Source organism: Dendropsophus ebraccatus, chromosome 10 (assembly GCF_027789765.1).
Source record: "Dendropsophus ebraccatus isolate aDenEbr1 chromosome 10, aDenEbr1.pat, whole genome shotgun sequence".
NCBI lineage: Eukaryota > Metazoa > Chordata > Amphibia > Anura > Hylidae > Dendropsophus > Dendropsophus ebraccatus.
The window spans coordinates 19,628,724-19,746,946 of record NC_091463.1 but is presented as its reverse complement, the minus strand read 5'-3'; the positions used below and the strand labels follow the sequence as shown (position 1 = coordinate 19,746,946).

At 45.6% G+C, this 118,223-nt stretch overlaps 3 protein-coding genes across 6 annotated transcripts; 2 read left to right on the top strand and 1 right to left on the bottom strand.

The window, feature by feature from the left end:
- The first annotated feature begins 1,642 nt into the window (after positions 1–1,642).
- Positions 1,643–45,401, top strand: ABCD1 (ATP binding cassette subfamily D member 1). 2 transcript variants are annotated; one of them, XR_011358617.1, is made up of 11 exons: positions 1,643–3,180; positions 18,683–18,863; positions 20,213–20,355; positions 21,239–21,407; positions 25,268–25,362; positions 28,348–28,493; positions 30,129–30,274; positions 33,959–34,043; positions 35,124–35,249; positions 39,056–40,632; positions 40,670–45,401. XR_011358617.1 is itself a non-coding variant. In XM_069942620.1 (10 exons), the coding sequence occupies exons 1-10, from the start codon at positions 2,263–2,265 to the stop codon at positions 39,282–39,284; spliced, it is 2,238 nt and encodes a 745-aa protein (XP_069798721.1). In that variant the 5' UTR covers positions 1,643–2,262; the 3' UTR covers positions 39,285–45,401. The 2 variants fall into 2 exon arrangements, 1 of the variants encoding a protein (XP_069798721.1); XM_069942620.1 differs by having other exon boundaries at positions 39,056–45,401.
- A 6,865-nt stretch (positions 45,402–52,266) lies between these two features.
- Positions 52,267–100,076, top strand: PLXNB3 (plexin B3). 3 transcript variants are annotated; one of them, XM_069943638.1, is made up of 35 exons: positions 52,267–52,365; positions 68,145–69,191; positions 69,326–69,505; positions 69,895–70,020; positions 77,242–77,342; positions 78,433–78,565; positions 78,796–78,952; positions 80,186–80,294; positions 80,799–80,910; positions 81,113–81,241; positions 82,313–82,435; positions 82,857–82,950; positions 83,318–83,487; positions 84,463–84,608; positions 85,483–85,588; positions 85,877–86,007; positions 86,091–86,267; positions 86,773–86,935; positions 87,052–87,285; positions 89,405–89,566; positions 89,660–89,808; positions 91,227–91,327; positions 91,413–91,630; positions 92,284–92,462; positions 92,540–92,606; positions 93,107–93,413; positions 94,623–94,726; positions 95,042–95,129; positions 95,214–95,380; positions 95,468–95,628; positions 96,594–96,741; positions 96,831–96,895; positions 97,313–97,388; positions 98,945–99,019; positions 99,249–100,076. In XM_069943638.1, exons 2-35 carry the CDS (start codon positions 68,154–68,156, stop codon positions 99,351–99,353), a joined length of 5,601 nt encoding a protein of 1,866 aa, XP_069799739.1. In that variant the 5' UTR covers positions 52,267–52,365; positions 68,145–68,153; the 3' UTR covers positions 99,354–100,076. The 3 variants fall into 3 exon arrangements, with proteins under 3 accessions (XP_069799739.1, XP_069799738.1, XP_069799740.1); XM_069943637.1 differs by lacking the exon at positions 52,267–52,365 and adding an exon at positions 59,172–59,219; XM_069943639.1 differs by lacking the exon at positions 52,267–52,365 and adding an exon at positions 67,608–67,643.
- Positions 100,077–101,925: 1,849 nt separating this feature from the next.
- LOC138766380 (protocadherin-8-like) lies at positions 101,926–106,430 on the bottom strand. Its single transcript, XM_069943956.1, has 4 exons — positions 104,079–106,430; positions 103,612–103,676; positions 103,315–103,430; positions 101,926–102,302 (listed from the first exon to the last, which is right to left on the bottom strand). The coding sequence occupies exons 1-4, from the start codon at positions 106,428–106,430 to the stop codon at positions 101,926–101,928; spliced, it is 2,910 nt and encodes a 969-aa protein (XP_069800057.1).
- Positions 106,431–118,223: the final 11,793 nt, after the last annotated feature.

Below are 118,223 nucleotides of genomic sequence, written 5' to 3'. Positions count from 1 at the left end.
TGGCGGGTACACTGGTATGGGGGCATCTATGGCGGGTGCACTGTTATGGGGACATCTATGGTGGTGTACTGTTATGGGGACATATATGGCGGGTACACTGTTATGAGGATATCTATGGTGGTGCACTGTTATGAGGATATCTATGGTGGTGCACTGTTATGGGGACATCTATGGCGGGTGCACCGTTATGGGGACATCTATGGGAGGTGCACTGTTATGGGGACATCTATGGTGGTGCACTGATTTGGGAACAACTATGGCAGGTACACTGTTATGAGGATATCTATGGTGGTGCACTGATATGGGGACATATATGGTGGTGCACTGTTATGGGGACATCTATGGGAGGTGCACTGTTATGGGGACATCTATGGTGGTGCACTGATTTGGGAACAACTATGGCAGGTACACTGTTATGAGGATATCTATGGTGGTGCACTGATATGGGGACATATATGGTGGTGCACTGTTATGGGGACATCTATGGGAGGTGCACTGTTATGGGGACATCTATGGTGGTGCACTGATATGGGGACATCTATGGTGGGTACACTGTTATGAGGATATCTATGGTGGTGCACTGTTATGGGGACATCTATGGCGGGTGCACCGGTATGGGGACATCTATGGGAGGCGCACTGTTATTGGGACATCTATAGTGGTGCACCGGTATGGGGACATCTATGGGAGGTGCACTATTATGGGGACATCTATGGCGGATGCACTGTTATGGGGACATCTATGGTGATGCACTGATATGGGGACATCTATGGGAGGTGCACTATTATGGGGACATCTATGGGAGGTGCACTATTATGGGGACATCTATGGCGGGTGCACCGTTATGGGGACATCTATGGTGATGCACTGATATAGGGACATCTATGGTGATGCACTTTTATGGGGACATCTATGGCGGGTGCACTGTTATGGGGACATCTATGGTGATGCACTTTTATGGGGACATCTATGGCGGGTGCACTGTTTTGGGGACACCTTTGGGAGATCACTGACTTAAAGAGATTGTCCAGGATTTGAAAAACATGGAGTCTTTCTTCCAGAAACATCCCCACTCGGGTCACACTTCAGGTGTGGGATACAACTCAGTTCCACTGAAGTGAATGGAGCTGAATTGTACTACCACAAATGACCTGAGGACAAGGTTGGCGCTGTTTTTTTCTATTCTAAAAATCCCCTTTAAATCCATTAACCTTTTTCTGCTCCCCAATCCCTACTGATGGAAAATAAAGCAGTCATTATAATCACCAAACTCACAGATTTCCTTCCTGAATCACTCTAAACATATATCCCCCATCTCTACCTCTATATCCCCCCATTACTGTCCATATCTCTTTCCTTCCTACATAAAGTATCAGACGTGACGTCACCTGTTGCTCACCGTCCTTTTCAATAAAGTTAAGCGACTTGTTTCCCCCAACAGAATTAGAACTGGGTGGGCGGAGCCTTTGAGGCCAACCCCGCCGCCATGTTGACTGGCAAATTCCAGAGCGCTGTAATGATTGTGAACCCTAGTCACACGTAGGTCATCGAGGCCCCGCCCACTATAGTTCTCTGACCCCACCCCTCGTCGCTTCCTATCCGCCAGTCCCGCTGTGAGCAGCCTTATGTGGGCGTGTCCAGCCGCCGGCTCCAGCTAACCGTTACCAGCAGTGAGTGACGGTGACAGCAGCTCTGGGGACAAGAACGGGAAGTAGTGACAGCTGAGGCTGCGAGCACCGGAGCTCCGTCCTGGCGGGGAGGAGGCAGCGGCCAGGGGGGCTATAGGGGACAGGTAACCTGCACGCAACACATACACCTTATATACTTATGCATGGACATGCCCTTTAAATCCACAAAGTGCAAGCTCTAGTGTTAGGTAGACATGGGAAGGGGCACTGTATACTGCTCCTATACACAGGCACATGTAGTTCTAGACATGTTTGTAGATAGTTATATAGGAGACAAGTCTTATAAGTGCTCTGTATAGAACAGATTGCAAGCTCTTTGGTCCAGAGTGAGCCCACAAGTACAGGTGGCCTCATCTATGTGTATGGGGTGATGGCTGTGCATGGGGATCTGTAGTGCTATAGACACCTCTTTAGTGCCTAGAGGGCTCGGCACCTACAAACACTTCCTATGTAATAACCACAGGCTCAGGATTTGCATAGCGCACAGTATGTATGTATACTCACACCTGTAGCTGGCGGCAGGAGCTGCTCACCTCCATCCATACACCCATAGGATACACCTAGTAGATAGACAATGATGCAGGTTTGCCCGTCCCCTGTCACCCGGGCCGCGGTCCTGAAGAGAGTGGGGGCATTGGCACTGGCAGCCTATGGAGCCCGCCGCTTGTACCCCGTCTTGAGGCATTTCTACCTTCAGTCCTCTCAGAAGCATAAAAATTCTAACGGACTCCAGAACGGGAAAGGAACGTCGTCTTCCGGGTCCTCGCAGCCGGGTTATGAGAAAACGGGGGTCAACAGGGTGTTCTTCCGTAGACTGGTGCGACTGCTGCGGCTGCTCTTCCCCAGGTTGGCGTGTAAGGAGTTTGGGTTGTTGTTGCTGCACTCGGCGGCCCTCATCTCCAGGACCTTCCTGTCCGTGTACGTGGCCCAGCTGGACGGACGGCTGACCCGGTGTATTGTGAAGAAGCGGCCGGCCAGTTTTGTCTTCCAGCTGCTCAAGTGGTTGCTCATCGCCCTGCCCGCCACCTTCATCAACAGCGCCATCCGTTACCTAGAGGGTCAGCTGAGCCTGGCCTTCCGTACCCGCCTGGTGGCTCACGCTTACAAGATGTACTTTGGCAACCAGACTTACTACAGGGTGAGCAACATGGATGGGCGACTGAGGAACCCCGACCAGTCCTTGACAGAAGACGTGGTGGCGTTCGCCAGCTCCGTGGCCCATCTCTATTCCAACCTGACCAAACCCGTGTTGGACGTGATAGTGACCACTTACACGTTGATCAGCACGGCCCATTCTAAGGGAGCTAATACGGGCTGGCCGTCAGCCATTGCCGGACTTGTGGTCATCATTACTGCCAAAGTGCTGAGGAGCTGCTCTCCAAAGTTTGGGAAGTTGGTGGCGGAGGAGGCGAGAAGGAAAGGAGAGCTGCGGTACATGCACTCCAGGGTCGTAGCCAACTCTGAAGAGATTGCCTTCTATGGAGGTCACAAGGTGAGGTGGGCGACACTTTACAGGGTCCTCTCTCGGTACCTACCTACTTGGCCAGTTTAATTCAACCTTCTTTTTTTGCATGTCCCCTGCGCAGGTTCCTAGACTACTTAAAGGGGTGCTCCAGTGAATTTTTTTTCTCTCAAATCAACAGGTGACAGAGATTTATAATTTACTCTCAAGTCTTCCAGTACCTATCAGCTGCTGTATGTCCTGCAGGAAGTAGTATATTCTTTCCAGTCTGGAGAGCAAGAAAGGTTTTCTATAGGGATTTGCTACTGCTCTGGACGGTTCCTGTCATGGACAGAGGTGGCAGCAGAGAGCACTGTGTCAGACTGGAAAGAATACACCACTTCCTGTAGGACATCCAGCAGCTGATAAGTATCGGTTGATTTGAAAGAAAAATGTTTAATAATCCATCTTCAGGATAGACTATCAATATCTGACTCCCCCATTGATCATCTGGTTGAAAAAGTTGAGCTGTAGTAACTCTGCACAGCCACTACAGAATGTATGGCGCTGTCTGCTTCCTGCCCTGTTATCTGTGTATAATGGCACCTCATGTCAGGAAAGCATCAATGGGCAACCAGGTGTAAGCACGCTGACAATCTGACCTGGCCTGAAGATAAGCTGTCAATAAATTTAGTTCAGAAAACTCCTTTAAGGGCCCATAAATGGGAACGATGGGGGAAGGGGGGTTGTGGTCTTATGATAAGATTTCCTTGTTGCCCATAGCAACCAATCACAGCTCAGCTCTCATTTCTCACTTTCTTCTGGTAAAATGAAAACTTGGTTGCTATGGGCAACAAGAAGAATCTTATTATCAAAAAGCACCATAAATCTCACTAACAGAATATAAATTAAGGAAACATGTAAAACTTGTTTCCATGACAACCATAGAAACCGCAGGTTTTGGGCGAAGCCAGAAAGTACGTGGCAACGGTGATGGTGGTTCATATCCAATGGGGAACCTTCAGCCGTCCAGCTGTTGCAAAACTACAATTCCCATCATGCCTGGACAGCAAAAGCAAAGCTTTTGCTGTCCAGGCATGATGGGAATTGTAGTTTTGCAACAGCTGGAGGGCCAAAGGTTCCCCATCCCTGCTTTAAAGGGCCAGATCATTTTAACGTTCATGGCTAGCGTCACTGATTTCTGGCCCGGGTGTCGTGGGTTAATACTGACCGTCCAGCCGCTCTGTAAAGTTTTCTCGTCGCTCTATTATTTGCATACGGTTTCTGTAAACTTCCATCACCAACCAGTGCGGCAGCACCGACCTCTGATCTTCTAAAACGGGAGACGGCGGGGAGTGTTTATCCAGATGCGGATATGAAAGTCGTCTGACATTAATCGGGGCCATTTAAGTCTTTAGTTATTGCTGGTCTCTGTTGTGGTGACTCCAGCGGGATGACATTTAGTGGGAGCGTATGTGGCGCTCAGCTGGATGGCTTTGAGGAGACTGTAAGTTCTGTAAAGTCTCCACAGTACAGCAGCCTCAGGCTGATGTGTTATACACAAACTGGGCCCAATGGACGCCATTGACTTAAAAGGGAAACTCGGGCCATAGGCTGTAGGGCTGTATCCAGCTTGAGCAGCCACTGCTAATCCCTTGCCGCACGCTCTGGACGAACCCAAGTGTGTTCAACGTTTGCTTGACTCTAGTCCCATCACCAATGACTTCCAATAAAGCAAACTTTGAACACACTTCCGTTCGTGAAAACTCCTCCTTGGGTAACAGGAACGACTAATTTCAGGGACTTATAACCTGAACTCCCAAAACTGTGACCTCCTCACGTCTCTTACACTTTCTATGAAATTGATATTAGAGATGAGCGAACCGGGTTCGGGTTTGAGTCCATCCGAACCCGAACGTTCGGCATTTGATTAGCTGGGGCTGCTGAAGTTGGATAAAGCTCTAAGGTTGTCTGGAAAACATGGATACAGCCAATGACTATATCCATGATTTCCACATATCCTTAGGGCTTTATCCAACTTCAGCAGCCACCGCTACTCACATGCCAAAAGTTCGGGTTCGGATCGACTCCAGCATGCTCCAGGTTCGCTCATCTCTAATTGATATATCAGCAGAATTACTTAGATGTGTAGTTGATATCACTTTGCCCTTTTGCCCACAGTTTGCTATTTTCTAGATCGTATGCCCTGGGTCAGGGTTGACACTACTTCACTCCACAGAGGGTAAATTCCACCTTTTATCCATTCTTTGACAATAGACGGTTATGGTACATTAGTTATTACTACTTAAAGCGGACCTGTCCCCGTCTCTGGTGAAATGAAAGCTGAGCTGTGATTGGCTGCTGGAGACTCTGACTATAAGTTCAATCTCACAATATAAATTAAAGAAAGTTGCCCAGTGGACCCCATTGACTTTAGAGGGATGCACCAGGTTTCCGGCATGGTATCCTGCAGTGCACAGCACTACTTTTGTCAAGTATTTTTGACAGAACCCTGTGATGCCTCCAACACAGGTGTGAACCCAGTCTAAGGGCCCTATTCCACGGGAGGATTATCGTTCTAATAATAGTTAGATTGTTCATAATTGAACGATAATTGTTTTGTGTAATACCAGACAATGATTAAACAACCAACGAGAAATTGTTGGTCGTTTGATAGAATTTGGACCTTATCGTTGATTGTTTGCAAATCGCTCGCGCATTGTTCAGTGTAAAAAGACGTTCGGTTGTTTGCAGTAGCGACTAACCTTACGAACAATCATAAGTAACTATCATCAATCCGTGTAATTGTGTGAATGATTTGAGGTAGTTCGCTATAGTGAGATCATTAATCATCAAAAAATTGCTTTGTGGAATAGGACCCTAAGACCCCTTTCACATAATTTTTCTTGACACTTAAACATTGGGACAAAGGTTTTGTTAAGCAATGGTGGGCTCATCATCAGTGTACCAATGGTGGGCTCATCATCAGTGTGCCAATGGTGGGCTCATCATCAGTGTACCAGTGGTGGGCTCATCATCAGTGTACCAGTGGTGGGCTCATCATCAGTGTGCCAATGGTGGGCTCATCATCAGTGTACCAGTGGTGGGCTCATCATCAGTGTGCCAATGGTGGGCTCATCATCAATGTACCAGTGGTGGGCTCATCATCGGCGTGCCAATGATGGGCATATCATCAGTGTGCCAATGGTGGGCTCATCATCAGTGTACCAATGGTGGGCTACTAGACTAAGTTTAGTTTAGTCACTAGACCCACCCTGGTATATGCCTGTATACTGATACATATTTGCAATGTGCCCCAAAATGAGACTGAGGATTAAGCACTCTCGTTGAAGAGGCTCTCCACCATACTACTGTGGCCATAGGAGATGAAGAAAGTACTGCCAGCTTTATGCCACAAGACTGACCTTTAGCTGAAGACCTGAGTAATTGTTAGGAATTACAGATGAGTGAATCTCAAACATGCTTGGGTTCGTCCGAACCTGAACGCTCTGCATTGGTTTACCGGTGGCTGAAGAAATTGGATGCAGCCCTAGGGAGTCTTGGAAAACATATATACAGCCTATGGCTGTATTCATTTTTTCAAGACAGCCTTAGGACTGCATCCAACTTCTTTAACCATTGATAATCAAATGCAGAGAATTCAGGTTCAGACGAACCCAAGTGTCTCTATTAGGGATATAATGCCTTGTGCCATATTGGCTGTGGCTGTTCCAGCTGTTGCATGCCTGGATAGCCAAAGCTTTAGGCATGATGAGCATTCTATTTCGGCAGCCGCTGGAGGACTAAAGCTTCTCCATCCCTGTGGCATATTCCAACTCAGGATGTCCATGGTGTTGTGTGTGGACAGTCCCTACAATGTGACTCCATTCTCAATGTTTCTGAATTGGTACTAGAGCATTGGCAGAGATTGGCCCACCATATGCACAGGCTTTGCTTTATTACTACCATATGTCTACGGTTGCACCAATGAGGTTGCTTCATGTAGAACTAAATTGTATCCCCACAATAGCGTCCTACGTTGTATCAGCCATGTCAGAAATTCACTTTCACAGTTTTGCATTCATAACGTCCACTTTATTGGAGGTCATGGTTGTGACCGCGTCCTTGGGTAACCAGAACCTCTAATTCAAGGGTCTTATCACCTGACCTCCCACCACTGTGACCTTCTCACGTGTCCTCCCGGTAATACTTATCCAAGGACTCCATAGAGACACACATAGTACAAGGCTCGGTGATTCTTCCTTCAACAACTCATCATCCTTGTGTAAAGAAAGCTGATGTTCTATAAATAAGCAGTAAACTTTCTGTGAAGTTGATATATCAGCGTAATTTACTTCTAGATTTATAGTTGATATCACTTTTGCCCTTTTGCCCCTGGTTTGCTATTTTTATAGATCGTGTGCCCTGTACGCCGGGTAAAGGTTGACACTTCATCTCTCCACCGAGGACAAATTCCACCTAGAAACGTTTTATCAATCCTGTGGCAGCAGACGGGTGTTGTATATTGGTTATCACCACTTAAAGGTTAACATAATTACTACAGATCTAGGGGAACACAATCTACATCCACCATGTCTGCCGACGGCTGTCTTTGTAGAGGAAGGAAAGGATCAATGTGGTTCAAATCTAGAATGACCGACAGGGCAGCTGTCCCCTATCATGTAAAATTGCTGGATATAGAGGAGATAGACATGAGATTTATGCTTGGGAAGGGTTAGTGGACACAATGTTCAGTGACCAGACATAGTAGAAGGTCGGAAGCTATTCTAAGCCAATACCGAGAATCCGTACAATGCCCTGCAGGGTACTGTCCAGCTTAACCTTCCAAAATGATTTGGAAGCACATATGTTTACCTTGGGTCCTGTGAAGGTCCCGCTGACCCTCAGCTTGATACCAGAACGAAATGTTCATAGAGATTTTTATCCAGGTGACACATTGACCAGATTTAACCCCAAGAACCTAATAATGCAGTGTCCTCAATAAAGCATAAGTATGTGGACCTCCCATGATGGCGTTCAAGAAGCTGTCGGACACGTTGGATTCCAACCTCCTTTTGTTCCAAAGAAAAGAGGAGTCTGCAGCAGCTCTCTTAAAGGGGTTATCCAGTGCTACAAAAACATGGCCACTTTCCCCCCTACTGTTGTCTCCAGGTCAGGTGGGGTTTGCAATTAAGCTCTATTTACTTCAATGGAACTGAGTTTCAAAACCCCACCCAAACTGGAGACAACAGTAGGGGGAAAGTGGCCATGTTTTTGTAGCGCTGGATAACCCCTTTAAAGGGGTTATGCAGCGCTACAAAAACATGGCCACTTTCTTCCACAGGCAGCACCGCACAGCTCTTGTCTCCAGTTTAGTTGTGGTTTGCAATTAAGCTCCATTCACTTCAATGGAACTGAGTTACCTGCACCGAAACTGGAGCCAAGAGTGGTGCTGGAAGAAAGTGGCCATGTTTTTGTAGTGCTGGATAACTTCTTCAATTAAAAATGCATGCACATTCATTCAGGCCAAGCATGCATACATTGCCTTACGTGAAGATTTCTATTTTTCTGTAGCTTTGTCCTAGGTTATACATTCAGTAAGTTTCAGGAATAGTTTGTAAATGCGAGGCTCAGATTACACAGAGGCAGATCATGTTCAGGCTCGAGTCCCTCCTGAGTAAAGCTGCCTGTATAAATAAGAGTAAAGTCAGGGGATCCCACCAACTTCTCCAGGAGTGGATGACTATACTATGTGGACGAGAATAGTTGATAATGTAGAAAGAAGAATTTCATTGCCCGATCCTTAGTTTTCTAGGAAAAAGGCTTCCACCAAAGGTGACCACTAGAGATGAGCGGACTTTTCGGATTTCTGGCTGTATCCCATTGGCTGTATCCCAGTTTTCCAGGCGTTCCTTAGGAGGTATCCACCCGCTGCACGGAGAGAGCAGACAGCGGGAATCCGGCGCCGATCGTTCTGGTTCTCACGAACCAGAAATCCGAAAAGTCCGCTCATCTCTAGTGACCACCCCATCAGGTTACTTCCCTTCATTGAAATTTCAGAAGTAATAACTATCGTCTAAATAGGGGTCTGAAGACCACCTAGGAAAGGTTTATAACCACCTTCCATTTGTCACTTGAGGATGTCCTACTACTAGAACACACCACACATATGGTATGAAAGATGACGAACTATGAACATGCATGGGGTTGTTCCGCCTCGCCCCTGACACTAGATGTTAGGAAGGATGGGTTGGCCATTTTGGATTTCTCCAGCCATTGTTTTTGCCACCATAATAGAAGTCTCTATGTAATTTATTTAGTGTGGCGCTAAAATGCCAAACTCAATCTCCTTGTCCAAATACTAGACTGGACAACTCTCAGGAGTAAAGAATCCAGTGCACCTGAACACTTGTTCCTCCGGGCACCTCTTCGATTGATATCAGAGGGAGCACTGGTTTCTAAAACAAACTTACCAGTCCTCAGAGTGGTCAGACTAGCTCCTATGGTTTACAGGCATTGGTCCACACCAAGTGTACTGTGCATGCTGCAACAATGGCTAGTTCTTTTTAAAGGGTCAGCATTAATGGAGATGCTCCTGGATCTCATGTTCTCATTTTTGGTCGCATTGAATTCAGGAGGGAACAAAAACCAACATTACTTCAGTTTGAGAATTGGGACTTGTGGGGTATGACCTGAAGTCCCCTTCCCAAAGCATGAATAAGAGAGTTCACACCTCTATCGTGAAGGACGGCGCATGTCCATTCTGCTCTTCCAACAAGAACAGAGGTCGGACCTTCATGTACCTAAAGTGATCATAGAACTGAAGCATCATGGGGTTGGAATTCCCTATGCTCCATAATTTTACGTATGGAGTGATTTGTGTTGTCATCTCCGCTTCCAGCATGACTTTAATAGGGATTGTGGAATTATTTGAGTCACAGAAGTATGTAGCCAGTCTGGTGGAACCTGTTTTACGGCCTCCAAGCAGCCGGCTATTCCGCAGCTCTTCTTGGCAATTTGTGGCACAGATACTTCTCTGTGACCTCCAAATTACCTGAGGACATGGAAGAGCCGGGGATGGATCATGCCAGGAATCTTTTAACTCCGCCAGAGCAGGTTCACGATATATAGCATCGAAAGGTTCCCGCTCCTCAAAGAATGGAAATCCTCCCCCGCATTTACATAATAATGATAAGTAGGGAGGAGAAGCCAGAGTGACAAAACAGGACCTGGAAGCAATGCATTTAATCCTAACCAGAGATATTGTACAGGATTAGAAAAACATGGCTGCTTTCTTCCAGTAACAGCGACACATGTGTCTATAGGAAGTGCGGGGGGGGGGGGGGGGGTGGCTATGCGCCAAATGAACATTCGGCCAACAATTATTGAAGGTGTATGAACATGAAAGACACTGACCAAAGTCAGATATCTGTGGGAGAAGCCATAGTCGATAAACTTGTTTGTTCGGAGCGTACCCTATCGATATAAGGTCACCCCACGTCACAGATCAAGGCATGGATCGATCTGTCAATTGTCTCGAATTTTACTTCGGAACTTAGGTAGCTGAAAGCGTCTCCAGCAATCCCTGCAGAAAATACTGTGAGCACTCAAAGGAGACCTACCAGCAAAAAAATAGTTAACTAAGCACATGGCCAGATTGGGCTAGTCATAATGATTCTATACATGCCATTTTTATTTTAATAGTCCCCTCCATTGCCGAGATATAAGCCTTTTTTTATGCAAATTAGCCTCAAGTGCCCAGAGGGCGTTCCCCAGCATAGTAACACCTAGGTGACTCCAGACCATGCCATCTTTATCTAGTGGCCCAGTCAGAAGATGTAGGTGGATACAAGCAGGCTGGTGGGCAGTGATAAAGAGGAAATGGGCTGGATTTGCCTGAGCTTTTGCTGCATTGGGGAACACCCCCCTGGGCACAAAAAGGCTTATATCTTAACAATAGAGGGGACTATTAAAATAGAAAAAAATGTACAGAATCATGGTGACTTGTCCTATGTAGCCATGGGCTTTGTTACACCTTAAGACTTGGCAACTATAATGCAGGTGTTGTGGCCTCTCCCCTTCCAGCATCACTTACTATAATCGGTGTACCCCTTTAACTTACCCTACTTTAGCAACTGTGCCACTCACTTAGGCTTTGTTCATTATGGTGGCACACCAATAAACCGCACCATGACTAAAGTCTAAAATGTGGCAACAACTGCTCAGTTTCTTACCACATAGTGCGAACAGGGCTGTAGAACATAAGGCAAATAATGATGGCACCTCTAGTGGATGTAGTGTATACTGCATGGGCAAAAACATACTTCATTACTCAACGCCCAATCGTCCATTGTTTTTGAGGGCAGAGAGGGTTAGATTAGCAAGGAAACAAGATACTCATTGGTTTAGGTCACAAGTGTCAAACTCTTCATGCCTGGACGGCCAGAGCTTTAGGGTACTATTACACCAAGCAATTTTCCGACGACTAACGATAAACGATCTTAAACGACCGCTAAGGCAAATGACCCGAAATCGTTCGCCCAAGTACACAAAACGATGATCGTTATTTATGTTCGTTCTTGCGGTCGTTTAGTCGTCGCTATCGCGTACGTTTCAGCTGTGAATTCTTATTCCACCAAACGATGAGCGAACGATCAAACGATAAAAATAGGTCCGCATCCTATTAAACGATCAACGATTTCTCCTTGGTCGTTTAATCGTTGCCTGCTATTACACGAAATGATTATCGTTCAAATCCGAGTGATTTAACGATTTTTCGAACGATAATCGTTCCGTGTAATACCAGTTTGACACCCCGGGTTTAGGTAGTGGGGGCGCGGTAGGATACTAAACTCCTTTTTTTTTTTTTTCTTTTTATATGATCTTTGTGCATTTAATGCTTTTTTTTGTTCAGGTGTCATTTATATTACAGGAATCCCCACAAACTTTTACTATGACTGATAAGATTATGTGATGTTTGTTTTACCACCTGTCTGGGGAGCTGCCGTCGGCTGTGTGCTGTAAAGCCATCCGGTGCGCTAGTTTATAGTCTGTAGATTCTCCATATACTGTACATAGCTCATCCATCACCATCAGTCTGGACTGCAGAAAGGAGAAGGAAATGTATCCGTCTAGGCCAAATCTTCTATGCCTGACAGTTCCTAGCTCCGCAGTTATGTATATGAGAGTCGGACTGGGTTGACACCACAGAACTCCGACCAGTCAGGCTAGACATTGCTTATCCATCACTATAGATGGGGGTAAATGAGGTTGAGCTGTAATACTATACACAGCCTGTCCCTATGCCCTACTAGTGTGACAGCTCACAGGGACAGATCTCCAGATGGTTATACTCTAAGGACCCTATTACACAGAAAGATTTTTGTGGGAAAATTCCTTATAGTGTTCAAATTTAAACGACTAATGAAAATTTGTGTGTCGTTGATGGCATCTTTTGAGCTGACCATAAAATCATTGTAAATTGCTCGCAAATCTTTGGGTGTATGTATACATAGGGGGAGATTTATCAAACTTGGTGTAAAGTGAAACTGGCCCAGTTGCCCCTAGCAACCAATCAGATTCCACCTTTCATTTTTCAAAGAGTCTGTGAGGAATGAAAAGTGGAATTTGATTGGTTGCTAGGGGCAACTGAGCCATGTTTGATAAATCTCCCCGATTATTCATAATTACGATAATTGCGATTGTAACTAACAATTATTATTGTTTATTGTGAATGATTTCAGGTCGTTCACAAAAGCGATCGTTTGCAATTGTTTATAGTTATAGCAAAGGATAAACGACTTGTCTAATAGAACCCTAAAACAGTATGGCGGACTGGGCCATTGATCTATGCAGTGCTTAGTGCAGTGGTATAGTAGAAGACGGCACTCTGTCCAGTCAGTGGTGCTCAGGGTAGAAGTGATCCCCAGACAATAGAACAGATGAATCCCGGCACTCACCAAGTAGATAATATTTATTTAGTGCTTATTAAGCAGGTACATAGAGGGCGCTTTTGCCCTATGGCCTACTATCAGCTGATGAAGGCCATAGGCCGAAATGAGTCCTCTATGTACCTGCTTAATAAGCACTAAATAAATGCACATTATCTACTTGGTGAGTGCCGGGATTCATCTGTTCTACATATTCTGCAGTGACCCATTCCCATAGACTTCTCCATCAATCCTCCCATCTAAAATGGAAGCGGTAGATGATAAACTAAAGTCCAGATTGCACCTCGAAGTGTGGTTCCTTCATAGTTGAGACTCTTTAAGACTTTTTCCTTGATGCCAACAGACAGGAGACGATTGAGGAGCAGGAAAAGCCTGAATCCAGATCTGGAAAAGCAATGTCAGGTTATACATAGAAGGCGGGAGCTGCTTCACCTTTCGCCTACTTGGCTGGAAACTTCATGCTGTCTATTGTGACCTATAAGAATAAATAATCCAGATTTGCTGTATTATTGGGCTCACTGATCAGTAGACATCAGCCCTGAGGAGACCCGGAGGATTCACTCACACACTCACACCTTGTATGAGAGACTGTACGAAGAGCACCATATAAACCATGATAGTAAAAGAATTTTACAGTAGTGGGCTAAATGAGCAAATCTAAGGGACCTCAATGGGCACCATGCCGACCCCTTCATTCTCCTGTTCTGTAAGGGTTCTGGGGGTTGGGCCCCCGCTGGTTACACGTCAGTCTCATATGGGCATTATCATTTCCACATACTTTTTTGTATATGTCATAGAGACGTATTAAAAGTGTTGACCGGCTGAGTTCTGAGTAGTCCGAACCCAACCAATGAGAAGAACGAGTCAGGAGCAGAGCGCACCTAATGCATTCTCTCCACACAATGTATGTCTATGTATGACCACACAATGTAAGTCTATGGGGCTGTCTCACTCGACACACTTTTCCACATTTCTTCTACTGTTTGCTTATACTCTGATCAGCTCTGAGCTGTTTTTTTTCCAAAGAACCACTTTAAGAACGGACAATGACCTTTTAAACCAGGGATGGGGAAGTTTCGGCCCTCCAGCTGTGGCAAAACTACAATTCCCATCATGCCTGGACAGCCAAAGCGAAGCATGATGAGAATTGTAGTTTTGCAACAGCTGGAGGGCTGAAGGTTCCCCATCCCTGTTTTAAACTATAGATTCTTACAGGATCCTGTAGTTGACGAGGTTCTGTCGGTGACTCCTGATGGGGGGTACTGCTATACTGCACCATATACCCATAGCAGCACCAGAAGGACTGATGCGGTGGGCAGTACTCAGTACTTATTCACACAAATTGGTCAGTGTTTTGCTCCAATATTTGGAAACCAAAAATTAGACTGAAAGATAGGTATATAGATAGGTATATAGAAAGATGTATACTGCGTCGGTTTGCTGCATTCATTCCATTATTGGCTTCAAAATATCGGTGCAAAAAACTGACCAGATAACAAGGTGTTAATAACGCCGTCCACCCCAGGCTCTTGGTTTGCCAGGAATTTAGCCGTAGACATTATATAGCTGTCAGCCAAACATCTTATTACTTATCATATTGATCCAGCTTGTATTATACTCCAGAGCTGTGTTCATAATTCTGCAGGCTTCAGCCATAGTGATTGTTAGGAAGAGATGTAACTAAGAAAAAGACTTTGTAACAACTTGACAGAAGAGGCCGTCTGAGGGAGCCATGTGTACTGGTGACACTATCATGGATCCGGAGTGCTCACTTATACTGATGACACTCATGGATACGGAGTGCTCACTTATATACTAAAGACACTCATGGTTTTGGAGTGCTCACTTATATAGTGATGACACTCATAGATCTGGAGTCCTCACTTATGTGCTGATGACACTCATGGATCCGGAGTCCTCACTTATGTACTGATGACACTCATGGATCCTGAGTGCTCCCTTATATACTGATGACACTCATGGATCCGGAGTGCTCCCTTATATACTGATGACACTCATGGATCCGGAGTCCTCACCTATGTACTGATGACACTCATAGATCCGGAGCCCTCACCTATGTACTGATGACACTCATGGATCTGGAGCCCTCATTTATATACTGATGACACTCATGGATTCAGAGCCCTCATTTATATACTGATGACACTCATAGATTCGGAGCCCTCACCTATGTACTGATGACACTCATGGATCTGGAGTGCTCCCTTATATACTGATGACACTCATGGATCTGGAGCCCTCATTTATATACTGATGACACTCATGGATCCGGAGTCCTCACTTATGTACTGATGACACTCATGGATCCGGAGTCCTCACCTATGTACTGATGACACTCATAGATCCGGAGCCCTCACCTATGTACTGATGACACTCATGGATCCGGAGTGCTTACCTATGTTCTGATGACACTCATGGATCCGGAGTACTCCCTTATATACTGATGACACTCATAGATCCGGAGTCCTCACTTATATACAGATGACACTCATGGATTCTGAGTGCTCCCTTATATACTGATGACACTCATGGATCCGGAGTGCTCACTTATGTACTGATGACACTCATGGATCCGGAGTGCTCTTTTATGTGCTGATGACACTCATGGATTTGGAGTGCTCACTTATATAGTGATGACACTCATAGATCCGGAGTCCTCACTTATATACAGATGACACTCATGGATTCTGAGTGCTCCCTTATATACTGATGACACTCATGGATCCGGAGTGCTCACTTATGTACTGATGACACTCATGGATCCGGAGTGCTCTCTTATGTGCTGATGACACTCATGGATTTGGAGTGCTCACTTATATAGTGATGACACTCATAGATCTGGAGTCCTCACTTATGTGCTGATGACACTCATGGATCCGGAGTCCTCACCTATGTACTGATGACACTCATGGATCTGGAGCCCTCATTTATATACTGATGACACTCATGGATTCAGAGCCCTCATTTATATACTGATGACACTCATAGATCTGGAGTGCTCCCTTATATACTGATGACACTCATGGATCCGGAGTGCCTACCTATGTACTGATGACACTCATGGATCCGGAGTGCTCCCTTATGTACTGATGACACTCATGGATCCGGAGTGCTCCCTTATATACTGATGACACTCATGGATCCGGAGTGCTCCCTTATATACTGATGACACTCATGGATCCGGAGTGCTCCCTTATATACTGATGACACTCATGGATCCGGAGTCCTCCCTTATATACTGATGACACTCATGGATCCGGAGTCCTCACCTATATACTGATGACACTCATGGATCCGGAGTCCTCCCTTATATACTGATGACACTCATGGATCCAGAGTACTCCCTTATGTACTGATGACACTCATGGATCCGGAGTCCTCCCTTACGCTCGGCTGAGGTCCCGTCCCCCGCAGCAGAGCTCAGATAACCGCTGGTATTTTGCAGCCTGTAATCTCTGCGGAGTGACTCTGGCTCGCAGGGAGAGGTTACTACAGGACATCGCTCTCTCTACCCATTTTCTGCAGTTCTGCTTTGGTTACTAAGATGCTAAACAAAAAGGCCTGATGGCGGCAGCCTGCTTAACCCCTTCACTGCCGACAGGCTCATTCACTTACTATAGAAAGACAGCGGAAAAGTTCTCACGCTGCTGGCGGAGGGGGGGGGGGATGTGCAATGCATGCGGAAGCTATATCTGGAACAAAGAGGCTCTTGTCATAGGGCTTAAAGGGAAACTCTGCTCCGACGCAGTGACTTGCAGAAGTCCTAGTGCAAAAAATCTACTTTCATATTTTAATTATTTCACGTTACAAGTTTTATAAGCTTTACTTATGTTAAGGTTTTTTTTTCTTCATTCAGGCAAGTTGAATTCCGACTCTTTTTCATGTTTCCTGTAAGCAGAGCATTATGGGAGCCCTGATGTGTACATAGAGGACGTCACATGATGGGAGGGAGATCAGCAGTGTATGTCAGTGGAGGAAACAACTGCGGTCCTCATGGGCATCGCTGCCTATTTAAAGGGGGTTTCCAGTGTCTATTACTGGTATTGTAGCCCAGTCCTTACATAAAGCTGATAAGACATATGTACGCTCGGCTGAGGAGAGCACGCATTGTATGGGAGATAGTGCTAGATAGATGTCGGCCAAACACGTGTCCGACCAACAGCTATCTAAAGTACATAACCAGATAAAGGGTCCTATTAGTTATTTCAGGGCTACTTGAAATCGATTACCATATTACACAGAACGATAATCGTTAGTTACCATGGTTACTCCATTTGATCCCAGCAGACGATCAACTGATATGGCATAATGGTGCGTTTACACAGACAGATTTATCTGACAGATTTTTTGAAGCCAAAGCCAGGAATGGATTTAAAAAGAGGAGAAACCTTAGTCTTTCCTTTATTACCTGTTCTATATTTATAGTCTGTTCCTGGCTTTGGCTTCAAAAATCTGTCATATAAATCTCTCTGTGTAAATGCACTATTACACTGAACGATTAGAGAACGAATGTGGAATTACAGCGAACGATTAACCGTGATTTTAGGTTCAGCTCATATGATGCGATCAAGGACACACGGCCGATTTTTCGATCGTCGCCTGCATTCACACACAAATATTATCGCTTAAATTCAAACCATATTACGAGGCTCTTTTTTTCTTTCAGAAAGTTATATTGATTTGTAATTTAATTCTATTTAAAAATCTTCCATTACTTATTAGCTTCTGTATTTTCTGCAGGAAGTCATGTATTCTCTCCAGTCTGACACGGTGCTCTCTGCTGCCACCTCTGTCCAGGTCAGGAACTGTCCAGAGCAGGAGAGGTTTTCTGTAGATATTTGCTACTGTTCTGGACAATTCCTGACATGGACAGAAGTGGCAGCAGAGAGCGCTGTGTCAGACTGGAAAGAATACACCACTTCCTGCAGGACTTACAGCAGCTGATAAGTAGTGGAATACTTGAGATTTTGAAATAGAAGTAAATTACAAATCTGTATAACTTTCTGAAACAAGTTGATTTGAAAGAAAAAGATTTTTGCCGGAGTTCCCCTTTATGACATGACTAATGTAGCTGATAAGACGCAGTGCGGACTGAGGAGCTGACTGTTCTAGAAATCAGGACCTGGGGCCCCCACACATTGCCTTTTACCAGTTTCTAAGGAGGATTGTTCATCTGTCAGGGAGTATGACCGCTTGGTCCGTCCGTGTATCTGAGGTTACTGCGCTGTGTAATGTCCTACACTGGAATTATTCAGGCCATTGGTCGCAGTGCATTGTCACATTATGTGAATCATCTATAGCTTGCTGAGGCCTCCGTCATGTTACGTTACACTGAGGAGCCCTGACACCAGGCTTCATATTCACAAGCTTTAACCCTTTCATGGCACCTAGTATATACTTCAATATATACTGGTAAAATGGCTAAAAGTAATCGTTTTCCCCCAGTGTATATAAATAGCAGCAAATGCTATAATGAAGGCATATTATCTGTATACTGTAATAACCTGTTATTGTCCGTCCAGTAATATCATGTGATACAGACCTGTTCCCTATAGTCGCTGATGTCTCCTTTCTATCCTCAGGTGGAGATGTCCCTGCTGCAGCAATGCTACAAGGACTTGTCCTCGCAGATCAACCTCATCCTGCTGGAGAGACTGTGGTATGTGATGCTGGAGCAGTTCCTTATGAAGTATGTGTGGAGCGCCTCCGGCCTTGTCATGGTGGCAGTGCCCATCATCACCGCCACCGGATATTCTCAGAGCGGTAAGGAAAGGGGGGGGATCTCCTGTATATCTAGTACAATCTCCCATAGTGCATGCTCTCCTCAGCCGAGCGTGCATATTTATGTAATGACTGGTTCAGTGAATGAGACTGAGCTGCAATACCAGGACTAACCCATCCATGATCTACTCTCTAAGCTTTAAAGAAGAAGGGCGGCCAGACCTATTTTTTTTTTTATTTTTAGCAAGTGCTGGGGAGGGGGCAGGATAAAAGAAATAACATGCTCTTACCTCCCCCACTCCAGTGCTGGTGGGCGCATACCTCCGCTCTGGTCCCCGGGTCCCCGGCTCCTTCCTGATCTGAGCAGGGACCCAGTTCATGATGTCTAAGTTCCGCTCAGCCAGTCAGCGGCCAAGGCAGGACCCACTTCGGGCACTGACTGGCTGGCTAAGCGGACCTCAGACATCATGACCCCGCTTAGACCAGGAAGCAGCTGGGGACCTGGGGACCTGAGTGGCAGCATGCAGCCACCAGCGGGGGAGGTAAGAGCACTTTATTTCTTTTACCCTCCCCGGCACCTGCTAAAAAATAAAATTGGTGTGGCCGGACTTCTCCCTTAAGTCGTAATTAAAGTGTCCCTGCCACTTTAAGAACTTGTGACGTAATGTGATAGAGACATTATTTGTCATTGATTTTGATCTGACCTGACAGATCTCTTTAATGAGTGACTCAGCTGAGCACATAGACTTATATAGAAGCTCATAGACTTGTATAGAATCAGTCTCCTGCAGCAAGACAGGGGGTAGAAGCGCCTAGCCATTCCTTGTATTCTAGTGATGGTTGGGGGACAGAACACCCAGACCCTGTACAGTCAAAACTTCTCATGTCTCTGTGATGTCGAAAGGTTTTTAAAGTGATAGTGACACTTTACAGGGGTATTCCCAACTGGAAAAGTTATCCCCTATCTACAGAATAACAAGCCGATCCGAAAGGGCCACAAGGTCAGAACACAATTGCCCCCAATAAATATTGTGGAGCCCAGTGGTCGGCCGCCTGCCCTTCCCCTTGTCATGTAGATAGGGGATTACTTTTAGAGTTAGGAATACCCTTTAACATACCTTTACTTCCTCTTGTTATATACCACATTTGAGGAGTTTATGCTTTTATTGTCCACATATTGGGAGTCCATAGAAGCCCATAAAATAACCAACACACGTCATATTAGGGTTTTTGGGGGAGAGCTGGGGTCTTCAGAGTGACTGTGTCTGTGTTCATGTGCCCTACGCCTTGACTAACAAGTATCATGGATTCCCTCATTGGGATATAAGGTGTTGTGCAGATACACAGTATATATCTGGCTTCTTAAAGAGTCTTTTTTTTCTTGACCTTAGACTCAGAGGAAGTGAAGAAAGCAGCGATGGAAATGAAAGAAGAGGAACTAGTGAGTGAACGCGCCGAAGCCTTCACCACCGCCAGGAACCTGCTGACTGCTGCGGCCGACGCCATAGAGAGAGTGATGTCCTCCTATAAGGAGGTAAGAAATGGAGCCAGTACATGTGGATAGCTTTCTTCCGGATTCAGATTGTATTATAATAGTGAAAGACCTCTCAGCCGCTCATACAAGTGACCTATTATAGCAGGTTTTATCAGGTGATGTGTCCAGGTCCTCATACACCTTCAATAACTCCCATCTTCTGCCCGTGTTCCTCATAAACAGGAACTTTCAGCACAGCAGAGTGTTCCTGTGTTCATTATGGCTGCTCCGGCTGCGGCTCATCTCTCCCGTAACAAAGGGGACAAGTGGTGTTTTTACATCATGCCCAACGCCTGTCTCCACCGGCATCTTAATAAAGAATTTATACTTACCCTCAACAGGTCACAAACTGACATCATTTTCTGCCGGCTTCCTGCTACGTCACGACCCAGGGAAATGTACCTGCTCAGCCAATCAGTGACTGCAGCAGTGTCCCGCCCCATTCACCGACTGGCTGAGCAGGCAGTCCATCAGCCGAGTCGTGACGTTGCAGGAGTTTCAAGAGACCCTCTGCGGGAGCACAGGAAAAGGTAAGTATCCTTTATTTTGTTGTTGTTCCCGCACCCTTCTGCCCACACTGTATTTTTTTTCTTTAAGTATCAGAGATTACGTGAAGGCTAAAGCTGCTATTTGTTGTCATTATAGAAACCAGATTAATCAGTATATAGATCCTGTCATTGGAGATTGATGTATTTAGTGACTTTGATCCACACAACATCTCCCTGTTCTGGACAGCAATAAGAGGAGGCTGTGTTGTCCTCTCTCAGTAGCGCCTCCTCAGGCTCTGTCCTGTAACATCGGGCTCTTCTATCTGTGAACATTGATATCTGTGGATGCTGACGTCCCCCATTATTTCATCGTTCCCCCAATATGTTATGGACAGGTGACTGAACTGGCCGGATACACAGCTCGGGTTCATGACATGTTCGAGGTCTTTGAGGATGTACATAAAGGCGTCTACAAACGTCCCGGAGAGTTGGAGGGAGGCAATCCCCAGGAAGGAGATGTTATACAACATGGGATTCGCATTGAGGGTCCTCTTGAAATAAGAGGTAAGGAGGTCTGTGAAACACGGTCTGTATACGCATGGTGTCGCAACCTGACCCGAGGGGGACGGAGGTAGGTGAGGGTCTCGCACATCTATCAGACGTTTATGAATTATAACTATAAATGGTGATGGTAGAAGTGGAGGTCTATAATGTTCATCAAATATCCAGAATATAGATGGGCTAAATGAATCTTTTTCTGGAGGACCCCACGTGTCCATGCATTGCACACACAGTGATGTCACTGTGCATCATGCAATACCACTTCTACCCTGCGGTGGTGCTGCAGGGAGATAGGATACTTGCTGCCCGATTCCTTCATCCATCACTGGAGATCTCGGAGACATTCAAACAAAACATTGTAGGAGAACAAACCTAATTTCCCTTCTGTCACTCGAGCACACACGTGACATTGAAGATTAGTGACAGCGTTTTTTTATTATTCAGAACACAGTATAGGAGGCCGGGCCTCGCTCGGGGAAGGCTGACACATAGAGAAATGCTACTAACACATGTACCTGGAATCCAGCTTTTCAGGAATATGAATGGATGACGCCTCTCCAGGTGTTGTAGCAGTGACTCAGAAACGTGATGTCAGCCCTTGTATCGGGCATGTACAGCATGTAACTACCGCTGCCTTACACGTTACATTTAACCTGTGGGCATGAATGAATGAGTATGAGACAAACATCACATGGACTATTAAGTGGATTATAACTCGCGTGCAGTTACGTATCTGGCCTAATTAGAATAGACATAACAGAACAATTCCCTGTTATCCTCTGTGAGCGCCCCCTGCTGGAATCTGCCTGTATATCACAATGACTCACGTTAGCCCTTGTTTTTATGAGCACCACAGTATAATCTACCTACCTAGGGGACAGACTGGTGTTTTAAAAGTGAGAACTAAAGGGTTCCTGTTGGATTCTCCTTTCTCCAGGTCAGCATGGAGTCACAGCTGATGCCACAAGATCAGGTTGTGGTTGATATGTCCACACCAGGCAAGTTCTGTGCCCTTTTCTAATTACTAGGGCTCCAACATGGACTCACCTGGCATGGGATGTACACATGGCAACCTCATCTTAGGATATCGCACTAATCTTGGGAGAGAACAATTATGACAGGCACCCTTTAAAGTCCCGTATGAAGGTCCTTTCACATTACATGGGGTCGTGCAAGGACGCAAACATGTGAGATCAGTGTTAGTTTGCAGTGCCTTTACACAGGAAAACAAATCGAGGGGCCAGGCTGCACAAACAGTCCTTGTATTGTTCGTGCAGCCATGGAAACTGACAGCACAAATATGCATATATCTGTGGTGTTAGTTTCCACATCACTAGCAGTGCATACTTACCTCATGTGCTGCTGTGTGATCTGGCATCTCGCTCCCCCTTTATGGTTTCTGTCCCGCCTCCTCATTCTGTAGCGGGGTGCCAGATCACACAGCAGCGCAGAAGGTATGTATGCACTGCTGGTGATCTGGAAACTGACAGCACAGAGAAATGCATATTCGTGCTGTGAGTTTCCCTTTGCTGTTGGCCACACTGTTTATCCCGGAAGTTCTCCAGCCAATAAATTTTACCGCAATCCAAAAGATGCGATCAGCTAAGGATCAGGATTTTCCCTGCTCCTCAACTAATGGCTGTCACTTTTACAGGGGCTGATTGTTTCTGGCAACACTCCTGGCCAATAATTGTGTAAAAGGCCCTTTAATTAAAGTTGGCCGAACCTGATACTTTCTACACAAGCGGACAGTCATTTAGGGTGCGTTCACACGTACAGGATCTGCAGCAGATTTGATGGTGCAGTTTTAATGCTGCGTTCAGTTATTTAGACTAAATCTGCTGCGGATCCGGTATGTGTGAACGTACCCTAAGGCTGGGTTCACACACAGTATATTTCAGGCAGTATTTGGTCCTCATGTCAGGTCCTCATAGCAACCAAAACCAGGAGTGGATTGAAAACACAGAAAGGATCTGTTCACACAATGTTGAAATTGAGTGGATGGCCGCCATATAACAGTAAATAACGGCCATTATTTCAATACCACAGCCGTTGTTTTAAAATAACAGCAAATATTTGCCATTAAATGATGGCCATCCACTCAATTACAACATTATGTGAACAGAGCCTTTCTGTGTTTTCAATCCACTCCTGGTTTTGGTTGCTATACAGCCTCACAAATACAGCCTCAAATATACATAGTGTGAACCCAGCCTTAAAGTGTATGTGGTGGTCTCCCGACTTTTTCTTTTTCAGCCTGATGACATCAGAGCAGCCAGTTATCACATAATGTGTATAAGGGTCACAAGGCAGAAAGCCATTGCCATCAGACAACACTAAGCTTATCTGTCAAAGGATGGTTCGCTTGTACAGCGGCCATTACAGTATAGTTAGGCTTATCAGCTAGTTAGGGGCTAGTTAGGCAGATTTCTATCTAAAGTAAATGATGAAGACGTGATGTCAGACAATGAGGTCTGTGCCCGGGAGCCGTGTGGTGTAAGCCTATCTAACACTCATCAGGTGGAGAGATGCACGTCTCTCTATCAGGATCAGTGCCAAAATAGTTATCAAAATATAAGACTCCATAGCGTAATTCACAGGAAACACAGGAATTCCGGACAGAACAAAGAGTCAAGGTTCAATGGGGGAGATTTATCAAACATGATGTAAAGTGAAACTGGCTCAGTTGCCCCTAGCAACCAATCAGATTCCACCTTTCATTTTTCAAAGAGCCTGTGAGGAATGAAAGGTGGAATCTGATTGGTTGCTAGGGGCAACTGAGCCAGTTTCACTTTACACCATGTTTGATAAATCTCCCCCAATGTGTCAATCAGTCACATGACGGTCTTCTCTTTGAGCGCTCAGATGGCCTGGAATACACAGGACTTCCTGTTTTCTGACTGTTTCCTGTTTATTTTAGAAAAAAAAGAGTCAGAAAACAGGAAGTGCCGTGTTTTCCATGATAACTAAAAAATAAATAATGAATTTAAATTGCAAACTTGCTTTATATCACATTTTGAAAGTTATAACGACAGTGACACTTTAAGGAAAATCTCCACCTTGTTCTTAGGGCCCTATTCCACGGGACGATTATCGTTCGCATAATCGATAACGATAAACGATCCAAACGACCGCTATTACAAAAGACCTGAAATCGTTCACTCATTTACATGGAAAGATAATCGTTTGCTTATGATCGTTCTTGCGGTCATCTTGTCGTCGCTATTGCGTTCGTCACTACTGCGAACGACCAAACAACTTCTTATTCAATGCGAACGATTTGCGAACGAGCAACAATAAAAATAGGTCCAGGTCTTATTAAACGATCAACGATTCTTCGTTCGGTCGTTAGTTGTTAACTGCTATTCAAACGATCGATTATCGTTTAGATTCAAGCGATTTTACGATAATCTGAACGATAATCGTCCGGTGGAATAGGGCCCTTAGGGCCTATCTTCTGTGCTGATTCATTTCTTATGTAATTTTACCAATACAGATTTCCAAACCCCCCACAATATACAATCTGCCGCCGTCTCTAAAGTAAGCATACCGTTAGCAGAGTATTAAGAAAGACAGTGCTTTCCAGCTGCTGCAAAACTACAACTCCCAGCATGCCCTGACAAGCCCGATGAGAGCTGTACTTTACAGCCTCAGAGGAAACTACTGCAGTAACTGTGGGGTTGTAGTCTGACCGCTTACCATGTAATGGCCTCTTCAGATTAATCCAAGCTGATCAGTCATGTCAAGGTATATGGTTTTGATCGCAACCCACCAAATTCTCCGAGCTGGTCTCACAAGGATCAGTTTTTTTCTCCTCCATATTATTCTATAGAAATAGAGAATAATTGTCTTTATTTCCACAGGAAAAGTTGTGGATGTGGAGAACGGCATCATATGTGAGAACATTCCCATTGTCACCCCAACAGGCGACGTGGTGGTTGCCAGCCTCGATATTCGGGTAAGCACCAGTGTACATGGCTCGTGGCTCTTATTATTAGATACGTATAAGATAAAAGTTTCAGCAAATGACTCACATATCGAGTGATGGCAAGTGATGTTATTTTCTGATACAGTGCCATAGACCTGGAGTGACGGTGCCATAGACCTGGGAGTGACGGTGCCATAGACCTGGGAGTGACGGTGCCATAGACCTGGGAGTGACTGTGCCATAGACCTGGGAGTGACGGTGCCATAGACCTGGGAGTGACGGTGCCATAGACCTGGGAGTGATGGTGCCATAGACCTGGGAGTGACTGTGCCATAGACCTGGGAGTGACGGTGCCATAGACCTGGGAGTGACGGTGCCATAGACCTGGGAGTGACGGTGCCATAGACCTGGGAGTGACGGTGCCATGGACCTGGGAGTGACGGTGCCATGGACCTGGGAGTGACGGTGCCATGGACCTGGGAGTGACGGTGCCATGGACCTGGGAGTGACTGTGCCATGGACCTGGGAGTGACTGTGCCATGGACCTGGGAGTGACTGTGCCATGGACCTGGGAGTGACTGTGCCATAGACCTGGGAGTGACGGTGCCATGGACCTGGGAGTGACGGTGCCATGGACCTGGGAGTGACGGTGCCATGGACCTGGGAGTGACGGTGCCATGGACCTAGGAGTCTGTCTGTGCATTAAGCTTGTTCAGAGAGAACATGCTTAGTGCATATGTCTCCTTGCTTGTTCCAGAGATCAATTGGGATCTGAAAACTCAGACTCCGTGCAAAAGTTTTGACAGGTCAAAAGTTTTTTTGGACCTAATAACTAATTATATGCAGAAATCTGGACAACTAGAGCCCAGGGCCGAATAACCATCTGATTTCTGTCATTGATTATTCCCTGAGGGAACAAGAGATTTTGCAAAGCTGATGTGGTTGGTCAGCTTTGGTCAGATTCCAGTCTGGTTACACCTATAGACCTTAGGCTATGTTCACTTTGTGTTCCTTAGCGAGTGTGGTGGGTAAGCTTCTGACATACAAGCTAAACAAGTCTGTATAGCTTTATACCTATACCTTTAGCCCTAAAGATGCCCTTATAGGCTATGTTCACACCACGTAATTCTACGGCCGTAGTTCTCGCCGCAGAACTACAGCCGTAGATGTGCGGGGTGGAACATAGCATTGTTTGCTATGGGATCCCGGCCGGAGCGTACACACATCGTGAGCGTACACACATCAGAGCTCCACGGAGGAAAGATCATCCGGACGGTACTTAAGTACCGGCCGTGATGATCCGGGCTGAGTCACGGAACGGCCGGTCTCATCCGTAGTGTGAACATAGCCATAGCCTGTATACTGGAATACAGAGTAATGTGGAAGACTCTGTCATTCCATCTATTGGTAACCATTAAAGAGATTATCCAAGTGCAGCTACTCTCTTGCAAAAACAGCGCGACCCCTACAACAATTCAGCTCCATTCACATTATTGGTGTTATTTTTGGAGGAGAGCAGTCATGTTTTTCTAAGCATGAAAAACCACTTTAAAAGGATACCATATTAGCGTGTGGGTGACAGATGTCACTGTAGGGAATCCATATCAGAAACAACCCCAGGCTGTAGGGAGGCTTCCTTGAGGGGGAGTATGAAGTAAGACCCAGATGACTCCAGGTGGAAGGCATTGGATGAAATCCGTCACGGCCTCCATTTAACATAAATGTCAGGAATGGTATATAGTGCATAAGCTAAAGGGTGGCAAAAAATGAGGTGTGGACATGCCTACGGCCATGTTCACAGGTCTTAGTTTTTGCAAAACCATGTGAAAAAAAAGAGAAAAGAATTGACGTGCACATTGAGCACAGATAAAAGTGAGTTATGTCACTAGAGAGGTGGACGTGACTGGTTCAGTCTCCCCTGACCGCAGAAGTTGGGGGAAAGGTCTATCAGCCCCCAAATACATTAGCATAATCTCATACGATAGTCATGACCTGACATCCAAGGGACACGACCTTTCCCCTGGACTGATCCCAACGCAGTAAACACTGTCTTACTCAATCCCATTGCTCTGATAACTTTCCCCGATAAACAGATTACACGATACCAGTTTTACCGCCGTTTAGTTATTAAAGATCTTAGCGGTGCAGATGACTGCCTCCGATTCATCCAGAGAGGAGGCTGATGCAGCGGGTTCAGGTTCAGCAGTGTCAAGGTTCAGTATTATCATCAACTAAATAGTGATAGGAAGAAGACAAAGTCAAAGGTCCAAGGACCAAGGACCTATTTGAGCTGGCAGTGCTCTATAATAGTACTGCACATGTATGACCCTGCTACAGGAGCCCTGACATTAGTACTTATTTACACCATTGTTTCTCTAGTAATTTTATAGCTGGTGTTTTGTATAGGTTATTGCCTTGTGATCTATATGTGGCTTGTTCTGACTCTTTCCCTCTGACTTTTGACATAGTTCTGACTTTGGACGCTTTAAAATATTACTGTTTACCTATGCTAATAGTGTCCAATTACGAATGAAGAAATTTAGAAAAAAAAAAAAATGAATCGGAGTTAGTTTGTGTTTTTTATAGTCATAGTTTGGGGGCTCGTCCGGGATCAAAATGCAACAGATTTTTTTTTTTTTTTTTAGTTGTATCTGTTAGAGTTAGATAGAAATCAAATGAACTCTTATGAGGATGGTGTGATGATGCCTAAAATGGCACTTTTTAGGTCCTGAACCCAAAAAAGGGCCACACGTCAAAAAGTTAAAGGGATATTCCCTTTAAAGAGGCTTTTACAAGGCTTGACTGTCATGTGGCACTTTTGCTTTTGTTGGCCTGACACCCCCTATTATATTAAAAGGGACAACAGAAGGCATTAGGGAGCATAGAAGAGTGATCTATGTGTGGAGCTGGTATTTGGATATACTGCTGCATAATCTATTTGGCAAGTACACTGTGGGTGGTGGTCACAAATGTGTTAGTGATGGTTCTGTTATCCTGTCACTCTTTTCCCTGTAGGTAGAAGAGGGGATGCATCTTCTGATCACTGGACCCAATGGCTGCGGGAAAAGTTCATTGTTTCGTATATTGGGAGGTCTGTGGCCTGCATATAGCGGCGTGCTGTACAAACCTCCTCCGCAGCATATGTTTTACATACCACAAAGGTACAGTAGCCATTTATAAGGACATTATTCTAATGTTTTCTACTTACAGGGATTCTTTTTCCTTTCTTTACAACTGTCCTCAGGAAGGTCCTACATATAAGGGAACAAACACATACTTACCTCCCTCGCTCCCCTTTAACCACCATTCTCACAGAGCTCCTGGGTCTGCACTTTCTGTTTAGCACCTGTCGGATCACAGTTCTCAAAATAAAAATCAATGCCTGGAATACCCCTTTAACAAAGTTTTATCCTGGCCACTGAGACCCCCACCAATCATGGAAACAGGGGTCCTCTATGTGAATGGACTAGTAGTGACCACTGCTTCATATATTGACAGACAGAAATTGGGCACATTGCCGGATCTATAGAACATCTGGTATCTTTGCCATCTGGCATGTAGTTGCTGGACCGGACTTCATGCCATATTTTTCTTTATCCACCATCTGGAGCCCAAATGGCAAATATCCCGGATGAATGGCAACAAGGCCTTGGTGAGCAAACCCCTTTAGGTGGCTGCTGATCATTGTTGCAGCAGTAGTTGGCACTGTGGTACAATCCATTTAGAACAGGGGTCTCAAACTCGCGGCCCGCGGGCCAACTGCGGCCCTCGGCACACTAGTTTGTGGCCCCCACCTCAATGGTAGCTTTCCTGTAAGTGCGGCCCTCATCAGCTGCGATTGGCTGAGCTTAACTTTATGCTCAGCCAATCGTGGCTGAGTAGCTGATGACGCGGCAGAGGGGGGTCGGCATCAGGGACGGCTGCAGCTGTTCGGCCGGCCTCCCAAAGACGACTGAGAGGTGGGCGGCGGTGGTGGTGGTGGTGAGAGGGGAGGTGTGCGGTGCAGGGGCCTACAGCCGCCTAGCAGAGCCGCCGCCCCCTAGGGTCTCTACCGCACATGCAGCCCCCGGTCTCTGGAGGAGGAAGCCGCGGGTACTGCAAGGTGATCGCATCGCTGCAAGTCCTGGGGCTGTTCAGCAGGATCAGGGGATGCAGTGAAGACCCCCGATCCTGCTTTACAGCCCCAGGACTTGCAGCGATGCGATCACCTCACCCTGCAGTCCCCGCGGCCTCCACCTCCAGAGATCGAGGAGCTGCATGTGCGGCTGAGAGGAGAGCGCCGGTGCCGGTCCCCTGTGTCGCCCCCAGTTCCCTCTCAGAGACCCCCAGTCCCCTCTGTCACCCCCCAGCTCCCCCCAGTCCCCTTCTTGTGTAAAACCTGATGCGGCCCAGCCTCACCCAGACTCTACCTCCAGCGTCCCCCGGGTAAATTGAGTTTGAGACCCATGATTTAGAACTATGATAATGTTTAGCACACCTGTATTATGTAGGAACATTAAAGGGGTTGTCCCCGGTCCATAGGATGGGGGATAACTGGCTGAACAGAAGAGACACTCACTGATCACAAAAACATATGTCAGTTCTGGTCCGAGTGACTGAAGCGGTGGTGCCCATGCTTGTCTGTCACTCTATTCATTCTATATGGGACTTGTTAACATTGTTGAACTTGTACAATTCTGCACAATGTTCAGAAGTCCCATATAGAGTGGTGACTAATACTAGAGGTATTGAGTATCCTCCTGCAGGCCCCCTGTATGTGCACATGCTTTTGACAACCTATTGTTCTTTTTGTCCAGGCCTTACATGTCTGTGGGCACCCTCAGAGATCAAGTGATTTACCCCGACACAGCCAGTGACATGCGATCAAGAGGCTTCAATGACAAGGACCTGGAGGCCATCCTGCACATTGTAAATCTCAACTATTTGGTGCAGCGAGAGGGAGGTGAGGGAGCAGGGTTACTGAAGCCCATTCCACATCTTAACATTCTTCTTCACTTCTGGAATTTGTGTGTCTGTCCTTCCTGCATCTTATAAAAAAGGTTTCAATATACAGTATAGCATAGATTGCATAGACCTACAGCCTGCAGGTGGTGCTAATAAAAGGTTCCAATATAGAGTGTACCATAGACTGCAGTACCAGCAGGCGGAGATTGTGTCATTAAAAGGTTCCAATATAGACTGCTTGCAGGTGGTGCTAATAAAATGTTCCAACATAGACTGTACCACAGACTGCAGTACCAGCTTACAGCCTACATGTGGAGATTGTGACGTTAAGTCTTCCAATAAACAATGAACCATAGACTGCAAAACCAGCCTACAGTCAGCAGGTGGAGATTGTGGTATAAAAAGGTTACAATATATTGTACCATAGACTGCAGTACCAGCTTACAGCCAGTAGGTGGTGATTGTACTGTTAAAAGGTTCGAATATAGAGTGTATCATGGACTGCAGTACCAGCTTACAGCCTGCAGATGGTGGTATAATCATTGTATAGAACTCAACAATCGTAAGATTTATAAAACCTTATAGAGGTTGTCTGGGTATTTTTCACTATGGCTCATCCTGCCGGAGCTGCAGGGGGAATGTGAGAAATGTATACTTACCTGTCCCGTTCCACTGCAGCTGCCGGATCTCAGGCCACCTGTATTCCCATCGCTGGCATTGTTTTGTAAATCCTGCGACGTTCTGCTCCCTCCGGAAATGGCCGATCTGCTGTTCGAAAAACTTGACTCACATTTCCCCGCAGCCCTGGCAGGATGAGCCCCCTCAGTCAAAGTGGGCTTCTTAACAGTTCTCTCCCTCACATAAGACAGCGGATGACCTCTGCCCTGCCGGTGCTGTCTCTCTATATTCTAGACATTACATATTGGATTCAGTCCTTGTATTACAGCTACATCAATGAGTGTACTAAGCCACATCCAATATGGCAGCCTTGGCAGCTCTCAGGGTGGTTGTCACCCAGCTTTCCTAGATTACTGACCTCACAACTAAGAGGTGCTGTCCGCTCTGCTAATATATATGTCTATACCCCTTGTATTCCCTGTAAAGGACTGTTCTGCAGCTGTTCCCCAGCATTCACCAGCATCATGCTGTTACTCTGTTGTTATTCCTGGAAATGTATGAGTGGATTCTTCCTGTGAAAGGGGCCGATCCCTGCATAGTGTGCCCCTATGCATCAGTGCTAACTGTGTAAGGAAACCCACTATTGGTAATATCCAGCTACATTTCCAGGAGAAATAATAGAGGAATAGAAGAACACAGCATTGTTACTTCATGGATAATACAAGTATTTTCTAGGATGATATTCCATTGAGGAGCTTGGAAAAGCTGGGTGTGTAACTATATTGAAGATATATTGGTTGTCACCAGCTTTCCTAGTACCAGAATCTAAGGGTAAGAAAACTGATCACTACATCGATGCCTCCTCCCCTTGTGCCAGTCACTACACCGATGCCTCTACCTGTGCCAGTCACTACACTGATGCCTCTACCTGTGCTAGTCACTACACTGATGCCTCTACCTGTGCTAGTCACTATACTGATGCCTCTACCTGTGCTAGTCACTACACTGATGCCTCTACCTGTGCCAGTCACTACACTGATGCCTCTACCTGTGCTAGTCACTACACTGATGCCTCTACCTGTGCTAGTCACTACACTGATGCCGCCACCCTGTGTCAGTCACTACACCGATGCCTCTACCTGTGCTAGTCACTACACTGATGCCTCTACCTGTGCTAGTCACTACACTGATGCCGCCACCCTGTGTCAGTCACTACACCGATGCCTCTACCTGTGCTAGTCACTACACTGATGCCTCTACCTGTGCTAGTCACTGCACTGATGCCGCCACCCTGTGTCAGTCACTACACCGATGCCTCTACCTGTGCTAGTCACTACACTGATGCCTCTACCTGTGCTAGTCACTACACCGATGCCTCTACCTGTGCTAGTCACTACACTGATGCCTCTACCTGTGCTAGTCACTGCACTGATGCCGCCACCCTGTGTCAGTCACTACACCGATGCCTCTACCTGTGCTAGTCACTACACTGATGCCTCTACCTGTGCTAGTCACTACACTGATGCCGCCACCATGTACTAGTTACTACATGGATGCCTCCCCCCATGCCAGTAACTACACTGATGCCTCCCCCTTGTGCCAGTCACTACGCCAATGCCTTCCCCCTGTGCTAGTCACTACACTGATGCTTCCACCCTGTGCCAATAACTGCACTGATGCCACCACCCTATACCAGTTACTACACCGATGCCTCCCCCTGTGCTAGTCACTACACCACTGCCTCCCCCTGTGCCAGTCACTACACTGATTCCTCCCCCCTGTGCTAGTCACTACACTGATGCTTCCCCCCCTGTGCCAGTCACTACACTGATGCCTCCCCCCTGTGCCAGTCACTACACCACTGCCTCCCCCTGTGCTAGTCACTACACTGATGCTTCCCCCCTGTGCCAGTCACTACACCACTGCCTCCCCCTGTGCTAGTCACTACACTGATGCTTCCCCCCTGTGCCAGTCACTACACTGATGCCTCCCCCCGGTGCCAGTCACTACACCACTGCCTCCCCCTGTGCTAGTCACTACACTGATGCTTCCCCCTTGTGCCAGTCACTACACTGATGCCCCTCCCCTGTGCCAGTCACTACACTGATGCCCCTCCCCTGTGCCAGTCACTACACTGATGCCTCCCCCCTGTGCCAGTCACTACACTGATGCCTCCCCCCTGTGCCAGTCACTACACTGATGCCTCCCCCCTGTGCCAGTCACTACACTGATGCCCCTCCCCTGTGCCAGTCACTACACTGATGCCTCCCCCCTGTGCCAGTCACTACACTGATGCCCCTCCCCTGTGCCAGTCACTACACTGATGCCCCCCATTGCCAGTCACTACACTGATGCCCCCCATTGCCAGTCACTACACTGATGCCCCTCCACTGTGCCAGTCACTACACTGATGCCCCCCATTGCCAGTCACTACACTGATGCCCCCCATTGCCAGTCACTACACTGATGCCCCTCCCCTGTGCCAGTCACTACACTGATGCCCCCCATTGCCAGTCACTACACTGATGCTGCCACCCTGTACCAGTCACTACTCTAGTTGCCCATTCCATACAGAATACCATGTAGTCTCCTCTTGCTCTCCCCAGTACTGCACCTCCCTCTCCCCCCTATCACCCTACCCACCCTCTACCCTCTGCCAGTGACTACTATCATCCTCCATAATGATAACACCTGTTAGTGACGCCATCCTCACCACCTCTTCTGCCTCCTCTGTGCAGGTATCAGCAGCAATCTGTTTATTCCATCACGTAATCCATTTTCCTGTCCTGGTGCCAGTGTAGATCTGCCGGCAGGTAGAACAAAGAGAAAACAATGACACGTGTGCTCCCAGCCTGGTAGTGATTCATTGTGACTGTGATGTAATCCCGGGATTCACATAGAGGTGCCTGGCCGCGCCAATACACCTCCTGAGGGTAGTAGTGTATATGGGGGGGTATCAGGGTCGTGTCTGCTCTCTGTTATCAGCCATCAATCCAGTACAGTATATAGCACTGTGAATGTATATGATAGAAGGTCTGACCTCTGACTTGTGGTCTCCATACAGGCTGGGACTCTGTGAGCGACTGGAAAGACGTCCTGTCTGGGGGAGAGAAGCAACGTGTTGGAATGGCGCGAATGTTTTACCAAAAGTTAGTATAATGGACAGGCGCTGACCTCTTACTCTGACCTCAACCCTTTTCTCTGACCGCAACCCTTTTCTATTTAAATAATTTCCTTTACAATTTAGGACCCGGCGTGTCCATGTGTTACACAGCCATCAGCTTTCATTCAGTGTAATGCCTCGTTTCCTCCTGTGGTGGCGCTGTAGACACTTATGGCTGGGGTCCTCCACAAAGTCTGATTGACAGGATCTAAGTGGCTCTTTATTAGGGAACGTGACTAGTGTTCAGCTCTTTTATTGTGACTTATGTTCAGGTCCCTTGGGAACAGAGATTGCGCCCACTAGCTGTGGGAGTGGGGAATTCATGACCAAAACCTATAGAATTAGTAACTTCATCCTTCTCATCTCATTTGTTGTATTATGAAACATATAGGGGGAGATTTATCAAACATGGTGTAAAGTGAAACTGGCTCAGTTGCCCCTAGCAACCAATCAGATTCCACCTTTCATTTTCCAAAGAGTCTGTGAGGAATGAAAGATGGAATCTGATTGGTTGCTAGGGGCAACTGAGCCAGTTTCACTTTACACCATGTTTGATAAATCTCCCCCATAGTTTTTTTGTTCATCATTTTCCAATACCAGGACTGTATAGATGCACAACGTGGTCATGCCTCCATGGGTTATATGACCTCCAAGACTGTAAAGATGCATGATGTGGTCATGCCTCCATGGTGTATATGGCTTCCAGGACTGTATAGATGCACAATGTGGTCATGCCTCCATGGGTCATATGACCTCCAGTACTGTATAGATGCACAATGTGGTCATGCCTTCATGGGTCATATGACCTCCAGGACTGTATAGATGCACAATGTAGTCATGCCTCCATGGGTCATATGACCTCCAGGACTGTATAGGTGCACACTATGGTCATGCCGCCATGGGTCATATGACCACTCTGAGAGGTAGATAGCTACCTCATTGGTAGATATAAGGCTGTTTGGGTGTCGGCAACACTTCCCATACAAACCTAACCTTTTCTTAAGGGTTATGTGTCCATGGGATGGAATGTCGGAGAACATCTTGTAACAATCTGATCTCTGTGCAGACCGAAATACGCTCTCCTGGACGAGTGCACAAGTGCTGTCAGCATTGACGTGGAAGGCAAGATCTTCCAAGCTGCAAAGGATGCTGGGATCGCTCTGCTGTCTATCACTCACAGGCCGTCTCTATGGTAAGCTGGCTGTTTTGCATGTGTAGAATATGAGATTGAGTCCCTCCCGGCCCATCTATATACTGTCTGTATGTGACCATACATATATCTGTGCTTTATTGTTTTCTTTGAAAGTGTAAAATCTGGGTCATGTTTAAAAAAAAAAAAGTCATGTGGAATCTGCTGATGGGGCTAATCCGCATCTAATTTAATACACTGGAATTGAAATTTAAGATCCTTGTCAGAAATCTGAGGATATTCTCTCAAATTTCTGCCACAGATTCCACCAGGGATATTTCTAACAGGAAGGTTTAGCCTACAGTGTAGCCTACACCACTAGAGGGAGCTGTCAGCCAGCCCTCCCGAGATCTACCGTGTAGGCCAGGGGTGGGGAACCTTTTCCATGTCGAGGGCCGGTCGGGCATTAATAAAATCATTCGAGGGCCGCATACCGTGTGCGGCAGTTAGTAGCGGGGGTTTGCAGCACCCAGGACAAGGCATAGTATTGTTCCCCTAGTGCCCCTGCTATTGTAGTTAACCCCCAGTGATGCCCCTTGTAGTCTAGTTAACCCCCAAGTCATGTCCCTGGTAGCCTAGTTAACCCCCATCAGGCATGTCCCTGGTAGCCTAGTTATTCCCCCCCCATCAGTCATGTCTCTGGTAGCCTAGTTATTCCCCCCCCATCAGTCATGTCTCTGGTAGCCTAGTTGTCCCCCCCATCAGTCATGTCCCTGGTAGCCTAGTTATTCCCCCCCCATCAGTCATGTCTCTGGTAGCCTAGTTGTCCCCCCCATCAGTCATGTCCCTGGTAGCCTAGTTGTCCCCCCCCCCCATCAGTCATGTCCCTGGTAGCCTAGTTATTCCCCCCCCATCAGTCATGTCTCTGGTAGCCTAGTTGTCTCCCCCATCAGTCATGTCCCTGGTGGCCTAGTTGTCCCCCCCCCCCCCCATCAGTCATGTCTCTGGTAGCCTAGTTGTCCCCCCCCATCAGTCATGTCTCTGGTAGCCTAGTTGTCCCCCCCATCAGTCATGTCCCTGGTAGCCTAGTTGTCCCCCCCATCAGTCATGTCCCTGGTGGCCTAGTTGTCCCCCCCCCCCCATCAGTCATGTCCCTGGTAGCCTAGTTATTCCCCCCCCCCCATCAGTCATGTCCCTGGTAGCCTAGTTATTCCCCCCCCCCATCAGGCATGTCCCTGGTAGCCTAGTTAACCCCCATCAGGCATGTCCCTGGTAGCCTAGTTGTCCCCCCCCCCCATCAGTTATGTCCCTGGTAGCCTAGTTATCCCCCCCCCCCCATCAGTCATGTCTCTGGTAGCCTAGTTATTCCCCCCATCAGGCATGTCCCTGGTAGCCTAGTTATCCCCCCCCCCCCATCAGTCATGTCTCTGGTAGCCTAGTTATTCCCCCCCCCCCCATCAGGCATGTCCCTGGTAGCCTAGTTGTCCCCCCCATCAGTCATGTCCCTGGTAGCCTAGTTGTCCCCCCCATCAGTCATGTCCCTGGTAGCCTAGTTGTCCCCCCCCATCAATCATGTCCCTGGGATCCTAGTTAACCCCCAAATAAAAAAATAAACATCCCACTCACCTTACCTCCGCTCCCACGCTGTCCAGGTCCTCTTCTCTCCCAGGTCCTCTGTGCCGGTCTTCTCCTGCAGGCGGCGCGCGATGAAATGACGTCATCGCGCGCGGCCCGCAAGAGACTAAAGACACGCGCCGCTCTAGTGGGGAAGAAGCCGGCACAGACAGCATCCTCCGGTGTCCGCCAGCTGTCACAGACACCGGAGGATGCGGTGTATGCCGGCTTCTTCCCCAGCAGAGCGGCGAGCATCACAGGGGAGCTGCGGGCCGCGGGCCGCATCGGGAGGTCTCAGGGGCCGGATGCGGCCCGCGGGCCGGAGGTTCCCCACCCCTGGTGTAGGCCCTAGATCTCGGGAGGGCTGGCTGACAGCTCCCTCTAGTGGTGGGTGCAGTACCAATAGGACAGTTCCTGGGTAAATCTCCCCTTGTTTAAATTTTCAGATCCCCTCTTCTGGCTGTAATTGGGATACACTAGCCCATCAGTCCATGTGCCATACCCTTATGTCACTTCTCTATGCCTGTGTGTGCTCTATGGCACTGTAGGCTCTTGTCTTATCTAGCTGCTATCTCTGTATTGCTGCACCGATCACTTTCCAGCAGCCTCCTCCTTATCATCACATACACAACAGAAAGTCGCAGCTTAGTCTCAGACCTAGCAATGAATATTAAAACTGCAAGTTTTCTGGATTATTTTATAATATGGCCAGTACAATAGAAAATTTGAAAAAAAAACAAAAAAAAATTCTTTGAAAAATAAAAAGTTTAAAACTGTATTTAAACAAAAGGGACATTTTCTGATGATGCCAAAAGTTACTGGAAAGTGTCCATAATGGCCCTTACACAATAGGAATGTATTTAAATGGCCGCACAAACGATACAAGGGATTGTTCGTGCCGCCCAGCTAATCGATTAGTTGTGCCGTGTAAAGGCACAGGAAGTGAGTGCTGATCCGGCTGATTGGTGCTTCTCTGCGGCCGTGGACAGGCGAAGATTGTTTAATGTACTAGGACCCTAAGGGTCCTATTACACGGAATGATTTTTAACGATAAACGATCGCAAACGAGATTGTTTATCGTTAACTTAAAATCGGTCACCATATTACACAGAATGATAATCGTTAGTTACGATCGTTACTATGATCGTTATTGCAATCATTACTATGATCCCAGAAAAACAACGAACAATGTGCAATTACACTGAACGATTAGTGAACAAATGCGGAACTTGAACGAACGTGTAATTACAGTGAACGACTAACGATAATTTTAGGTTCAGAGCTATATCAACGATCAGCGACATATAAACGATTTTTTGATCGTTGCCTGCAATTACACAGAACGATTATCGGTTAAATTCGAACGATTTAACGATTTTTCGCACAATAATCGTTCCGTGTAATAGGACCCTAAGTCTCTAGGTTGTGGTTGGAGCCTTAGCCGTACCGCAGTCACATCAGTGTTAAAAATCTATAAGAAAGGAGGCCCAAGGGGACTGAGCAATGGAGTGTGTGCACAGGGCTCATACAATGCACAATGTCGTGCAGCAGGCAGAATAACATCCAGGCCTCGTGGCAAAGACCTGGACCGTTCTGACCATGTGAGAACCTTTCTATGAATGCCGGAGCGTATGACTCTCGTTTAATCAGGAAATAATGGATATTCATAGGCACAAGGCACTATTATATGTGGATCCTGTGAAGTCAGTGCCTCAGGATCGCAATACCATGAGGGGTTAGCACTCCAGGCAGCAAGGGGGTTAAACAGCATCTCTGCTGCCTTAACTAAGGGATGCTTGGCATTTTCGGAGATGTGACCCCCAGCTGCCCTTTTGTGCCCCACTTCTGTCCCCTTTTATCGTCACAGATGGAGGAGTTGGATGGCTTCCAGCCTTTGGCCTCCATGAAGGGGACATTGGGACAATGGAGGCTTGTTCTTCCCTCCTCTGCAGTACGTACAGTGACATGGAGCACGGAGACAAGGAGACCTTACCCAGGGAAGACGAGGGCATTTACCACGCCGCTTCCTCTCGTCTTTCATTCGGTCAATCACTGTCCTGCCGCCTCTGCATCTTCTCTGACGTCTCCATTAACATCGCCCGGAACAATGAGGCGCTGGAGGTTTCTATAGGGCATTTATGTACAAAATTCACTTGCACTTGCAGACCCCCCCCCCCTCAATTTCAGGTTTGGCTCATTTATCCCAATGCTATATGCATATACATCACACATTTGCCTTCTCTTCTTCCCTATAGGAAATACCACACTCACTTACTACAGTTTGACGGTGAAGGAGGATGGAAGTTCGAGAAGCTGGACTCAGCCGCCCGACTCTCGCTCACCGAGGAGAAGCAGCGGCTGGAGCAGCAGCTCGCCGGAGTGCCAAAGATGCAGCATCGGCTCAGCGAACTGTGCCAGATCCTAGGAGAAGACTCCGAAGTGTCCGGCGGTGAAGACGGCCAGAAAGCTGAGCAGCCTATGTAAGGACTTTCCTAGTCGGTCACAGCAGCCATGGCTGTTTCATGCTGTCAAGGTGTGTCCAGCCCACAGCCTCACCAGTTCATGCTGGGTAGCACTTACTACCCACACCTGCCTTTCTCCTATTTTTCTCTATGATTTAGTTTAATTTAATAACGCAGTAAATCCTGGTAGGCAAAGAGTTAACTAGCACTTTGAACTCGCTGGCGCCCCCCCTTGACTAATACCCGACACTGAATGTAGTCGTCCTGCAAGCCATGTTGGCTATAGGCAGGAGTCATTTCTGTCCTTCAATGAAAGGTGTCAATCCAGAAAATGTGAAGGAAATGAGGGGTCCCTATGTATCACCGCCATTTAAGGGTCTCCCCTAATTGTGTAGGGTTAGCATAATAGGGGTTAAATAGGTTTGGCTTACTCCACCATATATTCTGTACAGGTAGCAGAGCGGCTGTATAACATATGGCTGGACCTGAGCAGGACTTATCCTATGGAAGTATTCAGCCTCCTATATGTTCTTCCTATGCAAAGCAGAAAGTCCAAGCCGGCACCATAGACACAGTGATGATTTGGGCTTAGAGTAGTAATTTTCATATTACTTAATAAATTAAAAATGGCGTCCGCCACGTCACTGGCGGCTCTGTAATTCATTCAGTGATTGTAGTCGCATCGGCTGTAGAAGGAAAAGAAACCTTTTTTATGCATATATATCTCTGCTTGCAGTCAGTGAATAAGGCTGAACACCTGCCCAGGCCTAATACTTCTCACATGGGACAAACCACCACAACAGCACCACAAATGTCTCCCCGTTTCTGAGGGTTTGCTACCATGTATCAGCGTACACTATACAATGTCGCTAAGGCCTGTCTTCTATCCTGCGATGCCCAGAGGAAGCTGATCCGGCAACCGGGGTCACATAATGTGAGTGTCCTCCGAGACAAGGCAGAGTAGCCATAGGAATAATCTTATTATAGAGTTAATTTTATATCGGCTAGTTCGGCTCACATTGCTGCAGCCTCCATATGTACGAGCATAAAAGTTGTGGTAAATGCGTCCGTTTCGCCACATCCTGTGGGTGGAGCTATAGAGCACTAGCCTTTTCCACTTTAACTTAGGTTTATAGGCGCGTTTTATTGTAGATATTCATTTACAGGGTAGCTCCACTTTTGCAGCCATGTCATTGCACCAATTCATATATAATATCAAATGAAGCAACTCTTCAAGTGTATGTATGTATGTATATATATATATATATATATATATATATATATAATATTTACTCACACATGTCTATATCCTGCCATTTTGGATATACAGCCCCAATGCTGACCAATACTTTAGTTGTAAAGATCAAAAGGTACCAATCCAAAAAAACAAAAAAAAAAAAAAAAAAGGTACCAATCCAGAGCTCCATTTTTTGCATTCTTCTTAAGGGTAGCTTCACACGTACCGTATCGCTGCGTTTTTGGTGCGATTTTTACATGCGAGTTTTGATTTTCACATAAAAATCATGTGAAAATCAAAACGGGCATGTAAAAAATGCAGCAAAGACGCAGCAAAAATGCAGCGATAAAAACGCAGCGATATGGTACGTGTGAAGCTACACTATGGCTTCAGAGCTGAAATCCATTTTCATTCCTTGGTGGTTTAGTGTTGCAGATTTTTCTAGTGATTTGCATTCTGAAACACGTAGCCTATGCACAGTCACTAGTGTCAGACCTAAGGGTCCTTTTAGACAGGCAGACCCCTGCCTGATACGAATGTTGATCTGCAGATTGATCCCTATACACGGCTCAATGATTGTGCAGCCAGGGCAGCATGAGCCTTCACTTTAATCATTGTCAGCTACACATCCCCTGTTTGGCCGATCGGTGATGTTTTGTAGGGCTGCACAATCCCGTGATCAGCCAACAGAAGACCTATTGCTTTCACAGGGGGCAGTAATTTGGTTTGTTTGGCCTATGGACGCTCCAAGGCTCTTCATAGAATCTCAGCTGTAAGGAGTGTGTCTGACAACTAGCTTGTTGACTTTTAGTTGTAGCAGAATTTCAAATTCAGCTCTGGAGTTCAATACAACTCAGAACCAGTAAAAGATAGGATGGGGTAATGTTTTATGTGTTTTATCCATATATACACAGTATTTAGGTTGTATTTTTCTCTATTTATGTGGGTTGGCCGTTCATTTTGAAGGTGATGCAATCTCTAGAGATAACGTTACTCTGAATTCATGGTGCTGAAAGAGTAGAAGCGTCACCAGCAGCTCAGGGAGATTGCATCTCACATAATCACTTAAGCAGGCCAGATTTCCAGGCACGTAAGCTGGCGTGTGCCTGCGAGGCGCCTCCACTTCTACATTAGATCACATTATGATTTCATGTTTGATAAAACCCCAGTATAGGCGCTGACAGAGATCTGGATTCTATCCCTGGTATATAGTCATTTGACCTATAAGATGGCCGAGCGGCATACATCTAGAGGCAGATGCATGCTGTGTATGTGGTATTGGAGGAGATTATACAGACTGGAGAGACGTAGACAGTTTATCACTGTTTCAACAGGCTTGTGAAAGTAAACATGGCGGCCACAGCTGTGACAGGACCCGGCTATTTGCTCTGTTGGCTTAGAGGAACAATAGTAATGTGTACAAAGGTGACGATATTAGATCTGGTGGAAGCCCCCCTTCCCCCCCTCAAGGGATTCACTTGGCTTTTAGTTATCATAGCCACCATTTTACTTATTCACAGGCATGACAGAAGCTGTGATATAGGGGGCTGTTTAGCTCCTATATTGTAGGGTCAGCTTTAGCATGGGCTAAGTAGCTAATAATAGCTAACTTTTAAAAAAAATTTGGTCTTTCACCAGAAAAAAAGAGGAATTAGTTCTCTCATGGGCATCACGGGATGTCTGAAAGAAATGTCTATAGGCGCTTCTCTATTGCTTTTCTGTCCCATTGTTAGGTTGCTTAGTAATTCATTACAGTGGTTATGGGGCTGAGTTGCAGTACCAGACAAGGCCATTAGTGGTGCTGTTTCTAGGGGAGAAAAAAAAGTGAATCCACGGTTTTATTAATATAAACCCTTTTAAGATACGAGATGTACCTGTGTCCACAAATGGCCATTTTCATCTGTAAGAAACTGACCCTTTATCCTCAGTAATATCAGTCTATATGGACCATACTTCACCCTCTATACTCCAACCGGTCACCATTGTTTTGTTATTCACCAGCATCGTGTTCTAGAAAAAGAAAAGCTGAACAGATTGATATGTCTTTATGTAAGGAAAGATTCAGTAGAACTTAAAACTTATTGATTGAAATCCCTGCTCATTCTAGGCTGAGGAGTCCAGTGGGCGGTCCTATGGACCACCCACTGGACTCCTCGGCCTAGAGTGAGCAGAAATGTAAATGGATAAAATACAATTATACAGATTTTTTCTGACAGATGTATATATCAATCTGCACAGCTCCTCCCGCTCTAGAAGACGATACTGACGGATGTTCAATGGAAAAGGTCCTCTTTAAAGGGAAACTAAGCTCATAGTTAGTTCAGGAGTCAGGAAAAGCTGGATGGCAGTCTTTATGGGAGATGTCATGGCAGAATTTTTAGCAGCAGTCTTTTTAATACTGACAAGGATTGGGTTAACGAAAAGTCTTATAATTTTGTGGCGCAGCAGGAAGTATATCCATTACCGACCCAAGGCTCCAAGTCAGGTTACACAAGAGCGCTCCCCTCCCAGGTAATAAATACACAGCTCCCATTGTCTGAGCGTTTCATCAGGCCTCGCTACAGCCTCAGTTTGCACCCACAGGGCAGATCCAGGGGCGGCTCCAACCATGAAGCCTTTGTCTTAGCTGTTGGATGGAGATGATGAAGACGCAGATTATTGTGAAACCCAGAGGTGTCTGGGAATATGGCAGCTGCACAGCGAACATGTCATGGTGTGAAGCATCTGCTATACCGGCGGATACAATTACGCGTCTTAAGGTTTTAATTTATTATGTAGGGTCAACGCCATCTTCCTAAAATGACAGGAAAGGTGTTGCCCATAGCAACCAGTCACATTGTGGTTGCTATGGGCACCTGCTTCTGCAGTGCTCATTATAAGCATTAAGGCCTTTGTTGCCCATAGCAACCAATCACTTTCATATGGCATTCTTCAAAAATGAAAGCTTGTTGGGATTGGTTGCTATGGGCAACAAAGAGACACCTTCGTAAATCTGCCCCAAATTTTTGCTCCTTCCCTATCACATTTTCTGCTATATTTCGGGTATATTCATTCATAATTTATTGTAGGGGAAACACATGGGATGTCCTATCCAACCATTCATATGACATGGTTACCGGATATAATTTGCAGTCATTTTATAGATTCTTCTTAACAAAATAGCACCACTATAGGCTGTGTCTGGTATTGCATCTTTAGCCCTTTTTACTATATATGCTTTGGAAATAGACAAAACGTAGTAACATTACAGGGCTGCGCCGTACATCTTTCTATATGATGGTCCATATGTACAAATGGCAAAGCTGGATGTGAACACAACCTTATTTTAGTCAAATTAAGTCCATATTTGAACTATTTGTCAGCTGCCCTTTACCAGCCCCTAGCAGCAGCTCAAGGGTTAATCATGAGGCATACATCTCCGCCTGACTGTATGTAAAGCTCATGATCGGCTTCATACACGTCTCCTGCTTTGGCTGCTGTCCATTGCTTTACACTTAACACTATTTGACTCCTTGCCAATATCCCAACGCGTTTCACGCCTCATTCACAGCTTAGATTTTATAAACTCCATGATGTAGAATGTTGATCCAAGCAAGGTTTAATAGATTCTGATATCATACAATCTTAATTGGTCAAATTAAAGTTACACGTCTTCCTAGATTGCCAGCAAGCAGGGATGAAATGTACAGTACTAGTCGGTGGAGTGCCGGTAAGGTGATCTGGATATGCCATGAAGGGTGCACTAAACTGTGTGTTACATATCAGAAGTATGACTGCAGGAACGGACATACAGAGTTGTTTGTAGTCTGCAGCCATGGAAATAGGTCTGCATAGGAACTGGAGAGGGAAAAATGGTAGAATCCGTTTAAAGGGGCTATCCAGCGCTGCAAAAACATGGCCACTTTCTTCCAGAGACAGCACCGCTCTTGTCTCCAGTTTGGGTGGGGTTTGCTACTTAGTTCCATTGAAGTGAATGGAACTTGATTGCAAACCACACCTGAACTGGAGACAAGAGTCTTGTTGTCTCTGGAAGTAAGTGGCCATGTTTTTGTATCCCTGGATAACCCCTTTAATACTTGCAAGGTTGCTTCATTCAATCTATTGAATCAATACAAAATTGGTATCATATGCCGAAATTTGTGGTCTGGGACCAACGCTAAAGTAGTAAGTACCTCAATTCAATAGTCTGAGCAAACGTCTATTCAGATCAGTTATGACGCGCTTCGGGTTGAGCACAAATCTCTGATCAATGTGAACCTTCATGTAGCTATAGCTATTTTGACAGGATTTCCTCTTTAAATGATTACTCCATCAATTCTCCCTGATTGTATAATATACGGTTGTCATTGATGAGGTTGGTGCCGGGCCTGGCACATACACGGTTAAGCATTTGCATTTGGCAGGGCACAGTTCTCAGAACCTGAGCACGCTTCCTGCCCACCCATTTCCTTATGGTCTCTGCCCCATCTAGGCCGGACCTTTCTCGGCTCCAGACTTGTCATGATCTCTGAACCTTATTGTTATCGGGTATCATAATTCGCACAAGATCGATCTGTGTTTTTACGGGGCAATGTATTTATACCTTATACTTGTATCACCTATTCTCATTCTATGAAAGCACGTAAAGCCATATACAGCAACCAAGAGCTTTCCTGTGTTCTTTCAATCAAATATACTGGAAATGAGGTATTGTTATTACGTTACAACCCTGTGGTGGGACAGTACCGTTCCTATTACTGCCAACCCCCAGTAACCACGTGAATCTCTGAATATCGTGCTTGTTCTAACTGACTATGCAACCGTCCATTGACTCTCAGTAAATCAGAATATGTGCCTTAATTGTTGGTTCAAAGACCAAATGTCTCTTATTGGTTAGATACTAATAAATGTATGATTATAAAACAGTGTGTCGTGTGCTATATACAACCAGCAACCTTCCCTTCCCCTTCTTTAATTCTCTCTTCTTTCTATCCTAACTGTATTCTACAGTTTCTTTTATCTTTCATCTTTCTTTCCATTTCTTAGGTCCCCATACACCTTAGACTTTAGACAGCTAAACCCGCCACTCGTGGTGGATTCAGCCATCAATCTAAGGTATATTTCTGTATGTGGGGATGATGGGCAGATGGCGGGAGATATAACTAAGGGTGGGACGATGAGTCAGCCTTCAGTTATTGAAAGTGTATGGGGATCCCTATACATTATTAGGGCCGTATTACACTCTGGCACTCTAGCTTACTGAACCTTTTACACAGCTCGATCATTGTGCAGCTTATTGTATGTACCTGTCCACGCTCCCCAGTGCTTCTGCCCGCCTCAGGTCTGCGTGAATTTTATTTTTTTATATAATCAGCTGTCGGCCACGCATCTCTGTTACACGTAGTGATGCCCACCTGGCAGCTAATGATTTTAGGTCAGGACCTAAAGACACAATCGGCTGATGTCTTTATTACATGAAGCGATGATCTGCCGATTCGGCAGATTATCGCTCCATGTTGCAGGGCCCTTATTCTCTTTACCTTCTAGCATTCTTTTCTTGGTTTTTTTTCTCCTCATTGTCTGTTCATCTCTCTCTCTCTTTCTCTCTCTTTCTCTCTCTTTTTTAGTTAGAGGGGTGGACATAACTGGAAGAGCTCGACATGGAAAAATACCTGGCTGATAACCATAGAATGTTGGCAACATTAGGAATTTACATTCAGATGTCATTGTCATACAAAGCTCTAGGGGAAATACCTCCATAGTACACCATCCAATGAAGATTATGGGGGACATTTATGAAGGCTGCACCACTGGCGTACACTAGAGGGAAGGTGCAGATTCGCCCCTTCTCCTGTGGATAGGGGACATGTAAGTTTTAGTCGGACAACCCCTTTAAGAAATCGTGCTCATTTACTGAGTTACAGTCTTTTAAAGCGACTATGTACCCACAATCTGACCCTCCCCCCCAAAACCACTTGTACCTTCCGATAGCTGCTTTTAATCCAAGATCTGTCCTGCGGTCCGTTCGGCAGGTGATGCAGTTATTGTCCTAAAAAAAATACTTTTAAATTTGAAGCCCGTGCCAAACGGGAGTATCTGTGCCCTAACTTTGCACCACCCCTCCATCCCTCCTCCCCACCCTCTTCATCATTAGGAATGCCACTGAAACATTTTCTCCATGTTGAACATTGCACAGGTCCTTAATGATCCAGCCCATGTGCCACGCTGACACAGGTGGGGAATAGGAGAATACCTGCCTGGAGCATTCCTAATGATGAGGGTGGGGAGGAGGGATAGTGGTGCAAAGTTAGGGCACAGATACTGCAAGTTTAAAAGTTTTTTTTTTTTTAGGACAATAACTGCATCACCTGCCGAACGGACCCCAGGACAGATCCTGGATTAAAAGCAGCTATCCGAAGGTACAAGTGGTTTGGGGGGGGGGGGGGGTCAGATTGTGGGTACAGAGTCACTTTTAAAATTTATATAGCTTGTCTTGCAAAAAACTCTCAAGTTACTTGTAATCCAAGGTTTTTACTGTATATATAATATGGTATGTGCTCTTAAGTTAAAAGGAACTATAGGAAAATACAACTAACCATGGCAGGGACTTTCCATATAGAACACATTAGTGATCAGTACGGAGGGTTCAGCATACGGCCATATAGTGGCTTTATTTCAGTGTTTCAGCCAGGGGTATTTCCTTCTGTGATGGAACTGAACCAAAGTTAGAGAGAAGTGGGAGTCCAACTCATGGCCGTAAAATATACACTAATATGTTACCTCATTGTGGCTTCCACATCACAGCCCTTTACATTGACTTTTATACGCAGTTTGAGGAAACTTATTGAGAAGTATGGTTCCCACTATACGGAAACCTCAGATCTTTATTAGGCTATTACAAAGCTTCCCATATAAAACAATGATGTACAGTATATTATACTGACTGGGGCATTGTAACTTATATGTCAGTGTACTTAGCTTCAGGGGAACATGTTAAAATATGATGTTTGGGGTCCTAAACGCATATCTTTGACCCCCGCCACACGATTTTTCATCTAGCAGCCACTGTAGGAAAAAACATATTACACATACGCCATTCATATACATGGATGGGCATTGGCCGCTAGATGGATGACCATGAGTAGCTGATCATTAGGATTTACAGGAACGGCTATCTTAATAAAGGAGATGTCATCATGGGACATCCCAAAATATGGGCTTATGATTTACTCTGTCATTTTTCTTCATATTGCCATAATACTAATCGTAGATACATCATCCTAGCAAGATCCTTCAAGACATAACACACCAACCTCTTAGAATAAACTTACATGTATTTCAACATGCTTTGCGGCTTCATCACGGGAACTGGTGAAATCGTCTGTCTACAGGAGCACCGAGCTGTGTCTGAACCTGCAGCATGGATGCCTGCCAGGCCTCAGGGGACGTCACCCTATCCCCTCCCTCAGCAACCTAATGTATAGTGCTGAAATATACATGATTTATGTATTTCGGTTTTTTGCTTTAGTAAATGATACCTATGAGTGATCTTTCAGGGGAAAAAATAATATATATATATATATATATATATTGCAATAGAAGATGGTTCAACTCTACACACATTTGGATTTTAGTGCCTTTATTACAGCCGCAACTCTTGACCCACTGGTGGATCCGATGGCCCAAAGTAAAAGCACCTCAGATCTTTAGACCCACAGCCAGACGGGGCCTGGTAGCCACAATTCAGCTAAATTGTGGCCAACTGAATGAGGCCTCAGGCCCTATTACACAAACATAAACCTTCTAATAGGGTCCTAAGGCTCCATATAGTGGAAAACATGACTCTGTACCAAGGACACAAAGGCGCCAAAGTGTCTGCCACACAGCATCCAATAAAGCCATGCAGGGAATAGGAAGAACGATATACCTATGTGCATGGGGTCTTATGCTGAACATAACTATGGGAATTATTTGTATGGATTTTTATCTGTTACTGCTGATGGTCATTGATATGGTAAGTTTTAGAGGGTGGCAAACTGGCCAGCTGTCCAATGTTCCATCTATAAGGGGGTTCCCTAGGAACAACCTAAATTTACTATTTCTACTTTCTACCTAAACCATCAATGCCTTAGACTTCCTTACAATGGACTCTTTCAGTACGGTATACTACAAGGGGGGGAAGTATTTTCTATAATATCATGCCTGACCACTTATAGTAGTATCTGGTCATTGGAAATGGTGCGGCTGACACATTGCAGTGGCTTCGTCTTCATCTTCTTGCTTTGATGCCAGAAAGTGTAAGCTGTTGCTACATGTAATGTCTATGGGTCCCTGCCATGTCATGTCATCTTATAAGGCAGTGATGAGTTGGCAGCTTCTTCAGACAGGAAAAGTATGGTGACATATGTTTCCTCTGCTGTAGGCGGCAAGGGCCAGAAATAGCCACATAGTCCTACGGGGTATCAGGCATATATGTGTCTTCATTGCATCTATCGGGGTGTGATAGTCACATGACAATATCACAGGGCAAAAACATCTGCGCCAAATGTGACCATTATTATTTATGTGTATGGACGGTTTAGGAAGCCTGGTAGTACGTAATAATACTGCGGGGGCATGAAAAGTAGGGAATGGAAAAAATCCTCCCTCCCACAATTCTAATCTGCCTGAATTTTTTAAATCACTTTTAAAAAGTCGCTATAAGACTGCGTTTACACTATGTATATTTCAGTCAGTATATGTATATTTCAGTCAGTATTGCAACCAAAACCAGGAGTGGATTAAAAACACAGAAAGGATCTGTTCACACAATGTTGAAATTGAGTGGATGGCCGCCATATAATGGCAAATATTTGCTGTTATTTTAGAACAACGGCTGTTATATTGAAATAATGGCCGTTATTTACCATTATATGGCGGCCATCCACTCAATTTCAACATTGTGTGAACAGAGCCTTTCTGTGTTTTTAATCCACTCCTGGTTTTGGTTGCAATACTGACTGAAATATACTGACTGAAATATACGTAGTGTGAACACAGCCTAAGGGTGCATTCACACGTACAGGATCTGCGGCAGATTTATACTATGGCATTTTCGTGGTACTCGCAGGAGGATTCACATTTTAGATCCCCCAAAAAACTATGGGTTGAAATTCACCATATGTATTCACTACAATATTACATTCGCTCCCTAAAATCAATGGATCTGGCACGTGTGTGCCATTGTATACATCAACATTCTGTTCTGTGGACAGGCCCTGGACAGAATCAGTCTCCTTCCCCCTCTGGCAGCTGACAATACAGTCCCCTTTTCTCTGGCAGTAGGAGCCTTCTCAGCTATCCTGTCATGTTGCTATAGACTTATCTCCTTTCCTGCAGTAAGCAGAGAGTCACTATGCAGAGACCTGGCTGTGGGACAAGTGACTGAGCATGTGTGTCCTCCAGCACTCAGCTCAGTAGGTGGATGTGCACATTGCTTTACACTTGGATCATACGATGTCATTAAATAGGGTCATTCACATCACAACTCTTCGGCCCATGTCGGTAAATTGGCTGCCAATGTGTCCACTGACTGAAAGGCATAGGGCTTATTGGTTCCAATTTCCTGAACGTAGTCAGCTATGTATACCTGTTTGGGTTACAACTCAAAACCACAGCAAACCACACCCAATCCCAAACTAAAATGCTTGCAGAATAGCCTGGATGTAGTCACTAGTAGACTATGTCCAGACCATAAGTCAATGAGGCCCTGACATCATACCTGAAGGCACTAACACAGCGCCAGGCCATGGATAGATACACAACATTACTGACAGCAGGAAGTAATATGGCTGCCGACAGCCATATCATGGACAGGTGCAATCATCTCTTTCAGAAACCAGACAACAATACGGTTTATTTACTTCTCACAAGGAAGAAACTGAGCAGATGTGGAAGACAATGAAGACGAGGAAGTTCAAGAACTGCTGTGTAAAGGGGAATGGGGAGAGGAAGAGATTAAGACACAGACTGAGGTTTTTGATTTTTGGTTATTTTTACAGGTCAATCACGCCATAGTACCACCATCTAAGAGAGTGCCTCCCATAGTGCCAACCAGATATGCATTATTGTGACTGGGCACCCAAATCCTCAGGATTAGTCAGGTTCGCAGACATCACATCCCTACTGATCAGACTTTGAGTGGATATTCTGGTGGGAAAACTACAATTATATCAAACAACATAGTAAGCAGCTGCCTCCTGCCCCCTGGGTGAATGGGGAAAAAAACTATAGACAACCTCCTGGCAGTATATACAGTAGTTACCATATTGTGACAAAAAGGAAAACCACAAGGGATCGTATGTCATATCTTTGTGAAAATGTGGTAACTATTGTATATAGCGTGCTACCAATGGTGTACGCCCGAGAAACCACAAGGACAGGGCCATGGTGTGCGAACTGTTAGTGAAGCAATGCAGGACACTATATACTGTACACTAATCAGCCATAATACAGGTGAGGAATATATATCCTGTCACACCTGCCAAGGATTGGGATACATTAAGCAACAATTGATCGGTCAGTTCTGGAGTGTGAAGAATTGGAAGTAAAAATATGGACATGGCTATGGTGGGGATCATACATAGTACTTAGTCAGTATTGTTCCCGGTGATCAGTAACAAGGTCATGGGCGCCCAAGGCTCATCAATATTTGTTGGGGATGAAGGCTAGCCTGTTAGACTCTATGCCACAGAGGGGGTTATGGGAAGACGTAGCCAGTTGGTTCTGACTGGCTATGATAAGAGTCAGATCAAGACATTACAGGGACTGTATATGGGGCTGTATATCCACATGCCAGTCAGACCAGAGGGACCATACTGACCCCTGCCCACTGCTGAAAATACCTAGAGTTGACATGTGAGCATCATAACTGGGGCATATAGCAATCAAAATGGCGTCTGATCTGATGGATCATGTTCTCTACCATGTGGACGGCCAGGTGCGTGTACATGGAGAAGAGATGGCAGCAGAATGCACCATGGGAAGAAGACAAGCTGGTGGGGGCAGTGTGATGGGCAATGTTCTGCTGGAGACCTTGTGTCCTGGCTGCATGTCGATGTTACACGTATCACCTACCTAACCATTGTACACACCAAGTACCCCCCATCTTGGCAGCGGATAATGCCCAGGGGGTCACACTGCAGACATTGTTGACATTAATGGAATGAAGGAAACCTATACAATATCAGGTTATGGCTAAAGGGCAGCTTTAGGGCAGAGGTCATCCATCTGTGCCACTCCAACAGCTGTGGACTACTACTACCAGCATGTACTAACAGCTTCATTCATAGCTACTATGATACCTGAGCTTATACATATATATATATATATATATATATATATATATATATATATATATATATATATATATATATACACCCACCCACACCACACCACACCACACACCTCTCTCTCTGGGTCAAATGTCCATTTTCTTTTAATCCCAGATGATAAGCGCCTTCCAGACAACATTGTTACCACTAATCTCTAAAGGATCATATAATCTGTAATCCAGTGTGTGTTTTCTCTAACAAGACCTAAAATCTGTCTGAAGAATAAATCTCTGTCCCTGTTAGAAGAACCTACAAAAAATAAGCAAATATCTTCTTTATTTTGGAGGAAAGTGGAGTTCCAGGGGCAGTGATCCTGAGCTGCAATGCTCGCTGTGGCCGGCAGATGGCGCTCGGTAGGCAGATCCAGGAGAATGGAAATGTGCCTGGCTTTTGGTGGGAGGACCTGAGTCCCTGCTGAGCCGCTGCCTCTTGTCTCCCACAGACTTGCAGGGAACTTGTTTCTCAGGAGTGCTCGGGTGGAGGCTGCTACATGTGCTGGGGGACCCCGGGAGCAGGTAAGGAGTCACCCCCACCCTGTGTCTGTAGCCCCCCAACTCCAGGTGCTGCTCAGACCCCTCACCTCTGCACCCTGCTGGGCTTCCTATGGCCTCTGTATACAGGTGGAGACACTGCCAAAGCTGGGTGCTATCTATCTATCTATCTATCTATCTATCTATCTATCTATCTATCTATCTATCTATCTATCCTTAATATTCATTGCCCCCCCCCCCCTCCCCCATCCTGTCCCTTTAATTGTTGCTTATCCTCAGCCATTATACAGCGCAGTGACTCCGGGACCCCCTCCCCTCCCCACCACCTCTCATTGATCTCCGGAGTTTTGGTTCGTGTTTTCGCCCCCCTTTTACGGACTGGATATAAACACGGCCGTCCGGCGGTCACTATCGGAGCCAGGCTGCAAAGTGGACGGCTGGCGCTGTTTTTTGCACAAGGCGCCATCTACTACTTTGCGGGACTGGACATGAATCTCTTTTGTGCATCTGGATATTATAGTTCTATGTATATGTGATGGGCAGGGGTTCACTTACTTATGTCAGGCTTCTGGCGTGGGTCATTTGCATCGTATCCGTACTAGAGGAAAGTTGGCGTTCACAGCCGGGGGGGTTGTAAAGGAATGGCGCAGTTTTCTGGACGCTCTGCTTGGTAAAGAGTCTCTCCGACCCTTTGAAGGAGAAGAGCATGTGGCTTTTATATTTGGTGGTCGCATTGTTGTGCCCCCTTGATTGTGTGGCACCTGGCAATAAGCTGGGGGTAAACTGCTGAATACGTTAGAATTCGTAATATTTTTGACATGATTTAAAAAAAAAAGTAGATATTGTTGACTCTCCAAAGTATGTGGCGGTACCACATCACTGGTGGTATGGGTGGTGGGCACCAAGCTTTCCTAGACTCCTGAATGCTTGTACTATTAGATGTCTTTCGAGAACCTGAGACAACTGGGTGACAACCTCTGTGGGTGCCGTAATAACAGACACCTTAGTTGTCACCCTCTGACAGGTTAGAGGTGGCACTGGGGTGGGGTACATACTGAAGATACCTGTGGCACTAGTGGGCACTGGTGCGGCATACAGATTTGGTGAGACAGTGGCCCCAGGCAAGGGTTCTGCTACACATACGCCGGGTGCCGCTGTTGGCTGGCACTGAGCTTGCACCAGGCATTATGGTTCACGAGGGGCACAGCGGGCACCATTGTGCAGTGCCATGGTCTGTTCCCATTTGTGCAGTATTTTCTTGGCTGGTTGTTTAGAGTTTATGAACTGCTTTATTGGCTTCCTGCGGGGCGGGTATACGCCATAAAGCCGAAGTGACTAGTAAATAGGAGTCGTGTAAAAATCTATTCAGCTATAAGGGCTTCTGGTGACAGCCGCCATTATAACGCCCATTGGTCTTTTCACCAAATCTGTGCAGGTGGACTGATTTTCCCATCAGGAGTGTTAGAAAGCTGAGTAACTCCTGATTGTCATATTGGATGTCACTCAGAAGTCACCTGTGGCCTCATCATCCATGGACTGGGGGGTTACGGATATGGTGCGTATATAGTGCACAGTGTGTGTATATGGCGGTTATAATATGATGAGATAGGGAAGAAAAGATCCTCAACCCCCTTCTCAGCAGATATCAGTGGACACGACTGTCCTGACCGTCGACCGATCACAGATTTTTATTTCTTGTAGGTATTCAGGGGTAGGTCCAAAAAAAAAATAGCTTTCAAATCAACTGGTGCCCGAAAGTGCCAGAGATTTGTAATTTACTTCTATTAAAAAAAGAAAACAATTCCATTCCTCTAATACTTATCAGCTGCTATATGTCCTGCAGGAAGTGGTGTATTCTTTCCATTCTGAGAGGTTTTCTATGGGCATTTGCTGCTGCTCTGGACAGTTCCTGACGAGGACAGAGGTGGCAGCAGAGAGCACTGTGTCAGACTGGAAAGAATACATCACTTCCTGCAGGACATAAAGCAGCTGATAAGTACTGGAAGACTGGAGATTTTTTTTTTACTTGTACTTTCTGACACCAGTGGATTTGAAAGAATTTTTTTTGTGGCCTACCCCTTTAACATTCTTATCCATCTCCTTCCCAATGTCATTGTGTAGTGGTAGGGTGGGCGTCTATGGGCTTAAATTTCTCTACCAAGATCTAACTCTTTGGGTTCTTTTCCTCTTGTCTAGATAATGATGGAGACAAATTGTAGATACCTTATATCAGAGGTGTCCAACTTACAGCCCTCCAGCGGTTGCAAAACTACAATTCCCATCATGCCTGGTATAGAGCTTTAGCTTTGGCTGTCCAGGCATGATGGGGATTGTAGTTTTGCAGCAGCTGGAGGGCCGTGAGTTGGACACCCCTGCCATATAGTATTGTCTATAGTCTTCCTGATTTTGACCATGATGTTGGGGATTATTAATAATGAATATATCCGCCCTTCTCTCATCACCTTTAAGCTCCCCTTTAAGACACATCTCCCATCGTTAACTTGCCATAGCTTTGGGGTTATTCCTGTGAAAGGATGGGGTGATGTCACATGACAAAGACCGACCTCTCAGGAAGCTGAATTATTAAAGAGAGCCGGATGAATTATAATCCCGTCAGACACTATAAAGGGAAGCTTTGTTAGATCTTCTCCTGTGTAAAAATCTGGAAGTTTTTCCCATGACGGAGCAGATACTTATCCTGGAGATTGCCTCGGGCAGTGTTATAAATGCTCGCACTGACAGGATGACTGACATTGGCCTCAGCTGGTGAAGGTGCCATGGTGGTCCGCAGTGCTGGGGGTGCAGGGTATACTGGGAGGGGGCAGTCTGTAGCAACCAGCAATAACCCACCTGTATTCTTCCAATATTAGGATTTTCCTAGGATGACGTCTTCTAAAAATCCACTGTCAAACTACATTGTTAAACTCAAAGTCACCTTTTAAGCTAGTTTGACATAGTAACGTGATGTCACATGACCTCGGGGTAAAGGGTAATGAACCTCTCATGGTCATTTACCACTCCAACCCAATGAGCCCTTCTGCCAGGATTACTTATCAATGCCCAGTAAAGCTGGCAGACATGTATTGGGCAAGTCTGCTGATTTCCCTGGGTCCATCCTACTGTCTAACATGGATGTTGGAGGAAGGGAAGGTTTGGGCATGTGGAATTTCAACTGTCTGATCCATTTGTTCTTTAAGAGATAAGCCGCCACCATTAAAACCACATGACTAAAGGTGATTGTTTGGGCATTTGTAAAGGCTGTATTACGCAGCCCGCTCCCCCTCGTCCCCCGTTCTCTGCCTGTGCTATTACACACACAGACAGAGTGGGGCACTGCGGAAGGGGGCGCCTGAACAATCCTTAGATTGTTCGGGCTGCCCATTAAAGTCAGCGACGGTCTGCTGCCACCGCTTCTAATCGGCCAAGTAAGGCTGATAATCGTTTTGTGTAATGGGCCTTTAGTCAGTAATCTCTCCCGACCGCTGCCAGTCCTCCCTATACACAGGACTGTTCTGTATGGCCGAGCATTCCTGTGTTTTCCATGAGGAGAAGTAAGCTACAGTCAGAGTGATCTGGCTACGGCTTATCTCTCCCAGAATAAAGGTGATTTTCCATCACGTTTGACCCCTATCACCACCTATATCATCAGTCGGTTGTCATTCAGGAAAACCACATACGTCTTACAGTAAAACCATAAGGCCCTATTAAACAAAACGATTATTGGCCATACTCGGCCGATCACCGGATGTTCCGGGCCGATAATGGTTTGGTGTAAAAAGACCACAATCAGCCGACATGCACGTTCAGCATGTTGAAAGATGCCGCTCATGTCTGTGAGATAAAAGCGGTGGCAGCAGACCATCGCTGACTTCCGTGGGCAGCCTGAAAAGCCTAAGGATGGTCTGGGCAGCCCTTCCCGCAGCTTCCCGTTTACTATCTGTGCGTGTGATTATCGTGATGTGTAAAGGCCCTATCACACCAAGCGATTATCGGCTGTATTACGGACAACAATCGCTTGGTGTAATGGCTCCTGTTAGAAGGACACAATAGCTTATCCTTGTCTTTTGGGACTGACGTGCAGACAGGAACGAGAGACACTTTCTTGAGAAATATACTAAATCTATAGATCAGTTTCCATATTAGAATTGGGACAGGTCGTACATACCATGGAGGCATACCATGCAGCTGTTATGGGGCCCTTCTTCCATCCTCATTTCTACTAGTTAATAGGAACCTTAGCAGGACCCCCCTCCCTCCGCATTCTTACCAACCATAGGGGCGAGGAGAAGGCCCAAGGGTCAAGGAGAGAGTATGAAAGGGAAGCAAACACTAGGCCTTTCTGTCCTGGGTGACAAATTCTGGCACCATAAAGGGAACCTAAAGGGAACCCTTATTATGGGACAATCTCTCCTCTGTGTCCACCCATGATGAATGAAGTGGGAGCAGGACCTTCACAACAGGGACACCTGGGATATGTAGTCCTATCACACAGTATGGAGTTCGCGATCATGCTAACAACCCACATGGGCCTAGATCAGGCTAGTTTGGTGCTATGGGTTAATAGTGGGATAATCCCCCTATATTACATTATATAACATTATTATAGACTCCCTGTAAATCCAAAACTCAGCATGTTGGAAGTAGTAGTCTTTCTAACCTATGCTAGTATAGTCTTGCTGACCTATGCTAGTATGTTGGCAGGGAGCTGTGCTATTCGCAGTTCTCCTTTAGTTTTCACCTGTTTTTGTTGTTTTTTTACTATGCACAGTAGTGTTTTGTATAGTAGGTTGTGTCTCGCTGCGGTCGGTCCATAGGTCTTACAGACGTGTCAGAGCCGCAGGCAGGATACAGATGTAATAAGATATATTGTTACGGTTCCTTCCATGGCGGTGATAGAGACGTCTTCTGGTGGACATCTATCCGGGCCCCCCGCACTTCTTCTCTTCCTGCTTTGGGTATTGACACTGTTTGATGTTATCTTATCCATAGACTTAGGAAAACAGACAATCCTTGTCCTCACAACAGGAACTGATGCACCGTGACAGGGCAGGCGGCGGCGGCAGGGGTGGGGAGTCAAAATCAATGTGCAGGCCAAAGCTGCCATAGATATGGGATTGTGTATGAGGGGTCGTACCCTAATACTGACCAGAGAGGGAACAGGGCTCTGACAGGCCACTTACCTCACACTTCTCATTGTAATAACTTGCCCACCATGTTTTCTGTACATTAGTTAGCTTTTGCAGGGTTCCCTTTTTGGTATAGTTTTATGTATATAGATTTTGGGAACAATTCCACTACACACAGAGTATATATAACATATACAGTCCACAATGGCCACCAGTAATACAGTGGGCAAAATGGCGGCCACAAAGATGTCTGGCATCAGGGGATGTATAGGTCATAAGGATTTCCTTGTCCAAACCTATGCATTTTCTGGTGGATAAGTGGCTCCAGAAGTGTCTTTTTATTTTACGTAACATACATGCAGACCCCCCCATTCCCTGATATAGTGACCCCCGGCGTGGTGATTGTGATTCTTGGCTGGTGCCCCTGGCCGTCCCTCATGCTCACAGAACTGGGGGAGACATGTTGATCCCAATAAAATGCAGTAAATCATCCGGCAGATAGAGGGGACATAAAGTGTGTGTGTGTGTGTGTGTGTGTATATATATATATGTATATATATATATATATATATATATATATATATATATATATATATATTATAATATAATATAATATATATATCTTTGTCTCCCCTCCTGACCCACCCTTTCCCCGCATGAGCACAGCAGCCGCGTCCTCCATTATCTCCCCACAGCCGGGCTTAGTGACTTTGTGGGCCACATCCTGTGAGCACGCTGCTCGGTTTGTACATTGCTACTTCTTTGTCTATTATGTGGTTGGGACTTTTAGCACTGCTCATCCTGATCTTCCTGGTTCCTGAATAAAATGCGAGAACCACAGTAAAGACTGACACCTTTATAGGCTGAATAGTAGTTGTAGATATTTTTGGAGACTTTGCGGCATGTTATTGCCTTTAATTGACGTCAATGGGGTTTACATTGAGGGCCATTTTACTATAGGTTATTTAGGCGCATAATATGCGTGTATCTCGCTGTGGGAACGTGACCTTAGGCCTTGTACACATGTAGGGGGAATTTGTCCTTATAATGTGTCCTTTTCTATAATATCCTTATTATTAGGGATTGGTGACCAGTGAACCTGGAAATTACGGACGGTGTCTTCATCCAGGGGTGAAATCGCATCTGACAATAAACAGCGGGGAGCAGGGGGCAATTCCCCGGTCAGTCTCAGATCCTGCTTAGCTGCTACTTAGTCTTTTAAGGAAGGAAGTATACAGTCGCATGGACGTAGCATGCATCCACCACGTGAAGTCTACATCCGAAATGTCTCCATCATTCTGCGTAGTACTTTCTGTCCATTCACTTTTAAATAGTGCAGAGATGCAATACCAGGTGCCACCATACACAAGAGTGGCGCTATGTCTGCTATATAGTGCAGGAGCCATCCCTTCTGGATTGAAGAGAGTCTGGGCTCTGATCCGTGTACGATTCACCTGGATTGTGCAATAGCAGGAAGTACATGGATATGTGTTTATATTCGGAGTGCCTCCAGCATGTGACACCATCCTAACACACTAATCACAACTAGTGACTGCCATAATTCCAGAAGTTTCTACAGGTGGGTGTCACGGTCAGCCGTGGTCTGGCTTTGAAGGACTTTCGGCTAGATACCATCTTATTGCACAAACAATTCATGTTGAGTCACCTGATGTTTCATAGTTATTACTGCTGGTCTGATGAGCGGGCACGGCTCCCTATAGTGCACACCCCTTACATCCCCTGATGCTAGATGTAAGTTGGATTTTAAAGGGGTAGAACAATTTTTTCTTTTAAATCAACTGGTGCCAGAGATTTATAGTTTACCTCTATTAGAAAATCTCAAAGTCTTCCAGTACTTATCAGCTGCTGTATGTCCTGCAGGAAGTGGTATTCTTTCCAGTCTGGAGAGCAGGAGAGGTTTTCTATGGTGATTTGCTACTGCTCTGGACAGTCCCTGACATGGACAGAGGTGGCAGCAAAGAGCACTGTGTCAGACTGGAAAGAATACACCACTTCCTGCAGGATATACAGAAGCTAATAAGTACTGGAAAACGTGAGGTTTTTTTTTTTTTTTTTTTAATTAGAAGTAAATTTAAAATCCAATCCGTCTCTTCTGAAGGGAGATAAGAAATTTCCAGGGGTATCTGTCAGCAGCGTACTCTACTCTCTCCATCGAGAACATGTGCACACTCAGCCAGACTGAGCATGCATGTATATTAAGATACCTAGATAGTCAGCTGAACGAGTGTAAGATGATGGCGATGGGAGCCTTAGCTTAGTGCCCAGACCCTCACCGATATAGTCCTCTGCTATGTCAGTGTTATTTTTCTAACCTTTCACATGTTATCTGTTCATCCTGATCATCCTGGTTCATGAATAGAATTCCACAGCTACAGTGAAGACTGACACAAGGAAGAACAGTGAAGGGAAATGCACTGCTGTATAGGTAGGCTGGTGTAAACCTTATTATTCATAGTTGTGTCCATGACCCAACCCTATATAGCCAGGATTCCTCCTCATTGACTGTTTCCCTGCTTTTGACTGTCTCACTCCTGGTGAGTTTCATTGGTCTCTGGGCTCTGTGGTCCTGTGCAGACATGGCTGCCTCCCTCCCCTCCCCCACACCTGCAGAACGTGTCTGGCTGGCGGGTTAGCTCTTTCCAGGAGCGCACACCTGACTCCCCAGCGGTTTTCTCCAGTCTCAGTCGTCACCAGGGAATGAATGGGAAGCAAACAACAGAGCCGCTCACGTATAGCCACTTTATTCATAGATTTATTCTATCTGTATAGGCCAATAAACCCCTGAGAAGTCTTGGGCTTACAGCTACTTTCTTTGCAAAAAAAACAGCGCAACCCCTGTCCTCAGGTTGTATGTGGTATTACAGTTCAGCTCCATTCACTTCAACAGAACTGAGCAGTGTGCGCTATTGCAGCTCAGTTTCATTGGATTCAGTGAATTAGAGCTGCTGGTTGAACATTGCCCATGGCAACCAATCAGATTCCAGTTTTTAAAACAAAGCTGTCATCCTATTGGTTGCTATGAGCAACACTGAATAGAGTTCCAATATGTCTGCTCTGTAGACTTTACCTCAGGGATTCCCTGACTGTTTCCTGGTGCTACAGCAAATCCTCCAGCAGAAATATGTCACTGCATTCATCTCTTCATTCATTTGAAGAAAACAGAAGGAGAAAAAAAAGATGGAGTCACGATTCCTTTAAGTGACAGTAATGGCCGATCACTGTGGAATTCTTAATTTCCTGTATAATTTTCCTATGCGTGTGTCTATATAACCATTACACAGATAAATCCCCTCACCCCACCCCCACCTTCATGAAGGGACACCAGTGCATGACCTGAATACTCACAAGGTCTCTATATCGGATTTAGTCACTTCCCATGATTTGCATTGAGGGCTTATGAATTTCCATAGTGATGGTATAGAGGGGCTCAGCGAGTGGAGACTAGACAGGACGCCGCCTTGTGTCCTTGCTTTACGGCAACAAATTTGAATGAGATGATCTGAGATCCCAAATCTCTCCGTATGGATTAGGGCCTTCGGACCTTCAGATTTAGTTGCAAAACTACAATTCCCCTCATGCCTGGACAGCCAAAGCTAAAGTTTTGGCTGCCCAGGCATGATGGGAATTGTAGTTTTGCAACAGCTGAAGGTTTCTCTTCCCTGATATAAATGGATACAGATCTAGTATATGGGTTCTTGAACATATACGCGGCCTGGTAGCGGCTTTTTCCCTTCTTCTCATTAAAAATGCACACACGCTCATCCTATCTGAGCATGCATGTAGATATGATTGATCTCTGAATTACATGGCCACCTATACCTACTACATGGCTAGGAAGTGTGGAAGGAGAAGCAAACGGCAAAGCCTTCTTTCCTGGCACCATAATGGGTACACCAATGTATCTATATACGGCTCCATAATGGGTACACCAATGTATCTATATACGGCTCCATAATGGGTACACCAATGTATCTCTATACGGCTCCATAATGGGTACACCAATGTATCTATATACGGCTCCATAATGGGTACACCAATGTATCTATATACGGCTCCATAATGGGTACACCAATGTATCTATATACGGCTCCATAATGGGTACACCAATGTATCTATATACGGCTCCATAATGGGTACACCAATGTATCTATATACGACTCCATAATGGGTACACCAATGTATCTATATACGGCTCCATAATGGGTACACCAATGTATCTATATACGGCTCCATAATGGGTACACCAATGTATCTATATACGGCTCTATAATGGGTACACCAATGTATCTATATACGGCTCCATAATGGGTACACCAATGTATCTATATACGGCTCCATAATGGGTACACCAATGTATCTATATACGGCTCCATAATGGGTACACCAATGTATCTATATACGGCTCCATAATAGGTACACCAATGTATATATATAGGGCTCTATAATGGGTACACCAATTTATCTATATACGGTTCCGTAATGGGTACACCAATGTATCTATATACGGTTCCGTAATGGGTACACCAATGTATCTATATACGACTCCGTAATGGGTACACCAATGTATCTATATACGGCTCCATAATGGGTACACCAATGTATCTATATACGGCTCCATAATGGATACACCAATGTATCTATATATGGCTCCATAATGGGCACACCAATGTATCTATATACGGCTCCATAATGGGTACACCAATGTATCTATATACGGCTCCATAATGGGTACACCAATGTATCTATATACGGCTCTGCTGCGGTATACGGCGGTGCTATGATACAAGGATAGGTTAATGGTATTATTTCTCAGCAGCTTGCCAGGCGCAGCAATGGAAGGGCCGCTTTATCCTTCCCTCTGCTTTGAGCCGCGATTACGAGGATTAGCCCACAAAGCCCTATCTCTAATATGACTGTTTGCTTTACACAATCATTTCATGCAGATGGGACCCCCGCTCCAACCAGACGGATTCCTGCTGTTCCGTGAAGTGTCAGGAATCCCCAGGGCCACCCCACCTTCCTCCCCCTCCTCCGATGTCTGCCACAGGTACCGAGGATTAAGAGCCAAAACAGTAGCCCAGACAAAAACATGGGGACCCTGGGGCCAGCGCCGAATCCTGCTGATGGAGCTTTCCTGCAGGCCAGTGACCCGGAGAGGTCAGATATTATGTAACAGCGGCTGATGTGCACATGGATGGTTATGGGGGGGGGGGGGGGGCGACATCTAGAGCTTGTACAGCACTAAAAAAGTGTCCGTTTTTTCCCCCTCATAAATAGCGCCACTTTTCTTCTAAGGCTGTGACTGGTATTGCATCTCATCTCCATTCCAGTAAATAGGGCTGCAATACCAGACATAGCCCATGGCAGTAAGTGGCGCTATTTTATTATTATTTTTTTTTTAATAGCTTCCGATAGCGAGGGTTGTGTGTTCTTGGGGGTCCCAGCACTGATCAGACACTTGTCAAAGATGTCTGGAAACTTGAGGAGGTGCCTAATGTGTATGGAGGCTCTCGACTCCAGATGTTGGGGGAATAAGTATCGAACGTGTTGCATTTCAGCTAATCCTTTTGTTCTTGGGAAGATAAGCTGCCCCCAGAGGAGTTGTCAGAGGCTTACCCTCCCTATCTCCAATGATAACGCATGCACACTCAGTAGAGCTGAGCATGCATGTATATAGGGGACCTGGATGGACAGCTGTTCTTATGTGTTTGCCCCTTTAAAATGGTACTCCAACATTTATTTCCTTTCACATCAACTGGTTTTAGAAGGTTATATAGATTTGTAATTTACTTCTATGAAAAAAACTAAATCAAATCCTCTAGTACTTATCAGCTGCTGTATGTCCTGCATGAAGTCTTTCCAGTCTGACACAGTGCTCTCTCCTGCCACCTCTGTCCATGTCAGGAACTGTCGAGAGCAGCAGCAAATCCCCATAGAAAACCTCTCCTGCTTTAGACATGGACAGAGGTGGCAGCAGAGAGCACTGTGTCAGACTGTAAAGAATACATCACTTCCTGCAGGACATACAGCATCTGATACGTACTGGAAGACTGGAGATTTTTAAATAGAAGTTATTTACAAATCCAAATAACTTTCTGAAACAAGATCGTTTGAAAGAAATGTTTTTTGTTTTTGTTTTTTTTCTGCTGGATAACCCCTTTAAGATAACCTGGAGACTGTGATGCTTACAGCACATTGTATGTCATGCAGCAGACTTGGCTCTGCTACATCTGTATATGTCAGAGCACTGCAGTTCTATGGGGATACTTGTTGTAGTGAGTCCATAAAAGTTTTTTTTCTATCTGGGAGATGTAGTATATCCGCCGCCTGTCAGGGAATGCTGTCGCTTTGCACATCGGCCTCAGTGAGTCATTATTCCGATGTCCCAATTATTTTCATGGTTTGTAGAGAAATCCTTTTAGTTCCACAGAGACCTTATCAGAGCCCCCCGGACAAAGAGGGGCTTTCACAGCCTGTACTGGCATCGCTCGGAGGCATGAGGGTGGGTGGGGGAGGTCAGAGTCTCTGCCAGGCTTCAGAACTGCCTCTGTGTGGGAAAGACGCTCTCTCGTCTCCCTTACCCATCAGTCATTTGTTGTACCCATCTGTAATGCAAAGCAGGACCAGGTCTACAGAATACAGGGTCCCTATGCCACGCTGGGTCTGCGCCATGCTGCCCCCTGCCCAAACCGCTCATCCACACTGCTCACCTACTAGATAGATCCGGATTGTGGAAATCCTCTTGACCTGGGCATGTTGGCAGAGAAGCGGGTTCAGTGTGTACCGGAGCTGTCAGTCGCCTCCACCTCCCCCTGCTCTGAGCCTTTTGTCCAGATGGTAATAAATGGGGGGGGCACTATAGGAAGGTGTACAAACTACTCGGGGTGTTTTTTAAATTCAGCTTCCGTTATATAACTGATGAATGACAATCCCTACAGGACTTAAAGGGCTTGTCCAGGGTTAGAAAAACCATCTGGTTTTGTTCAGAAACTGCGCCACTCGTTGTCCTTGGGCCGTGTCTGGTATTGCACCCTCATTCAGGTGAATGGGAGCCCAGCTGCAGTAACAAGGTGCGACCACTATGCTGTAAGAGGAGCCAGCTGTTCCGACCCCATAGACATTGCATGGCTGACAGCTTTGGGGGTCTTGACAGTCTTGTGTTGGCATCTGGACTATAGCAGTTCGATCCAACATTTTGACTACCAGAAAACCCTGACATTCACTATTACGACTGGGGTATCATGTATTGGGTTTGGTCTAGACGCGACCTCCGTGACTATAAAGTAGTGGCCATTATGGACCCAATATGGTGTCTGTATCCCCGTATCATTGTATAGAACTACACAGTGACATATCGCAGGTCATGTGACCAGAGGCTCCTGGGCATCGTATAGTGGACACCACTATATAGCAGGAGACAGCTATCCTCTGTTTGTAGACACGTGGTCAGGTGCCAGATGATAGGGAAGTCTATAGATGTGATCAGGTGGCCTGAGGGGCCTTTAAAAGGTTCAGTAATTGAGGGCGGTGGTCTGTGCTGCGGTCAGGGGGGATGATGTCACGCACACTTCTGTCACTACCACTCCCTGGGGGCTGCAGCCCTGCGAGGAGGAGTAGTCACTGCTTCCATAGGACAGAGGGACGTTGTTCAGGAATGGGAATAATTCATCATTCTTATGGAAATGGCCTTTCCTCTCTTCCCGGCCCCTCTCCTCTTTATTTGTCCACTTGTCCCTTTTCGGTAAAGAAGGAGTTAATCTGATCCTGTACGGCAGTAATGGTGGCGGCGGGATGTCACCACCAGTATTCCCCATGTGGCAGATGCTGTCAGTGTAGGAGGAGGGGTAGGGGGCTGCAGCCGGCCAATTATACACTTTGTGCTCCGTCTCCCCCCCTTCCCTTGGGTGTCCCTTGGTCCCCACATATACACATCTGCCTATTGTTTCGGAGCTGTCAGTATGGGCTGTGCCTAGGAGCGGAGGGGCTTCACCCACCAGAAGAGTGTAAGTACCTTCCCTGTTCATTATAAGTTTTTTAATTATCTATTTTATTGCTATTATATGGCGGTCGTTGACTTCCTGAGTGGTCAACATTGGGTTTGGCTCTGTGTTCGCAACAAGACAATTTTTGTAAAATATGGTAACTTTTCTGCCCCAATTTTGGTAAATTTCCCCTAAAATTTCTCACTCCTCCTTAGAGCGGTATAATCTAGAGTAGATGGTAATTATTTTTTTATACCATTAACACCAAGATCATAGCTGATCATTCTCATCTCCAATTTAATTGTGGATCAATACAATCCTTTGTGTCACCTACGGACTACTTTCCACTAGTACGTTCTCATTTAAAGGGATTGTCCATGAACGTATATAAATTGCATATGTGATAAAATCTGGGCTTGAGCGTTGATCTCACAGATACAGAAAGGGAGGGGAAGCAGCTTGTTTTAATGATCCTCCTCCATAGACGAGGGAGACGTCCTCAGTTCTTTGAGGAGGTTACGTGTGTAAATATAGGACAGGTTCACACTTGACTCGGGATTCGGGATAAGCTGCAGGTTGTGCCGTAGATACAGCGGGATTTTCTATACAAAAAAAGTACAAGGAGCCGACGTGTTTTGAAGTGGTTGCTTCATGAATCCTTTAAGGATCGTCACTCGTCCTTTGTCTTAATTCTTTTAAGGAAGGGGTCTAAAATACATGGTCACCCAGCTTTTCTAGATTTCTTTTTCTAATACATGATGGTAAAAAAAAAAAAAAAGTTCAGTTTTGCTTTTGTAAAATCTCCTGCCAATCCTGCCACAACTGTGTTGGAAAGTCTACAGTTCTGCCTAGGGCAATATCTCCAGAAACTTGCTGAAATATGTATACAACCCCCCACACCTGCCATATACTGCACGTCTATTGAATCCCAACCTGATGACAACCGCAACTCCCAGCATCTTGCATAAATAGTGCCACTCTTGTCCTCAGTTTGAGTGTGGTATTGCAGCTCAGTTCCATTGAAATGAATGGAGCTGCGTTGTAATACCACACCCAACCTCAGGACAAGAGTGGTGCTGTTTTTGGAAAAAATCAGCTTTAACTTTCTAATTTTGGATAAATCTCATCCATTTCAACTAGTTCTGTCTGAGTGGGCGTGTCATTACACAGTGGGCGGGGCCTCCGTTTGCAGACAGTACAGTGGGTATGGATTCCTGATATGAGGAATAAACTTGGATCCACATCGGGACTTGTTGTTGTGTTTGAAGTTTGATGTGGAAACTTAGAAAAGGAGAATATTGTTAGTGCCCCTTTAAATGTTAGTGTGGGCTCTCATGTGGACTGGTGAGTATTTTTGAGGTTGTATATACTATTTACAGCACAGTTGTCTGCAGAGCCCCGCTGGCATATCTGTTCAGGGCAAAGCTTAGGTCTCAGATAACCTTTACCCTCCTCACCTCCAGTTCTCACAGATAGGACCCCCAGGGGTTATAACGTTTATCTGCAGAGAGGATCCGCTGGCGGACCAGTCCGTGCCTGCACCATCTGTACTCCGGGATTGTTTTGCCGTCGTGCACCTGGATGCAAAACTCAGCAGCTATTATATTACACATAACATTCACTTCTCCTATTAACCTGTGGGGCTCAGCCTGCGAACGTTCAGGTTAACCCCCTGACTACTGCACCCAGGGGGTCCAGGAGTCTGAGATACAGGGAGCTCTTTGACATGATCCAGATATGTGATCTAGGGGCGCCTTATTGAAAACAAAGCGTGGCATGTTCTATCTAATGTGATGATGTAGAGGATTTGTACTGTACACTAGATACTAGAAGTGACTCGACGCGTTTCGGTTCTTGTTTGATCCCCTGACCTATAAACCTTCTGGAGTAAACAGAAGGATTAACTTTCCCATCGCTATTTGCCCAACGCTCGGATTAGAAATGATTTCTAAGGTTAAGATCAGTGGAAACAAGGACACGACTAAAACGCGTCACCACAGGTCATTGTGATCACTTTATAATACCAAGCTAATTTGTCATCCAACATGCCCGATCCTTCTCTCTACCAAGCTCAAAGGTGGTCAAACATACAAGATTAATGTTGGCCAAGGACACTAATATCAGTGGGAGAAGACCATCTAAGCTTGATCTGACCAGAGGAAATGAGGATCAGGTATGTTGGTGAATTGTGAAGCTCCCCCGAAACGCGTTGTTCCGTTTTATCACATTTTACTTTGGACGATATTTATTGAAGTGATTGGTTGCCAGATACCTCTTCTAACCATGGAGGTTTCTGGGTGCCCCGACGACAGACCTTGGCGAGGGTCCGGCCTTTGTCATAGATGTTGGTAAAGTAAGTTATGGACAGACGTGTGAGAACTATAGCAGCTTTAGGGGGACAAGTCCTATGTAGAAAGTTTGATGTGTTTGCATAAAACCTCAAGCTGGGGCTCGGTCAGAGACTTCCTGCAGCTGACATATTGATACATGTTTGTCAGTCCCGGTTTAGCGGTGGTGAATTCATTATCAGCCCCTACAAATACTCATGTCTGTGCCAGTAATGTTTGGCAGAGTGTTGCGTTTTATCTCTACTTCCATGACTAATGGATGCACAGCCTTATTTTTTTTTAATCTTTTAGCATTAATATTTTCCTCTTGTTTTTTTCCTTTCAAGGTGATCGTAATGTTGGATCTGGCCCAGTCCCTGCTCGTCTGCCTTTGCCTATCTTTGTCTGTTTCCTCCTTCCCCAACTTCCTCCGACCCAATGTCACGTTCAACCATATGGCTTATGACCCCGGCTCGGGCTATATCTACATCGGGGCCGTCAACTGGATCTTCCAGCTGTCGCCGGAGCTGCAGCTTCTGGCGGAGGACTCCACCGGTCCTGTGTTTGACAGTCCGGAGTGCCTTCCCTTCAAAGAACCTAAGGATTGTCCGCAGGCTGCCACCGCCCACAACTCTAACAAGCTCTTGACCGTCAACTCTCACGGTGAGGAGTTGTTGACCTGTGGACACGTGTTTCAAGGAATCTGCGAGAAGCGGAGCTTGACTAATATTTCTAATATCATTTACCGCACGGAGGACCCTGGTGACAATCAGTTTGTGGCGGCCAATGATCCCAAGGTGACCACTGTAGGGATAGCCGAGACCACACCACAAGGTGACTACCTTTTTGTAGGACGGGGTTTGACAGCTAGACTATCTAGCGGAATCCCACCCATTACTATACGGCAGCTGGAGAAGCCGGCTGTGTTCTCCAATGAAGGTTTGGGCAAGCTGGTGGTGGGCGACTTCTCGGATTACAACAACACCTTTGTCGGAGTTTTCTCCAATGAAGGACACGTCTTCTTCTTATTTTACCGCCGAGGATCGAAATCACAAATGGACTACAAAACGTACCTGGGAAGTGTCTGCAGCAAGGATGTTCACCTCTACTCCTATGTGGAAGTGCCTCTGGTGTGCGAAGGTTACAACCTGGCACAAGCCGCCCACCTGGAGACTAAGAACAGGGAGCTCTTTGTGGTGTTTTCGGCCAGCCAAGGTCCCATTCCATCTCCCAGCAGCCGAACAGCGCTCTGTTCCTTTAAGATGAAAGACATTGAGGACCGTATTGAAAAGGCGCGAGTCTTGTGTTACACTCAGTTGGGCAAGGGGGAGAGTGGTCAAGAGGAGGCTGGGATCGAGTATGGCGTCAACTCCAAGTGTGGCTCACTCTATAAGGTATGTGTCTGAATGCCACGTCCTCCTGATGTCTATTAGTACCATATATGACAATGGAAGCTTCCAGTGGAATCCATTGTCTTGTACCGTGCCAATATGGCTCCAGAATTTGATCTAATTGTGTTTTTCTTTAGGAATCCCCAAAGAATTTTCCATGCGGAGGAGATCACACTCCCAGCCCGATTGCCAGCCGCGTACCCCTTGTGGCTACACCATTGATTACCAACGACTCCAGTCTCACCGCTGTAGCCGCAGTAGTCGAAGACTCGGGCACGGTTGTTTTTCTTGGAGATGCCGGAGGATCCCTACATAAGGTGATCATCATTAACATGCAGATGAATGGGAATATTGTTCTAGAGGATAAAACACATGACTACTTTTTGGACAATCAAGGTTCACTACTTGTTGCACCTTTTTATAGGAGGTAGTAAATTGAAATTCTTGAAACTCACTGAATTTACTAATCGTATTAAAAAAAAAAAAAATCTATTTACATTGTGCAGTATACAACACGTTTCGGCTGAAAACTAAATGCTGAAACGTGTTTTTTCCATGTTCCTGTGTAACACATGATGTCATCGATTTTCACTAGCAGTTTAGATGAGTGTCAGGGTGACCATTTACTGCTACTGTGGGTCATTTACCGTCTGTCTGAGGTATACTGTCCGAGCTAATGGAATGATTTTCCATTTCTTATTTCTAGGTGTTTGTTTCTTCCGGCACTGGACAGGTCTACAACTCGCTGATGGTTGTGCCGGGATCTCCTGTAAGCCCTGACCTAGTTTTGGACACCACAGGGAGGTTCCTGTATGTTATGACTGAATCAAAGGTAAGTGGGCTCCACCCTGTTGTATTGATGTCTGGTTGACTGCCTGGAGCAAGATGGAAACAATGGGACAGTCCAGCCCTATAGAAAACCTATAATGACAGTGCGGATTCCTGCTTCCACCATGTAAAATACTCTATGTATTAGGTATAATCCTTAAAGGGTCGGCCGCGTTTGGCGATGTGTTTTACATTTAAAGGATCACCCAATAATAAGCCGATCATGTAAATCCTCATCGATCAGCTGTAATCTGCAAAGGATTGTGGAACAAAGTGTTTGGTTTTATTGCAGCACCACCACAGGACAAATGAAGTATTACATCCATATATCCATTACATTAATGCAGGGACATGCCAGGTACCGTCTCCATAGTCTTACAGGGTACAATGTCTCAGAGAGCGGGGAGTGATGTGTCTCTCTTTGGTGAGGATCTGAACACGACTTTAGGACGTGTCAGCAGTTTTTTTAAAGTGACAGTCCACACTTAGAATTGGTTGTTTTTTTCCCCTGGATTTTCCCTGAGTCAGGGAGTTTTGTAAAGTGTTGTCTCCACTGTCATGTCATGTGATGCTGTAGTGAATCTGGTGGCCAGGCCAGTAATTCCTCGGACTTGTCTGACAATGCTCATTGTACATTGATACAATTTCCAGGAAATAGTGCTGATAACCGAATGCCCAGGTCTCCCCCTCTGCCAGGAACGCTTTCTGTTCTCCATGAGTCACCCGTGAGTCTTTACCCGGAGCAGCTGACCAGTCTCACTTCTCTTATTCTGTATAGTAAGGCGACCAGGACCAGGGCGGCAGCGGCCGCAGTGTTACGTGATGTGATCAATATAAAGAAGCGCATGACTCCTTCCCAGCCCCATGTCATTTATATCCACTAGTTACATATACCAAGACTCTGAATAAAGTGCATGTGATGGCATGAGATGAGCACTGGTCATCATGAATTACAGCTTGGATTATAGTCCGGAGCTGCTTTTACAATTCTGGAGGCTTCTGAGCAAAAGAATCATCAAAGGAAAGAGATAAATGACCGATCCAGCATTCGGCCACATGACTGATCGTGTCCTGTGAAGGCCTTGTACATGAGCGACGATCACAGAGATTACAGACAGGCTCGGCAGGTCTAATAGGGCCTGAACTGCCCCACAGCCCTATAGTAGGCCGGGTAGTCTGTGACACATGGAAAACCCATTTTTATACATCTATATTAATAGAAGGGGGTTCCCCTCTTCTAGATTCTCATCTCTTTGGTAGAGTGGAAATACTGTAGTTACAAAGAGTGTCTTCTGTCCTGGAGGACTTATCTTGGTCTACATTTCACAAACTGCTAATTGATATGGATAGACATGGTGTAATACTCCATTTAGCCTGTGGTGGTGCTGTAGGGAAATTGAGCGCTCATTGCAAGATACCAGCCGTGACTGCCGTGGGCCCAAGAGGAGGGCCGGTAGGGTTTGTTTAAACCCAGACCATGGGTGCCTAGTGGTAAATATGGCCCTGGCTGTACACATGCTCGTGCCCTGGATTTCAGAACATAGTTGAATACAGTGCTAGGCACTGTTCAGCCCCCCTCTGGTCAGCAAGATATCACTCATCCTGTGGATAGGTGATAACTAGAGATGAGCGAACCTGGAGCACGCTCGAGTCGATCCAAACCCGAACTTTCGGCATTTGATTAGCGGTGGCTGCTGAAGTTGGATAAAGCCCTAAGGCTATGTGGAAATCATGGATATAGTCATTGGCTGTATCCATGTTTTCCAGACAACCTTAGAGCTTTATCCAAGTTCTGCAGCCCCAGCTAATCAAATACTGAACGTTCGGGTTCGGATCGATTCAAACCCGAATCCGGTTCGCTCATCTCTAGTGATAACTTAAAATATTTGAAAAACCCCTTTAAATTGGGTATAGATAAAATTTCCCTTACACAATAGTCTACCACACTCCTACGGTGCCAGTCAGTGTGAAAACACTTGGGGAATTCCACCCGTTTCCTCCATGAATGAACGCCTGTGGCATCTTCTTAGACGTTACCTTTCCTATTAATGATTCCAATGAAGGTCTTTGATTTATGGGCAGCATCGCACCACTTTGGCTCCACCCGGCTTCTTTTCAGTGGTCACATGATTGGCCCATTATAGAAGGTGGTTGACCATGGAGCCCACTGGCTCTGCTTTCAATCAGGGTTATGTCTGATACCTTGGAAATAAAATTCTTACAATCGAGCACCAGACTAACAGCTGCACACTTATGAGTGTACTCGGTGGAGCATGGCTGGAGATCCCCACCTTCTAAAGATATAAAGGAGAAGTGATCCTACCCCTCATACTGAACCGTCATGATGATGATTCACAAGCTAAAATAGAACAAATGTAACATACAAGAAATCCACTCATGAGGTGCCATTCTGTAAGTCAGTGATTGTGAGGGTCCGCATGGTGGTTGTGGCGGTGTAGCAGAAAGCCTCAGCGGTGTTACATTGTGGTAAGAGATGTGGAAAATGGCTCCTCACACATATAGGCTTACTGTGGGGGTTTTACGCCTATAGACACTGATTTAGGAATTGGAAATAAGAAGTAGATAGAGAGCAAGGTATACTGACCCCATAATAATGATCTATAGGCACACACTGAATGACCTCTACCTTAGGGTCCTTTTACACAGACAGATTTATCTAACAGATTATTAAGTGGATGTGAGAAGAGGAGAAATCTCAGTCCTCTCGCTGTTCTGTTTATAGTCTGGCTCTGGCTTTGGCTTAAAAAATTTGTCAGATAAATCTGCCTGTGTAAAAGGACCCTTAGGAACACCTACTTAGTAACAGGCAGGTCCCTGTAGGGTTCACCATTCAAGGCTTGTAGTATAATGATTGACGGGCCTAGGGCATGACAGGAAGATGTCCTCCTGTGACTCCGCCACCACCAGTGTGTTGAATCCCAGTGGTGCCCCCATAGGATATAGCTTCATATTGTATATGTCAGATGTGGACCTGACCATCTGTATTATACAGCAAGAAACAGGACTCCTCACCATGAAAAACCTTCTAAGGGCCCGTCAATGAGGGGTTGTTGTGGGGTCATCAGGGTTACCCTTGCTCTCTTTGACTTTTAGGTGTACCACATGGTTATTGTGGAAATTTGACTGTTGCACCTCTGGGTCACTTGGTCCATTGTGGTTCGTCATTGTTGAGGTATCGGACATGCCATGTGACGCTCGTCACTTGGATCGACGACTAGTTGTCTACCGGTTTTCTGTCTAATGACTGTCCTTGGCTCATCCTACTTGCTTAAAGGGGTTATCCAGGCTTAAAAAAAACATGGCAGCTTTCATCCAGAAACACCAACACTCTTGTCCTCAGTTTGGCTGTGGGTTTGTGAATGAAGCGGAATAGGTCGGACGGGGGGATGGGGCTGTTTTTGCAAAAAAGTAGATAGATAGATATACACACAGCTACTTTTTTGCAAAAACAGCTCCCTCCTTCCTAAGGTTGTTTGTGGTATTGCTATTCCACTCCATTCATATCTAACTATCTATCTCCTATCTATACATAGCATGTGTGTGTATATATATATATATATATATATATATATATATATATATATTATATACAGTGAGTCCAAGAAGTATTTGATCGCTTGCTGATTTTCTTTGTTTGCCCACTAATAAAGACACTATCCTTCAGCACTTTTAATGGTAGATATATTCTAACATGGAGAGACAGAATATCAAGAAAAAAATCCAGAATATAATTTTAAAGAATATATTTTAATTAATTTGTATTTCAATGAGGAAAATAAGTATTTGATCCCTCTTGCCAAACACACTCAATACTTAGTGGCAAAGCCTTTGTTTGCAAGCACAGCGGTGAGACGTTGTTGTAGTTAACCACAAGTTTAGCACACACACCAGGGGGAATTTTGGCCCACTCTTCTTTGCAGATTCTCTCTAAATCATGAAGGTTGGTGGGCTGTCGCTTGGCAACTCTGACCTTCAGCTCCCCCCATAGATTTTCGATCGGATTGAGGTCTGGCGACTGGCTGGGCCACTCCATGACCTTAATGTGATTTTTCTTGAGCCAATCCTTTGTTGCCTTTCCTGTATGTTTAGGGTGGTTATCATGTTGGAAGACCCAACCACGGCCCATTTTCAGAACCCTAGCAGAGGGGAGGAGGTTGTCCCTCAGGATTGTGCGGTACATGGCTCCATCCATCTTCCCAGTGATGCAGTGAAGTAGCCCTTTACCCTTGGCAGAGAAACACCCCCAAAACATTATGCTTCCACCTCCATGCTTGACGGTGGGCACCGTGTTCTTGGGGTCATAGGCAGCATTTTTCTTCCTCCACACATGGCGGGTGGAGTTGAGGCCAAAAAGTTCAATTTTGGTCTCATCTGACCACAAAACCTTCTCCCAATAACTTGGTTCATCTTTCAAATGATCATTGGCATACTTGAGGCGCGCCTCCACATGTTCTCTCTTCAGCAGGGGTACCTTTCGGGCACTGCAGGATGTGAATCCATTGTTGCGCAAAGTGTTGCCAATTGTTTCCTTGCAAACTGTGGTCCCAGCTGCCCTCAGGTCATTTGCTAACTCCTGCCGAGTGGTTGCAGGACGATTTCTGACTGTTCTCAGCATCATTGCCACCCCGCGAGGCGAAATCTTCTTTGGAGCACCGGGCCGAGGTCTGTTGATTGTCATGTTATACTCTTTAAACTTTCTGATAATTGCACCAATAGTTGTTACTTTCACATCCAACACCTTACTAATCTTTTTGTAGCCCATTCCAGCTTTGTGAAGGTCAACAATTCTGACTCTGAGGTCCTGTGACAGCTCTTTGGTTTTACCCATGTTGGACACTTGAAATCTGTGTGATCTGTCTGATTCTGTGGACAGTTGTTTTTCACACAAGTGATTAGTGAGAACAGGTGGCTTCAGGTCAGGTAACAAGTTGATTGGGAGTGTCTAACTGGTCTGTAAAAGCCAGAACTGCTAATGAATACTAAGGGATCGAATACTTATTTCACTCCATGAAATACAAATCAATTAATATATATTCCTTAGATTTATTTTCTGGATTTTCTTTTTAATATTCTGTCTCTCCATGTAAGAATACATCTACCATTAAAAGTATAGAATGATCATGTCTTTATTAGTGGGTAAACAAAGAAAATCAGCAAGGGATCAAATACTTCTTGGACTCACTGTATATATGTGTGTATATATATAAAGTGGCCCTGTATGTCATCTTTACTATAGAGCCCAATATCTCAAGTAGAATAGTTTATGTAATCTATGGAACAGACTTACAGTGGATCTTAAAGGGTCTAAATAGAAGCCGCCCCAGCGCGGCCCAATCACTAGGGAGGCTGCTATTAACCATATATTTACTAGGGATAATCACATCATCCCCTTCCCTGCCCTATACCGCCGGGGACATTAACCCCTTCACCACACTAGACCATGTAGCATTCTGACATGAACCCCTTCAACAGACCAGGGATACTGATGTTAACCCCTCCATCTCACCACCCATACCCCTACAGTCGTTCAGCCTGCTTCTATGCAGTGTGATATTTTTGGTAGTGAAGGCGATGGCCCCGGTCATCACATATGTTGTCGTCTGTCAGAGCAGAAGCTTTTCTTTCTCTTTGTTCTTCCTCACTCAGAGACGTCCCATGGGGCCGCTCCCTCCATGACATCTATACTGGGTATTCAGCAGGGCGGATAGACGGTGGTTGTTAAGCTGCGACAATCCTTTTAATTATCATGCGGCTACATAATTTACGGTTCACCTGAGGGAAAAAGTAGGTTTGTGCCATAAGACAAACTCAGCTCTGCTACATCTGTATATTTAAAGGATTAGCGCTGGCTGTTTTTCCTGCTCGGTGTATGTCATTAACACATTAATAACATATTAGAAGAGCGCTGCTCCTGGGCCTGACTGCCGCTCTCTGCCGTATTTCACACTTGAGACGATATACATAATGGATGGGGATGGCACCAGCCCGGCAGCGCTTCCTCTAGACGGGTCACGGCGTGGAATATTTGATTACAGGTTCACACATGCAGATGTAAGCGGGTTACAGCAGCGCTGGCGGTGCCTGGGTCTGTGCGATGTACGGGGAAGAAGACATAATAGTGATTACAATCCAGCAATGGGCAAGATTTAGTATGGAGACTGTGGACTAAGCCCCACAGCTAAATAAAGGGGTGGGCGACAATATGGCTCTATATGTATGCCAGGGGTCTGTGTCCGAGATATGTGCCTTATAACACTAGTGTTATATCTATATCTTTCCCATTGAGCTGGCCATACACATAAGACAGCTGTATCCCCCTGTATACAAGTACGCTCAACCTGGCTGAGCCAACATCTGTATCTCCTTATATACAAGAATGCTCAACCTGGCTGAGCCGACAGCTGTATCTCCCTTTATACAAGAACACTCAACCTGGCTGAGCCGACAGCTGTATCCCCCTTTATACAAGAACACTCAACCTGGCTGAGCCGACAGCTGTATCCCCCTGTATACAAGAACACTCAACCTGGCTGAGCCGACAGCTGTATCCCCCTTTATACAAGAACACTCAACCTGGCTGAGCCGACAGCTGTATCTCCCTATATACAAGAACACTTAACCTGGCTGAGCCGACAGCTGTATCTCCCTATATACAAGAACACTCAACCAGGCTGAGCTGACAGCTGTATCTCGCTATATACAAGAACACTCAACCAGGCTGAGACGACAGCTGTATCTCCCTATATACAAGAACGCTCAACCTGGCTCAGCCGACAGCTGTATTCCCCTATATACAAGAACACTCAACTTGTCTGAGCCAGCAGCTGTATCCCCCTATATACAAGAACGCTCAACTTGTCTGAGCCAGCAGCTGTATCTCCTGATCCCCCTATATATAAGAGCTCCCAACCTAGCTGAGCCGACAGCTGTAACTCCCTTATTACAAGAACGCTCAACTTGGCTGAGCCTACAGTTATATCTCCCTATCCCTCTATATACACATCAACACTCGGCTATATCCCCCATCTCCTTATACACATGAACGCTCCACCAGGCTGAGCAGACAGCTGTATCTCCCGATCCCCCTATATACAGTAACACTCTCCTTGGCTGACAGCTGTCCCCCTCAGGTTGGGGGAACATCCTAAGTCTATGGCTTCTGCTCTTGAGGCCTCTCTCTATACCAGTCTCCTTTATTTTCCAGGTCACCAGGCTTCCGGTTGCCGAGTGTTCTAGCTTTTCTTCCTGTGATTTGTGTCTTGGAGCGGGGGACCCCTTCTGCGGCTGGTGCGTCCTGCAGGGGAGGTAAATAATTCATGTGATAATGGCAGACGACAGGTCGGGAGGTGACGCTCGCTCATCTACGAGAATCAAAACATCAGTTTTGTACATTTTAATGCAGGAATTGCCGGGTTTTCTCTGGGGGAAGCTTCAGCCAGCCATACATTTCCTCTCAGTTCTCCCCCATGGGCCGGGTCTGCTGGAATAAGACTCTGCTCTTGGTCATAGAGGGCAGTCCTGAGTGTGGACTGCCTTGTGGACGTCCATGGGTTCTAATGTAATATGGTGTTATATCCCTTATAACTATCTGATCCCGGGAGGGGGGTCCTACTGCTGGGACCGCTATAATGGGAATATTCCTTCAGCCTGTAGATGACTGAGCCGCTGTGGCCGTAATACTGGATGCAGGAGTTATATGGGGCTGGTGTCATGGTTTATTGTTCGGTATAATCCCAGAACACAGATTTTTATGGGATGGTAATAGTGTTGGCTCATTCGCCTATGATGTCATCACTATGACCCGCAGTCCAGTATACTAGTCATGGGCCTGAGCAGATCCTGGTTTACGGAGGAGCGGACTTATTTGGTCACACGCTGTATAAGCCGCAGGCGTCCAGGACGTGACGTCATCTCTCTTGTCCTTGGCTGATTGTAAGATAGGAGGTTACACTGAGGCAAGAAGGCATTATCCAATATACCGCCCCCCTGTGCTAAAGCCCCCAAGACGTGATCGTCAGCGTTGATAATATTATAGAGTATATGAAGGGTCCGGAGTACGGTCTGTGAGCCAATGTGTAGGACCAGCTCATCCTCATGGCCATTTGTGCAGAAATGTAGTGACACACATTGCTATTCACATAAATGGTCTCCTGTGCCAGAGCTGCTGCCTATTAGGGAGTCTTTATGATCAGGGGGGTCGGAGCTGTGGGGAAGAAGAGAAAGAAGGGGGTTGGAGTGCAGAGAGTCACAAAGTCAGCCCTCCCCCCCCCCCCCCTCCTCCAAATCACTCTGTGATGACCTATCCCAACAAAATGCCATCACCTTATGAGATGGACATAACCTTTAAGTTATGGCGGCCTGGCTGAGCCTCCTCATGTCTTCTCTCTCCTTCCAGATGCACAGAGAAGCAGCAGTGTGCGGACAGCGGTGAAGCTAACCACTGGCTATGGAGCTTTGACCACCAGACTCAATGCGTGTCCATCCAGCATCTCTCCCCAGCGAACCAGAGTCGGCACGAGGCCACAGAGGTGCGTGTTACGTGGTGGCGTTATGCGGCATCACCAGTCCATATAATGTACATTGACATTGACGGACTGATGTTGTGTTATTCTCCATTTACATTCAGAGTAAAACTCAGAATTCTGCTGAATCCTTCTTGGTCATTTGACATTACTAAGTGTCTCCTGTCCCACAATGCCTTGCTCTGAACATGGGGGTGCTGCGGCAGATGAAACACTGTCCTTCCTTCTTCTTCCAGGTCCACATGACTGTGCTGAACTTCCCGGCCAGTGCGGATCAAGACGCCTGGAAGTGTCTGTTTAATGATTGGTCGACTCCTGCACAGGTGTTTGGGGACAAGGTCAGGTGCACCTCCCCGCCACCGGGGGACCTGCCTCCGAACGAGCCCAACAAAGGTCCGCACCCCCTAGTGATCCTATTAGTCAAATTTTCTTATTCTATGAGTTTGGGCCGGATGGCAGAGTCCTGTCCATGCTGTAGAGGCTATGCTGGTAGTGGTGGTGCAGCAGCAGATGGTGATATATTGTGCACTGGTATAGTGGGGATAAGGTCGGGCTGTTTGGAGGTCAGCAGTTTTGTGCCTGTCATATGAAGCCTGCTCGTATCATTGTACAGTAGTCGGCCGTGTCTTCCTCGTGTACACTTCATAGTTTCCTCTTTTTTTCTGGTACAAAAGTCAAAATTCTTCTCACAGTGTTTATTAGAAGAAACACATAGTGGGAGGCTGAACATACACATGAGAAACACCAGATGGATCAGCTTATGATCTGATGTGTACGGGGGTCTCTCAAGTGAGCCAGTGCAGCAGAATAAGGGGGTCTCTATGATGCTTAGAGCTGTAGACATAGGCAGATAGTTGATAAGGAGATAAATGATATCTTTCTCTTAGCTGTTTGCAAACTCATAAAATCATGTTTTCCTTGCAAGCTAAAGTACCACAGAAGCCGGGCTGAGCTGCAGCATGCACCCCTCACCCCTGTATGATTGATATACAGGACCAATCAGGGAGAGAGGAGGCGCGCATACTGCAGCTCAGCCCAGTGGTACTTGAGCTTGGAAGGAAAACATGCTTTTATGAGTTTGCAAACAGATATCAGCTAAGAGACAGGAATCTCGTTCTCTATCAGCTATCTGTCCATGCCTGAAACTCTGAGCATGAGATAGAAATAACAGAATCCATTTAGCCTGATCCCATAGCTAAAAACTAAGTGTGGCTAGACAGACCCTTTTGGGGCTTCTCTATGGGTTCTATACTGTAACCCATTGTGGACACTGGTGACTTTGGGGGCACAGAATTTGTATTGTTTAGAAGGAATGGTATGGGCCTATTACACAGCTGGGGATGAGGGGGACATCTACATTTACACTACATGGATGTTTTTTTTAAAGTGAAACATCACCGAAAAACTTTGTTGGGGTCCATATCTGATTTGGGTCTCCACAATGTTGTGACCTTGAGACGTCACCATGCCCCTCAAACACCCTGGTCAGGACACGCTATATGCCCCTACCTGGGCTGAAATACTCCCTCTGCTGGATATAACAGGGTACAGCAACATTCTTAGCAACCACAGACATATATGTGAATACCTAAAGCCAAAATATCTTTATTTACTCCTTTTTTTCAGATCATGTGACTGTACGTTTATCACTGGTCTTCCAGGATGTCACCGTCACAGTGACCGACTTTGTCTTCTATGACTGTGCGGCTATCATGGACCTGGCAATATCTGATCCGTGAGTTAGCCCAGTCTGGGGTGGGTAGTGAATGATGACGGGTATGTAGATGGGCAGAATACAGGAAGCACTGAAGCAATGCTGCATCCACTGATTTGTAGTGTTGCTTGTCTTCCATAAGGCTACCATATACACCTTGGTGTGAACAGGTGAATGGATGGGGGGAGGGGTTATATATACTAGCATCTGTGTGTACAAAGAGCATCCTCTGCTAATGGCAGGGTGGTGTGAACAGAGGGGGGCAGTACTTTTCTTATTTATTCTTGGGGGTGGGGGGGGATCAATTCTTAACATTTGTTCTAGAAAGCTTGCTCTCTACTGCCACCTGTTGGAAGACTTTTTTTTTTAATAGAAGTAAATTAGAAATCTGTATAAATTTTTGACACCAGTTGATTTAAAAACTTTTTTTTTTCCTCCAGAGTGCCCCTTTAAGCTAAGCCAATGCTGGGCCTTTCCATGTGTCTCTCCCCCTATAGATGGTAACATTAAGGTTTGTCTCTGCAGGTGCAGCGCATGTGTGAGCAGCCCCTGGAGATGTTTCTGGTGTCTGTCTGACCATCTTTGCTCTCACACCCCACAGTGCAGCCAAGAGGACATGATCATCTACAGCCAGAATGTAAGAATCCCATGTATACTACGATTATAGCTAGTCCTGGACAAGGGCGTGATGACCCCACAACATGGTACAGCATCACCCGCTACATATGCACTGAGACTCTGCCATGTTGTCGGGTCACCATGTTCTGCTGTGTTGGTGTGATGGGGTTTGTGTTTCATGGCTGATGTTTGGTTACTATTGGTTTATTCTGTCCTTGCAGGATGAGCAGAAGGAGCTGTGGGGTCCCGATTCTTGCCCGCGGGTGGAGAAAGTTGAAGGCTCTCCCTTAATTCACGTCGGCCTGGAGGGAGAACTAGATCTGATAGGATACAACCTTCAGCTCCTTAATGTGAGTTTAGCTTAGCTTTGTATTTTAAATGTCGCCGTCACTTTAACAATTTCCCTTAGTCAGAATGAGTCAGGTTCTGCATGTTCAGACCCCCACTGATCACTAGATTAACTTGGGAGAAGCACTTGACTGAGTGCTTCTCTCCCTGCAGGAGACATACTTCCTAGACTTACATTGGAGACCGTGCCTAGCTGAGCTCCTCTCCCGGTTGTATATGACGATCATTGGGGCCTGCACGCCCAGATCACCACTGATCATATTGTTTGACGTGTCGCTCTATGTTCTTGAGAATATTAGATATGGAGCCAATTCACATCCATATAAGGTGCGTTCAGTGGCGCCACTCTCCTGCATAGGCTGTGTCTGGTATTGCAGCTCAGTTCTGGCCAAGTATTCTCATCATTGTAGACTACACCGCATTATAACATCTTGCTTCTGCCTCTAAAGCGCATCTGTCTGTGGAATACACGGCCCTATGTAAGGCTGACATATTACAGAGACAGCTCCAATGTCATAGTAATGCAGAGAAGCACAAAAGAAGCTATGACTAAATGCAGTGGGCTCACTGACGTTCTCTGATGACATTTATGAGCTACTGTGTATACATTGGTGGCACAAAGTTCTATAGATTTATCATTTACTTCTATATAAAAAACTCCAAGTACTTATCAGCTACTGTATGTCCTGCAGGAAGTGGTGCATTCTTTCCAGTCTGACACAGCGCTCTCTGCTGCCACCTCTGTCCATGTGAGGAACTGTTCAGAGCAGCTGCAAATCCTCATAGAAAACCTCTCCTGCTCTGGACAGTTCCTGTCACGGACAGAGGTGGCAACAGAGAGCACTGTGTAAGACTGGAAAGAATGCACCACTTCCTGCAGTACATACAGCAGCTGATAAGTGCTGGAAGGCTTAAGATTTTTTAAATAGATGTGAATTATATAGATAATTATGATATACATTAAATAGATTTATATAACTTGCTGACATCAGTTGATTTGAAAGAAAAAAAAATTGCCAGGGTTCCCCTTTAATGTAGTTTTTGGTAGAGTAATAAATCCTTTTATCTTGCAGGGAGAAGCTCTAGAATTTAACTGCATAATAGGGGTGGAAGTGGCGCCCATCACCCTGAGAGCGCAGATCGAGAAGATGTCGGTGGGGAAGGACCTGTATAAAGTGCACTGTCAGACTCATAAGGTGAGACATTCTGTGTATATATATATATATATATATATATATATATATATATATATATATATATATAGGCCTACCAATGAAGCTGATCACATAGCGATCAGTATGCAGCAGCAAGTGTCAAATTTCTCTGCAGCGCCACCATAGGTGAAATGACACATTACACAGGTCTCAGTGTAATACCCAGACATCCTGGGTCCTCCAGAGAGACGCTCTTGTAGCTGCTTCCTATACTGGCAGTAGATTGAGATCTAGGTGTTCAGAATATCCTAATGGGGGTTCTAAGCCAGCCCCCCTCTTTATAGGTAAGGAAAAGAAATCTTTGTTGTGAAAAAAGGAAAAAACATATAAAAAAAAAAACAGATATTTTACTATATGTGTGAACTATATGGCTTAATGGCAGACAGTGTCTTGTCTCTGATAGTACGAGTACCCTCTACAAGTCATGGAGCATCGGGTTCCTGTGTATGTGAAGAAAGGCGATGTGTACCGTGTGGACAATAAGGGGGACATTACAGGTATTCTCACATACATTGTATTTTACGCTACAAGAGTCCAGGTGCTGTTGGTGTAGACAGTAGATGTTTGTATATGTTACAGTCAGTGAGAGAAATGAGAGATATACAAGGGGTGAGCGATCCTATGGCCAACCAGCTATTGCAAAACTACAATTCCCATCATGCCTGGGCAGCCAAAGCGAAGCTTTGGCTGCCCAGGCATGATGGGAATTGTAGTTTTGCAATAGCTGGAGGGCCGAAGGTTCCCCATCCCTTGTATAGAATAAAAAGCTTCATATATTTCCCATCATATAGCATTTTGCTCTTGTTTTCTGAGTGTTCTGGTGTTTCTATCGTTTCCAATAATCCTTCCTTTCTCTCTTCTCAGTGACGCTATATAACTGCTCGGTGGGTCAGTCAGACTGCAGCCGCTGCCAGGCCTTACCGCCCGAGTACCAGTGCTCGTGGTGCGGGGAGGAGGAGAAGGCGTCCTGTGTACACAAGGATCAGTGTGAACAAAGCGTCATTCGTGTCTGCCCTACACCGCTCATCCACTCGGTCAGTTTAAAGGGCCGGCGTTACTAGATTGTGAATAACATGGGAGAGAACAAATCAGCTCTTATTGCTTTTACTGCTTTGTCTCACTTGGTGGCATCCAGAAACTATAACATGTCGCCTATCCACATGATACATGGTCCCTAATCTATGGTGGTCACAAAAATGGGGGAACATTGCCCAAGTGCAGCACTCAGTTAGCAAGTGAAATGAATGACTGCATACTTGACCCCCGCTGCATTCACATATACATACAAAGAGGCCCCTATCGTTATCTTTAGTGGGGTCCCATGCATCAGATCATAATTTTAGGATAAACCCTTATGGTGCGTTCACACCTACAGGATCTGCAGCTGATTTTCTGCAGCAGATTTCAGTTAAATAACTGAACACAGCATCAAATCTGATGCTGTGTTCAGTTATTTAACTGAAATCTGCTGCAGAAAATCAGCTGCAGATCCTGTAGGTGTGAACGCACCCTTACAGGGGTACACCAGTAAAAATGTTTTCTTTTAAATCAACTGGTGTCAGAAAGTTATACAGATTTGTAATTTACTTCTATTTAAAAATCTGAAGCCTTCCAGTACAGAAGCCTTCCAGCTGCAGAAAGTGGTGTATTCTTTCCAGTCTGACACAGTGCTCTCTGCTGCCACCTCTGTCCATGTCAGGAACTGTCCAGAGCAGGAGAGGTTTTCTAGTAGGATTTGCTACTGCTCTGGAAAGTTCCTGACATGGACAGAGGTGGCAGCAGAGAGCACTGTGTCAGACTGGAAAGAATACACCACTTCCTGCAGGACATACAGCAGTTGATAAGAACTGGAAGACTTAAGATTTTTAAATAGAACTAAATTGTAGATCTGCATAACTTTCTGGCACAAGTTGATTTGAAAGAAAAACATTTTAACCAAAGTTCCTCTTTTAAATGTTTTTATCTGTTGCCTTATACCCCCTAACACATGTTTTTTTTTATTTTTCCAGTTTTCACCAAAGACTGGTATTTTGCAAGGAGGAACAAACATTACTATTGATGGGGCAAATATGGGTCAGAACGCAGATGAGGTGTCGGTGACTGTATGCGACCAGCCCTGCGTGGTTCTGCCAGACTTATACGTCGTGTCCAACAGGTGAGTACACAGCCATACAGACCATTGACACATAAACACCAGTCGTTTCCTCCGAGGCCATACCTGACCCTTCCCCCTCCTCACACTTACACTCTACTTCTAAGCCTTTGTTTACTGTAACATGTAATTATAGTGTCCGGCCACTTATAAAGGTTCCAGTAGCGGCTGGGATGAACAGATAGCGTCCTGAAATAGACGTGTTTATTAGTCGGTGGCATCCAGGCATGCTTTTAGTTGGCTACACATCTCTGTGCCAAGTGTCTCTTATTTAACCCCTGCTGGTGGGTAGTGGTACTGCAGGAAGGGGCTGCAGAAGTGAATGGGAAAAACAATGCATTTTATACACCATGGAAAGGGGTTTTCTGGGTTTAAGTTACTGGGTAGCCATACTTCGTAACCTCAAGTTGGCTTCAGTCTCCACCTCCTCCTCACATACAGAACGCATGAACGTTTGGCTGTACCAAAATTTCTTGCGATAATCTGATTCCCCCTTTATATTCTGCACTTATCATTGGCCATGTCTGTCTAGGCCAGGGATGGGAGGCCAGGCCCTCGATCTAAATAAAAACTACAATTCCCATCATGCCTGGACAGCCAAAAAGTGATGAGAATTGTAGTTTTGCAGCAGCTGGAGGGCTGAAGATTCCCCATGTCCATTCTAGGCTATCCTGTCCTTCCAATCCCTCACCCATTATTATAATAAGATTACCTGGTTATAAACTGACATACCTTTCCCTTATACTTTATGAGGGTTAACCCTGACTACTTATTTATACACCTATAGTATTTTGTATTTCATGTTTATTTGCATAGTATTGCTTCCCCTTTAAGTGTCTTATAACATTATACCTATATGATGACTGTATACCTACAGGATTGTCTGCATGCTGTCCCCCAGTCCGGAGGAGGTGTCTGGCGTTGTGAAAGTTTCAGTAAAAGGTCGAGATCCTGGAGTTTCCAGCGAGTTGTTCTCTTATCAGGTGAGCGGCGTGTATGCGCCTCTGCCCTTGTAGTTCTCCTATAAAAATTACACAGCTTGTGCTGCTATATATCATTGTATGTATTTGTCACTGCTGGAATAATAGTATTGCACCAATAAGGCAGCTCACTGCAGGCAGATCCTGTTACAACTGTGGGATGTCTATAAATCCTTGTGCAGTGAGCTCCCCCTGGTGGTGACCGCAGGCAGCCAGATTCTATGTACTTTACCCTCTGCCCTTGTATATAGACATAATGTTAATACCAGATTATTTCTTCTTTTAATGCAGGACCCTGTTCTTCTGTCTCTGGATCCCCTTAAAGGTCCCATGGCTGGTGGGACGGTGATCACCCTTTTTGGTTCCAAGCTATTGACCGGTGACCAGATAATCATGACTGTGGGGGATCTGCCTTGTGAAGTGTTAGTAGTAATCCTCGCTTGTCTTAATCTTCCATGTTGTCTATGTTTAGGAAAAAAAATGCGAACTTTTCTGTCTTTTTCAGGTTTGGGGAATTATTGGAAGACCGGTTATATTGTTACACAAGCCCAAGCACTGTCATGCAGGAGATGCCGGTGCGGGTGTACTATGGTAGTATAGAAAGAAGCCTGGAGGACATGTTCTTCAACTATACCGAAAACCCCACCATTGAGTCTGCCTCCGCTTCTAAAGCCTTCTATGGGTAGGAAGTCATAGATTGGCCTCCAGTTTGGTGAAAGGGTTTCTCCTGTTTTTATATATTGATGTTCTATACTTGGGGTTTGCCATCAATGTATGATCTTTGTGATCTGACTGATCCCTGGACTCCTCTAGGCCCATAGCTGGCCATACATATTCTAGCTTTTGGCTTAATACTTGTCCCCAGTCCCTCCATACACATGAATGCTTGTCTTGGCCCAATCCCTCTCTCCTCTGACATCATTTGACTTATCTTACACGTTAGATGGTCGCCCCGTGAAAACAGCAGGTTTTGCATACGTGTCTAATGTCCATACAAACATATGGTTCTTCCCCGTTGCTAAACAGAATAGAACTGCAGTACCAGCCACAGCCACAGGGTGTCACTGTGGTGATAGGACTGTGGTGAGGCTGAATGAGTGTTTGACACCAGTGATCCTACATTGATGACCTATTCTAAGGTTAAGAAATTCTGGAATCTCATGTCTATTCCATTGTATCTTCCACAGGGGAGGGCGGAGAGTTGTGGTTACAGGCACAAACCTGGACGTTGTTCAGGCTCCGCGTATGTGTGCCCTGGTGGTGTTATCAGACGAGGAGCTTCAGCTGGGAGAGGAGAAAAGAAGGAAAAGGAGGAAGAGGAGAGAGTCCATAGCTAGTCCTTCGCGGGAGGTGAGGTCACCGCTAAGGATCATACTACCACTACTACTACATCTCTTTTAATACTTTGACATTAGAGCTAAATAAAAGTCTGTTTTTAACAGTTTCATTTACCTTTCTTCCTTCAGATGGATGGTCCTTGTTACGTAAACTCCTCTACAGCCATGGAGTGCATTTCACCCTCTATCCCCAGCGACGCCATGGTTGTGGATGTGCTCTTTGTTCTAGACAACGTGCGGATTCCATACAGCAGCCTCGGGATGAATTTCACTTATCAGAAGAACCCGACCCTGAAGCCTCTGAACCGCGACAACCCCAGCAAACCGTACAGCCTAAAGCCTGGCAACGTCCTGGATATAGAGGTAAGAGAACTATCTACGCATCTAGGCTCTTCCCTTAGATCATTCCTTTTATCTGTGTATTTTACACCATGTACAGAGTAGCAGATCAGACATATTGTACACCATGTACAGAGTAGCAGATCAGACATATTGTACACCATGTACAGTATACAGAGTAGCAGAGCAAACATTGTACACCATGTACAGTATACAGAGTAGCAGATCGGACATATTGTACACCATGTACAGTATACAGAGTAGCAGATCGGACATATTGTACACCATGTACAGTATACAAAGTAGCAGATCAGAAATATTGTACACCATGTACAGTATACAGAGTAGCAGATCAGACATATAATACACCATGTACAGTATACAGAGTAGCAGATCGGACATATTGTACACCATGTACAGTATACAAAGTAGCAGATCAGAAATATTGTACACCATGTACAGTATACAGAGTAGCAGATCAGACATATAATACACCATGTACAGTATACAGAGTAGCAGATGGGACACATTGTACACCGTGTACGGAGTAGCAGATCAGACATATTGGACACCATGTATAGTATACACCATGTACAGTATACAGAGTAGCAGGGAACAAACCCTAACACTAACTGAAACCCAGGTAGACCACCACTGCCCTCTAGTGTAACATTTTATACTACAGAAGAATTCTGGCAGTGTGAAAACCCTGTGTCCACTATTTTAAGGATTATCCTTATCCCCTATATGCTCTATGTTGCTCTGACCATGACCTCTATGTCCTTATCCCCTATATCGTATGCTCTATGTCGCTCTGACCATGACCTCTATGTCCTTATCCCCTATATCGTATGCTCTATGTCGCTCTGTTCATGTCCTCTATGTCCTTATCCCCTATATCGTATGCTCTATGCCGCTCTGACCATGTCCTCTATGTCCTTATCCCTTATATCCGTATGCTCTATGCCGCTCTGACCATGTCCTCTATGTCCTTATCCCCTATATCCGTATGTTCTACATCGCTCTGTTCATGTCCTCTATGTCCTTATCCCCTATATCCGTATGCTCTATGTCGCTCTGACCATGTCCTCTATATCCTTATCCCCTATATCCATATGTTCTATGTTGCTCTGACCATGTCCTCTATATCCTTATCCCCTATATCATTATGTCCTATGTCGCTCTGACCATGTCCTCTATATCCTTATCCCCTATATCCGTATGCCCTATGTCGCTCTGACCATGTCCTCTATGTCCTTATCCCCTATATCCGTATGCTCTATGTCGCTCTGACCATGTCCTCTATATCCTTATCCCCTATATCCGTATGCCCTATGTCGCTCTGACCATGTCCTCTATATCCTTATCCCCTATATCCGTATGCTCTATGTTGCTCTGACCATGTCCTCTATATCCTTATCCCCTATATCCGTATGCTCTATGTTGCTCTGACCATGTCCTCTATATCCTTATCCCCTATATCCGTATGCCCTATGTCGCTCTGACCATGACCTCTATGTCCTTATCCCTTATATCCGTATGCTCTATGTCGCTCTGACCATGTCCTCTATGTCCTTATCCCCTATATCCCTATGCTCTGTCGCTCTGACCATGTCCTCTATGTCCTTATCCCCTATATCCCTATGCTCTGTCGCTCTGACCATGTCCTCTATGTCCTTATCCCCTATATCCGCATGCTCTATGTCGCTCTGACCATGTCCTCTGTCCTTATCCCCTATATCCGCATGCTCTATGTCGCTCTGACCATGTCCTCTATATCCTTATCCCCTATATCCATATGTTCTATGTTGCTCTGACCATGTCCTCTATATCCTTATCCCCTATATCATTATGTCCTATGTCGCTCTGACCATGACCTCTATATCCTTATCCCCTATATCCGTATGCCCTATGTCGCTCTGACCATGTCCTCTATGTCCTTATCCCCTATATCCGTATGCTCTATGTCGCTCTGACCATGTCCTCTATATCCTTATCCCCTATATCCGTATGCTCTATGTCGCTCTGACCATGTCCTCTATATCCTTATCCCCTATATCCGTATGCTGTATGTCGCTCTGACCATGTCCTCTATGTCCTTATCCCCTATATCCATATGTTCATGTCTTGTATGATTCCATAGGGCGAGGGCCTGGATTCTGGAATCAGCAAGCAAGAAGTCCGTGCAATGATTGGAAATGGTGTTTGTACAGTGAAAACTCTGACCCACAACCACCTGTACTGTGAGCCACCTCTTACCTCCCCGCAGCCGCTCGACTCAAGTGCTTCTCTGCCCGAGTTTGTGGTTAGTAATCATAAACCTATATAGTGGTCTCCTCCCCCACCCCTTATATACATGACCCCCCCCAGAAACATCCTTATACTTTCCTTTACTTAGGTGCACATGGGAAATCTCCAATTCAATCTTGGACAAGTGAAATATGATGTGGAGGGGCAATCGAGTTTTCCTAAGGAAGCCAAAATAGGAATTGGAGTTGGAGCTGCTCTGCTCATCCCTATAGTACTAGTGATCATCCTCATGTACATGTAAGTTGGCAAATTTCATCCTTCCTTGTAAATTGTGGCTTCCATGTCCTATTTTAAGCCGATGGCCTGATTCAGTGACTCCCACTGTTGCCTTACAGCACTGGTGTCTTAAAGAGTTATTGTGCCTTGGATTACGAGCATAATTTGTACCGGGACCATCCAAATCCACTCTTAAACCAAAGCAAATTTTCCCATAAGAAATCATAGAAATGCAGACAATTGGTTCCACACCCCAAAAATAATGATTAAATATTCGGAATATCATGTAGAACAGATGGAACAAACATTCAGAAACAGCAGAATATGTGATATTATAAGTTACTGTACAGTAATGGAGAGGATGGGAAACACAAGGGCTGACAGAGACTGCAGGGAGCAGGAAGGAATGAGCAGGGCAGATGTGGGCGCATACATGCAGCGCTCTCTGTCCAAGGGAGAGGGGGGTTACAGCTATGGAGAGATTACCTCCACAGTCCTGTCCCCTGATGTGAGCCCCATCCTGAAGTGGATCTGCTATGATTTGGAAGGTGACGGAGACTTCCTGGGTCAGAGTACAGGGCTGTAGGCAGACCATGCCCCTCCCCCACTTGTCCCCCCACCCAGTACAGGGAGCTCTTAAACCAAAGCAATGCTCTTAAACCAAGTCACAATTTTGAAAAACTGTGAGCGCTTAAACCAAGTTACTCTTAAACCAAGGTACCACTGTGTGTATATGTGTGTGTGTGTATATATATATATATATATGTATGTATATATATATTTGTGTGTATGTATATATATATATATATATATATATATATATATATATATATATATGTAGTGATATTTTATGTGGTTTTTTTTTAGTTTTAAAAAATTTCTAATATAAAAATTTTATTAAAGAAGAATTGAGTGTCAGCAGTAAGCCCTGGTCCCAGCACAGTTAAATACTGCATATTGCTGCATGTATCTAAACATTTTATGATGCGGAAACAGCCTTTATGTGGTCACTGTCATTTCATGATGTGATTCCTGACATTTATCACATTTGTTAGTCTCTAGTAAATGAGAACCGAAAAGAGGAAGTGGGAGCAACAGTAAAGGGCCACCTTGGCCCCTCTGCTGCTGCTGACAGTGGTAGCGTAAGGAACTGCAGGGCTGCTCAAGCCTTCTTCCAGGCACAGTTAAACAGCACCATGTAGCAGCAGAGTGAGCTTGCTCTGCTACACTGTGCCACCACTGACACAGACAGCTTCCCCAAGTGTAATTCATTATTGCATATGTAACTGTTTCTGGAGCAAGGCTTGAGCAGCCTTGCAGTTGCTGACAATGCCATTGGCAGCATGAGAGAGGCCATATTGTCCCTCACAGCTGCCAGTGTAAATAGAATACTTACTGGGGATGTGCTAAGCAACTTGTGAACTTTTGGCTTCTTACAGGAGACAGAGTAAGAAGGCAAAGAGGGATTATGAGAAAGTTCTTGTCCAACTGGAGAACCTGGAGACCAGCGTGGGCGACCAGTGCAGGAAAGAGTTTACTGGTATTGTCCCATTGTCCGCCTCTTCTATTCTTCACATTAGGCTCAGGGTTTCTATTCCGGATTTCTTACTTTTTCCCATTCTCAGATCTAATGACAGAAATGATGGATCTTACCAGTGACATTGAAGGCTCAGGCATCCCATTCCTAGACTACACAACATACACCGAAAAGATATTCTTCCCCGGAGACACGGTGTCACCGCTCCGAAAGAGCCTGGATGTTCCCGAGTCCAGACGCAGCACCGTGGAGCAAGGTCTTACCCAGCTCTCCAACCTGCTCAACAACAAGCTGTTCCTTACCAAGGTGCATGCCGGGTGTGCCAGTTGACATATTAAAGTGTCACTGTCGTTTAATTTTTTTTTGCAGAGATCAATAGTACAGGCGATTTTAAGAAACTTTGTAATTGGGTTTATTAGTGGAAAAATCCATTTTTATCATGAAAAAGCAGTTTGAAACTCTCCCCCCTGTCTTCATTGTTTTCTATGAAGAGAAGAGGGGTGGAGGGAGATGAGGCACCGAAACAGGACATCAAAGAGTTAATTTACAGCTACATCACCGGCCTAGTAAGCACTGACCTTTCTGACCTCTGAATACCGGCTTTCACACAGTTCCGGCTGTGTAATCCTTTGTTCTCTGCTCTCTGCTGCCGACTAATCTCCTTCCTTCCCCCCCCCCCCCCCCTCCCCTCTCCATAGAACAGACAGGGTTCGACTGATGTAAAAGAGTTGAAATTTCCTGATAATGAGCAGTGAATGAGAGAGAGGAGGGGGGGGGGACCTGGGGAAAGGCTTTTTGAATGCAGATAATGGCATATTTGCCTAATAAACCCAATTACAAAATTTCTTAAAATCGCCTGGACTATTGATTTCTGCAAAATAAATGATACAACAGTGACATTTTAAGGATTAAAATAAGATTTTAACCTGATGTTAAATATGTGAAATCTTTTATCCCAGCTGATCGAAACACTAGATGCCCAAGCCACCTTATCGCAACGCGACCGCTGCAATGCCGCCTCTTTGCTCACTGTGGCTCTGCATGGTAAACTGGAGTATCTGACTGACGTCATGAGGACCCTGCTGTGTAACCTGATAGACCAGTGTGTAGCCAAGAATCCCAAACTGCTGCTCCGCAGGTGAATGCTGCACTGAGCCTCCTATAAATAGGTCACTATTCATACCAAGGAATAAACTCCCATCTCTCTATTATCAGGACAGAAACAATAGTGGAGAAGCTGCTGACCAACTGGATGTCCATCTGCCTGCACTCCTTCCTTCGGGTTAGTATTCATGTTTTTATTCTGATGCGGCCACCATGACGGAGAGAAATCAGATTTACACCCCAGAGCATTTGATTTTGTGATTGCCAGGGGGCCCCAAGGTTGTAACTATTTTAAATGGTCCAAACAACTTCCCCTCATGATATCCTATGTGATCCCTAACTTTTATCAAAAATGACTCCATACTCTAGATGTCTTGGCCACTAGGTGTCTCACTTCCCGGCAATCTGCTGTTTGCTACCTGTTGCTACACTCTGTTTGTCTGTAGTAACAGAGAGGCCAAGACAGAACAGAGGAAATGGGAGCAGGGAATAGCTAGTGCTACATGCAGCCTTGGCTGTGTCTGCATCCACACTGTCCCTGACAGGTAAATCAAGGCTTCCAGACATCAGTGTGGACAATAATAACAGAAATCCTGGATAATAGAAGAGGCAAGTGGGATATATCTTTAATACAGTTATCCCCATATTTCAGTGATGTTCTCTTCTCTCTTCACGCAGGAGGCGGCAGCAGAGCCTTTGTACAGGTTATACCGCGCCATTATGTACCAGGTGGATAAAGGCCCAGTGGACGCAGTGTCTGGTAAAGCTAAGCGCACCCTGAATGATGGACGGCTCCTAAGGGAGGACATTGAGTGTCGGTCAATGACGCTAACGGTGATAGTGAAGAATGGGGCAGAAGTGCAGCGGGTGCCGGTGAAAGTGCTGGACACTGACACCATCACACAAGTTAAGAAGAAGATTCTGAATCATGTTTACAAGGGAACACCGTTCTCCCAGAGACCTCCTGTCCACACGCTTGACCTGGGTAAGGCCCTTAGAGGAAAATCTATGCTCAGGCCCCTTCTGTGGGCCACATCCCCGATTACTGTCTGCAATGGAAACTGTGCAATACCTCATTTCCCCAGTGGCGGCGCTGCAGGAAAATTGAGCACTTGCTTTAAGATTCCCCCACAGATTGAAGTTCATTGCTGAGGGTCTAAACCAGTGATGGGGAACCTTCGGCCTCCAAGCTGTTGCAAAACTACAATTCCCATCATGCCTGGACAGCCAAAGCTTTGCTTCGGCTGTCCAGCCATGATGGGAATTGTAGTTTTGCAACAGCTGGAAGGTGGAAGGTTCCCTATCCCTGGTCTGAACAGCAGTAAATACTTTCATCAGCATTTTAGCTGGTTCCCATATAATGCCTTACCAATTACTGACCCATTATGTGATGGTTATAGGTTATTGTAAGTTCACTTCAACCTGCTGGTCGCACATGCTCAGTTGCGGAAGTTGTTATAGGAGAGTGGGAATACAGAGGAAGAACAATGCATGATGGGAACTGTAGTCTTCTTCCCTTATAGGCTGCTGCTCCAGCCCTGCCCACCCTTTCTGTGCTGAGATAGAGCATATTGGGAGCGGCATTTTATTAAAAATTGAATGACACACAGTAAGGCTGTAGACTTGTGTTACTATGTGTGGAATGGCCCTGCAGCTGCCTTTCAAATGTTTTCTTCTGAACTCTGGATTACCCCTTTAAGTCACTTTCCCCTAAAGAACAACACATTTACCCTACTAGGTTAGTACTTACCATGCTAGGTTAGTAGTTACCCTGCTAGGTTAGTAGTTACCCTGCCAGGTTAGTAGTTACCCTGCTAGGTTAGTATTTGCCATGCTAGGTTAGTACTTACCATGCTAGGTTAGTAGTTACCCTGCTAGGTTAGTAGTTACCATGCTAGGTTAGTACTTGCCATGCTAGGTTAGTACTTACCATGCTAGGTTAGTAGTTAAGAATGGTTATAAAACGCTTAAGACATGAACTACATTACTCACATCTCTGGATGGAATCTGCTAAAAAGTTCGGTCTCCTTTGCCCTATAACTGTGGTGATGGCGCCATCTAGTGGTCACGTTGGGTGTTGTAACGTGAGCTCCAAAAGTTTCCATTGTTTCTGTATATTCCTATAGAAATTGCTGCTGGTGCCCATAAAGTTTCTGGGTGCAGAATGTCATGTACTGATGTGATGTCTCCACAGAGTGGCGCTCCGGCCAGGCAGGCCATCTGACTCTCTCAGACGAGGATTTGACGTCATTGGTGCAGGGTCATTGGAAGAGGCTGAATACACTGAACCATTATAAGGTAGGGGGTTAAGGGTCATGTGGATGGGAATCGCTGCAAAGGATTGAGGAAAAAGGAAGCTCCTCTAAGTGTTAAAGATTGTTGCCATCACCGATGGTGAATAGTCTGCAGTTTTAGAATACAATGCTAAAACTATGAGTTCTAAGGTGTATGTTCTTTATAGAGTGTATTAAACATTGCAAATAGAACTGCTTGGCAGTAAAGTTTCAGGGGGAAGGGGGGATTTTTGGGGTCCTTTAAAGTGTGCTATGTATAGTAGAAACTCAGTGACTGCAGTCCAGACCCAGTTATACAGTTCTTGTCTCCTTCTCTCAGGTCCCGGATGCCGCAACTGTGACTTTAATCCCCCGGCTACATAATAACCAGTGTGAGACGCCAAGCAACAACTACATGGGTGGAGAGAGTGAGTGCCCCCTACTTACTTGTCTTGTGCCCAGGACCCCACATCACCCGTCTTCTTACCACCAATCACCTCTGTCCCTAACAGAAACTCCAATGTTAGAAGACGGGGAAGATGGCGGCATCAGGATATGGCACCTGGTGAAGTCTGTGGAAGAGCCGGATGTGTGTAAGCAGCGCCGCAGCAGCTTGCGGGAGAGAGAACGTGCCAAAGCCATTCCGGAGATCTACCTAACCCGCCTGCTGTATATGAAGGTTAGGAGGAGGGGGACCCAGCAGCAATGGGAGAGGGGGGTTATGGTGTTAGAGTAGAGACTTATAATACGTCTTTACTCCTCACAGGGAACGTTGCAGAAGTTTGTCGATGACACTTTCCAGGCAATGTTGGGGGTAAACCGTCCCGTCCCCATTGCCATCAAATATTTCTTTGATTTTCTGGATGAAATGGCCGAGAAACATGGAATTGCAGATAAGGAGACGGTGCATATCTGGAAGACGCACAGGTGGGTACAGACAGCTTAAGATGTCTCCCTGGATCTAATAATATAAGTATAATAGTAATAGTATAAGTTCAGGCACCCCCCACCAATCACTGTTGGGAGAAGCACTTAGCCGAATGCTTCTCTCCCCATCTTGCTCTACGAGATGGATCCCATAGACTTACTGTACAATCTGTTTTCCATCGAGAGAGAAGAGCTCACCCACATGCTTCTCCCGGCTCATCAGTGGGGAGTCTCAGCATCCAGACCCCAATCTCTGTCTCTATGACTTATCAAATTTTTTTTTGAACTGATAGTAACATTTTAAAGGGGTAGTCCGGCGGGGGAGCATTTTTTTTTCCTGCCACCAGGGAGGAGGTGGCTGAGAGAAAATACGTTCACTCACCTCCCCGGTTTCAGCGGTGGGTCCCGCATCGCGGCGCTCCGGTTCCCGGACGCTTCCTGGTGCCTGACGCGGGTTCGAGACGTGACGTCTCAGGTCCGCTCAGCCAGTCAGTGACGGAGGCGGGATCCGTTTCAAGTCCGCTCAGATCCCGCCTCTGTTACTGACTGGCTGAGCGGACCTGAGACGTATTGTCTCGGGCCCGCGTCAGACACCAGGAAGCGGCCGGGGACCGGAGCGCCGCGATGCGGGACCCGTCGCTGGAACCGGAGAGGTGAGTGGACATCGTTTCCCTCAGCCACCTCCTCCCCGGTGTCAGGAAAAAAATGCCCCCCCCCGCCAGAGTACCCCTTTAAGGTTTCTCTTGAATGGCAGCAAGCAGAGATCTTGAAATCTATGAAGAGTTGATGCAGAATATTTGTTCTAAGATGAAGCAGTAGCATGCAGTGGCCACCAGGGGGTGCAAACGTTATGCAGATTTATCATAGTATTTAGACAAAACTGGCGATTAACTGGATAAAAAAACTCCATAAGAATACATAGTGGGAAAGCATTGTTCTAATAGTGGACGCTCTCCTTGCTCCAGCTTGATGCAGAGATTCTGGGTGCTCATCCTGAAGAACCCTCAGATGGTCTTTGATATTGAGGTGTCGGAGAACGTGGACTCCATCCTGTCAGTCATTGCTCAGACCTTCATTGACTCATGTACAATCTCTGAGCATAAAGTGGGCAGAGTGAGTATAGAAGGATGATGGGAAATATTGGGGGTCCTTCTATAAGTATATACCAGGACTGAGATGACTTTCTTCTTGTTTCGTCATAGGACTCTCCTGTCAATAAATTACTGTATGCGCGAGAGATCCCCCGATACAAGCAGCTGGTGGAGAAGTAAGTATATAACCTCCGCTGGGCGTACACATTAGACGTGTGGCAGTCAACCCCAAGCTCAGTGGGATCACCCATCTAATGTGTATGATGATCGCCAGACTGTCCTCCAATGGTAGATGAGGAGAGAAGGATCGGGCATGTTGGATTCTATGGGGGAGATTTATCAAACATGGTGTAAAGTAGAAGTGTCTCAGTTGTCCCTAGCAACCAATCAGATTCCACCTTTCATTTTCCACAGAGTCTGTGAGGAATAAAAGGTGGAATCTGATTGGTTGGTACACCATGTTTAATAAATCTTCCCCTATGTGCTTAAACCTATAGGCATTTTCTTTAAGAAGCCCACCCCTTAGAGCATCACTGTTCAGTGCAATGGTCGTCTCAATGAGGTTTCAGTGTGTTATGTTCCTCTATTCCCAGGTACTATGCCGACATCGCTGAGGCCACCCCGGCTAGCTACCAGGAAATGAACTCCTCTCTTACCGAGCTGTCAGGGGTGAGTACAGCTCCCAGGTCTGATATAACCTTAGCATCGTTATAATGGAAGCCTGGGCAGAATGAAAGGGGTCACATGGGTCAGACAATACACTGGTGACTGGCAGCCCTGGGCTTAGAGATGGATGGGAGAGAGAGAGAGAGAGGTGGATGGGAGAGAGATGGGCGGTTAGGGGGAGAGAGAGGTGGATGGAAGAGAGAGATAGGTGGATGGGAAGAGAGAGGTGGATGGGAAGAGCGAGAGAGAGATGGATGGGGAGAGCGAGAGAGAGCGAGATGGATAGGCAGTAGCGGATTACAATAGGTCCTTTTCGGGTGGTAGCCCGGGGCCCTAAGCTCCTGGGGGGCCCATGGCCACCCAAAAAGACTTATACTTTCAGGGGTGTATTTTCTGCTGGCTAAAGTTCCGCCATGATTTGCAAAAAATCACTGCTTTTTTACAGCAATTTTGCACAATTCAGGGCATCATGACATTATCTATTCTGTGCTATGATGGCCAGGCTAGTGCTGCTACAGTTACAGTGGGGTGAGGGGCCCAAGCTTGGTCAACAGCCCGGGGCCTATGGTAAAGTTAATCCGCCCCTGTGGATAGGGAGAGAGAGAGAGGTTGATGGGAGAAAGAGGTTGATGGGAGAAAGAGGTTGATGGGAGAAAGAGGTTGATGGGAGAAAGAGGTGGATGGGAGAGAGAGGTGGATGGGAGAGATAGAGAGAGGTGGATGGGAGAGAGAGATGGGTGGATAGGGAGAGAGAGAGAGAGAGAGGTGGATGGGAGAGAGAGAGAGAGAGAGAGAAAGGTGGATGGGAGAGAGAGAGAGAGAGAGAAAGGTGGATGGGAGAGAGAGAAAGGTGGATGGGAGAGAGAGAAAGGTGGATGGGAGAGAGAGAAAGGTGGATGGGAGAGAGAGAAAGGTGGATGGGAGAGAGAGAAAGGTGGATGGGAGAGAGAGAAAGGTGGATGGGAGAGAGAGAGAGAGGTGGATAGGGAGAGAGAGAGAGGTTGATGGGGGAGAGAGATGTGGATGGGAGAGAGAGAGAGAGAGGTGGATGGGAGAAAGAGGTGGATGGGAGAGAGAGAGAGGTGGATAGGGAGACAGAGAGAGAGAGAGGTGGATAGGGAGAGAGAGAGAAAGAGAGGTGGATGGGAGAAAGAGGTGGATGGAAGAGAGAGGTGGATGGGAGAGAGAGAGAGAGAGAGAGAGGTGGATGGGAGAGAGAGGTGGATGGGAGAGAAAGAGAGAGGTGGATGGGAGAGAGAGAGATGTGGATGGGAGAGAGAGATGTGGATGGGAGAGAGAGAGGTGGATGGGAGAGAGAGAGGTGGATGGGACAGAGAGAGAGAGGTGGATGGGACAGAGAGAGAGAGGTGGATGGGACAGAGAGAGAGAGGTGGATGGGAGAGAGAGAGAGGTGAATGGGAGAGAGAGAGAGGTGGATGGGAGAGAGAGAGAGGTGTGGATGGGAGAGAGAGAGGTGGGTGGAGGGGGGAGAGAGATAGATGAGGGGAGATATCTGTATCTATCTATAGTAAACTAAAGCCCCTTTTCCCCCCTCTTAGATTCACTCTGATGACCTGAACTCCCTGGTTGCCCTGCAGGAGCTGTATAACTATATAAACAAGTACTATGACCCGGTGAGTGTCTTCTATGTCTCTAGCAATGTATACGGATGTGCCGCTCGCTGCCTCGCCCCCCTCTGTGTGACATCTTTGCAGCGTGGCCCTCATGACCACTGACATAACAATCAGATGAGCAGGTGTTGCATTTGGGAATGTGGTAGCGGGCCGCCATCTTTTATCTGTAGCTGACCGTGTCATTTTTTAGGGTGAACCCCCGCTAACCTTCATCCTCCTTTCCCCTTAGATCAGCCAAGCCCTGGAGGAGGACCCCAGCGGGCAGAAGATGCAGCTGGCCTATCGCCTACAACAGATCTCTGCTCTGGTGGAGAACAAAGTGACGGATCTATAATGGACACAGGGTCACATGACTTACAATTCTCTCCGGATAACACCACCACTTGGGGGTTGCAGATGACGCGATACGTCACCGGACGACACCCATAGACACTTAAGAACAATTGACGTTTTAGCACTTTCTTTCAGTAATACAGAAGAAACGCCAAGTTCTGCCATATATTGAGCCACCGTACCCAGAATCCTTTACTGCCCATCACCAGCCCTGCAGTGAGCTGCCTACCTCAGTGGAGCTGTATAAGTGCCTTACTTCTGGTTCTTCCTGTGGTCACTCGGGGTCCACCTCTGACCTCCGCAGCCCTGACCACCTTCAGTTATATAGTAAGAAGTTACTATATAATACACAGTATGCAGGTGGTAGATAAAGGTTGTACAATATCTGTACACAGTTCCCATTCATGTCCCCCAATATACTGTATGTACTGTATGTCCTGTGCTTGTGCCTGAGGGTCTTACCAGGCCGGCCCTGGCATCATTACTGTATACAGGGCACTATTGGCATGGTATATAGTGGCCGTCTTGTGTCATTGAGATGCCAGTGTGCTGCCCAGCAGAGATCCCAGTGTGGTGAGTGCGGTGCCTGGTGGTGGCACCTGGGGGACACTGGTCATCAGATCACTGCGCTGTCTGTCACCAGGGGGCGCCGTATCGCTTTTGTTTGTTTCTAACTTATGCAAAGCCTGTAAATAGATATAACTATATTTATTGTTCTTTTTACGCAGATTGTTTTGCAAATAAAATGATTTTTTAGTAAGCAATTTGTCAGCGCTTAATTTTTTTTTTCTGCACGCAGCTTCGTACTTCATGGGGGCCTCCAGCCTATGGTGAAACTACAACTCCCAGAATTCCTTTATGGAAGTAGTAGTTTCAGATGGAAAACCACAAGTTAGAAGCCACTAATCTTGGGAGTAAATTAAAATTGAGAGGTGGAAGAAGCGCTCGGCTAAGCACTTCTCTCCATGGTCTGCAGGTTTTTTTTTCTGTGTAGTTGCTGAAGAGGGACGCTCTAGACCTTCTCCTACTGCAAGATGGAGAGGGAAGTGCTTAACTGAGTTCTTCTCTCACCTCTATTTCATAATTGGTGGAAGTCGGGGACCTGCTTGTTGATACCTGGGTTACCTATGGGGACTGGCCGCAACATGCTAATAAGGGATATCCTCAATGTAGACTAAAAGAGTGTCTTTGTACCAATGATGTTTTTACTTTCTTGCTACATCCCCTGGTTCCTGACAACTTTGGGTTGACGCTGGACTTTTCAAATTGTCAGATGGGTGGAAACTTTAAAGCAAAATAGGGTGTGAATGTTAAACTAAAAGCCCTATTACACAGAATGATTATTAGCCGATATCGAAGGCTACGATCAACCGACATGAACGATGTTGAAAGACAAACGACTATGATAGCACCGACCTGCTGCTGTTGCTTCGTGGAATAGGAGTTCCTCCTTAAGTCCTCGAACCTTACTTTCCTTAGATACATTTCCGAAAAAGCAGACTGATAGTTAAAGGGCATAGAAAAAACACATCCAGTTTCTGCCAGAAAAAGCATCTCTTCAGCCCTCAGTTTGGAAGTGGGTTTTACAGCTCAGTTCTATTGTAGTGAATGGAGCTAAATTATAATACCACACACAACCTGAGGGCAGGGTGGCACTGTTTTTTTTTCTAATCCTGGATAGCCTCTTAAGTACACTCATCATTACACCTGCCTCAATGGAAGTCACACATTTCCCACAGTCCTGACTTACAAGTCTTCCAATACGTATTAGCTGCTGTATGTCCTGCAGGAAGTGGTGTATTGTTTCCAATGTCTCTGCTGCCACCTCTGTCTGTATCAGGAGCTGTCCAGAGCAGTAGCAAATCCCCATAGAAAACCTCTCCTGAATTGGACAGTTCCTGACATGGACAGAGGTGGCAGCAGTCTGGAAAGAAACCACTAGTTCCTGAAGGACATACAGCAGCTGATAACTTTCTGCCACTAGTTGATTTGAAAGAAAAAAAAAAAAACCTTTAAAGTTCCCCTTTAAATAATTGTGACAACCCTGCCATATTGACTGTTACTGCCCGAATTTTAAATAGTTAATTGCTTAAAGGGGTATACAGCAATATACATTTATACCTGTTGTTAACAGAGTACAATAGACAGTCATCTCAGTAATAAATATTTATTGAACAAGTAAATCCTATACTATACAAAGTCCTATTTACATCATAGAAGAAAACACCCAAAGCACATTCATATAACAGAAATGACTCACAGACCTGAAGTCATGATACCACTTAAAGGAACACTCCTAGTAGATACCACGCCATGTTGTGGCTGCTGGCTCCGAGGGGGCGGTACATGACACAGGATTGAAAGATCATCCCATGTCAGGCTCCGCCCCCTCAGTACCTTCACTAAGATTATCTAGTAGTAGTTTTTCTTGGAGTGTTCCTTTAGAGAGAGTGAGCAGAGCTGATGCGTTCAGTATATCAATACGTATAGACCTCCGTAGGCAGAAGCCCAGTGCGTCTCTTTGTCTTTGTCACACCTGCTTAACATATACCATACATATGTGACACATGAGCTTAGAAGGCTGTAGCCACTTTACTAGAATAAGTCTGTGCCGTAATTTCCGGATTGTAACTTGGTTCTCGGAGGCCCCTGGAGGGTCTGGACGGTGATAAAGTTGCACTTCGGTAGATGAGATCTCGCTCGTACTCTCTCAGCACAGGTTGGTGGTGGACGTGGTAATAAGAGTCCTTTATGTTGTAATGGGAGGGCTGACCATTGTAGACTCGAGGGTTATAGGTGCTGTAGTAAGGGGGCGCCATTGTGTAAGACATGGCATATTCCTTCTGATATTGGATGGTATAGTGCCCGTTGTACAGAGACTTGTTGCTGCGGTGAACGATTTGGCTCTCTGTACCATGGTATTCCATCGACTTCTCAGGACACTGAGATTCTGGAAAATAGGATTAAAAAAAAAATTAATTATAGAGATGACGTATATGAATCTGACAAATCTAAAAGCATTTTTTATACCCAAAATATGCCAATAAACGAATAATTATTTATTTTAATTCACATTTTTATACACCCCCCTCCCCCTTACAGACAATCCCTTTAATCATTAAAGGATGAGTAACCTATGTCAAGAGCCCCCTCCTTTATTCCCTCAAGGGGGAATGACAAAAATGGAGCGTCTATTGATTTTTTTGAGACTTTTTCACTGCTGGCCTATCCTCAGGATTAATATCACATCGGTGGGGGGGCCACCATCCAGCATGTCATAACTGTGCTGGGTTACTGCAGCTCAGCTCCCTTTGAAGTGATTGATAGATGAGCTGCAGTAACCCAGCATGGCCACTGCACAATGTATGGCACTGTTTGTTGTTCCCTGTGTATGTAGCCACAGCTCTGGCAGGCAGCTGATTGGCAGAGGTGTCCATTGTTGGAACAGATAAAGATGATCTCCTATCCTGAGGATTGGCCATCAATAAAATAGTCCCAGTATACTAAAGAGTCCTAATAAAGTGCAGGGGCCTCAGTGGAAACCAGCAAAACTCCAGACTAGCTGCTATTCTACTCTGAAAGTTCCAATGGATAGCAATCTAAATGAATGGTTGGCGTTAAAGCCACACATAAAAAAGGGACATTCAAAAATTATACAAATTCCATGCAATTACCTTAAGAAAAGCGCAAGCTCAAAAAGTGAGATGAAAAAGTAACAGCTGCTTTCTTGCAAAAAAAGGCGCCACCCCTATCCTCAGGTTGTGTGTGGATGAGTTCAGTTCTATTCACTTCAATAGAACTGAGCCACGAATCCACACCCAAACTGAGGACAGGAGACGTGCTGTATCTAGAAGAAAGCAGCCATGTTTCTTTAGGCCTGGAGAAACCCTTGAAGGGGAGGGCTGCATGATTTGCTCAGCTTCAGTAAGAGGGTAACAGGTGGAGTAATAATGAACACCTACCAGATGGCTCCTGGGTGGGCAGGAGGCTTCCTTTCCTCACACCTTCTCCACTGGTGTCGGAGGCGCTGTCATTGAAGTCGCTGTCACCTTTCTTTCCGGTCTCTGGGTGTGAACTGCTGCAAGATAAAAGTATTATGGGATGTAAGGTCTGTAATGGAGTTTGCCAGGTGCTACAGGCCCTATAGAGACCCATGTGTATGATCCATATACACACACTAATACATACTCTGCAGTTATATCCGCATCAGTTCCTGAAGGTCTACAGTAAAGGGCAAAATAACAAAAAAAATCTATTACCTCACACCGTCCGACAATCTGTCTTGCTGCCAGTCAGATGAACATGAAGGAGCCGAAACTGAACTCTGGGAAAAAAAAAATAACATAGAAAATTATAGTACTGTAAGATATATGAAATGTAACAGCGCCCCCTAGCGTACATTAATCCTTAAAGGGGTACTCCAGCGGGGGGGGGGGGCACATTTTTGCTGGGACTGGGGAGGAGGTGGCTGAGGGAAAAGACGTCCACTCACCTCCCCGGATCCAGCGGCGGGTCCCGCATCGCAGTGTCAGTGACAGAGGCGGGATCTGAGCGGACTTGAAACGGATCCCGCCTCCGTCACTGACTGGCTGAGCGGACCTGAGACGTATCTTCTCGGGCTCGCGTCAGACACCAGGAAGTGGCCGGGAACCGCGGACCGGAGCGCCAGCAAAAGAGTACCCCTTTAAAAGCAAGGGTGAGGAAAACAAGATAAAATATTACTTACGGATGAAGCAGAGTGGAGTTCGCCCCTCTGCTCCCTTGTGGAGGAGACGCTGAGGTTCTCGGTCTCTGTATTTAGAGACAGGTGGCAGGAGTCAGGAGAAGATGATGCACATTCTTTGGACTGGATGGTGGTGTTGAGTAGTCGTTCTTTGGTTTCTATAGCGCCCTCTTCAGGTTGTTGCTTAGACCGATCAGATCTTCGTTTGCAGGAACAGGCGACAAACAAAATGGCAACCAGGAGTAAGGTACAGCCTCCTGACAATACCGCGATGAAGATGATGGACAGGTCTAGTTGATGTTGTTCCTCCTCAGATGGCTGTATGATGACGGTCTCCATTTTTGATGGAGCAGCATCGGTGAGGGTAAATCTTATGGTTGCGCTGCAGGACAGAGACGGTCTACCGCTGTCAGATACGACCACTACTATGTTGAGGTTCTTCTCTGGTAAAGGGTTGAGTCTTCTATGTAGGTAGACCTCCCCAGTGGCTCTATTCATGGTGAATAGCTTATGTGTATCTTGCTGTATAGTGTAGGACAATTGAGCGTTCACTCCATCATCGGCATCTGTGGCCTTCACCTGAAATACTAAATAATTTTGTGGAGCCTTGACCGGCAGCAGGATGTCACCGGCTCCATGCTCCAGCAGAGGATAGGTTATCACTGGAGAGTTGTCATTTTGATCAGTGATCTTAATCGTCAATTGAGTTCTTGTCAAATGTCTGGGAACTCCATGGTCATAGGCCTCAATATCAAGGTTAAGTTCTTTAAGCCTCTCATAGTCCAAAGACCGTACAGCACGTAGAACCCCCGAGTCCACATCAATGACCACAAAAGTAGCCAAGGATTGCCCCATTATTTTTGCATCCATCAGTCTATAAGATACTTTGCCATTGTGGCCAGCATCGGAGTCTCTGGCAGATACCGTGGTGATGTAAGCTCCGGGGACGTTATTTTCTGGAATAGACACCTCATACATTGGTTTAGTGAAGGAAGGAGCATTGTCGTTTTCATCGGTCAACCTGATCGTATACTTTTTGATTGTCTTCATAGAAGGGAAGCCCTGATCTTCAGCCACCAGGGTCAGGTTGTATTCAGCTATGGTTTCGCGGTCTAGAGGTGAGGTGGTGACTATCATGAAGCTATCCTCATTGGCCTGCTGCAGTTTAAAGTGATTGTGTCCATAGAGGGTTAGGTGGACTTTGCCATTTAGGCCCGAGTCTCTGTCTGAGGTGCTGATCAATGCAATCAAACTGTCTTTAGTAGCCGCCTCCGTGATATAAGCTACTCCATGGTCAAAGGAAGTCAAGGGAGTGATAGCAATATCTGGAGCATTATCATTGACATCTACAATGTTCACGATGACTTTACAGGTTGCAGATAATGGATTAGGTCCAAGGTCCTGGGCTTGGACATAAAATTCATAGGAATTCTTTGTGTCAAAGTCAACTTCTCCCTCCAAAATGACACTACCGGATTTTGGATCAATCTTAAAAAGTTCACGTACCTCTTGAGACACCTGAGCGGTGAAGCCATACATAATTTCTCCATTTGCTCCTTCATCTGGGTCAGTCGCACTTAAATCAGCTATTAGATGTCCTATAGGAGCATTCTCCATCAAGTCCACAGTAACAGAACTCTCCTGGAAGGTTGGGCTATGGTCATTGAAGTCCAGAACACGAACAATCACAGTTGTACTCCCGGAAAGTGGAGGGCTACCTCCATCGCTGGCCACCAGTTCAAGCCTGTATAAAGATTGACTTTCTCTATCAAGTTCGTTCGTTAAAATCAAGTCTGCATATTTAAGTCCATCTGACCTGGTCTGTACATCAAGGCCAAAGTGACTGTTACCAGAGAGTAGATAGTCCTGGATAGAATTTAGACCAATGTCTTCATCCACTGCCATTTGCAATGGGATTCTGGTGCCCACCACAGCTGCTTCAGAAACATCCACGTACATTTCAGGATTGGGAAAATGGGGGGTGTTATCATTGATGTCTCTCACCTCCACTTTCACGGTAATAAGTTTGAATGAGTCCTTGGAAGAACTGAAGAGGTCCAGAGCAAGAACACAATTTGGAGACCTCCTGCAGATTTGCTCTCGGTCTATCCTTTCTTTGATGCTCAGCTGCCCATCACTTTCTCGGACATGGATACTGGTACTGTTGAGCTGCTTCATGAGACGGAAATTAGTGGCAGGACCTTCAGTGGAGTTGAACATGGGATGATGTGATAGAACAGCAATAACAGTTCCCGGAGCTTCTTCTTCATCTGTGTAGAAGTGGAGGGTCTCCCCAAGGCATAGTGTAGAATACAGGCCCAGTAGTAATACTGGGGTAACAAAAACGCCCAGCATATTCAGTCTTGGCGGTCAAAGCTGCAGATGCAGCAAAGTTCTCAACCTTGATCTTCTGTCCAGCAGAGGGGAAAATGTAGTATCCAAGAAGCCAAGAGAGCCAAGAGTACTTCTTCTAAGGAGGAATCAGAGTGACTGTAAGTGTGGTCCTCCCACCTCTTAGGTTACATGCTCATGACTATGCAAATCCACCTCCTCACACCTCAGTCCTCCTTTCACCAATCTTTGTATTTCCAGAACAAATGGTCATTGAGGCCTGGCAAATGAAGTTGCTATTAAGAGTGGCCTCAGCCGGGGTCCTGCTAATATACTGAGGACTTGTGTCTCTGTAGGGTGTTAGTCAAATACACATAGTAAACTACACAGGAAACCCAATTAACTCCAACTAGAGAAAAAAGTTGATTAGACTAAGTTAGTTAGCTGGACCTATAGATGTAAATGTTACCTGGAAGAGAAGACTTTGGGCAGAAATCATGTATCTCATAGACCTGATGCAAAAATGACTCTGCAGAGGATAAAACAGGATTCAGTAAATGATAAACCTCAAACATAGTGAAATGCAGAGCAAATCCGGAATAAATTAACTAACTATAGATGATATTTTCACATTTTGTACTATGCACCCCACATTTATACCACCACACATTAAAGGGGTATTCCAGGGGAAAAAAACTTTTCCCCTATTCACAGGATAGGGAAAAGGTAGGAGAGAGCGCACCCCCAGCCCACCACCGTATCGGGCCCCTGACTTCTGTAATATAAATAAAGCCATGCATCCAGCAGGTGACCCGCGGCTCTATTCATTCCTATGGGACAACGCACTGTACTCGGCTCTCTGTTGGCTCCATAGGAATGGCTCTATTCCTAATACAAAAGCCAGGGGCCCGATACAAAGATTGTACAGAGGTTGGATCTCCCGCAATCTCCTACGTTGTTTTTCCCTGGAATACCCCTTTAATAGTACTCTTGTTGTGCCTATCACAAAGTAATACTCCACTCAGTATTTACTTCCTTCATATATGCCCCCGTAATATATTATTTGCCCTCTGTGTGTCTTTTAATACTATTGGCCTTTTTTTGTGTCCCCATAGTAATAATCCACCTTGTGCCTCCTATGGTATATGGAGAGAGGTGATGGGTGACCTGCTGAAACTATGGTCCATACCCCCTGTTTCTAATGTGTAGAGGGCCTATGGGGGTCCCCCAGCTCTACTCAGGTTCTTACCCCCACCTCCTCTTCCCTTCTTCTCTAATATTACTACAACCCCCCCCCCCCCCCCCCCAAACACACACACACTTTTTTATTTTTACGAACAATGTCGTTGCGTAAGGAGTCATGTTGTATATAAATGACTGGGTTTGTTCCACTTTTATCCAAATTCTTTATAGGAATAATAATGAAATAACCATGATTACTCATCTGTATGTACAAAATGGCAACCCAACAATTCTATCAATGAGGGTCACCTACAAGCTCAGTAGGTATGAACGTATGAATAAAAAACTGCAGGATCTGCAGGAACTGATAGCGCTTTCACTCTACCAATATGGTCTTCTCACTTCTATCTATGATAAGGGGAAGATCACAATGATGGATGTCACCTTTAAGCAGAGTTCACACAGTGTATAATAAACTTTCCCAGCATGTGTGGCCGTATCCTATACTGAACACAAACACTATAAAGACCATAAATTCTGTCGATCCCTCTACCCTATCCTCTGGATATATGAAGGGTCTTTATCAGTCATGCACATCTGTCCTTGTAGACTTCAAAAGAGCCATCACCCTTAGAGGCAGAGCAGCTGGAGTTCATCACTATCAGGCCCTGTTCACACTTGAGTTAACTCACACGTCCAGCCATTTTGCTGTGACATTCCCAAAATCATGGCAGAACAATGACATTATGGGATCCTAAAAGATGCCATATGTAATATATAGTGTCCGATCTGTGCATGTGGCATCATCCAATGTCTGTTAACCCAGTCTTATAGTGCTGTATATAGGCACAATATGGCAGCATATAAAATCCTTATAGCTCTGTGTCATAAAGCTGGGTGCCCAAATACAATCTAAGAGTAAGACCTTACATGGATATACTATATAGCTATTAATATCCATATTGCACAGATTCCTCCATATAACCTTTTTATTGGGCCCCCCATGGTAGGCATCTCCCCTAGTGTCCCCCATGGTAGGCATCTCCCCTAGTGTCCCCCATGGTAGGCATCTCCACTAGTGTCCCCCACGGTAGGCATCTCCACTAGTGTCCCCCATGGTAGGCATCTCCACTAGTGTCCCCCATGGTATGCATCTCCACTAGTGTCCCCCATGGTAGGCATCTCCACTAGTGTTGCCCACTGTAGGCATCTTCCCTAGTGTCCCCCATGGTAGGCATCTCCCCTAGTATCCCCATGGTAGGTATCTCCACTAGTGTCCCCCACAAAGGAATCTCCACTAGTGTCGCCCACGTTAGGCATCTCCCCTAGTGTCCCCCATGGTAGGCATCTCCCCTGGTGTCCCCCATGGTAGGCATCTCCACTAGTGTCCCCATGGTAGGCATCTCCACTAGTGTCCCCCATGGTAGGCATCTCCACTAGTGTTGCCCACTGTAGGCATCTTCCCTAGTGTCCCCCATGGTAGGCATCTACCCTAGTATCCCCAAGGTAGGTATCTCCACTAGTGTCCCCCACAAAGGAATCTCCACTAGTGTCGCCCACGTTAGGCATCTCCCCTAGTGTCCCCCATGGTAGGCATCTCCACTAGTGTCCCCCATGGTAGGCATCTCCACTAGTGTTGCCCACTGTAGGCATCTTCCCTAGTGTCCCCCATGGTAGGCATCTCCCCTAGTATCCCCATGGTAGGTATCTCCACTAGTGTCCCCCACAAAGGAATCTCCACTAGTGTCGCCCACGTTAGGCATCTCCCCTAGTGTCCCCCATGGTAGGCATCTCCCCTGGTGTCCCCCATGGTAGGCATCTCCTCCAGTGTCCTCCATGGTAGGCATCTCCCCTAGTATCCCCATGGTAGGTATCTCCACTAGTGTCCCCCACAAAGGCATCTCCACTAGTGTCACCCACGGTAGGCATCTCCCCTAGTGTTCCCCATGATAGGCATCTCCACTAGTGTTGCCCACGGTAGGCATCTTCCTTAGTGTCCCCCATGGTAGGCATCTCCCCTAGTATCCCCATGGTAGGTATCTCCACTAGTGTCCCCCACAAAGGAATCTCCACTAGTGTCACCCACGGTAGGCATCTCCCCTAGTGTCCCCCATGGTAGGCATCTCTCCTGGTGTCCCCCATGGTAGGCATCTCCTCCAGTGTCCCCCATGGTAGCCATCTCCTCTATTGTCCAGCATGGTAGGCATCTCCCCTAGTGTCCCCCATAATAGGCATCTCCCCTAGTGTCCCCCATGGTGGGCATCTCACCTCATACCCCCCAGTACATTGTCTCTCATTGTAGGCATCTCCCTTGGTAGCATGATGACAGCTCAGGAGGCCCAGTATTGCAGGGATGGACTCCCTAATGTGGTGGGCCCCATAACGGCTGCTATGGTGGTAGTTACTCCCCTGCATCATCCTATAACCAGTATATTTCTATGTACTGTAATATCGCACACATGGGGCATCATTGTCCAGTGGACTGAGTATATTCACATGACATGATCATTTCCCTTTATCCCAAGCTAAAATTGAATTTTGTGGCTTTGCCCCATGTGACGTGTTAAGTGCCCTGTAATGACAGCATTGTCCTATAGTGAATGGTACTGTATAGGACGTCCTAATTGTACTATAGTGAGTATATTGTGGTATTAGACGGTAATGCAGGTGTAGGTGTGTGGTGGGAGAAGGTCATAAAGAAATCATTGTAATTATTACTTACGCTGGAAAGGATGTTTGACCATTAATGGTCTATTGTGTGCAATGCTGACTCCAGCAAAGTCACCAATCACAGCAATACAATAGTAGTAATGGTGATGTGTGCTAATCCCCCCAGGGCTCACCATACAAAGAGCTCGCACATCTACCCACACTAATGGAAGGAAGACTTTGTATTAGTAAACTGGCCGTATAGTGGCCTCTAGTCTGTCCATTATTCCAATACATTTCTATATTGGTAGGGACTACAACATAGCAGATGGGAATTTAGGATCCTTGTGCATATTATCCCATATACATTCCAGCACTTCCCAATAGGATCATGTAGGTCCTGATCCGAAATCTGCAATGAAGCATGTTAACTATTACATTATATATTACTAGGGTCCCAATAGGATGAAGACAGGGGTTAGCTGAGTCCCTGAGATATCACGGTCTATATTACCAATGGGCCTGTGTAGTTGAGCTTCTGACTATTAAATAAACTTGGAAGTAAATCCCCTATTACCCTATGAGGTTGGGTGAATACTGCATTAAAAGGGGTTATTGAGGATTAGAAAAAGCACAGCTACCATCTTGCAAAAACAGCACCACCCCTGTCCTCAGGTTGTGTGTGGTATTACAATTAATCTCTATTCACTTCAATGGAGTTGCAAATTCCACAAACCAAGGACAAGAGTGGTGCTTTTTCTGGAAGATAGCGGACATGTTTTTCTAAGCCTGGATGACCCCTGTAAGCAGCATCGGGATAGGTCCTGGTGCAGACGTTCAATGGATCCATAAACCTGCAATGGAGGCCAAATGTGTGTAATATTAGCCTCCGCTTGCGATGTATACTGGAGGGAATAGCACAGACCTCCAAACTATTCATTTCAAAACATATATTCATTTTTTTTTTAACATGAGACCCTATGTATGACAGATGCTATTATGGGGCGTCCATCCCAAAGGCCCACTGTGCCCAAAGGACTCAAATACAGGTTCATGTCTATAGGGGGTGCAGCAATTGTGCCTAGGTCCTGGTGTCTGAGGGACCCCAATAAGAAGACACCAGTATAATAGTAGGCAGGAGGCTCTGGGGCGGATTTTACATTGATTGCTTGTAGCTGTAAGGGTATGTTCACACTGAGTAAATCAGGCGGAATTCATGTCAATTCTTTAAGCACGCGAGCACTCCCAAAGACAGGCCTTGGCACACTTAGGCAGGCGGGATTCCACAGTGGAAAGTTCCGCCGCGGAATTCCGCCTGATTTACTTAGTGTGAACATATCCTAAGAGTGGACTAGATTGTATAGTGACTTTCCATAGAAACAGGGGCCATTTTTTTTTAAAGACAGGTCCTGTTGCCCATAGCAACCAGTCAAAGTTCATCTTCTTAAACTGCTGTGGAAAAATGAAAGCTGCTCTGTGATTGGTTGCTATGGGGTTTTTTTTAGAGATAGTTTTCGTTTATGATCCCCATAGTTCCCCGTGTAGGGAATTATCGGCCGACTAAATGATAGTTTATTGTCCAATCAGGTAGTTTTGACCCATGAATAAAACATCACTTGTTGCTGGCTGCACAGGACCATGTCGGCCTCCATGTAATAGGGCCCTTAGCCATGTATGATGTGATTCTCTAAAGCCCCGTCCAGAATCGGCTCCATTTATTACATTGGTTTGCACTTTTCCATCAACCATTGCATTTGGTTGCTACGACCCTTTAATGTCGATCGTTCATCAGACATTTGTCCCATTTGTACATCACCAAGCAAATGGCTTTTTTTTTGGAACAAAATGTAAATCAGAAACCGGTAGCTGAAATATCAGTGCTCGTCCTTTCCAGCCTCCGCCACATGGTTGTGTCTTTGGAGGCAGCAATGAGACGGCAAAAGTGACAGCTGGGCAGGAGGCGACACAGTTTGTCACTTTGCTGAGTTTGCTGTGTGTTTTGTTGCTGACTGTAACCAAAGGGATGAAACCCCCCACAGAGCTCAATGCAGCTTCAAGGGTCCGCGCTAATTTCCTCAATACGATGCTAATTTACTCCACTAAATTAGATTTTAAACAAATCAGCACCTTAAAGGGTCATTGAAGCTAAGGTATATACAGTAATATACGATTATAGGTGCCGGGAGTTCAAGCAAAAGAAGAGTACAGGACAATTCCTTTAATCCAGCAATAGATGCTCCTTTACAGCCCAGCGTTATATACTCTTCTGTGGCTGTTCAGTAATCAAGAACATTTGATCATCTGGTTATATCACTATTAATAGTCATCCCCTTAGTGTTTGAAAGGCTCCTGGAGAATAAATGGAGTACTGGGCCGGTTATTACATATACTGTATATATATATATAAAGCTCTCTATGTGACCTTTGTAAATGTATGTGTACATATTGGGGGGGATTTATGAAGACCAGCGTACAAGTAGGCCGGTCTTATATTAGGCTCCGCCCCTAGGCGCAGGTCTCTCAGTGAATCCGGCCGGCCAGGCGCCCGAACCTGCGCCCAGTGTACTAAATCTACACCTGCTTTCAGCAGGTGTAGATTTGGATCATGATTTACACCTGCGAGCAGGCGTAAATCATGATAAATGAGGCGCGGGAGGAGGCCACGCCTCCTCTCCGTCTCGTCACGCCCCCCAAGCTCCCCCACCCCGCCCATAGGGTGAGCGGGGGGTACAGCAGGCGTACGCCAGGGAGAAGGGGCAAATCTGCCTTGGGCGGATGTTTGATCTCCCCCATTGTGTACATGTATTATTATAATTTTTTAAGAAACCAATTGTAATTTTGTTAATTTTGCCTTTTGAGACTTGTCTTTATGGCATACACCATACAGTAATAAATATATTTGTTTGTTTTTTTATTCCATGGCAATTGCAACAATACCAACTATGCATAGTTTTTTATGATTTACTACGCTTTCAAAATAACATACCCCCCCCCCCTTTTTTTTTTTGTTACACAAAATTGTATGTTTGAGTCGCCACATTTCAAAGGCCCTGGATGATCCGGCTGGATGATCTTTTGCCCCACTGAGTTCTGATGCGGGCGTATCAGTGTGCACCCTAATCAGAACTCCCCACTGCACACTATGGAGCGTACGGCCGGAGCTGCTCACTCCATAGTGTGCACTGACGGTTTTCTACGGCCGCTAGTCAATGAATAACGGTTGACATGTCAGTTTTCTACGGCGCCACTAGGGATCCCGGCCGGAGTGTATGCCATGTGTATTGTGAGGACCCCATAAACATTAGACAGTACGCCGATCCTACCAAAGCCTGTTGGTTCAGGCAGCTTATGACTGATATGTATTGTATGTATTAATTATATGTATGTAGTCCCATCTGACATTCCATAGCACAGGGAATATTTAGCTTGTGATTTTTGAGAAAATTGAACCGTATCAACGGCCAGATACAATGTTTGTCTGCCAACAGAAAATGAATGGAGCATCCACATGTATTCATGACTAATCTTCCCATCGGGAGATTCTCGATTCTGTTCTCGAAATCAAGGGGGGTCCAACTGCTAGATATCCTCTATTCTGTGGATAGAATATAACTTTTTCAGATGAAAAAAAAAAACCTTTACAGAGATTGCTGCTTTTGTCTATCTCCGGATATTCCATAGAGCGTATGGAGCGTATGAGTGGCCAACAGCTCCATCATCAGGGATTTTAGGTTCAACATAATTTTTTTTAACGTACTGCACCAGATTATATATTAGAGGGGCAAAAAGCACAGGTTTCCTCTGTTTAGGATGGTTAGGGATGTGGTGGTGCCAACAAGCACCAGACTGTGTGTGTGTGTGTGTGTGTGTGGGGGGGGGGGGGGTCAATCGTTGCTTTTGCACTCTTTCACCTTTACATACAACCATGCAAATGCTTATATTATATAGAATAATATGGATTGTTCTCCATGAGGTCTATCTTCCCCCTACTATGCAAACCTTTGCATTGCTGCTTGACGTCCTAACTCCAATCTAAACAAGCAGCATCATACCACATTAACAAAACAAAGCCATGCAAATGTAGAATGTAATGACCCCGCTGGATAAACAAACTAGAGCCCCCATTTACATGATTGAAGTGACAAGTCTGGCATCAGTTAATGGGGCGGCAGGGGGCAGACAGGACTTCCTGCCCATCATAGAGCTGGAGATGGAACACATCTATGCAATTAATATCTCTAGGCCAAAGCCCTGATGTCACCCAAAAATGTATGAGGGATGTAAAAGAATTCTAGATAACTACCCTCATCATCCGAACCTACTGGTGGCTGCTCCTCCACGTCTTCAGTTTTGTATCTGCATTAACATTCTGTTCTTGGTTGTGTTTTTAGGCCTGTATACTGCTGAATATGTTGGTGCATTATTACTCACTGGTAAGGCCATGGTCATAGTCACACTGCAAATTCTCTCCATAGAAAATCCAAAACTGGTAATATGCAAGTAAATGAGGTTAAATGTAAGTCACTAAAATCACTAAAAGTATATATCCTATGTACAGGACCAGCAAAAAAATCCATGATCACTGGGGTCCAAGCCCCCAGGACCCCTTGTAAATGGAGCCATAGTAATACTGTATAACTGGCACTGTAGTCTTTGTTAATGGGACTGATATGGATCCTTCTCTGCTTTTACCACATCACAGGGCAGTGACAACACTGGGCGATCATCCTTGGGAGGGGATCCCAGCATTTGGACCCTAATTGATCACATATTTTATCACTAGAGTTGAGCGAACCGGGTTCGGGTTCGAGTTGATCCGAACCTTCGGTATTTGATTAGCGGTGGCCGTTGAAGTTGGATAAAGCCCTAAGGCTACGTGGAAATCATGGATATAGTCATTGGCTGTATCCATGTTTTCCAGACAACCTTACAGCTTTATCCAACTTCAGCAACCCCCGCTAATCAAATGCCGAACGATCGGGTTCGGATCGACTCGAACCCGAACCCAGTTCGCTCATCTCTATTTATGACCTATGTAATGCTTTAACTATGTCAGCCCCTTTAGGTCTCACTGGTCTCTGGAGTTTGTAGGCTGATTGGTCCAGTTCAGTCCTTGTGTTGTACAGATAGGAATAAGAGGAGACATAGCTGTATACTGAAGGGTGTAGACTGCTGTGTATTGTGTATAGTGAGGATGCTGCTAAATGTGTATTCCATTTGCATTCTTAGCAATGTGTATTATAGTGTTTGTATAGCAGTAGACCCCAGACACACAGACAGATCCCACCTCAGCTTTATAGAATAAATGGTCTATATAAGTACAGTAAACTCTGACATCAGCGGGACCTGATAGATGAGCAAATATTCTGGATTATCAGCTAGTTATAGTGATAGATATTCACTGGTATGGAGAGAAAATTTTCTGCCTCTGTGAAATCTGCTTTAATATCTGTGAACATTTATTAGTTTTGTGCCAGATTATAATAATTTGACTAAATCTGTTAATATTACACTGATAAAAAGCCAATAACCAGTGGGCCACCCCGATAATAACAACCTGTAGATAGGGAGGGTATGAGATGTCATCTACAGAATACCTTGACAATACCCTTTGACATTACATTTAACCTATTTATACCCCAAAATCATAAAAACCAGAGGTGTATATAACTATCATATAAAAGCAGCCAGTTTACATGGGAAAAATAAATTATGGGGTGATCCCATGATCAAGACTAGAGATGAGAGAACCTGGAGCATGCTCGAGTCCATCCGAACCCGAACGTTTGGTATTTGATTAGCGGTGGCTGCTGAACTTGGATAAAGCTCTAAGGCTATGTGGAAAACATGGCTACAGCCAATGACTATATCCATGATTTCCACATAGCCTTAGGGCTTTATCCAAGTTCAGCAGCCACCGCTAATCAAATGCCGAAAGTTCGGGTCGGATAGACTCCAGCATGCTCCAGGTTCGCTCAACTCTGATCAAGACCCTATTGGTGGAGACATCAATCTGTTTTGCCTGGAAAACTCCTTTACCCATTGTATTTGGCTCCATTAACCCCACAAATAGTGAATGAGGTGTACATGTCATTCATTTACTTCAGTCACAAGGGGGACAAGGGACCCCATTCTCGTGATGGATGGGCCCTAACAGTTGACCACAGTGACCAGACACATATACATTTCCCTAAGGATAGGGGATAAGTGCCTAAAGGCTCTTGAGATCAGGTGACATTTTAGAAATCTCATCTGATCACATCTTTTGTGCAGGCGTTAAAATCATTGCTAGTAAATGGAAGATCCTGACTGTATGATGGATTGGGCCCTGTAAAGGCTTTACAGACCAGTGACGATCTAGCTGGTCAGCGCCCATTGGCTGTGTACATCAGCTTATGGCCCTATTACATGGAGCAATTATTGTTTTAAAGTTCGCTATAACAAACTAAAATTTGCTATTATTTGCCCATGTAGTAACACCCAGCGATCAAACAATGAAGAAAAAGTTGTTAATTGTTGCCTTTCAACATGTTACGAAATCATCATTGGTAGTTGTTCACCAATCGTTCGCATACCTGTTCGTCTAATAAGTCGTTACCAGATAAAATATGTTGTGTGGGTCGTCCTGAGGAGCGATAAGCGACCAAATAACGTGGCAAAAATGATTGTTCAACGTGGCCATCAGTGAATGTAGTAACATCAGAATCGTTAGCTACTAAATTGCTAGGTATCACTAGCGATTGTTATAGCGAATCTTTACACGATAATCACTGCGTGTAATAGGGCCTTTAGTTGGAAAATCACCCTTATCCAGCGAAAATATTTTTCTATTAAATCAACTGGTTTCAGAAAGTTATACAGATTTGTAATTTACTGCAGAAAATGTTATTTTCTTTCCAGTCAGACACAGTGCTCTACACTGCCACCTCTGTGCATGTCAGGAACTGTCCAGAGCAGAAAATCTTTTTCTATGGGGATTTGCTACTGCTCCGGACAGTTCCTGACATGGACAGAGGTGGCAGCAGAGAGCACTGTTTCACACTGGAAAGAATACACCACTTCCTGCAGGACATACAGCAGCTGATAAATATGGGAAGACTTCAGATTTATAAATAGAAGTAAATTACAAATCTATATGAACTTTCTGATATTAGTTGATTTGAAATGAAAAGATTTTCACTGGAGTATCCCCTTAATGATTCCAATCATTGTAGAAGTTCCACGAATCTGCGTACCTCCCTGTACATATAGTTCATGTATGGCAAACAGTGAAGAATTGAATAGGCCCCATCAAGAACTCACCAATCAAATGATCAAGCCTTGTGAGGGTCCTGCAACTAGCACCAATCCCAGCGATCACCATTCATTTTACCAATGTGGATTTACAAAATTGCATGTCGAGATTCTGACTTGGATCTGAAGCAGATGGTTCAGATGGAAAAATGCAGTTAAAGGTAAGACCCCCAACCCCTCCTCATGTCATCCGCCAGCCCAGTTGGCCCATTAGGTCACACTTGCTGCATTTGGTCTATGGAAACACATGGGTGAGGTATGGCAGCAGATGGGGCGAGGAGGCGCTTGCTTTCACACCTTGCTCTTTGTGGACTGCTCCAGAATGATCTGGATGTTGTTATAAGGTGACTGCTCCAGCTGTTCCAGAGCCCCCTTATCTCCCGCCTGGCATGTGTGTGTTCTCTAGTGTATCCTGAGCAGATGTGGCCTATAAAGCTGACAGCCCCCCTTACATATCTTCCATATCTATCATCCACTGATAAGAGCGACAGACAATCCGCAGGGGCCACAGACCTGGTTTATTTAAGCTGCTAAAGCAAATGGTGGAGAGAGACGAGGAGCTTATCTGGGTGATAACAAGGAGTGGTGCCCAGCATCAGAGAGACCCCCACAATCCCCTGTCTATATTCACTATGAAGGCTGATGGGGGGGGGGGTCAGGATATTATACCAGGTAGAGTAATTCTCTTATAGG

Bases quoted from the DNA above. Each gene is read 5' to 3' on its own strand.
- PLXNB3 (XM_069943637.1), top strand. The intron at 86,936-87,051 runs GTGAGGTCACCG...TTCTTCCTTCAG, and splicing joins TAGCTAGTCCTTCGCGGGAG to ATGGATGGTCCTTGTTACGT. The intron at 95,381-95,467 runs GTTAGGAGGAGG...TACTCCTCACAG, and splicing joins CCCGCCTGCTGTATATGAAG to GGAACGTTGCAGAAGTTTGT.
- ABCD1 (XM_069942620.1), top strand. From the start codon at position 2,263: ATGATGCAGGTTTGCCCGTCCCCTGTCACCCGGGCCGCGGTCCTGAAG. The intron at 21,408-25,267 runs GTAAGGAGGTCT...TTATTTCCACAG, and splicing joins GGGTCCTCTTGAAATAAGAG to GAAAAGTTGTGGATGTGGAG. The intron at 28,494-30,128 runs GTACAGTAGCCA...CTTTTTGTCCAG, and splicing joins ATGTTTTACATACCACAAAG to GCCTTACATGTCTGTGGGCA.
- LOC138766380 (XM_069943956.1), bottom strand. From the start codon at position 106,430: ATGCTGGGCGTTTTTGTTACCCCAGTATTACTACTGGGCCTGTATTCT. The intron at 103,677-104,078 runs GTAAGTAATATT...TTTTTTTCCCAG, and splicing joins AACTCCACTCTGCTTCATCC to AGTTCAGTTTCGGCTCCTTC. The intron at 102,303-103,314 runs GTAGGTGTTCAT...CCTATTTTCCAG, and splicing joins GCCCACCCAGGAGCCATCTG to AATCTCAGTGTCCTGAGAAG.